A 140,301-nucleotide genomic window follows, 5' to 3' on the forward strand; every position below is an offset into this window, starting at 1 on the left:
GTTCAGTAAGACCTGTTATATCTCCCTCATCTTTCCCTATAGAAACCCAAACATTATTCAGTAAAAATATTAAAAAAGCTCAAAACAAACCTCAGTGGAATGATATTGTTTCCAAGTTTCCTTAATACAGTACTCATGAGCCATCACCACACAGCTTAGCAGGCCATTTCAAAGGAATCCTTCTCTTCTTAAATTTAATACGTGTATTTCTTAATACATGCAAATAAATCTCTATTTCCCTTTGTTTATTCTTAACAAAGAACTGCTCTAAACCGTCCCACCAGTCAGCCAAAGGCACCCATTCCCTGCTTACTGATGGGTGACCTGAGAGTGTACCCAGGAAAACCCTCCAATTGAACTGGGGATCACAGATTGGGGGGTTGGGACATACCTTTTAAAAATCAAAGTTAAAAAAAAAAAAAAAGACATAGGCAGGACTCGTAAAGACTGATTATTTTATTGCACCAAGGTCTTGGCAACAGTTGGGAGCACAGGGACTAGCAGACGGAGCGCCCCGGAGGAGCAGGTGAGTGACAGGGCACTGGACCATCGGGAGAAGTGGCCCACCCCATCACCCACTCTACACGCAAAGTTAAATTAAACCCATGTTCTAAGCCAACCAAGTGACCACCATTATAAAAGCTTTAGTTATTTATATATATTTATATATTTACATGTCACCTCGAATTTCCTAGGCCTATCACTTCCCTTCCCAGTTTGGTGACGATTTTTGCAGGAGGGAAGGACTCGCCTCTACCTAGCAGTGGTCAATGCTACGGAAAGTCAGGCCAGTGCTTGGCACCACCCCAGAGATAACGGATACGTTTTCCTCAGGAAATGATCTTTATAATTACATGGTGGAGAAAGGAGGAGACTGAACGGGGAAGAAGAAGAAAGAGAAAGGATGTAAGTTCTGTGCTAGAAGGCAACTGGGTTTTTCTTTTCCAACTGCAGAACGTACAGAAAAATATGCCTGGGGAAGTAGCTCAGACAGGAATGAAAGTCACACCCCAGGAGGGAGAGCCCCTGCCCACGAAGGCTCCTGCCTTCCTGTCAAGACGCCAAAGCCACCAGGCACTGGGCCAGGCTCCTCGTCTTCGAACGAGGTGTGGCTGACACGCAGACACCGTCGTCCTCCGGAGAGCGAGCGCAAGGCCCCCGGACCGGCGTGTGCGAAGCCCTGCTCGTGTTCTGCCTGAACCAGAAGCGGCCCCAGCTCGGCCCACTGCTCTCCTCCCCGCCTCTTGAAAAGAGAAATATAAGAACGGCAGAAAAATAGAAGAGAACTACCCTCATGCAGAAATGAGCACATCTCCCCATATGCGACCTTTTTTGATACCACCAGGATCATCACCCCAGGCCCCAAGCAAGGAGGAAGGTCCAGCAGCAAAGCCCAGTTGGGGGCGGCAGGGGGCGCCGCGCCACGCAGGCACCGGAAGGCCTCAGACGGGCGGGGTGCGAGCAGCAGAGCCACTGCAGACAGGCCATCTCCGCAGGGGACACTTCCGCGAGGAAAGGCAGTGGAGAGTCCAGGACACTGAGGAGCGATTCTCAGATATACTTCTGCACCTTCTACTACTGGGCACTTGTCTTTTTCTGGAAATTATCACCTTAACTGAGGGCTTCCATATTTATTAAAGTACATGATTGCAGACACAGCTTGAGCAAGATAAAGCCATCTCCTTGAGTTACACAATCATCTAGATTCAAAAGCACTCACAAAATTGAGCAAAGAAAACCAGTATTTGCATATCAGAGAAGGGAACGTATTGCTAATGGAAGCTACAGGCCTGGTTAAAAATAAATGTTTTATGTTAAGTAGTAAAATAAAAGGAGGGTTCGACCCCGAGACCACCACCCATAAGGGAAGGTATGAGCCACCTTGGAATAAATAGCAGCCTGCAAAGCAGATGTGTCTGCACATCATCTCAAACCCCCACAACCCCACCCCAAAATAGCCTTTTGCTCCCCACAGATCATCTAGAGTTTCTAGCAAGGGAGAGATAAGCTGGCAGGGCTGCTCCCCAGTTCCAGAAAAGGGAGAGGCAGCAGTGGGGGCCGGCCTTGGGCTCACTTTCTGGGGGTGGGTAGGTAAGGCATACAGACAGAGCCCCCGCCCCAGGAGGCAGGGAGGGCAGAGTGCCGGCGAGACAGCAGGGCCAGTGGCCAGGAGCAGCTGCTGGGCGGCTCGGCGATGAAAGCAGCCACCGCACACTGTCGCCTGCGGGCGTTTGAGGACACGAGGGGCGTGGCCACCGTCCTCCCCACGCTCTCCCGCAGCCCCCGGACCGGACTCCTCTGTGCAGGTTCTCAGCTGGTGTCCTGTCGCCCCTTCTGCAGGCCACTGTGTGGTCTGTCGTGGCACGCATCGTATCACCAGAGGTCCTGATCCACAGAAGCCCAGGGCCTCTGTGGGCTGTCCTCTCACGGGAGGCTCACAGTGCAGGGCCTGGAGCTGACAGGGCCAGGGAGTCCACGCAGGGCCACTCTTCCATCCAGATGGACAGGTCCCAGGAAGAGACACCTCATCCCACAAGCTGTGGGGCAAAGAACACTGTTCCTGCAAGGAGGAGAGACCCTAGCAGTCTCACCACCACCCGCGTGCACGCCCAACCCAAGGGCAACATGTGACACTGGACGGAGGTCCGAAGCACAGCACGGTCCTCCTCTGCAAGGGGCTGGTGTCCGGACACCCACACCGCACACGCCCCACGTGGCACACTCACGCACACACTCCTCAGCACACACACAGCTCCAGACTGACCTGTTGTGTCGGCAGCAAATTCAGCGGCGAGAGCTGAGGCTGGTAGCCTTAGCTGGGTGAGTCACAGACCAAAAGTTCCGTCTACTCTGAAGTTTCTGGAAGGCGTTGAAGTTTCTCCTCTTCTCTCTCTTGAGTTTTTTCGTTTTCTTTTCCTATGTTGAGAATCACAGGTATCAGTAATTCCCAGAAAGGGCTCTCCTCTGGCCCCGGGGGCTCCTAAGTGACTGCATGATTATGATGCTCCATTCGCTACATACACCAGATTTGCCCTCCACGTGGCCTGCGGGAGGTGTCCCCATCACCCCCCTCTTCACTGCTGAGGGAACAGAAGCAACTGGGGGGATGTCTCTCTCACGGCCATGCGACATTTACAGTGGCCAGGCTGGCACTGAACCTGGGCATCTGGCTGCAGTTTCGCCCTGGACCATTTCACAACACTGCCACCACTGCAGATTGCCCAGGAAGTTCAAGTTCTCCCTGCCTCGGCCCTCAGCTGAGCTACTCTGACATGGCCTGCCATGCCATTGGCACACACCGTACCTTCCCTCGATCGAACTCTTCATCCCAGTCATCAATCACCGTGGCAGTGCGAGCCAGTCTGCTGTCCTGAATGGCGTCCTGACTGACAGCCGACACGGCGCCATCCCACGTCAAGACTATAGAGCAGACACACAAGCGTTAAGACCTTGGAGGATCCCCAGCTACCCTGTGGCTTTACTTCAAGAACGGACTTTACAAATTAGACTGGCCTACTTCTAAACTACTCAGAATTCTGAGTGCCGACTTTTGGTGGAGGTGGACGTGCAGAGAAGGAAAAGGGAGCATGACGACGGGCGAGCTGTCACGGAGACCTGTGGGTCCCGACCCGCAAAGGGTGCTGTTTTCAAGCGCACGCCCTCATTTGAGCAATGACGGCCTCCCATTCCTCCTCCAAGGCTAGATGGTGACGGTAACGCCCACAGGCACCCACGGCAAAGGGCCGCACAGGGCCTCAGTCAGGCCCCTCCCAGACCCAGAGCTCCGCATACTCTGCCTGGCCCCGGGCTGCATGTTCCGCTTCCTCCCAGACCCCAGAGGCACGTCCCTCCAGATCCCTCCAGAGACAAAACCTACCACCGGCACTGGTTCTTGACCTTTGTGCAATGGCCGACAAACATTCACATTCCTTCCCCACCTTTGAAGCTGAGAGAGCCCTGTGCCCCAGGCTCTCAACACGCCAGGCTCCCCATCAGGCAAAAACAAGCCTATCGTGGGAAGACGGAGTCCAGTGTCAAAACCAGTACCTTTTCTCCCATAAGCCTTATCCGATGAATGTTTGAGCAATTCCTGGACCACATCGGAGTCTCTCTCTCTGTCCCAGGATACATGAGGAGCCTGCCCCAGCTCTGCAATCAGACACATTTATATACATTTAAAATAAACCACTGAGGAAACGTTCACACATCTTTTTTTTAAGGATAGAACTGCAGAACTTATTAACAATAAACACTTAAATCATGTGTAAAAGCAAGCTCCTCCTTCCTGCCCCTCATCAGGGAGCCGACAATCATTACCAACAGAGGCTATTGCTCAACTCAAAAAGGTGAAAAACCTAAACCCCCAAACCAAAAACCTACACAGCCGGCAGCATGAGCCCTTGGTCTGATGGAAGAAGGGACAGAAGGAGCTCCAGGTGGAACCCGCTGCACCTACAGGGACTGGCAGAACAAAGGACACAGCCATGGGTGGGCATGGCCAAGTGCGGCCTCCTGCCCTGGAGGGGCCTGGCCACACCCAGGACGCCCAGACCGCGCTGGCGCTGGCCACCCCTTGCCTGGGCTCTACAGCACTGTCTGGACTGGTCCTGCCTAGAGGTCCAGCTGGAATGGACCCACCTCCCTGAACAGAAGGCCGGCCTCACCTCTCCCAGCCTCCGAGCCACTGACCTCATGACCTTCAGGCTCAGTGCCCCAAGCAAGATGGTGTCCACAGCACCAGCTGCCTGCCCTCATGGGCTGTCCCGCTGCCCTCTTCTCCCAGGCTCCTCAGCACAGCCTGGGCCACCCCCAACACTCCTTCTGGTCTCATGGCTGTGAATGTCCTTCTCCAGTTAGCTGGCCCTTCAGGACTAAGTGCAGGCGAACGGGGACCCTCCCCTGTGCACCAGCTGTCCCCCACAGTCAGCGCTGACCGGGCAGCCCCTGCGGTCTGATGACTGCCGCCAAGCTGCTCTATCGCCACCTTTGTGCGGCCTTCCCTCCAACAATGTCCTGGCCACCTACTCCTCAATGCCAGGCAGTAGTGTTTTGCAATGTAACTAATAAAATTCCATGTGTATTTATAAATTTATTTCTTGGGAGTCTGATAAATACCATTCGATCCAAGGAAGAGCTTGCCCGACAGCCCTAGCACAGGGATCCCCAGGCCGCAAGGCAGCCCTGCCTCCCTGCCTCCCTGCCTCTGCGTCTGCCCTTACACTTCACCAGGCGTACTCCACCGGGAGAGCCTGGCTGTGCCCAGCCAGCCCTGGAGGAAAAAAACCAAGAAAAAGCCATCTGGTGGGTAATGCCTTAGCCAGAGGGACATAAGGCCTAGGGACAGCCATAGCACAAGTAGCCCCAACAGCAAGAGGCCACGCAGTTTTCAGAAAGGCCCAGCGACTGAACAGGCAGAGGAAGGAAGGGTTTGGAACCCAACCCTCCAAGTTCAAGTGTCCCAGAAAAATTCCAGGCTGGATGGCCCACAAGTCATTCCAGCAGGTTTAGGCCAAAGAAATGCTGCTTCAGGGAACATGGAGCCTGCGTGTCCCCCCTTCCTCCCTGCAGGGTAGTTTCAGCTGAAGGCTCTGCCAGGTGAGGAAGCTGTGACCCAGCTGTCGGATAAGAGGTCCTCCCAGGACCCCGTGTCCCCCTCTCCTTGTGGATGCACACCTGCAAGGTCCACAGGACGCCTGCCACTCCCAGCCCCTGCCACCCCATGCCTCCCTCCTCATGGGCACACACCTGCACGGTCCCCTGGAAGCCCGCCGTTCACAGATGGCCGGCGCCCTCTCGCAGGGACAGCAGAGGCCCTCTGCCCCTCACCCCTCCGGCCTTTAGGGTGCCCGTTCTCCTCCACTTCCTGCTGTGACTCCTGCTTGCTCGCCCGCTTTCTCTTTTTCCTTGGCGACGCTGCGGTGACCTCTGGCTTGGTGGGGTCCGAGGGAGGGCGGTCCCTGGGAAGTCCGAGTCAGCGGTCAGCTCCAAGCAAACTGGGGGGCAAGAGCAGGGTCTCTGGCCCAGACACCAGACCTCCAACCGGCACTGCCTCAACTCCGCCGAGGAGCCACCCAAGAAACACCCCGACACGAGCAGGACAAAGCACGCATGCTATCCATGGCCACAGTCAAGCGTGTGGGGCATCAGAGAAGAGGACACACAACATTTCCCATCCCAGCCGAGGCAAGTCCTACGAACGGAATGAGGCGGCCGCAGGGCCTGGCTTGGGGTCCCGTGACCTCATCTGTGCTGGCCGGGTCTGGACACGGAGTGCCGGCTACTCAGCGTCCCGCTGGGACGCACAGCACGTGGCATTCTAGAAGGCTGGTCAACGGTTTCTAGACGATGCCCCCCTGGGATGGCCTGTGTGTGTCTGCTGGTAGTAGCAGGGCTGCCTCACTCCTGGCTCTTACCTGTGCCAAGGTGGGTCCTGGTGGAGGCGGTTTCTGCCACCTGCGCCCTCCGTTCCCTTCCTCCTCCTCTTCCTCTTGTCTGTGTGGTGGCCGTCGGTCACAAATCCTACTTGCCAGCCATTCACCAGGTGCTGGCCGTTCACCTGCTGCCGTCCACCCTTGTCCTCCGGTCTGTCCACTGGCAGTTCCACCCGGCCCTCCTTCCTGTGCTTGGGGCCCCAGAGCTGCCTCTGCGCCAGCCCCTCCGACAGCGGGGAGGCCTCTGTGACCTCCGAGTGTCTCCTCTTGCGCCTTCTCCTCTTCCGGGGAGGGGCTGCCTGGCACGTCTCTGAGCCCAGCCCCTGGATCTCTCCCGAGCGGCTCTTTTTCCTCTTCTTAAAGGGGTTCTGGGGGGGCTCCTTGGCCCCTGGAAGCTGGTGTGGAGGGGCCCTGAGGCCCCCACTGGCCTGAGGCAGGGAAGCAGAGGCGCTGGAACAACTCTGTGGGTCTGACGTCCTGAGAGGCTGGGGGCTGCTGGACAGTGACGCGGAGCAGGGACCGAGGGGCGGCTTCAGGTGGCCGGGTGATCTGGGAGCAGGTGAAAGAGCGCTGTGAGCACAGGCAGTTCTGGGACGCGGCCAAGCTCCTTCCTGCCCCCTGCAGCCCCTTCCCCTTCCAGGTCAAGAGTTTAACCGGTTTCCCCCAGTGAATCTCAGACATGTACATAAATTACAGGCAAGTTAGAAAAGACAAGCTAATGGTTACATTCAAATCTACTTAGGATCACAGTAAGAATCATTACACAGCTCTTGGTTTCTTGTCACCAAGCATTTCAAACTATTTCCGCAAACTAACATTTTTAATTTTCTCCAGAAATGTGTGTAGAGAAGAAATCTTCACTAAGCAATGAGTTTCCAAACCCCCAATCTCAAGATGTTCAAACACCGGCCGTGAGCCTTACAAGAACAGCCGATAGAGGCCTATACAACTTCCACAATGATTTTCCACTGAAATATGGGGTTCAGGAAAACCAGAGAAGGGTTTTTTCAGCTGGATTACATAGCTAAGTGAGTAAGGAACAGGACCTCGAGCGTGACACGGTAGATTCCTGCTGGCTACGAGACCCCGGAAGGCTAGCTTTCTGCTCCGAGCCGCGCTATCACATTTCTGAGTGAGTGACAGTGACTGCCTCAAGAGGGCATTGAACTAAACACGCTATCGCCACCCAAACCAGGACCATGGTGCCCAGACTGTACTGCTACACTGTACTGCTCTGTGCTTTCTGGAATTAAAGAAAAAAAGGTTATATGTCAAAAAAACAACAAAATACCCAATAAATGCCTTAAATACTTAAGGACCTACCTAGCATGTGCAAAAATATTGTACTAGGTACATGTGAGTGTGGGAGGACAGGTCGGGTCAGAGAGCCCTCTCCTGGGGCACAGCCAGGTGGAGGTGAGGGTGGGAGGCGTGGCAGTGTCCACGCAAACGCCGAGTCCGTCCCCAGAGTGCCCCTGGCCTCACCTGTCTCCCTGCCTTCCTGCCCAGCTGCCAAAGGCCGTGGTCACCCGTCAACCATCGCACAGCCACTCATCAGCAGCTCTCAGCTTTCCGCCACCCACCACATCACAGGGCACAGGCACCCCATCCCAGTGGGCCTGAAAAGCTCTGCAGAGCTGTCACAGCCCCACAGCACGGTGCCTCCTGCTCTAGAAGCCAATGCAAAGCCGAAGGCCCAGGGAGGCCCTGCAGGGGTGAGGAGAGAGACCCCAGCCCCTCGGAGATCAGCCTGGGGGAGAGCTGCTGGGAGAGGCAGAATGACGTAAGAGCAGAAGGACACCCTCGGCGAGTGTGCAGGGCTCGGCTCGCACCAAGGGTCTCTGTACAGTGCACCGGTCACCGTGGACACGGCAGACAGACGGAAAATGAAGACAAAAGTAAGACTCAGGACCGCCTCTGACTGGCTGCGCTCCATCTCCAGATGAAACTGACAGGAAGGCCTGGGCGTGGGACAGCACCCCGGGCATGTCCAGCTGCACACCACTGTCCCTCCAGCGGGGTGGTGCCCGCCAGCAACTCTTCCCCGGCCAGGCGCACGCTGAGCACAGGGGAGGGCCACCTGGCCCTGGGGGCCTGAGCCCGTGGCTTACCTGGTGGTGCTGACAGGCCAGGTGGAGACGGCGCCGGGGTGAGTGGTTTTCCTGGGGTAGGTGAGGTTGGAGAGTGGCGAGAGGGGAAGTGGACGGAGGTCATTGCCGGCTGCCCTCCACGGGGTGCTGGCCTGCAGTTATTGACATAAATAAAAACTTGGTGGTCTAAAAAAGGTTGCCGTGAGTGAAGAGGGAAAATAAAAATAAAAATAATAAAATAATAAAAAGTAAATAAAAGAGCCCAGAAAGAATGAGAGGACAGAAGGAGAAAAAAAGGGGGAAGTGAGGGGTGGGGAAATGGCAGAAGAAGAATCAGAAGTGTTTTTGGTTAGAAACAAAAAGGAAAATAGGAAGGAAATTTAAACAAAAATCTCAGCATGACAACTCCACTGTTAAGCTCTGCGCTATACACGGTGCCCGCCACGCTCAGGCCCCCACCTGCCCAGTCCCTCCTCGGGAGCCTCCGTCTCCAGGCAGAAATGGAGAACTGCTCTCTCCCCCAAACCTCATCAGCACCCGGAGAATCAGACGGTCAGAGTCCCCGCACAGCCCCTGCCTGGCCCTTTTCTAATCTGCAGGTGCCTGGGAGCACCTGCTGGGAACTGCTCCTCTGGATCGAGGGGGCCACACGCCCCCGCACAGCTCCCCCACTGTCCCCATTCTAAAATCCAGCCTGCCCTCTGATCCCTGACATGCTTCTGGAGGTGAGACTCCCGCACACCCACCTTCTTGGCAGAAAGGGCCGGTTTCTTCGCTGGTGGGGGAGACATGACGCTTGCGGGCTCAGGGGCAGCGTTATTCAGGGCAGGGGACTGGGGCCTCCCCGCCTTAGGGTCTTCATCCAGCAGCGTTCTGGAGGGGCCAGCAGCGGAAGAGGGGGTTCCCTGAGAATCCCGGAAGGGGGCAGCTCCGCCCCTGGGGACCAGGGGGGCCTCGGCAGGGCCACTGCCGGCAGAGCGCTCCGGGCTGGCATCGCTGTAGCCCGGCCTCTCGAGGTGGGCGCGCTCGTCACCCGCCTGGGGCTGCGGCCTGGCGGCGGCCGCTGCAGCTCGGAGCTTGGGTGAGGCAGAGAGGACGGCACCCCCGCCATCCCAGGAGCCCGGCCTGCAGCTCTCACGCCGGCTGCCGCTCGAGTCCCGGGGGCCACGGGACTCCGGAGAAGTTCCAAGTGTCGGGGGGGAGTGCTGTAGGGGAGCCGGTTTCCGGACTTTCTTGCCAGGCTCATCCAGAACGGTCGGCCTGTGTGGAGGTGCTTTGGAGAGTCTGGGGGACGGGGACCCCAGGGACAGCTTCGGGGGAACATATCCATTCTGAGGTTTCAGGCCCGACACGGAGCTGTTCCTGGAAACAGGCACGCCGACCTCTTCAGGGGTCTGTGGCTTTCTCGTCATCACAGGGTCTGGTCTCTAGAGGGAGCAAAGCAGAGGATGCAGTCAGAGCCCGGAGGGGGCACAGGCCAGCGAATCTCCCACAGGCCGAAGCAGAGAGCAACCGCAGAGTCTCTGCTGAGCAACTCAACACCATTATTTATATGGACACACAGTAAAGACACTGTTACCTCTTAGAACAACTTTAGTATTTTGTGGGTTGTGTACATGACGGTGTGTAGCTTTACGATCCTTATCAGGAAAGCAGTTCATTTTCATGAAGATTTGAGAAATACAAAGGGAAAAGAAATTACCAAACTTCCATCACCAAAACCTAATGAATGATCGACATACTGGTGCCTTCCCCTTTGGGTCGTTTCTTCTGACTGGCTTTGGCCTGTGGAGGAACAGCCCCCTCTCACAGGACCCTGCCACAGAGGCCTTTAAGGTGCCCTCTCCGGGAGGCTCCTTAACGCTCAACTCCAGCCGCCTTAGTGTGTCAGGACTTTGTTTCACCTCGACTTGCCTCCAGTTGTCACTGGAATTCACTGTGTCCTGAGCACCTCATCCCCACTCCATGGGACTCACTGACAGCCGCCCTGGAGGCCTGCATCTGACCACCTACCGTCATAGCCCTCCCAGCTCGCTCAGGGGCCTGATGCTTAAAAACTATTTGTTGAAGGAACCATCAAAAGGCCAAATTTTGTTCCGTACTCAGTAGTCCGTGCTACTTTTTGGAGGCTGTGAATATTTTCATGAATTCTGATGCATAGTGCCTAACTGCATGTACTGTACTCCTACGAACAACAACCATTTCTTTTTAAAAATCTGCTAGTTGGACACTACTTCCGGCTCTTACCCAGTTGGCATCCACATCCTTTGCGCTTACAGAGGAGGAGCGACGTAAGTCACAGAAGACGAGTCCTTTCCCCGGCATATATTTACATGTTTCAAATGTTTACCTTGTGTTGCATTTGTTGCAAATATTTTTAGAAGCTTTGCTTTTTTATTTCTAATATTTCATGTACAAAAATTCAAATTTTAGGCTGGCCAATTTGTAATCTGCTTTTCTGTGTCTTCTCAATTTTAAGCTTATGAAGCCTTCCCTCTTCCAGAGAATTACTAAGAATTCCTTATTTTTTCCTGAGTTTTTCCCCCTCTGTTTTTAAATATCTTATTAACACTTTTTCTAAAGGGATACATCCTTCCACTGCACTACAAAACCCTTTCACCTGTTGAGCATTTAACTATATGGAACTTAGGCAATGTTATTTAAAGTAAAATGACTTTTGCGCAGTTCAGGTGGACTTGAAAAGTTCTTTCTGTGATGAAATGTGCAATGTAAGGCAAGCGGCCTTGCAGGAGGACTGACTCAGGGGCTCCTCTCTGCCCACGGTCACCCTCAGGCACCTGCGGCTTCCAACTTCCCCGGCCTAGGCAACCGTGACAACTGCCTTTGCAATCAGGCCGTGGCTCTTCACTGGTATGCTGATTCCAGGGGCTTTTATTTCTGCTCTACTTTCTCGAATGTCAGAGGGACGTACAGTTTGCGTGAGTGACTGAATCCCCTGCAGACTGTGAAAGACCCCAGCAGCCGGTGTTTGCATTTGCATTAGCTTTTCGGACCGCAGGAAAAGGTCGCAGAAGCGGCCAACAGAGGGGGCCAATCTATTTTTGAATTATGAGCTGGAAATCACTCTTTATTTTGTTCGTAAAACTGAGTTAATATTTTTGGTAGAAAATTTCAATTACACAGAAAAATAACTTCAAGGTAATTCCTAATTGTTAGTATCTTACCACATTAGCTTCCTTGCATCTCTCTCTCCATTTACACACATGTATGCATGTGTACGTGCGCACACATATTTCTTTTTAACCATTTCAGACATGATGTCCTTTTACTCCTAAACACATCCGTGTACCTTCCTAAGAACAAGGTCGTTCTCTTAATAGAACCACAGTACAACTACCCAAATCAGGAACCTAACAATGGAACAAACTACTCACATTTTCAGCATGGAAATGTGAGGATAAATAATATCTTGTCCCCCATGCTTCAGGTCAGGAGTTGCTTGGCAAGCCTGCCCTGCATTCCTGCGTGGCAGCTGCTAAGATGGTGAGACAGCCTGGATTTGCTGGGTCAGGTGTCTCATCACCGTCCCTCCCTCCTCCTCACCCAGTGTCAGCTGGTGACCAATTTAGGGAAGAACATGGAATAAAATAGGACCAAGTGTCTCTACTGCCCTCCATTGGGCCAAGGCCTAGCATGAAGAGATTTGGGGGGCCCCACAGCCCCCCAAGAGGCACATGCATGCAGGCTGGCTACTAAAACACTGGTCCTCTTGAACCAGTACCTTTGCAGTCAGCGGGGAGGACACAGTCCGGCTGCTGACATTCTTCTTGACGTGGTCTGGAAGCACACCGGGGCGGCCAGGAAGGGAGGACCCTGACCTGGACAGGGGGCCTCCAGGAGTCTTCTTAGAGCCTGGAATTCTGTCAAAGGAAAGCAAGTTGGGGGATTTTCTTACTGAAGCTACAAAGGCATCAGAGCCTGAGCGTGAGAAGGAATCTGAAATAAGTCAAGGTGTAACCCTGTTTTTTAAAAAAAGGCAAAACACAGGCAAAAAACAGCCAGAGAGAACCCTGCTTCTCTGAAACCTCTGCCCTTAAGCCGACGTGCTGCTGTCAGGCAGCCCCGGTATCCGTATGAGCAGAGAGCAAATTATACTCAGAGTTCTTCCAAGATCAGAGTCTCACTTTTTTAGAAAGCCAGAGAGCCCGCAAGCATTTCATCCAGATTCAGGAGCACATATACGAAGTAGCAAAAACACCTCCAGTCCCCACGTCCTCCAGCCTCCAGGTTGGTGGCAGCTTTCCCAAGTAAAGGGCCTCCAAAGACGGCCCACTGCAGCCTCCCCCCGCCAGACAGCCGACTCCGCTGCCCACTGCGGCCGCTCTCCCCACAGGGAAGGTGTGTCGGCCGGCCACCGTCTGGGCACAACACATCTAATGTGGGGCAGTAATGTAAAATAATAAGGAGCTCTCCCATTTACATTCAAAGTCACCTCGTGGGGCAGATGGCATCCTGCTCTGACCTTCCCTGAGGGCCTGGCTTCTACCTGACAGCCAGGCAGACGTGGTCTGACAGCGCTTCCCACTACATGGGGCCAGTACGATAAGCGCTGCCCAAATCAACACCCCCCTCCGGTGGAATTCCCAGTTACTTTCACACAGAAAAAGGTTAGGGGGACCCAAGAGTACCAGGAAGACAGAGGCAGCGAGCGCCCCGGGGCGGCAGTTAGTTACCGCAGATAGAAGAGCACGTAGGCCTGCTGGTCCAGAACCGCCTTGATATTGCTGGAGTGGACCAACGAGTCGTTCATCTGGTACCACTGTCCACTGCTGGCCTGAAGCACCGCGGGGTGGGCAGAACACAGACCAAAACTATCAACAAACATTCCATAATAGTAACTTTTTAAGGGGAATAAAATCTGTTGTGAACTGCCACCTATATCCAAGTGGTCATTAACTAGCAACAATTTCTTATTGAAATGGTTAGTGTTTTTCTCTAAATGTGAATCCATCCAAATACATGGAAGGAAGTTCAGGAATTCCGGACAGCCCACATTCGGACGGTGCTTCGAATCCCTGCTCCTTCCTGGTGCCCTGATGTGAGCTTCTCCTTCTGAAGGCTGTTTGGCAGGTCTGATCAGCCTAGCATCTCTGACCTATATTCAGCCTTCCTGAGACTCCTCCAGGGTTCTAAGGACACAGCCCTAGAAGCAGCCTCCAGGGTCTCCTGGCAACGTCTGAATACTACCTACTAGGGTGGGTTTCAAGGACACCTCTGCACTCCACGCACCGAAGCACGAGACCCGAACACAACAGAACACGCCATTCCCCACAGAGCAAGTGTTCTGCGGAGCCCACATGCGGACCTGTGCAAACAGGCACTGCAAACCTGCCCCCAGGAGGCAGGGCACCCACTGCCACCTAACCAACCAAACCCGAACCCAGACGCCACCGACCTTCACGTAGCAGTAATAGTGCCCGGCGTGGCAGCTATAGCCCGAGTGCACCAGGACAGCGTACAGCCCATACATGACAGGGTCGCCATTACTCTGGGACATATATGGACGGATGTTGAGGAATTCCGGATAGCCTACGTCCTGTTTGAAAAGCGAAGGAAGAGGCAATTAAAATTCATCATCGAGAGTGGATCAACTGGCCCTCTCCGCCCACAGCTATACAAAACTCCCACTTCAGCAGGCCTTTTAACAATTTGGGGCAACTAGGCATGTGGCAACTGTGCCAGGAGCCTCCCCTAGCCAATGATTAAAACAACACACAGAGAAGGGAGTCTCTCTGACCGGCCGATGCGCCCGTCTCACGTCCCACCAGGCGGCTCACAGTCTACTCGCCTGCCTTTGCCACGCATCCCAATCAGCTCTCTCATGGCCCAGGTCCCGAGTGTCAAGTGACAGTGACCACTCACGTGCTTCCCTGCCACTCCACGGAAACACTGGAGGGAGCGTGGCAGACAATGCTGAGTTTAGGGCTTCCAAAAAGAAGGTGCTGACTCCCTACAGCTGATTGCTACCTAAGTTAAAATTTTAACGGAGTGCCAAAATATATATCAAAAATTGACATTTTTCTTAGGAAATGTTTTCAAAACTTATCTTTGAATGAAAAGAGATATACCTGCATTTCTGCCTGTATACACACACACATTTTTTTTTTAAATGAAGTATAATTTACATACAGGGAAACACATATCCATTAGGTGTACAGTTCAATGAACTCTGACAAGTGTACACTGACTGTAACCCACACTCCTACAGAGCCAGAGACGCCGAGCCAGAGAACTCCCTTGTGTCCTGGCACGAGCCTCCAACTAGATGATTCCCATCACCACTGATTAGTTGTGACTGTTCTTGAGCTTCATGCAGTTATAATCATCCACTATGTACTTGTTAGTGTCTGGCTTCTTTAGATCAACATAATGTCTGTGGTATGTACCTACATGTCTTTTTCCTACTGACAAACTCAAAATCTCAAAAGCCAATCCACACAATAGCTCATGAACCCTAATTCAATCTTGCTAGATATGTGGCCCCCAAAATCAAACAGGCCAGTATTTCCCAAACTGTGTTCCAATGGAAAGCCAGTGCCAGGAGATATTAGGGTGATAACAAGAGCTCCCCAGGGCAAAATCACAATGATCTCCTTCCCCGCTATTTTTCACCGACTTCCCAAAGTCTTGTCTTGCATGGCATAATGCAATGTAAGCACGTGAGTATTAGCAAAATGAATGAACGAGTGACCCCAAACAAAGTTCTTCATAATGAAATCCCTCCTGGAGATTCAAAATGCAGCATAGTTTAACAAAGGCTCTGAGAAGGTCTGCAATTAGAAAGAAACATGTAACTCCAGCTCGACATTTCCCAAACTCAGCTGAGCAAAGAACATTTTCTTTCAAAGTACATTATTAACATTCTGCAGAACAAGTTTGGGAAATGCTGACCTAAGCAAGCCGCCCACCAATGCTAGTGAGGAAACTGAGGATCAGAGAAGGGCCTTGTCCCAAACCACATAACTAGGCTCTAATAACTGAAAATAGATCTCTAGACTTCTATGAAATAAGATTATCTTTTAAAATACCACTGTGCAAAAGAATAATTTTTATTCTCCATTCCACCATGGCATGTAATTGCACCTGTTTTACACAAAACAGGACATGACAGATCTGAGCTACATAGTTCACTGTTGAGCACAATGATTCTTACGGAGACCATGACCTTACATACCAGGAACAGCCCAAACAGGCAAAAGTTGTGGGAAAAAAAGAAAATCTAGTAAGACAGTGGTTCTTGAACTTGACTGTGTACAACAGTTATTTAGGGATTTTGTAAAAAGGCAGACTCCTGGACTCTGTCTTTCAAAGATTCTGAGTTCACTGGCTCCAGGGTAGAGGATGGAATCCATCTTTGTAAAAAGCGGCCAAACAGACGGGGACCTTCCATGAGCACTCACCTTGGTGATCTTCCCTCCACTGACATTGGCAAAGCGCTTAAGGGACAGAGTCAGGACATTGGACGTCCTGTGGATGGTGAAGCGCTTGCTGGCTGGGACCTTTCTCTCGCACCTGTGAGGAAGGGACGGACAAAGGTGTTGGCCCGTGTGCGGAGGATTGCTGTCCTCATGCTGGGTTAACAACTGCAATAACTGCTCCACGGTAACAGGGTTTTGCTAAAGGAGACCTGGGACTTCTACCTCCCTAAATATCAAATCAACACAACTTTAGAAAAGGAAAGCTACTATGGGGAAACAAGGATGAGAGAAAGTAGATATTTTAAAACTGAAAAATATGTTCTCAACTAGGAGATGAAATAAGATGCGTGGAAAAGTAACTCTGGGATAGCAGAGGAAAGAACAATTAGAGCAGATACGGCCATGTGATAAACGGGCAAGCAGGGAGTCACTGTAAGGGACGCCCAAGGACAAGGACAGGAAGGGGAAGAAGACAGGCAAAAGTGACAGCTTCTGGGCTCTGGGAGATGAATTAAGAGAGGGATAAATAGCAGTGTTTTGGCACAGAATGATAAACCTGAAAAGCTTAATTAGGAAAAATATCTTTTAGCAAGTACACCTTTTAAATGACCTAAATATAAAGTAACACAGACCTACAGTAAGCCTGCGCAACCCTGACAAGAACGAGGTCAAAGTTCCATCTGCTGAAATGGACAAATGCCAGAACAACTCAAGTGAAAAATGGAAGTTGCAGAACACGGCCTGTCTGAGGCAGGTTGGCAATGTCAGAGGAGGGCATCTGGGGCAGACAGCCACGCATGGCCACTTCACTGCTCTGTGCCTCGTTTCCCATCCTGCGAAACAGGGGGTAACCACAGCCCCCAAGTCACCAGTGAACACAAGGGAGGCCCTCAGAACAGTGACTGGCCTGTGGCAAGTGCTACAGACATGTCAGCCCTAAAAATCTCGGCTATGGCTTCACATGCATTGTGTAGGGGTTTTAGCTTTAAGACATCTATCCTCTGCTCGGTGAGCGCAGTGGTCACCTCTGAGGGAGGGCGGGAGGGCGGGGGCAGAGGCAGGCGAGGTGACTCGTGCCATATCCCTCTGGATGGCTTGGTCTTTCTGCCATGAGCGAGACGAGACTTACTTAGCACACATATAGGCGTTCTCTCCGCTCAGGACATCTGGTTTCACGAAAAGTTCCAGAGCACGCACAATATTTGCAGCTTGCTGAGAAGGACAAAATGGGGAGCAGAATAAACAGCAGAGGAAAAGGCTGATTCAAGAAATGCCAAATGTAAGGTCTTTTTCAGGCTGAGGCAGCAAACCACACAACTTTCTTGCATAAAAACTGGCCTGCTAGACTCAGAGTCTCCAAGAATGAACTAGTGGTTACCAAAGGGGAGGGGTGTGGGAGGGCGTGAGGGGACTGAGGGGTATTATGTTTAGTACACATGGTGTGGGGGATCACGGGGAGAACAGTGTACCACAGAGAAGGGACACAGTGGATCTCCGGCAGCGTGCTGCACTGATGGACAGGGACCGCACTGGGGATTGGGTGGGGACTTGATAATATGGGTGAATGCAGTAACTGAATTGTTTCTTCATGTGAAACCTTCATAAGAGTGTATATCAATCATACCTTAATAAAAAATTTAAAAAATAAAAAAATAAAAACTGGCCTGCTAGCTGTCACCTTCGGGGACTCGGAATGTGTCTCAAGGGAGCAGGGGGGAGCCAGGCTGCAACGCCAGTCCTGCCGATGAGGGTCACAGCCGTGGAGGCTGACCGAGTGCATCGGCCACGCTTACCAAGGCTGCAGCTGGGTCTGCGCTAAATCTCAGTCTAAGATGGCCTCACCCAGGCTGCAGCAACCAAGAGCTGTGACAAGATGAGGGCTGCTCTCCCACGGGCGCAAAGAGGCCACATTCCAGAATCCGTGTGCATTTGTCCCAGCTCCCTTCTCCAGCCCTGCATTTGTGATGTTATCATCATGACACAAAACCACATTGTACCTCCTTTCTTAAATGAAAGGAACACACACAGGAGAAAGGCTAGAAAGAAATGCAAAAATGACAGTCTTCACTTTAAGGCACTAGCATTTTAAGTATTTTTTTCTTTATCTATTTGGATAACATGCCTTTACTGGTTTTTATTGTCTAAGGTTTTCTGCCTTCTGGTCCCCTGTCCTACTGCAAACACAGAACAGAAGAACTGTGGTCTGTACCCGAATCTCCAGAGCGACGTCCAAGTAGGGGTCATAGGTGTCTGAGACGCTCTTGCACACAGAGCACTTCACTGCAACAGATCAAAGAGGGGTTGGGGTGGGTGCAGGGGCCCCCAGAGCAGCACCCCCTGGTTTCTAGGATTGAGGGTTGGAGGTACACTCTTAGCTACCCAGCCTCTTGAGGGCCCTGGTATTTGAAGAGAGAGCTCATTGACAACCAGGGCTCTTAAGATGTTTGTCAAACCTGACACTGCCCAGTGACAGGAGGCCTGCCCTCCCCAGCTGGCCTCGGCAGGTACCAGTGCCCCCGCTGCAGGGTGGCGGCCACAACAAGGACCTAAGGGGTGTACCTCCCTCACTTACATGAGCTTTTGCTCTAAACTCCCTCCCAGGAAGAGTGTGTCCATGAGGCAAAGCGCAGGCGAGGATGCCTTTAGGAGACCAGGCCAAGGCTGCTGCATTTGCCCAGGTCTGCCCACCAGGAAAGAGCCCCAGACTGGGTATGAATTCTTAGCATTTCCTGGTTACTATTCTAATCTGCGACAAGAGGGGTAGAAAAAATGTCTCCTCTTACCACGCGATCTGAGATAGCCTCCAAAAATCTGATGGACCAAAGTGGTAGCCTGCGTTTGACGATCCAGCCTGGAGAGAAGGCCACAGCCATGAGGAGAGGCCAGGAGGCAGGAGAGGAGGCCAGCGGCCCGGCCCCACTGCCCGTCTCTCACCTCCAGCTCGGCGCACAGCCACACATCCCAGGCCCCTGCATGGGGCAGGACCCCAGCATGGCCTGGTGGTCTCTCCACACGCTGTGACGGGCACGCCCGCTCCCCCAGCAGCCTCAGGACCCCTCCCATTCCACTCTGCAGGTGATCTCATCTCCCACTCCACAGAAAGGAAAAAGCCCAAGAAATGTACCTGTGTGCTCGCCTAGTCTCAATGACAGAGTGCCCCCATCCTCCCGGAGCCCACGCACCCCTTCCTGCCCAGGCCACTCCCCTCCCTGACTAGAAAGCCAAAAACTCTTGCAATAATGCCACATCTGTCTGTAAAAGAACCAGGAGTAAGCATGACATCATACACAGTGTGAGACGCCCTATTCCCAACAGGATTCGGGCTTGTTTCGCTGACAGCCTTACCCCCGCATCCATCTAGGACAGCAGGGTCCCAGCAACCTGCTCAGGGTTGCGGGACATCAGCGAGCACGCAGCTCCTGCGTCCCCCAGAGCCAGGACACATGCATTCACTGGGGACTTCAGTGTGGCCTCCGATCCCCATCTGGGCCCCCAAGGCAGGCGTCTCACCACCTACTATCGCATGCAGGAGCCTCTCCTCTGGTAGACGGAGGTGGGACCAAGCAGGGACGAAGACCCCGCCTCTGCATCCTTCTGACAGGACAGCAGCTGTGAGGCGTGTGGGCTTTACGGGCACGCGGGCCTTACTCCAACCTCCCAGCCCCTCACTAACAGGGATCTGAGGCCTCTGCTGCAGCTGCTACTCACCAGCCACCAAGCCCCAGATGGCCCCCGAGTCGCCCAGGAGCCCATGAGGCCGGAACAAACAGAGCCACAGCACCCGCTCTCCGCCCTGCCTCAAACTCTCCCCTAGGCAGAAAAATCAAGCCAGATCCCAGCAGGCCGTCTTCAACACTCCGCCCAGGAGAAACCGAGCCAGGGGATGCCAGGAAGCCCTGGCATGCGGCTCTGAAGCACCCTGGGCCCGGACAGGCCGCGGTCCCCAAAGGCAGGAAGGCAAGGAGGTGGGCTCCTCAGGAGGCAGGGTGTGGGGGGCAAGAGGCAGAAGGGAAGCTCAGGTCCCGAGAGCCCACAAAGGGCCAGAGGCTCCCCAGCCCTCGGCCACCACTAAGGCTCAGGGCGCTGACGGAGCGCCCCAGATGGGGCCCCATGGGTCTGCAGCTGGGCCCAAGGCAGGCAGCAGCAAACAAGGACCAGACCCCTCCCCGGAGGGGCGCAGTCTCCCGAGGGCTGGCACAGAGTGCAAAGAAGGGCAACACAAAGCTCTCAGCTGAATTTCAGAGCCTCAAATAGGTGTCGAGGCATGAAAACCATGTGAAAAACTTCAAAACTCAAAAATAACAGCAGTTAACTGAACTCAGGGAGGACACGGAAGAAAATGGCGAAACCACTTGAGAAATGAAGACTGAATTACATGGCGCCCCAGAGAGAAGAGATCCTGATAGAGGTGCAGCGAGGGCGCGCCAGGCCGGGAAGCCAGGACCGCGGAGAGAGGCGAAGGCAGGGGAGGAGGCTGAGAGGCCCGAGGGCACGGGCCGGGGAGGTGGGGACAGACGTGGGAGGGCAGCATCTGTCAAAAGCAGAAATGATGCAGCGAAGATGCAGGCGAGAGAGAGGACAGGGAGGAGGGAGGGGGCAAAGGACGCCACTAAGAACAGAGGGACCACAGCAGGGCTCAGAAGAGGGCCACAGGCGTGTGCAAGAGGCCCACGTACAAGGCAGTCCTGGCACAGAAACAAAGGTCCTCCTTCAATACCAATAGAAGCTTAAAAACAGAGAAAAATCAAAGAAACAAACACTCAACATGCTTTCTGTAGTAATTATGAAATATCACACAGCAGAGTCATGACCAATGTCCAGTCCCAACCACAAATGGGAAGGGGCTGCCGGGCCTACCAACGACACAGATTTTCAATGTTGCTCATGAAGCAAGACCAGGCCTTAGGTATGCCTAAAACAGACTGCTTCAGATGACAAAGGACAAAGGAGTAGGGGCGAGAGGGAACCTCATAAAGCAGGGGCTGCACTCCCGACAGAGGGCACAGAATTCAAGCCAAAAAGCATCAAACGTAACAATGACTATGCCACCCTACAAGCTGCAAATCTCGGTGAAGATGAGGCTAGGTGAAGGTTGGCTAACCACAAGCCCTTAACACAGCCACAGGAGACGCGAAGAGACAGACACTCACCTGTAACGGGACTTAACATGCCTGCTTGGCAGAGACACAGAAGGCAGGCCCCGGACCACTTCCGCGGATCCCAGGGACACAGGAGCAAGCACTACGCGGTAACACCAGGACGCACCACCTCCCACCTCAGGGAACATACACTAATCTGCCAGCAGGTCACAAAGAAAACACCAGCAAGTTCCATGACGAACTATTCCAAGTACTGTGCTCACATGCTGAAAGTTACTGACAAGCTCAGGGAACAAAAAACCTGCACCTAAATTAAGTGGAATAATTTAGCCTTATGGAGAGCTTGTCACCCACACCATTCCTCTTTCTTCTTGTCACCTCAGACCAGTGACCTTTCCCATGGACGGGTGTCCAGCAAGCTCCAACTCTCCCCCACACGGTGCCAGGCCACATCTGGCTCACCTGATGCCCGATGCCCTCATTTCTCCCAACACCTGGCCGCTTCTGTGCCCTGTACCATGAATGGCTCTACCACCTACCCTGCTGCCCAGACCACCCACCTGAGCACCTCCCACCCCCAGCCCCAAACCCAAAACTCATCCATTCTACCTCTTACCACAGCCCTCCCCAGTTCTCCACCTCACAGTCTGGCTAATCGGCCTGGCATCATGTCAGGGTCAGTTACTCCTAAGACCTCCCAGCTGACTCGGCTCTGTGGCCCGGCCCGGGACCCACTGCCGCGCGCAGGCTGCACGGCAGGAAAGCCACCCTCTCCCGGCCTGCCTCTGCGGGCTTTGCACAGGCCCAGCCGTGCTCCTGGCCTCACCTCCCCTGCCCTGAGCCTCAGGGTCACTCCCCCCAGGAGGCTCCTCCAGTGAACACCACACTGAATTCTCCTGGGAGCAGCTCCCTGGGTCCCACTACAACACTCCCTATGTGACATTGCCAGCTGGTCACATCTTCCTCGATGACACTCTGAGCTTCTCAAGGGCCACATCTGTAACCTGGAAGTGCCCAATGCTAACACAGTGCCCGGCATGCAGGACGCGGTTGGCACAGAGCTCGGATCAGTAGCTATCAGGCGACAGCGCGTGGGAGGGGCAGACCCAGGATCTGCCTGGCGGGGAGGCTTCCATCCCTTGAGGATGAGGAAGAACACGTGGCCAAGCCAGGGGCCTCGGCACAGCACCAGGGAAACTTCAGTTTAAGGAGTATCTCATCCACTGACGCGGAGGTTTGCCCGTTAACATGGCTGTGACTCAACTTGCCTCCCTGAAGCTCACTCCAGATCAAGGGAAGTGTGCCCAGAGTCGAGGACTCAGTCCTGCTCTAAGTCTGGGCCACAGCCATGAAATGGGGAGCATTTCAGCTTGTGCTTGTCTGAACCCACCAACCCAGGCAGAGTACAGAAACATTTCTGACAGCGACTGCTACAAAAGGGGCCACGTGGCGGATGGTCAGTTCTGTCACACGCATCTGCCTGTGCGTCTACAACTTGAAATAAAGAGTCACTGGACAGAGTGAAATACCAGCAATTATACATGCTCCTGCCTGCTTTCTTCAGGTTTTTCCGTAAAGACATTACAGTTGCTACTGCCCCCAACCTCCCTATCAGGTTAACGCGGTGACTTCAGAGACGGAAACGTCCGTGGCAATGGTGGACGGCCCTCAGAGGGATTCGCCATGGCACGCTCCCGCCCCCACACGCTGGGACAGAGCTCCATCACCACTGCCCGGTCCTGCCAGCCTGCCCTCATCTAGGAGCGTGCACCGGGAGAGGCCTTGTCCGGGAGCAGGTGCAGGCCCTTATTTGAGTTTCAGCAGGTTTGAGGACCTAGATGCGGGTATCTGCAGAGGAAAAGCCTGGGGAGATAGAGGGGCTGGCTGGCTGCCTCCGCACGGCACAGTGTCTGCCACCCCCAACGCAAAAGGGTGTCCCCGAAGCCCCGCAGGACAGGTGGGTGAAGCGAAGCCCATACTTGGCACAGCCGTTCAAGCAGGCCCTCTGCATGGCGTCGATGATGTACCGCAGGAACTCGTGCGCATCCTCCTGGTTCCCGAAGTGGAAATGCCGGGCGATCTCTACAGAGGGAAGCAGACGTCGTCACACTGGCAGCGAGGCGTTCACCCTTCTCTTCACACATCCCACCACTATTTGCCTGTGCCAATTCCTAGCTGCCCCAAGGGCCGATCATGGCAAGTGAAGAAAATAAGCGCTCTGCAGAACCTGCCCACAGCCCCACCGCCGGTCCTCAAGGCAGCTGCTTCCTCAGAAAGACCCGAGGCCTTAAACCCTGCACACTTAACAGAGTAGCATGGAGAACGTAAAATCCACCCATGAGTTGGTTTTCCAAGAGCCCGTACAGAACACAAATGGCTCACAACTGTCATAGTGCTCAGAACCAGGTCTCAGAAACCAACTGACCTATCTCCTCTACCAAGTGAAAGGGAGATGTGTGGTGCTGGTCCCCCCCCGACTGTCAGGGGGGGACCTTACCACCCTCTTCTCACCCGCTCTCCATCCCCCAGCTCGATCCCATGCTCACCTGCACAACCCCTGCCTCACCACCTAGCCAAAACCTGCCTGGTCATCACCGTGGAGGTCACCACCCCATAAACCTTCCCCACCAACCTGGCCTGCACAGCCTCCAAACCACTGTTCCTAGTCGGCTCCACCATATGCGCAAAGACTCAGGACCCCTGAGACCTCCCTCCTGACTCTTCCCCACCCCCTCCCAGCACCTCCACAGCCCGGGTGCCGAGCTAGCTGAGCAGGCCCCCCGGGAAGTGGTGGGCTCTTACTTTTCAGGTCCCGGATGAAGGAGACGGGCTTGATGGCATTGCCGCTGTTGCCGAAGGCCTGGACGATGTGATTCTGCATGACGCACAGCATGCAGAAGCTCCCCTGGTGACCTGCAAGTGGGGATGAGGCAGGAATTTTAAGGCAAGAGTTTCCCAGAGAATTTATGACACTTCCACTGCAACACGCATGGAGACCGGCTGAGCCCCAGCGATCCCAGAGCCCTGATGCCGGCTCCTGACCACTAGGGAGCTGCCTTCTCTGCTGGAGGATATGCAGGAACATGACCCCGACACAAAGCTGTGTTTCTTATTTCTAACATCCCATTATCCTGGGTTAATGCTGCTGACCCTGTGCAAGACCCTTTTCATACGTTTTAGTATTATTTACTTATTAAAAGAATAGGTCTGATTTTCAAAATCAAGTTTAGAAAAATGTTTTCTCTGTGCTGCATCACATGGCCAAAGCTAGACTATCTCGGGGCTTCCTGACATCCCCTTGATGAGGGCCTCCTTTTCAAAGGCGGGACTCCCCACTCTCTGCTTCTAGGAAAGACCTCATCTCTATACATCACGGCTCAGCAACTTTCTTCTGGGAAGACCCACGTGGCAAACGCCTCTGCTTCGTGGGCCCCCGTCTTCGCCTACAGCACTGCAGCTCGGGGGTGGGGGCGCATAGCTGGTGGTACAGCCAATCATAAATCAACAGGCAGGACGTGTGCTGGAGCACAACTTTATTTGCAGAACTGGCGGCGGGCCAGACCGAGCCAACCCCTGTGCACGAAACTATTTGTTCCTCCTTCAGCATCAGGCTAGACAGTGGTATGCTTTTACACTTAAAACCATGAGATACTTTAAGCACACAGAGAAGCCTAAGACACCAGCTGCACCCCATCGTGGGTGACTTTAAGGCAAACACTGGTGGGACAGGTGAGCCCCTGGCCACGCCCCTCTCAGCCCCATTCTCCAGTCCCGCAGAGCTAACCACCCTCCTGAATTACATCATCATGGTTCCCCGTATCTATCTGTGCCACTAACACACGTTGCCCACGACCAGCGGTGCTGCAGCGGCATTTTTAAGCTTACATCATATGAACTGGGACATGAGGCACCCGTCACCCAGCGGCCTGCTTTTTAAATCCACGCCGCCACACGCAGCTCTGGCTCCTCCCCTCTCGGTTAGAGCGCTTCACTGAACAGACCACAGTTCATGCTTACGTTCCCCGCTAACGCACACAAGCCCTTCCAGCTTTCTGTTACCACCACCGAGGCACCAATGAGCGACCCCGTCCCGGTCTCCTCGAGTGTACCTGAGCTTCTCTGCAAGATAAATTTCTGGGCTCATGGACAAGCACATCCTCAATTCTGCAGGATATTTACTGCTCTCGCCTTTCCAAGGAGAGCCAGCTCATTACATAAAATTCAGCACGAATCAGTTCCTGTTGCCTTCAGTACCTCCAACCACCCAATTACTTAGGCCCACCTCAAAGTCAGTAATGAAACAGCGTGCAGCCTGTAACCACATGTACATAAAAATGCCAATATTTACCAACAAAAAATAACACATGTTGGCAAAGAGGTGGAGCAATTGGAACCCCAGGGCACAGTTGGTGAGACTGCAAAGTGGTACAATAGCTGAGGGAAAGAGTATTGTAGTTCCTAAAAAAGTTAAATATAGATTTCTCATATGATCTAACAACTCCACTTCTGAGGACGTTCCCAAAAGGGTGAACGCAACATCTCAACAAGACGTGCACACTCATGCACACACCAGCGCTAGTCACAAGAGCTAAAACGCAGCAGCAGCCTAAGTGCCTGAAATGGGTGAAGAGAGACACAATCTGCTCTGTCCACACAGTGGGGTGCTAGGTGGTCTTAAAAAGAAAAGGAATTGACACAATCTACAATAAGGATGAACTTCCAGGGTGTTATGCCCAATGAAATAAGCCAGTCACAAAAATACATGGTGACTCTCCTCATATAAGGTAGCCAGGGGGTCAAATTCATAGACAAAGTAGGATCGAGGTACCAGGGGCCACGTGGGTGGGGGAGTCAGAGTGTAACGGGCACAGAGTTTCAGTTTGGGAAGGTGAGAAATTTTGGAGGATGGGGCTGACTGATGGTTGCACCAAAAAGGGAATATACTTGGTGCCATTGAAGGCTACCCTTAATATGGAAAATTTTATGCTACATGCATTTACCATAATACAAGAAAGTTTTATTTTTAAAAAATTATACTATTTATACAAAAAATTCTTGAAGGGCTATTCAAAACACCACGCATGTCATTCCTTTACCTGAAGGGGAGGCTTTTGTTTTTCATTTAAAAGTCTTCTTGACTTTTCTAACCATATCTATTACTTTTATTTTTGAAATGACAGTAATGGTGGAAGGGGCTGAAATTTAGGCAAAAAACTAAAAGATGATATGTAAGATAAACACAAGCCTTAATAAACGTTACACAAAGAACTTCCCATTTTCAAAATCTAACTCAGGTTAACATATTACTATAAAAATTGTGTGGAATTTAGCTCTAAACATTATGTAAAATTTTAGCCTGAAAAATCATCACTCTTAAATAGGGCAAGTAACAGTTTCAGCCAGGAATACTTAAAATAGGGTTTCCTAACTCCCTGGCAACATACAAGATTAATTTCAGTGGCACATGAACTAATACTTCTTTCAGGCAATTGAGAAAATGTAACACTGAAGCCAAATCTTATCCACTTTTGGGACACTGCTACTTAAATCTGGGGAAGAATATACTAGAGGATGGGATTTACTCCCCCTGCATATTTCACGTAAGGTTTCTTTCCTACAGGATTCCAGCCTGGCCATGGTTAAGCAGGGGGCCGGAGCTGGCGCTCTGTGCTGCACGCAGTGACCCTCACGGCCTTCCAGCCGTACCGGTCAGTATCCCTGAGAATCATCAGGCAGGGAGTGGTCAAGGAAGAGGAGAGGACAGCCCAGACTGCTTTGGGGGTCACTCAGAGACCCTGCGGGGCACAGGGAAAAATATTAAAACCTCTCTTGACATGTTTTAATGTAAAAAAGCTAAGAAATTTTAAAGTTTATTAACATTTCAGAGTGACTCAGAGGAACACAGGCACCCTCCCTAGGTAGGCTCATGGCGCTCACAGGAGGAGGAGGTGTCCCAAGGGCAGAGGGCATTCCTCCACGAAGAGGGGCCCCCGATCCCAGCTGCTCCCAACACACTGCAGTTTGTGTGTGCCAGGTTACAAGGACTTACAAATGTTACCTATTTTGAACTAAATTAACTCTAACAAAATTGACAGAGCTCAAAGATGCCCGCCCGCTGAGAAACAGCGCGAAGGAAAGGCCTCCACAGGGGAGCCCGACCTACTGGAAAAGGGCAGAGCAAACAACATGGACACCTGACATCGGGCTTAGGGGAGTAGGACCTTAGAGCCAGTGTGGCCAGATGAAAACAAAGACAGCCCGGCCAGATCTGGCGAGAGTCCACCCAAATCAGCCTCAACAGTAACCAAGGTAACTACAGGACACAGACATTTATGATCAACTTCATCTTGAAAGTGTGCACTGTGCCTGGATGTATTAACTTTTGCTAAGAGGCCATTACAATCAGACACTTGAAGACGCTCGCCTCCGCAGCACAGCCACCGCTCACTCACTCTTTAACGTAGCTAAGATCTGGGCGCCGTCCTGACCCCTACCTAGCGCTGCCCCTCCTGTTCGCCCATCTCCCTGCCTCTCGTTCCATCCCGATTTCCTGACTTAATTGTCTCCAATTTTAAAAAATCATGCTTTTCTTTTTTTCTTTTATCATGTATGTATAACTCAATAATAAATTATCTTGTTTTTCAGCTTCATGAACAAGCATTCGTGCTGTACGCAGTCTTCTGGAACTTTTTTCTACACTCCACATTATGTTACTCAGACGCACCACGGAGCTGGAATCCACTCTCCGGCACCACGGTGTGAGTCCACCACGTGCCTGCACCCCGATCACGTACCCCCTTCTCTCAAGGGCATTTGAGTGGCTTACACATTTTTGCTGCAGACATTTTTATATCAGAGCTTTTCTTTAGGAGAGGAACTGCTGGGCAACAGATTATTTGAAAGGTAATGCCAGATGTTCTCCAATTCAGGCCCAGAGTATACTGGTCCTCATCGTTTCTGACAGCAGTACTCTTAGACTTAGGAATGCTCACTGAGCACCAGGGGCAAGCTGTACCCCGTACACCAGTGTGGTTCTGAGGGCATTGCCCTGACTCCCAGGTCACTAGCAAGGCAAACATCTCTTCCTACACCTGCTGAGCATGCATTTCCTCTTCTGCAAAATTCCTGTTCTTAACTTTTATCTATTTTTAATAGGTCGCTGTCTTTTCCTTGCCGACTGGCAGGTGGTTCCTCACAGATCCGTGGCACTCGTCCTTCAGTGTTTGTGTCCCAGTTTGTAGCTCCCCGTTTTTTTCATTATAATGTTTTTTCACGAACAAAAGTTCTGAATTTTAATGAGGCTGGATTTATCAACTTTTTTCTTTTACGGTCAGCAATTTCTGAATCTCATTTAGGAAATCTCTCATCCCAAGGTGAAATGATCACTTTACTTGCCCACATTTGTCATAAAAGCATAATGTCTTACTTTTGATACTAAGTTTTCAATCCATTCTTTTTTTCCCGGTGTGTGTATGCTGTGAAATAGGGATCCTATTTCATTTTTTTCCCTTACGTAAACCTGAGGCTTCAAAGTTCCAGTTACTTAAAATGAGAGGCACATGTACATGTGAAAATCTGATACACAACACCACATTTCCAAATACATGTGGTGATAGTGGTCACCCATTTCATTCATTTTAAAGGGTGTGTGTCCAGTATTTTCTTATTTAGAATGCTTTTTTGTAATTTTTAGTAGATACCCTTTATCAGGATAAGGAAACTCCCTTCTTTTGCTACTTTACTAAGGGTTTCCCATCACTAATTTCTTTTGGGGGCACCTATTTTCAGGTGACCTTTCTCTTTTCATCTGTTAATATAGTAACAGTAATTAGATAACAAATCTAACAGTCACTTATATAGCACTTGCTGTATGCCAAGGACTATGCTAAGCACTTCATTCATTCATGCCTCCCAACAGCGCCCTAAGGGAGATGTTGTTTTACTCTGCAGAGGAAGGGAATTAAGGTGACATTCTCAAGGACTCAGTGGTTAGGTGGCAGAACCGAGATGAAGCAGGCCAGCTTCTAGAAGAGCCTTTTAACTACCGTGCTTTGCTCTTCCCACAATTACACTTGGAGATTTTCTGGTATGAGAACATCCTTGCATTACTAGGATGAACAAAACCTGCTTGCAGTGCTTAAAAAAACTACTGAATTTGCTAGTACTCTGTCTAGAATTTTTATCTATATTCATGAATATGATGGGATTGTAATGTTTCTTCCTCATATCACTGCTTGTTTAGTTTGTTACCCACGTTGTCAGGGCCTCATAGGATGAGCTGGGCAGTTTTCTCTTTTGCTGTTCTCTGGGAGAGTTTGTGGAGCACTGGAATGATCTGTTTTAAAAGTTTCAAAGGCATTATCCATAGTCAGCTCAGCCAGGTAGTTTTCTTCATGGGAAGATGTTTAGCCACTGACTTAATTTCTTTAATAGTTGAAAGGCTATTTAGACTTTTTATTTTGTTGTTTTCATAAGCTTTATTTCACCTTTATCTCACCCAATTTTAAATGTCTACTTTGAGGCATGTTTTAGTGTACATAAAACACTGGTAAAATAACTGAATTTACATACTTTGGAGATACCTTCTGAAAACCTTTTTCTGTTCAGGTAGTATGTTTTCAGAAAAGCGTGGAGCCCACCACCACCTAAGCAACCCGCTTTCATGTCCCACCCTGCAGTGGACGCCTGAATTCAAACTTAGGGCTGGTCAGCTGTCACGTGCCACACACGTCACTCTTCACCCCGGCCCGCTGAGCAGGCGGAGCCACGAGCGCGTGGACGCCGGTGGCTGCAGGCCATCCGGAGCGGTGGCCCCGCCCACCCCCACGGCAGCCCCCCACTCACAGTTCCGGGCGTGCTCCCTGGAGAGCAGGTGGTTGGCCAGAGGCGGCGTGTAGGTCAAGCACTGGACCGTCGAGTTTAGGAAGCAGGTGTTGCCGAGGTTGTGCAGCCCTGCCCCCACACGGTACACGCGCTCCCACCTCAGGGACAGCCGCTCCACGGGGAAGAGCACCCTCTGCGGGGCGGGGACCCCATCCCCGCGGCTCTCAAACGCGTGCTCGCTGCCTGGAGACAAAGGGGCCAGGCAGAAAGGATGAGGCATGTTTTAGTGTACATAAAACATGGGAGAGAGACAGCGGACACGCGCACTTAGCACACACCGCTCAGGACACAGCATCCGAAGGGTCACCGGGGTTCCCATTTCCGGGAAGTTCCTAGAAAGCCCAGAGCCTCCAGACTGCTTAGGTGCTTAGGTTTAGAATTCTGAGACCCCCCTCCACAGGTAAGAGGACAAGGCTCGGACAACCAGCAGCTGTCAGAACCAGGCCCTGGCGCTCTGAAGCCCACCGTTTCTCTTTCTTGCTTCAAAGCCCTGCTTTGATCCTATTAGCTGCACACGAGTAACCTACTAACCAGGCACTATCAAGGACACAGATCTCCTCCTGACCAGCCCTGTGTTATTACTTCTGTCACTAAAACCCCCCGATTTCATATGAAATTCATCACTCTCTGACTACTGTGTGTCTGTCCCTACTTATAAGTCAACGTTTCACCCATCCACTTGGTCAACACACAGTGAGGCTCTTTCTGCCAGCAACCTATGCGTCTGTACCCCGTCTCCTGGCCTGTGGTTCATCTCCACTCCTGTGGCGACTGGCTCCCTCTGTTTTTGGGTTCAGCAACACGTATTTGCTCTTTAATGACTCTAGCTGATAGGAGAAACTCTTGCTGGCTGGCTCGAACTCGATCTTCTGCAAAAGGACCTTCTTAGCAGAGGCGGCCAGAAGCTTCCCCAGCTCTCCATCATCAGCCAAGTCCTTGCGGCCAGGTTTCAGGGCTTCCTTCAGCTTATCGACTATCGGCATGGTGCATCACTGCGGGGACAAGAAGGAACGGAGCAGTGAGGGACAGGTCCCAGGAGCAAAGCATCGATTCCCTGAACATTCCCTCTTTGGTCATTATGGATGCTGGCCACCACAAAGCTTCTCTAGACTGGTTGCCAGTCCTACAAAGGAGGGTAAAACACGAAGACAGATTACTAATCACTTGGACATAGTAAAGCCCACACTTCTCTCAAAAAACAAGGCACCTTCACAAATAGCGCTAAACATGCTAAACAGACTACCGCTCAGCGTGTGTGTCTCCAACGACTAATTGTGGACATCCTGCTTGCAGCAACTTCCTTCAAAAGGTGACCATGTGATCCTAATGTCTGCTCCAAGACAGGGAAACACTAACTCTCGTAAGACACTCTGATGGCGCACACAAATCCACGTCACAAAGGAATGAGCACGCAGAGTTAGATCTGCCTGTCTGTTCAGACCTACACTCTACAAAGTGAAGGTCATGGGCCTCATGTAGCCACTGAACATATGAAATGAGGCTGGTCTAAACTGAGATGCGCTCCAAGTGTAAAATACACTCCAGATTTCAAAGGCTTAGTATAAGGTAAAATATCTCAATAATATTTAGATTGTTTATAAGCTGAAATATTTTACATGTATGGGGCTAAATAAAATACGATGTAAAAATTAATCCCACCTTTTTATTTTTTTAACATGGCTACTGTACAATTTCAAATCATCCTTGTGTCTTGTGTTATTGGATGGTGCTTGCACAGATCATCCTTTTATGAGGAAGGAGGTGGGAAGGAGGAGAGAAAGGACTAGAACAGTCCACACGAGACACCTGACCCTGAGCTGAGTGGGGAAGCGGCAGGCATGTGCTGTTCCGTCACTGTTAGCTGTAAACTCCAGGGACAATCGTTGGGACTTTTACGAAGGCTTCCATTCTTCGTAAAACAGAGACCAGAAAAACAGCGCCAAAAGTGGGTGTGGGGTCACCCAGGTCAATGCTGAGTGCTGGCTACCTAACAGTCCCTAACAGAGGACTGACAAGACATGGCAGTGGGGTGTGGAGAAACTGTGATGACAGGAAACCCCATAACCTCTGACTGCTGCAGCTGTAGCCACCTCGTTTCTTCCCTCCCACTACCTCTCAGCTCAACCATCCCAGCCAAAGCTCAAGGACTCGTTGAGTTACAATTAGAAAGACATGTTACTTAAACTGCTCACTCCCATCAGACAAATGGTGACCCCTTCAGGTACCTGGTCCCCAGCCTGCCATGGAGAACCAACCAGTTAGGGGTACCCCCAATACCCCCAAACTCCGCTCTAGTGGGAGGATCTCCACCAGCACCTCACACTAAACCAGTCATCATTATTGAGCATTTGATTCTGTACATGGGTCAAATTTCTTTTTCTATAAAAATGTCCATGAAGGACAAACATATAAGAAATTTAGTTTTAAAAAGCAACCATAAGCTCTTGGATTTGAGGAAATACAAAAACCTTTTCCAAGAGTTCTCACCAGCTAAGCAACCATTGCTGGGTCACATGTGGGTACCTCCAGGGCACGAAAAACCCTGTGCGGCTTACCTGGGATGTCTGAGCTGGGGTGTGCTACTGCAGCAGCATGGGGCCAGGTTTGCGGCCAGGCTAGGCAGGTGCACTGCTGGGCCCTCAAATTCCCATGCGCCTTTGCCCTGTTACGTCACCAAAGCAGCAAGCTTGGCGTCCAGAACAGGCATCAGAATCTGTGAGATGAACAGAGCATCACACGAGGCCAGCTCTTCCTGCGGTCCCATCAGCTCCACTCCCTGGATGTGGAGCAGGAAGGCCAACCACCTACTGGGAACAGCAGGCATTAAGGCTGAAGAAATAGTGCACGACTTAGGAACAGCCAGCAGGAGACCTGAGCTAACTAGCTACAAATTATTTACAATGTGTGTGATATGAAGACACTGTTCTCTATCTTGGTCTTCCTCAGTGACAAATCCAGTGAACAAAAATCTTCCCACACCCACCATTCAACTCTAGTTTAAATCGCATTTCTGAAGAATAAGAGGTAATGGATAATAATCTCCAAATTTCTGATTTCATGAACCAATAAAAAAAAAAAGGGCAGCAAACCGCCAAGTTTTCTCTTTGCTAAGTGTGGGGTTTTTATCTTTAATCCAGAATCACTGTGACTACATATAATTAAGGTTCTTAAAAACTTTTTCAATCAATCGTTCAAACATACACAATGTGGAGTGAGGTGAACAGCCATGTGCCCTTATTCAGCATCAACAATTACTATGTAGGACCAACCCTGATTCCTCTCCTGTCCCATGACTTAACAGCAGATTTCAGATATATCATGTCTGGTACCTGTAAATAAAAGCATATCAACAACAAAATAATAATAATGATGAACCTGATCTTAGAATAAAGGTCAATCTGTAAATGATGACATCCAATTTTAGGAAAAACTCCCTACAATGTTCCTCCTTCAGTCAAGACTTACAGCTCACCACGGGCAGGTGAGGGCTTTGTCATGGGCAGACACGAGTCCACGGGTGGATATTTGGGAACCAAGTAGCTAGAGGATAAACATAACTTGGGAGCTAAAACCCAATTTAATTCAAGGTAAATAATCAAAGGAACATTCGTCAAATAGCCCACTCCTTCATGGGAGTCACATTTTGAGCAAACCTGTTTCCAGTTCTGAAAGAAAGATCAACTTCTATGTTATCAATTTCACCAGAAAAGTTAAGCAATAACCTAAAAATGACTTCTGTCTGAGATGTAGGAACCCAGAGAAAAATGTCCTTGAAATCTTCAGCAAAGCCCCTGATGTACACACTTGGTAAAATAAACACTCTTCAGAACTCAAAGACGCTCTCTCCCTTCCACACTTCTCAGGGTTCAGGAAGGGCTCACGCTCATCCATGTGCGTTTCCACCTCCAGGAGTATTTATTTAAACACAGCTTCCTCCAGAGAAACACCACTCCAGCACAGTTTCTCTCTCTCCTCCCTTTAAATTCACTTTTCCAGGATAAATTGCTCTCAAGACTCACAGGGTCAACCACGTGCCGGCGGGGGAGGAGCCCAAACCGACAAGCCCAGGGCCTCCCAGGGGCGCTTTCGGGGGCGGAGGGGTGGGGGGTGCCTCCAGGCCGTCCTGCGGAGCGCGGAGCGCGGAGCCCCGGAGCCCGGCCCCCACCAGGGAGGGCAGACTGAACACCCTTCTCCTGCAGCCTGATTCTCCGCATCCCTTACCGAAAGCCGACTCTGAGAACCAAGATGTGCGCCCGTCGGTTCCAGGATGCGACTCTCGCTCCTAGAACCGCAGGGGAGACCCAACACTCCCCAACCAGAGCAACGGACATTTGCAAAGCCCACGTTGTGGACCCACTCACTCACACCCACTGTGCCCACGCCGTGCCTGAGGAAGGCTACCTTCTCCGGGACGAGGCTTTCCCACTTCTCTCTGAAGCTCAGCGCTGAGAGCTCAGCTCCGCTGCAAACGGAAGGCGCTCTCTCCGACTCTGACTTAAGCCCTTCCAGAGAAAGCCTGGACCCTGCGCAAGGGACGCCTCCGTGGGTAAACCACCGTGCCCAACCTCGACACAGGCCACTGCCTCCTCCCCGGCCTGGGCTCCGGGCTGCGCAGCTATCCCCTCCCCTCCCGGGAGCGCAGAGAGCGGACCCCGGGCAGTGCCGCGCGCACTCCTCCCGGGCTTCCCCGCGGACCGTAGGCCCGCTCCTGCGTGGCCCCAGGCCCTTCCCGTGCACACCCAGGCCCTCGCGGACCGCGCGGCACCGGGCCCTTCCCGTGGACCCGCGGGTCCCACCGTGCAGCCCCGGCCAGCTCCTGCGTAGACCCCCAGCTCTCCCGTGGACCTCCGGGCCCTCGCGGATCGCGCGCCCGTCTCCCAGAAGCGTCTTCGGGTGCGCCGCATCAGGCCGCACCTTCCCGCGGCCCCGGCGGTAGCCCTCCACCCGGCCGGACGCGCAGCTGCCCCGGTCCGCGCGACGCCCCGATCCGGCCCCAACCTACCCTGCTTCAGCCGCCCGGCTGCAGGCCCACGGCGCTAGCGTCTGCTCAGTCCGGGTCCCGCACACGCATCATCCGGGCCTCGGGTGCCTCACACACGTGTCACGGCGACGCTTAAAGGGGCCGCAGCCCGCGGTCCGCGCTGCCGGATGCCGGAAGGCTCCGGCAACTTTAAGGGGCGGGGCTAGCTCCGGCCACCTCCCTGAGCCAACCCACAGCCGCTTTATGCGCGCGAGACGTCATCTCCCATCTATCCAGCCTACGCGATGACGCTACGCGCAGAGCTCGAGACGCCCCGCCCCCTTGGCCGGCGCCCAGCGAGTTCCCGCAGAGCACGTGAGGCTCCCGCTTCCGGGTTCGGCGGACGTGCAGCCCCCGGGGTGCACCTGGGTGCAAGCTGGCCGTGCCTCCAGAGCCTCTGGATGCCAGGGTCTCCCCCGCTAGGGCCTTTAGAGACCAAGACACAGGCCGAGAGCGATGAGGGCAGCAAGCGCAGTGAAGCCGGGGAAGCCGAGCACAGCGCTCTTGGAATGATGGGTCCCGGAGTGATAGCATTTGATCTTGAGGTATCCGGGGGCCCTGCGCAATTCCCTGGTCCCCTTCCTCTCTCCGAAAGCGTCATCCCATGACGACTACGTTAAGGTTGTGGTCGGACGTTTGCAAATACGCACTGCTTTTGCAGGATTTTAAAAATTACCTTTCTCCTGAAACACTGGGCGCAGGTGAGAACCTCCACTGGTTCATCTCCCAGAAGCAAAGGGTGCGGATAAATGACTTTTCCCAAAAGGCAGAACTGCACACGACCGTAACTCCTGTGTCTTTCTTGGCAACGACGTGTGAAGGGCCAGCTGGACAAGTTCCTGGTGAACAACCTAGAGCTGGTCTTCGTGCCCACTCCCCAGCCCTCCAGCCCTGCAGGGGAGTGATGGGGTTAGGGAGAGAATGGGCGGGATTGGAACAAATTCACCGTGTAGTAATTATGTGAGTCCTGGTGTTTTGGAGAGAAATGAGGAAGCAGAAACAAAGCTTTAGGAGCCTGAGATTGGGGTCCATGTCCTGTGAGAGTCCTCAGCTAAACCTCAGATGGAGATTTGTCCCTAGTCATCTCTGTGCCCTAAAACAATGATTTAAAATGTGGGGGCAGGATGAGGAAGGGGGTGGCAATTGGCAGGGGAATTAAGAGACGAGGGTTTTATCCTAGTGCTGCCCTAATTAGCAGGTTGCTTTGGACATTTAACTAACCCAGGTCTCGAGTTCCTCATCTGTGAAATAAAGGTGGTAATCTCCCGCAAATCTTTAATTCTTCTAACAACCAAACTGAGGACATCTGCTTCCATTGCTGAGCTCATACTATGTGTCAGATACCAGGCTAGTCACTTTACCAACATTGTATGACTTCATCCGCATCAACCCTACAAAAAGATATTGTTCCCATTTTACAGTTGAAAAAACTGAATGCGCAGTGGTTCCGCCAGCAAGTGGTGATGCAAAAGTTTAAAGGTTAGGCTCCCAAGTTCATACCTTTGGCTCAGGCCCTCAGAGGTCACCCTGAAATTCTCATGAAATGACAGCAATTGCCTGAAAGGCCTCCATGCTGCTTCAGAGTATAATCTGAGACCTAGAGGTTGGGAAGTCTTTGGCCACCCACACTCCCAACCTTACTGCCTTTCAGATTCTCTCAGAGAAGCTTGCAGAGTGGAATCTCCTGGAGGTGTGCTCCCATGGACCTTACCTGAATGACTCAATCTCAAAGGTCACCAGAGACGTGTAAGTTAAAACCACAATGACATTTCACACCCACTAGCACAGCTAAAATTAAAAAGAAGCCATGTTGGAGAGAATGGAGCAATAGACTCTGTTGTGAGATTGTTGGGTGTGTTAAATGATGCAGCCATTTATTTTCAAAGATAGTTTAAATGTTCTTTAAGCAACATAAACACCTACTCTATGTGTACATGCATTGCTATTGCCACTGTACTGCATGTAGGCTTGTAAATAACAAGTGCAGACACCGCCCACGAACTCTCTCCCCCTCTCCCCTACCCTACCTGGGATCTTTGGCATCCTGAGTCCAGTAAGTGCCTGCTGGACATCTCCCCCTGAAGACCGCACCAGCACCCCAAACTCACCATCCCCCAAAACAGCACATCCCTCCCCTCCCCTAAGTTGCCCCTCCTTTTCTGCCCTGTTGCCCACTTGGGCCGGTGTGCTGGAGCTCAGACCAAATGCTGCCACGTCTCACGTCTTTCCAGGCTTCCTAGTGATCTGGCTTCCAGGAGGGCCTGGCCATGCGGAGGTCACTCCGCTAAGACTGGAGGGCAAAGGAAAAGTGAATGAGGGCCTTTCCCTCCCTCCATCTTGGCTTTGGATGGAGTTTCTGGTGTGTTTCCAGCTCCGCCCAGATGGGCCCCCTGTGGTTCCATCCTCCCATCTGACCCCTGCCTGAACTCCTAGAAGGCAGCCCCCTGCCTCTGTTCCTCCCCCCAGAGATGCTAACAGCGTCCTGCTATTCCCTAGTCAGCTTCTCAGGGAGTTCCTTCCATCAGGATATAACCAGTCCCTGCGCCAGTCCCTGTTTTAAGGCTGCAGGAGTGGTTTCAGTGTTCCTGGGTGGACCCCGGACGGACGCTGACAGTAACCCTGACATCCACCTGCCCAGCCACCATCTGGTCTCCTCTGCCAGCCTCACCTCGTGTAAGGCTTTAATCATCAAATTCTGCCAAGTTTACCTCTCACATATTCATCCAGCTGTTCCTTCTCCTCCATGCCACTGCCCAGGTAACGCCCCTCTGCATCATCACCTGAGTGACCGCAGTAGCCAAAGCCATTGCTCACTCCCGTAGCCCCTATGCTGATGGGAAAGCCAAGCCCCTTAGTATGGTCGCGAATGGCCCCTGGGGCTGGTTCCTGGCCTGCCTTTCCCCTCATCCCCACCCAGGCCCTGCCCTGGATCCTTCGGCAAGCTAAAGCCAAGTGCCCCCGACCCCAGTCGGGCTGCCTCTGGTTCAGGATCACACTGGTCTTTGGCCTAAGGTTCCCTTTCCCATTTGCCCTTTAACAACTTCCTTGGGCACCACCTCCTCCAATAAGTCTTCCTGGATTCCCCCTATCCCTGCCTTAGGTTGGTGCTGCTTCGACTGGCTTGCACATTCCACTTATACATTCAACTGGAATGCTCTCTGGACTTCTCCATCCCCTGCTATGACTCATAAGAGCCAGCACTACGTGTCCTTCAACCGTGTGTCCTGGTGCACGGTGGATAAATGTTTGTGAAACCCAACCAAATGGAAAATGAAATGCTTGAGATGAGAAAATTGAGTGATCTCTAATAAATCCTGTAAGAGAAAACTAGAGAAATACTAAAGAAGGAATAAAATATTCTCAATTCGAAAAAAGCTGTAACCAAAATAAATCAAAGTAGGACTTACCTTAAGAAAATATGCGTCAACAGATGAACAGTACTGTTCCTGGCCCGCAGGTCCAGGGAAAGTGGACTTGGCCCCTCCTCCAGTTTCACAGCCCATGGGTGGCCAAAGATGGGCGCTAATTTCTAGAGAGATCTAAGGCCAAAACATTGCAGGCTTTGCTTCCTATGCGCTACCTCTGCTGAGCCTACACAACCCTAACAACTTCCAATTTCTAGAAACTGCCAAATTGAGATATAAAGCCTGGTCTGGTTGGACTCAGCAAGGAAAAAAGCCACAAGATGGGCCCCCCAAAGCTATGATTGAGCCACCTCTCGGCATACAGACAGCCTGAAGGATCTTACCTTTTCATGGATGTGTTTGGTGATTTGGCCAAAAAGTAGCCAGCAGGCCTTGAATCCCTGTGCTGGCCATGGCCGCTTGCCGGCCTCCTCCCCCATCTCCTAGGTGGAGTTAGAGAAACTAACCCAACGTAAACGGTGTGTGCTTGCCCCGCACACATAGGAATAGCTGCCCCTGACTGCTGACACTGAAATCCTGCCACTCCGGCGCCCAAGGTCCTCTAACGCCTCCCCACCCACCCATGTCCTCTCCTCAACCCACCTCCCTCCCCACAAACTCAGGAGGCTGCCCCTCCCCTTTTGGACACCATGCACACTGTCTGCCCTGCCTGCGGTCTGGCTCTGGGTCAGCTTTGTGCTCCTCCCCTGGTGCCCCTGGGGTCATGTGACTGGTCACTGTTTTCCAAGCATGGCTCAGGACAACCATGTGTAAACTTTTCAAGAGTTTCCAAGACCCTGTCTTTGCAGTCCCAGCGCCACCTTGCTTCTGGGCCCTCCGCCCTCCACCACTGCCCAGGGGGCACACAGTAGTCCCAACTAGACTTCTGTCCCTTGCCATGTCTAAGCCCACCTGGGAATGAGGTGGGTGGAGGCAGGTGCGGCCAAGGCCGCAGTTGCCCATCGGGTTTGAACTGTAACGGATTCCTCCCAGTGCCTGGGAGAGGAGGTGATGGGCCAAGAGGCTGAGAACCTGCCTTACCTCTGTCCCTCTCTTTCTGGCTGAAAACAGAGGCCTCAGAGGCGCCAGAGCGGGTGGGGACAGGGAGAGGAAGAGCCCGGGTCCCTGAATCACCACTGGAGGCGCCCACCAAATGTCCCATTGATCGTGACAGGAAATGAACTCCATTTGTATTAGCCTCTGAGACGTCGGGTTTATGCATCATAGCATCCAGCCCCCATTCCCAACTTCGCCTGAGGGGGAAGCAAAAATATCAGGTGGCCTAAAATTAAACATGAAACTCAGCTTTATTTCAAGGTAATGGGGACAGCATTGCGTCTGCCCCACGTATTGAACTCCATCCTCAAATCTTTCCTGACAATCACCCTGTCTCTGTATCGACCCCCACGTGACACCCCACCATACTGTAGACTCTGAGCCATGGTTTTGTTTCTTTAATTGGAAGTATCCCTCCCCATTGTTACAGAATGAAAATGTACAGAATTATCTTGTTTCTGAATGTCTTTTTCTTCCCCCACAATTTGTTCCTTGCAGGAGAAAATCTATTAGAGCTAAATGAATCCCCTACACCAAGCACTTTCACTGCAGGACAATGGAAGGCAACTGCATGCAACGAGGTGAGCTGTGTGCCAGCTCAGAGCTTGAACCCGAGGCTAAAGATAGACCTGTTCATGCATGAACTTGAAGGTATTAATGTAAAAATCTATGCAAACAGCAGACCATCCATAATAAAATTGACCCTAGTAAAATATCTGTAGCTCTGCTGTTTTGATTTTACTTTGTTAGCTCAGGTAAACATAAACATACCCATTAATAGGTGGTAAAAGGAAGTGCTACTCAAACTTCTGAAGTACTCTGGCCAGTCCTGGCAGCTGTCCCACCCTCCTTCCTACTCCAGCCCTGAGCGGTCTCTGCGGATTGGACCCTGAGGTGTGTTTCAGCATTTCCATTTTGAACCCAAGTATGCTGGGTGGCCTGGCCTGCCCAGGGAGCCAGGCTGTCCTCATTTGTGCCCAATCACTTTCTTTTCACAGAATGAGCAAGACTGGGGGGAAATAATGGTGTCTGGTAGAATCCCTCACAATCTGGTTACCCCCCTATGTGGATCTTCAAACTGATTTAAAACCATTTGCAAAGATCAAGAAAACTTGGGTAATGGTTGAAACCGTATCGTGGCAGGGCCGTGGCCGGGAGCTGCCCATGGTGGCTTGGACAGTGACTGATCCCCTCCAGTGCCTTGGAGAAGAGGTGACAGGTGTCCCTCCCAAGCCAGAGAATCACAGTGCATGGAGTTTGTTACACCCTCCTCTGCATTTTTGTGTTTGAAAATATCCGTAATGAGAAATGTTTCTCAAAGGTCACATTTGACCTTAACACTTAAGTGAAATGGGTAGCAATTGTCTGATGTGTTGTTTGCTAAGACCCCACCTATATCTGGCCTGCAGGTGGCAGGGGCACAAATGCCAAGCAAGGTTATTTGCATGACGTGGAAAGTGTTATTGGTCTAACAAGCTGCTGAACCATGTCCCATATATTTCACCCTGTAAAAAAAAAAATTTCTGCAGTAGGTGATACTAAGTGGATGGCACTGAATGCTTTGTGACACAGACCTCAGTGGCAGCTTTGTCCCACTACCCCTTTACTGCTTCAGGACAGCATCCATAAGTTCATTCTTGCTGATGAGGCGGCAGCTGCACCACTGGGAGCCACATTGCTTGGCCCTGGAAGAACACATGGGCCAGAGTGGGCGAATGTTTGAATGTACCATTAAAAACTCTTCTCTGGCGACTTGAAGTAACATGGGACTTGGTAAAAGTTTAAATTATGATGGAAACATCTTTCCCAGAATAAAAAAAAAAGATGGAGAAGGGAGGGCAAGGTGAAACTCGTAGAACACGAGAAACTTGGCAGAGTGACTGCAGTGTATGGACCCAATGTGGGTCCTGATCCAAACCAATAAACCACGAGAAAGCATTTATGAGACCACCAGCGATGTCTGAACAGTGAGTAGATATTTGAGGACATCCATGGATTCTAATTAAGTTTTAAGGTGCGATGAGTGCATTCCAGAAACAGTGTTTATTAGTTATTTTTTAGAGCAACAAACTGAAACATTTGCACATCAGACTGATGTCTTAAGTTTACCTTTCCCAGTAACCTTGGGCAGGGCACTTGGGGCTGTAGGTGCAGGACTGAGAAGGAAGATGGGCCATGAATTGCTTGCTGTCCAGATGCAAGAGGGGTGCTGGGCTCTGCTTTTCTGTGTGTGTGTGTGTGTGTCGCAAATGCTTCCTAACTGAAGTGAGATGCATGTCCTGAGTGAATGAAGGGGCCCCCGGCGCACGCTCCTGCCTCCTCACCTATTTAGGAAAACCATGTTCCCTGTTGTGTGCCCCACTCCCTGCTGCACCCCATGTCCTCCTGAAAGCACCATCACTCGGGATAAAGTAGCCCCTGCCCCCACCCATGGGACAGGCTCCTTTGGAGGTGTTCGCCCCTGTTCTGAGGCTAGGGAGCAGCAGCCAGGAAGGCTGCATACAGCCACACCGGAGAGCCAACATTCTGATAATATTGTTTATTGTCCATTGACTGAGCGATCACTCGAGAATGATACAAAGCATCGGAGACATGCGCAGTCTGCTTGTCCACTTTCAATGACTCTCATGTGTTCCCAGCACAGGAAGATCTCAGACTTTATACTCCAGCAAAAACACATTGCCCAAAACTTAAGGAAACAAAAATATCCAAACAAAATCAACAAAGCTTTAAATTATGGCAGCAAGTCTGATATTTCTTAATACTTATCAAGCAAAGATTCGAAAAAAAATACTACACTGTAAACTTCATTTTAAATATTCTGAGTTGCTTGCATGAAAACAAGAATAGAGGAAGGAAAAAGCACAGTGCTTAGAATATAACATAAATTAAACAATGCCAAATGGAGAGCTTTCTTAAACTACATATATATTGCAATTATTTACTGTGAAGGTATTTGAGTGGCTCTGTCTTTGGCCTGCCACCGGGCACGTCTTGAGTTTTGTTTTGTTTTTTTCTGCTCATCATGGGTAGAAGACCAACGTGCATGGATCGACTATAAAGGCCGTCTTTTAGAACCAACCTACTCAAAGATCCTTTACTTCGTAATAATTCGAACCAGAGAACAAAAGATGGAAAACAGAAAAGCAACAATATTCAAGGAACTAAAGAGAAGGTCTGAAGGAATCCACCATCACAGGCCAGCTACCGTGCCATGCTTCCCACACTGGGTCAAACGCTTCCACGAATGCAGAAACCTTTAAGGAAAAAGTGCAGGTCTAACACCTACCAAGGGTAATACAAAGACAGCACAGGAATGATTACAACTGATGTCAGAAACAAACCAAACCATTTAAAAACTCAGCAGAAACAGCAGTAAATGTTACAGAACACCATAAGGGAAGCCAACAAGGGTGGGATGTTATACTGATTGGAGGGGTCTGCTGTACTTGTATACACTGAAATCACACGGACTGGTCCATTACGACATCTTACAAACTTTCTATCACTGTACAGCATGAAAGTGCCCTTGGATAGGGGGCTGATTCCTGGATAGTCTCCTGATCTGCCCTAGAAAGGGAAGTCATCGAAATCTATGCTGACCAGGTCCCAGGCAGGCATAGGGGTTGCATGCCACCTGGGGGTCAGGAGTCTTACAGGTGCTTTAGGGTCACTGCAGAATAGAGCAGGTTTAGAAGGTGATTTGGAAGCATTTTGCAGAAGGACCACTCACAGGCCGACAGACTTCAGTTTCACGGTGGGTGTGTGGGCACGTGCATGCACAGTGCACGTTCCCATAATGTGCACGATAAACTCAGAACAGTTTATCTTTACAACACAAGCAGGAAGAAAAAGGAGATTGTCTATTGTTACTGAGAAATTTCTGCCTATGTTAACCCCCATTTTACTGGCACCAGAAAACCATTTTTAGGGAATAGGTTCCCTTGCTTCCTGTGAAGTTCCTTAACTGAGAGAGCTTTGTGATATAAGTGGAGGTTGGTACACCTGCAACTTCGGTTCACATACTATCGAGAATTCACCTTTAGAAAAATGAGATGTCTCTTAAAGCTGGCCAGTGTCCTACAGGCCTGGAAAGAAATGAATTTTACTGAAGACACCTAACCTCCAAAATTCGTCCCTTCCTAGGTAGGACTTCATACTGCTGAGCTAACCTCACTCACAGAAATCCATGCATTGCACAGGACTGTCAGTCTTTGAGGGAGGTCATAATAAAGCTGTGGCTCTGGGCTATGTTGGGGGACACAGCAGGACCTAGCTTCTGATATCCTCAGGATGTGCAAATAGAACACAGCCAGCTCACGTCACTGGCCACACTCAACTCTTGCAAAGCCGGTTCCGTGCAACTCCATCTGGACGCCCAATGCTGGGACGAGGAGGATGCCAGAGAATCTTTAGAAGCTCAGGAATAAACTACAGGGGGAGTCACGTGTCACTGCAAACATCTGCCCCCAGGGCAGAATGCTGTGGAATCCCCTAGGTTGGAGGGGGTGGGGAGGGGGCAGGGGAACTGAAATGACTTGGCTGAAGCTGAAGCTTGTCGCTCCGTTTCTACAAGGCCCCATGCGGAGGCTCCCGCCAGGATTCTGTGTATCTAATAGGATTACTGGGGGTTCCTTCCAGAATGAGCCACTGGGCCAGGCTGCTCGTAGACTTAACGGGAGTCACAGGTAATGGGTGTCACAGTGGGCACAGGGGAGACGGGCACTTGCAGGGGGCAGGGACTACCACCCTAAGGCCAGAGGTGTGGACACTGCAGGAAACAAGGGACAAGCCAGGGATCTGGTAGGCCTGCTACACAGTCTTGCAATGACCCTCAAAAGTTTCTGCAAAATGCACATTTCTAGGCTATGTCCTGACCAGGCCAGAGGGACCCTAAAAGTGCTTCCCGCTCCGCACTTGTAGCGGTGCCAGGGCTGGGCCTAGGAGGGAAGCCCATGTGTCCTACCCCTGCCTGCACTCAAGATTGAAGACCGAGATGCACAGTGCCCAGGAGGGCAGATGGAGTGTGGGACCCACCTCTCCCTTCAGACCCACAACGATGTTTAAAAGGAGAATGGGGGTGGGGAGGAGAATCACGCTAATTTAGACCCACTTAGATGACCGTTTTATTCATGCTGTTTCTGGGGAGGGATGTCAGAGCTGGACCAGTCTAAACTCTCGGAGGCTTTGCAGTCGGCCACAGCGGTAATGTTGGCCTCTTTACGGGTCCTCAATGTCGAGAAACTCCTGCTTGGGGGGTGCCGCTCCACGGTACCACGCACAGGAGCCATCACTTCTCTTGATGCAGGCGAAGGACTTGGCCTGGTGCCCATTGATGTTCTTCTCTGTGACCCAGTCCATCCAGAGGCACTCGTCCGGAGAGGAGATGTAGCACGGGATCATGGGGCAGCGTGTGATCTAGGGCGAGGGGCACGGAGCTGGGTTCAGTCAGGGACTCAGGCCACTCAAGGGCGCATCTCTAGAACCTAGCCATGTGCCTGGCAAAGGCGTCTGAGGACAGTTTCTAGAACGAACGACCAAATGACACAGCAGGGAGGGAGGGGGCTGGGACCAGAGCGGAACCTGCCCCATCAGCACCCTTTCTTGAGGCCTGTACTCGCCAAGCAGCAGCAGGTGGCCTGCCCAGGATGCACAGGGCCTGGGGGAGCTTGCGGGACATGGGTTCAAGTCAAATAAAAAGGATGGTATCTTGCTGTCAAGCACGCATGGGCTTTGAGGGGACCAGCAGGTAGCATTTTGGTGAAGGACCCTGAGTCTGCAGAAGGGTGACAACTTTTGTGGCCACGTAAAGGAAAAGGAAGTCCTTGGTTTTGATTTCATGTGGAGCACAGGGTCTGCATGACATACATGGGGCTGCAGATTCAATTTGCATTTTACATGAGCTAAGGGTGGCCTACTGGCAATCTGAATGGGCAGAAGGGTCACATAAGCAGTGCCAACCGGTGCTGGCGAAGCCCTGCAGCCTCACCACAGGCAGCACTTGGCCCAGTACCTTCTGGCCCCAGGCTAAGCTCTGCAGACACCAAGGGGCGCCTGGCACCCAGCAGTGCCTCCTGTGTTGGGGCTGCAGGCAGGGGCGGGGAGGACAGAGTGCCCAGAGAGAGGATCCACACCTCGGCCACAGTTCACCAGCACTGCTGGCACTGTGCACCGCCTCTGGGCTGCTTTTAAGGAGGGGCCTGGGGCATTCTCGACACACAGACCCCACGGTGACCCAGACCCGTGGTGTCAGAAGTGCAACCCCTGGGACACTCTCTTCCAACAAGGGCCTTGACTTTGCACTTGTGCACTTGTAGAAAAATACTCATAGGATCATGTTCTCCCCACAAAATTCCCCCTCCCTAGAAGCTACAGGCCACATGGGAAGATTCCCCTTACCTCCCAAATATCCCTTGACAGAGGTGAGTCTCAGGGCTCTGCAAAGACCCGGGCCCAAAGGCTCTGTCCCCAGACAGCCTCGCTAGGGTCCCTTCTGGGACGCCGCGGGCTGGGAGGCCCTGGAGAGCCAGGGAGCAGACCCCAGCAGCCCGCCAGAGGCAGCAGTGACGGGGCGGCGCCCGGGAGCTGTGCAGGCTTACCTTGCACTCACAGCCCATCTGGTACCTGTGGTTCAGGCTCTTCTTCTGAGTGGGGCTCAGGGTGTCCCAGGGCACAATGAAGTCACAGAGGGTGATGTGCATTTTGCCGTTCCCCTCGGATTTCCCTGGGAAAGACAGGATCACCTGCTTCAGGGTAAGTTAAGAGCTCTCTTTCCACCCACCTCCCGAATCTGGACGCTGCTCAGGCACGTGGAGATTTAGTTCCAACACCATGTCTTGCGGGCTGAGTTGTGACCCTCTCCAAAAATTCCTAGATTGAAGCCCCAACCCCCACATCTCAGGGTGTGACTAGTTGGACAGAGGGTCTTTAAAGAGGTGACTCAGTTAAAGTGAAGTCGCTAGCCAGGGTGGGCTCTAATCCAAGAGGAGTGATGTCCTAATAAGAGATCAGGACACAGACACACACAGAGATGACCACGTGTGCACACAGGGAGAAGACGGCCATCCACACGCCAAGGAGAGAGGCCTCAGGAGGAACTGGCCCTGCGACACCTTTACCTTGGACTTCCAGCCTCTGGAACTGTGAGAAAGTACATTTCTGCCGCCTGAGCCCCCAGTCTGTGGTATTTAGTTATAGCAGTTCGAGCTGACACCACGGACTGTTTATCCTGAGTATTAAAAAGATGAATGCATGCTCTCTGAGGAAAACTTGGAAGACACAGGAAAGAATAAAGAAAAATATCTCCCATTTTCATTATCTACAGCCAACATCTTGATGCATTTCCTTCTAATGTTCTCTTATGTGCACATCTTCATACCCAACAGATCCATGTTGTAGGTAGACTGTGTTGTTTCCTGTTTTACTTTTCACTAAATATTTATCACAAGCATTTTTTCCTCTTGACAAAAAACTTGTAATTCTGGGTTTCTCCATGAAGAACAGCAAAAACATGGAATGTCATCAAGTTGGGTCTGCACTGGATTCCCTTCTTTGGCACCGATGAGGCGCTATTCACCTCTCGGACCTTAGGCTCCTGATGCAGCACCTCCCTTCCTGCTTCCGGCGCTGAAGAGTTCACCCTGGCGTGTGGATGGCCGTCTTCTCCCTGTGTCCACACGTGGTCGTCCCTGTGTGTGTCTGTGTCCTGATCTCTTATCTTTAGCCTTAGCATTAGCCCAGCAGGAGAAAAAGGCAATCCAGTATATTCCAGAGACTGAAGGACCTACCAGAGCTGGGAGGTCACTTAAAACCTCATCCCTCCTGCTACACAGTTCCTTGTCTGGACACAGATGCCCAGTGACACGCCCCGGGGCCGGCAGAGTGGAGGGCAGACAGGAGCCTCGGACTGCCCCTCGAGCACCTCCGAGTGGCAAAGCTTGGGCACATCCAACCCAATGGTCTCAGGCACGGTGCTGGCTGAGGAGACCCCACTAACAGGACCACAGATCAGTGCCTTAGCTTGCCCACGGGACACCATGAATTAATGAAGCCACACGCTGTCACCGTCACCCGGGAAACAACGATGGGCTTGCCTGAGGCTGTGGGCAGCACTAGTGTTGTCCTTTGTGCTGGGCAGGTTCACTCCCCGGATGTGGACTCCCAGGCTCCTACCTCTCTTTTGGCCGCCCCTCTCCCCAGGGGCGCTCTTTCCCTTGTGCCTGTCTGGACTTGTCTGACATTCAGGGTGAAGAAAAGGGTCAAGGAGCAGGATGACCACTAGAGCATTTATTCTGAATCCTAATAACTAAAACAAGGTATGTGTGTTTGGTGGCTTTAAACACTGCAAAAACAGATATTTGACATCTTTTTCCAGACCTTCAGCCATTTTCTATGAGTCCAGAGTAGCTAAGGAAGGAGCAAAATGGACAGATGGCAAGTAATTCATTCCTGTTCCCTGGTTTCTTCTAACATTTACTACCTACACAGGTGCACTGCAGCCCCTCCCCTGCCCAGCTCGTCATCATTACGGACAGGCTGAGTCCCCTTTGGGTCTGCCCTCTGAACAGGGATGTCTGCTGTCATCGTTTGACCGGCATCAGTGTCTCACCTTGTATCACTCCTTGCCTTCCTAACGTGCCTTGCTCCTTAACCACAGCGGTGCATGAAGGGTAAAGGCTTAATCCTTTCCTGTTTATCCACAGTTCCTCGCACATAGTAATTGTTCAATAAAAGCTTACTGACTCCAGCATGGGTATTTGTTCTAACAATTTGCTTCGTTATCTTTTTCTGCTGTCTTCCATGTTGACCTTTTCACCATCAATTCAAGCTCCCGCTGAGAGTACACAAAGGCAGAACGTGGAGATGAAATGCAAATTGTGTATTTTCAATGTCCCTAGTTACTGGGCGAGCATGGACCTAGGATGTCACGCATAACAGGCGTGGCGTCTCAGAAGGTTACGAGGAGACCCTGTTCAGTATAGATAATTAAGACTCAGTTGGGCATGTCTGACATGAGCATCTGTTCCAACGTCCCACTTACATCTGCCTTGGAAAAAAGCAAAGGTTTTCTTGGATACAGAAACACAGGAATTAATTAAAATGTGTAACTGAGGGTTGTATGTTTCTTCTTCCTTTTGGAAGAGAGGACTGTAGACGAAAACGGCAGCAGGGCCAATTCTATAGCAGTTCCTGAACATCGGTGCCTCGTGGTGCCCAGCTCCGCACGTGAAGCTGAGTCACCAGCCCAGGAGGAGGTGGGCTGCCTCGGGCCATGCAGCCACTACAGGGCTACAGCCAGCGCTGGCGGAGTGGTCTGCTGGGCCCCGTGATTTCCGGTTAGCCCGTCCTGACTGCAGGAGAAGATGTAGAGCCTGTGCCTTGGAAAGTAAACACCAGACTCGATCCAAAGCTCTCTCAGAGCCGGAGTAAGAAGTTGGATGAGAAGGGCCCTCTGTAACGGGGTGAGTCAGCCACTGCTGCAAGTGCCTTTTATTGATCTGATGCCCCATGGCCAGTTAGGAAACTAAGATGTGCCCCATGTCCCTTGCTTGCTTCTGCTATGCAATGCAAAATGGTCTAAAGGTGACTGTCACATTACCAACTGCATGTATCTTCACCCGTTTCTGATGTTTACTACACGTGGAGCTGTAATTTGGATGGTTCAAGCCGTAGCAAGCCTACAGATTGCACACTGTAGTTGGCTCGGTAATTGTCTCCTCATTCAGATTGGGAACAATTTAATGGACCTGTGTGTGGGCACACCAGGGGACACACACACAGTACAGGTTAAACAACCTTTGATGGCACAAATGAACGACTGAGCCTCTGCATAAAAGAAAATATCAATGTTAACAGAGAATAAGTGAAATTATTAGGCTCTCTGTGTTTGATTCACACTTCATTTGGACACAGACGCCTCTCCCTTTCAGAAAAGCAGAGGAGCAAAACGGATTCCCCTACCATGTCCCCCAAAACAAATAAAACAAAGTAGCCACCAGCAAAATAATCCCCACAAAGCCATCATGTACAATCTCTGCCCTTGACTCTTGTCCTGGACCCACACTTTCTAAGCAGGCCTGCGGTTTCCTCACACTCACCAGGGTAAGTGGGACAGAGAAAGGACGTGAACCCCATACTCAGCACAGACACTGGATTCCAGGGCTCCTGACTGCTGGACAGAATCTGTCTCCCCGACCATCCTGCCCCAGGACCTAGCCAAAGGGCCCTGGGGTCTCAACCACCCATCTCCTGGAATAAAGGGCACTGCCACGGTCCTCAGGACCTCCCGGCAAGAGGCAGGTCTGACTGACTGCAAAGGGCCCCGGGAGATGAAAATAATGTCCAGAGAGTTCCTTGGCAAAGGAGGTGTGGGCCGCTGGGGCTCAGCCCTCCTGAACGTGTGCTGACTGGCTGTTCGGCACCTACGGAACAAAAGGTCGGCCTCTGACGCAGAGCGGGGACGGTTCTGGTTAGATGCTGTGGCTCGGTCCTGGCTGTACACTGGACTCCCCTAGGGAGCTTACAGAATGCCGACACCTGGGCCCCACCCCAGAGGTTCTGCATGAATTGGTCTGGGGTGCGGCCTGAGCACTGGGATTTTCCACAGGGACTGCTGGGTTAGATGTCGAGCAGTTAGACATCTAAGAGCCGGCCCAAGGGAATGCAGAAGCAGAGAGTGACGGACCCGGGGGTCAGGACGACCCGGCAGAGGTGTGCTGAGGCATGTCTAACCACGGGCTCCATGGGAGGAGTAGCTCCAGTGTGTGGCATGTGCTGAATTCTGGGTACAAATACACCCACTTCGGCCAATTTCAAGGTACCGAAATGACATCAAGCACAGTTGAACAATCAGCTTATAAAAAGGAGTTCAGGCACACACCGCGGGGCCAGGGCACACGGCTCCATCTGCCCTCCCCGCATTTCCCACATCTGTAAAACGGGGATCACAACAGTGCCTTCCTCATAGCGGGTTGTGAGGATTAAATGGAATCCGAATGAAAAGCATCTGCAGAACGTTAGTGCCAGGGCAAGGGCACTCCTATTTCTACTATCTGGGAGACGAGAAGCCTGCTGTAGAACCCAGACCAAGGTCACTGCCCCTCAGGCAGGGCTTCCGCAGCTCTGCAGTTTTCCCAGACGCCCCTAGAGGGCGCCGCGAGGAGGCCGAGCCCCAGTAAAGGACCCGCACAAAATAAGGATGCAGAAAACTAGATGCTGCTGGTCTGCTGGGGCAGTAATTCCCTGCTCCACGGGAGGTTTTGCCTCCTTTCTCTCTCCTCCAGATCTCATTTTTCTGATCATAAAAGTAACAGATGTCATAACTTGTAAAATGTAGCAAATACAGGGAAGTACAAGCAAGGAGACCTAACAGGTGCTTCCCTCCTTGCTGTCCTGCCCGCTCATGCCATGCCGCGTGCCACGCAGCCCCTCTGCCCTTGCCATCTCCTGCGTGACTGCGGTGGGGTAGTCAGGCTGCAAGACCTCTGCACCATCATTTGGTCTCTACCCCCACTCTCCTGTGGATTTCAGTTTTTTCTTAATGTAAAAATAGTAGATATTGCAAATGTAAAATGATGCAGCTTGCTTTGTCAAACAGTGCAGCAGGTCCTCAACTGATTAAACAGAGGAACCATATGTCTGGAAATTCTACTCCTAGGCATCTACCCAAGAGAAACGAAAACACACGTCTACGCAGAAACTTGCACATGTCCACAGGAGCACAATTCTTAATAGGCAACAGGTAGAAACCACCCCAATGTCCACAAAAGGATGAATGGGTACACAAAATGCAGTCTGTCCACTCAGTGGAATACTTGGCCGTAGAAAAGAGGGACGTTCTGACACACACTACAATGTGGATGGACTTTAAAAACATTATGCTGAGTGAAGAAGCCAGACACAAAGGACCACATATTCTATAATTCCATTAATATAATCTGGAATAGGGGAGTCTAGAGTCAGAAAGTAGATGAGTGGCTGTTGGCTGGGGCTGGGAGAGGGGGTCAGGAAGGTAAAAGCTACAGGGTACGGGGACGTCTTCCTGATCGTGGTGATGGCTGCCGCCCTCTAAGAATACACCCAAACCATCGAATGACAGACTTTAAAAGGGTAAATTGTATAGCGTGTGTATGTTTAATAAAATTGTTAACACATAATAGATGCTCTTAATACAAAATTTAGGAAATTGAGAAGTGCCTGTAAGGGACAAAAAAGATCTCCCAGCATCCCTGAGAGGAACAAAATTCTGGTAGTGACAAAGAAACCAGGGAGACAGATGCTGGGCATCAGCATTTTGGTGGGGGAGGAGGTCAGAACCTCTCTGTGTCCGGCTCACTCCCACTGCCCCTCCCCCGCCCGGCCATCTCCTGCTGCACAGCCATGCTCAGCACCTTCTCCCCACGCGGAATCTGGATCCCAGCCCCCACGAGGGTCTCGTCCCACCCCCCCCACACAAAGCCTGCCTCATTTTCTAATTGCCCTCCTGCTGCCCTCCCAGGGGAAGGCGAGCACCCCCTGCTGGCAGGGGCCCAGGGCTTCCCTCTTGAACTTCCCATTCCACTAGGCACAGGGCTGGGCACCCACTAAATATGCGTCGATTTTTGAATACTCTCAGTGGAAGGGAAAAATGGTACAAGTAGCCTCAACAGAAGAAAATCATGGAGATTTGGACTCAGAAGTATTTCTATGATTTGATTTGGACTGTGGACCAAAATACAATGTCAGGCTAGGGGAGCTGTCCCTCCTGTCTCTTCCTTTCTCTTACGTTTGTGATCCGACTCCTACTTTGCCCAGGAAGAGGGCAGTAACGTCCCTTAACTGACCATGACAGCAGTGGCCAGTCCAGGGCCCCCAGCCACACGTGGCTGTTTACATTTACATTTAAATCAACTGAAATGAAGTTATATCACGGCTCCAGCTTCTCAGCTGACCAGCCACGCCTTGAGTGCTCAGTGGCCACGTGGGGCCAACGGCTGCCAGGGACGCAGAGCAGCAGGGCACAGAGAGCATTCCCCCCATCACTGCAAGTCCTGCTGGACCAGCAGGTCTCAGCTCAGGGCAATCCTGCCCACCAGGGGACACCTGGTGAGGTCTGAGGACCCCACGACTGGGAGGGAGAATGTTCTGGAAAATTTTATGTAAGAATAAAGTATGGAAAAAAACAAAAAAGAGATGCAATAGTAAAAATGTGCTCTAGCCATACAATGGAATATGAGTCAGCCTTGGAAAGGAAGGGAGTTCTGGCACCTGCTCCAACGTGGATGAGCCTTAGGACATGATGCTCAGGGAGACCGGCCAGTCACGGAGGGACAAACGTGACCCGAGTCCACTTACAGGGGGCCCCGGGGGAGTCAGCTTCATAGAGACAGACAGTAGGACGGTGGGCACCAGGGCTGGCGGGGGAGGGAGCGGGTGTTCAATGGGGACAGAGCTTCACTCTGGAGATGCAGGGGCGGCTGCGCAACAGTGTGACGTGCTTAATGCCTCCCAACTGCACACTTAGAGTGGTTAGAATGGTGACTTTTATGTTACGTATACTTTACCACAATAAAAAGGAAAAAAAGAGACACAGTGACCGGGAGCCAGGTACAGACCTTTACCTGCTCTGCCTTGAGGCTCCCAGCCTCTTGCACGCACCTCCCTTTCAGGCACAAAAGTTAAAAAAGTCTCGCCTCTTTGTGTCCACCTGATCTCAAATTTCCCATGAATACAGTTTACGTCATTTCTTCCCATCAGGTTCCAGTTCTAACAAGTAGAAAAGCCACTGAGGCAGAGAGCTCAGAGACTTCGAACAGCCCCTGTGGCATCGGCCCCTCTGCCTCGCGGGCCGTTTCCTGAGCTGCCCTGGCCGCCGCCCCGGAGCCAGGAGGCACAGGCCGGGCCACCTCCAGGAACATTCCACGATCGTTTCCACATACACACCTGCAATGAGATACTCCTTCTTCCCTCCAATGTCCAGCGAGACCCCGCACACGGCAGAGGAGGGCGCCGTGTAGATGAACTCTATGTCCTTGTCAGGTCCTTTGAACATCTGGAAAGACGAGGATGAGGAAATGTAAACAGAGATCGGCTGCAGAGCCCACAAAGCCCCTCCCCACCCACAACATCTGGGGTGGCCCGAACTGCACCCACAATACTGCCAGCACACCAAGGGGGACAGAAAGGTACCAGTGAGATAGGTCAGCAGAGGGCCACTCCAACTGCCAAGTGATTCTCTGGCGAGGTTCAGCCCTTAGTATGGCAGCTGTCGGCGGGCAGGCGTACATTGCGCCTAGAGGGAATGGTCTGACCCTCGCTCTGCTCCCTGCCACCAATAAGGTCGTCTCACAGTCTCTGGGGAGGGACTTGTATACCTCCAGGTAACTCTGTCCTAGCACGGAAGACCACCACCTTTGTGTGTTACCAGGAACTCGGGTCAAGCAGAGCGGCACCCCTGCAGTTAGCATGGACTCCATGGGCAGGCGGCTTGACTTCTCGACTTCGGATTTACCTAGGGCCTTCTGGGAACACACCTGCGGCCCAGGTGCAGGGGCGCTTTGTTCCAGCGCCCTGGCAGGAAGTGAGAGAAGCCACAGCCAAGATGTTCCTGCTGCTCCACCAGGGTCAGTGACAGGTGGGGACACGGGCATGGACCGAGAACGGCCCTCCACCCCCGTGTTGGGAGTGGGAGATAGTGAAAAGGGGAAAGCACCCACATATTCCAGGACTGTACACAGGAGACTAACTAAATGGAGGTTCAAATGTACACCCCGTGAGCCAGCTTTGCAACAGCTGCGCTCTACCCCATGCCGAGGAAGATGACGCTAATGGCGGCGACAGCACACCGTCTTGGCCGACGTCTTTTATCAAAGGGCTGAGACGCTTGTTTGGGGCTGACACCCCTTTTCACAATGCCTTAAAGAGGCCTGAGAGCAGAGATGTTTTTCTCCCCAGCTTCATAAATAGAGCCCTTGGCACTGAGAGACCGGGCCACCCATTAAATGACATGATGTAAGGATTAAGCACTTCACTGACCTCCTCGCCACATTTCCTCTAGTCCACTTTAGTTTTGTCACAGAATTAGATACCAATGGCTACAACTACCACCGCCTTATAAAGCAGTCTCTCCAGCTGGAGCCTGGAATTTTCTTCCCTTATAGACCAAGTTAGTTCCTGACAACAATAATTTTCCCCCAAAGATGGGCCTTCCAACCTCTCACCATGTTCTTTCACCCTCCCTCCATCTCCCTTGAAAAACATGGGTTTCTTGCCATATGCCCTCGGCCACAGTGTCCTGAAAAAGCTAACACCCTGAACCACCTCCCCGAAGGTCTACAGCGCCTGACACCTGCCCCAGCCCTTTCCCGCCTGGGAAGTCATCCTGACTGCCGCTGGCTGGGCCACAGTATCCATTTCTTCCTTTGCTACCTCTTTCGGGACAGCGTCCCGGCTACACCTGTCCAGGGGAATCCTCCCTCGTCCAAATCCTCCTCCTCTTAGCACTGAAAGCTAACCAGGTAAGACTAGACTGCACACCACCGTTTGGGGGAATCAGGGCTCCCAGAGGCAAGAGTCAAGTCCTCACTGCCTCCAAACCCCACAACGGCCCAGCCACGGGCAGGCACTCATGGAACGTTCCACAGAAGCTATGGTGAACCTGCTGACTGAATGCCGAGGCCATACTGCTGATGTATTACCTCTCAAGATGAAGCTAACCCTTTTCTGAAATAACCTAGTTGATGGGAATATAGCACATCCACACAAGTTTTCAGGCATTTACAGACTAAGGAAAACGGTTTGACTTTGGCCTGACGCCCCACTGTCTGCCTCTCAGAGGGCGGGCCTGTGCTCGGGGGAGCCAGCACCTCGAGACAGTAGGAGGCTTCTGCACGGCTCCTGCCCCAGGGCCCCACCTCCTCCCGACCCTCCGCCGCTCTGCCAGATGGAGCGGCCAGGCAGTGGCCACCATTACCTTTATCTGCTTGATCTCATACTGAATCCGCTTGATGGGGTTACCATAGATGTCATTCCCGGAGTCCACCTCCTTCTCACTGACCGCTTTGGCCCTAATCACTGCAAAACAAAGACACAGAGGTAAGCAGAGGGCCTGCAAGACCGTTCTGGCTCTGAGGAGGGCACAGACGGCCAGGTGATCCCAGCCCCCAGCTCGGACGGCACTGGCTCCGCACCAGCCGAGGGGGCGGCCCTGGAGGGGAAGCTCTGACGCCTTCTAGGTCCAGGATTCTTCAACAGGAATCCTCTGTCAACAGGGGCCCAAAGCAGAAGCTCCCACCCCTCGTGCCCGTGGGGCTTTCTGAGGCAGTCACTGATTTGAACAGAGCGGAGGTCCTTTGTCCTTCTCTGCAGCGTGTACTGGGGACTGGGGAAGCAGATGCACAAAGGACCTGGCCTGCGATCCTGAGCACGCAGTCAGGACACCGAGAGCCCTCCACCCATCCTCCATCCACAGCCTGTTGGCCAACTGGCTGTTACAGGATGAAGGCAGAGGGGTGGCCACCTACCTTAAGGAGGCCTCATCATATTTAGGTTTGGGGGCCTTACATCTAAAAGGTCTTTCCTGTTAGCCCCCTAATCTGACCAAAAAGAGTCCTTGGAAAATGTCTCAAGGAGGATTTTTTTGTAATGATGACACATTTCTATCAGGGCCATGGCAGAGGAGGGGCAGCGCATTTTACCCCAACGGACATGGAACTGGGGGAGGAAACATTCACAGGCATTGGGCAGAGGTATGGGGCAGGAGCGGAGGAAGAGGCCAAATGGAAGCTGATCCCAGACGGTGATGCAAGATGAAGGAGGCGGGTAGAGGTCAGGCTGGGAAGGTTCTGGAATGTTCACGGGGGCCTGATGCTGCTGGCAGGCCATGCACCGCAGGGCTTCCTGTTAGCAGTTAAGCCAGGACTCTGCTCCACCCCACAACCTGACAGGGGCCATCAGCCTTTGCTTGGACAGGGCCCCGCCTTTTTTCATTTCAAGGCTTATCAGTTGGTGGCATGGCCTGTTTTAATGGCTTTAAAAGCTTTGCCCTTCAACAGTTTAACCACACAGGGCCACTCTGCTGAGCGCTTAGTGTGGACGTGAGCAGAATAGAGAAATAAGGAGCAGACAGTGGCAGGCTCAAAGGAGCCCCCACCTCCAAGCAGGCAGTGTGAACCTTAGAAAGCCCTGGCCCTGCTGTCTTGTCCCATAGGCCCAGGCACACGGATCCCGCCATCTGTGTCGCTGCATCCCAGCCTGGCACCAGAGCCCCACACCACAGCCCCACCACCTGCCCAGGCCCAAACCCCATTCTTGTTTCTTCTCTGCTGGCGCTGAGTCATGATAGGCCAAGGCCGCAGGTTCCTGTTTCCCAGGCTAAGCCAGGCCCAGTCTGCAAAGCCACATCTGGGCAGTGCCACCTGGGGGCCACCCCAGAACAGAGGGCCCTGCCCTTGGAAACAGGGCCTCCCGCCACCCCTGCACAGCTGTCTTTTATAGTGACAGACGCCCCTTCCAGCGCAGCATCTTCCTTGGCCACCCCTGCCCTCATCTACAGTAGGAGACACTTCGCAGCCTGGTGCCTGCCAGTGACTACTTCAGTGCCCTCAGCAGCCACCCCTGCTCTTGCAGTTCTACCACCCACAAGACACCTCAAACCTGAACCTGCCCAGAGTGTCCCCACCTCTGGACAGGCAAGTATCTTCTGCCCTGAATGCCATTTCCCCCTCCCTGCCTAGAGAACTTCTATTCACCCTTCAAGATCCAGCTAAAATAGCCCTTTCCCATCTTGCTTTGGGAAATCCTGTTCTGCTGTAGCACTTGATACATTCCACACCTCTCATCCACTCTGCTATGAATACTGGAACACCTGTCTGCTCAGGGTCCTGGGAGCTGCTAACAGGCAGAGGCTACGTTCCAACCACAGAATAGTCGGTGCTCACTACCACTAGCTGCAGGTAGTGACTGAGCTGCACCTGAGAAACCTGGGTGAGGTTTGCCCTTGGCCCCTCGCACTATCTATCTATGCCTCACAGCGATGCTGCACAAAAAGGGTGAATGCAAACCTGCAAACAGGCCAGATTAACCCTATCTTAAGCATGATCTTGTACAGCATCGTCATCAGCTCATGGCATGTAACGAATCAGGGACATCCAAGAAACAATGATTCCGGAAGGAGCAGGGGTGCCAGATCTTACTTCAGGACACCAATTCTACAGGCCATCGGGAACTTCTTGGAACTGCTTTTGAGAGGCCCACTTACCCTGCACAATGCTTAACGCACAGCAGGTGTTCAATAAACACACCCCTGACGATCAGAAAACAAGCAAAAACTACCCCGAACAGCCAAAAGGTTCCATTCCATTCTATGCATTAAGGTCTATGCATTTTTCTCTTACAAAAGCCTCCCGGGCTCCCAGGCAGCCTGAGCCCCTTTTTGACAGGGGCAGCACTGGGGCTAAGCACCACATCAGTCCTCCCCTCCCCACTCCGCAGTCTTGGGGAAGTTCTCTGGCCTCGCCCACACACAGCCACGCCCGTCTGAAACAGAGATAACCAGTACCTGCGCCCCGCTAGGTCGCGGGAGACCTGGGAGGCAGGTGTGTGTGACATGCAGGGCCTGGCACACAACACGTGTCCAGTTCAGACACAGAACAAAAGCTGCCTTGGAGGAGAGCGGCGCGGAGTGTCCCACTCCTGCAAGACGGAGGTGTGGGGAGCTGCTCGGGTCCACGGAGCGCATCCTGGTCAGCACAAACCCCAGGGGCCGGGTGGATGCAGCTTCCAGACGCATTTGCTTTGCTTTGGGGCTGCAGGTTACACACTCTCCTTTTTCAAACTGTCACAAAGAAGAGGCTGTTGGCGTCCAGGGTTCAGTGTAGACTCATGGGATTAAGACTAGAACATTAACTGGCTGCTCAGCGGCCAGCTGCTTGCAGGGCAGGGGGCGGGGGACCAGGAGGAGCTCCAGCTGGGCTTGTCCACGCAGAACAAGAGTGCAGAAGCTTTGGGGTCTTTGAATTCTGGGTGGGAACTTTCTCCTCAGTTTGAAAAATGAGAGAGAACATGAAGGAGAGAATAAAGAGAGGCAAAGGACTTCTGGGAACCTGTCCCAAATCACCGAAACATGCCAGACATGAGGGAGCAATGCTAGGGACACACCTGTTTGCGTAGACAGGCGGGCAGCCACCCTGACGCGCTCAGGCGGCGGGGACGGCCTGGGGTCAGCACTCCGGGGTGGGAGGGCACGGGCCAAGCTCCAGCGAAGGGTCGTGCTGTGGCCCAGAGATCCCACAGGCCAGCTGAAGGAAACAGGATGCACGGGCCCCCTCGCCACAAAGGGAGGGACGGGGAGAGGGAAGGAGGGCTGGGGTGGGCGGTGTCACTGTGGACCCCAGCCAGCTCTGGCTGGCGGTGTCCTGACCCTCAGCCTTCTGCCCCCTGCACAAGGCCAAGGCAGGGACGGTCTTACATGCCAAACTTGGAGCTCAGGGTTGGCTGCCTTTCCAGTGCAAACCTTAAAAACACAGGCCAACTCCTGTTGGCCAAAGGGAGAAAGGGCAAGGTGAGGGAGGGCCTTCAACCATAGACCTTGCCTCCAGGGAGCACCCGGCCTGGGCAGGAAGACAGAGAAGCTCACTGCCCCCGGCTGCCAGGGACAGGGGTGGGGGAGGCAGGAAGAGCCCTCCAGAAACACCGCTCTGGCCTCCAAGGTGATGGGCACCTCTGAGCCCCAGGATGCAGGCCACTTAGACTCCCAGGCCACTGAAACAACAGGGCTGAAAAAAGCAGAGAGACCCAGAGAATATGGGAAGAAATTAAAACCCAGGCATGGACACATGTTCCCCAAACACCCAATATGCACTGGGCCTTGGTGTCTGGCCTCGGGGGGTGGAGCTCAAAGGACAGGGGTCCTGGTTCTAACCACTTTGCTCTCAAAAAATGATGGCCTTTCTCTGAGCAGCTCAGATTTTGTTTTTTCTTCCTTCTCTTCTGCTAGTAACACAACATCTGGGTTTGAGATCAAGGGTGAGACACTGGCTGATGAATTCACTGCCAGATGTTGGCTACTGGAATGCACAGCCATTGACTTAATTCAAAGCACATGCAACCACAGAGCCCCGGCCCCCACCCGGCTGAGGACACCACGTGATGTCACTTCCCCCTGCTAGAAGCCTGCACAAACAACCCCTAGTGCACTCGGCCAGATCTGGGATGGAAAAGAACTGGGTGGGTGGAAAGTCAAGGTCAGGGACAATGAGGCTACATTCAGACCTGGCAGGGAGAAGGGGCTGCCCAGGGAAAACCAGCAGAGGCCAGACTGTCCTGCTGCTGTCCTGGGGGAAAGGGGACAGAGAAGGGATTTGGGGAAACCTTGGGTGTCCCCAGCACACTCAACCAGCCCAGGTAGAGATTCAAGTCACCCTCCACCCTATCCCCACCTTTTAAAAGTCCTATTGCGTCCATGGACATTCCCGGGGAGCAACCCAGAATAAGAGCAAGCCGTGGCCACAGTCTATGGGGAGCCAGACCCCAGAACAGAGCTGCCTCTAAGAAATTTATTTCACCCTCGTTGAATCGCCTCTATGATCTCACCAGGGCCCCAAACGCTCTGTGGAGGGACCGCACAGGGTACGTACATGAATACACCCTGACAGGACATTCGCGACGGGGCCAATCTGCCCGGGCACAGGCTCCCAGCCCCAAAGCACGGGTAAAGCTGTGGACAGCAAGCGTGACTTCTAGACACTCATGGTTTGGTTCCGATGCGCTCAGTACAGGCTAAATCTCCAGCCCCCAATGCTTACTGAGGCCGAGCTTCTGGCTTAGATAAAAATCATGCATCTGTCCAGAAGAGATGCAGAAGTCTCCAGGTTTGGGAGATCAACTAAATACAAGGTGAAAGTCATCTGGGCCCTATGTGTGCACTGAGGCTGCCGTCCTCTCCAGCCCAGCCTGCCTACTGCAGCATCCTGCCTAGCGCCAGGAGGGGCGCGCAGGGAGACCGCCATCGGCAGGCACAGTGCCCCTCCACTTTGGTCAGGCTCACCGCCCTGCAGAAAATGGCCCCTCCAGTGAGGAACATGTTCCTAATGCCGCACATTCAGGGGAGGGGAGATGGGGACCTTCGACTTGCCAGCACATTTGCCAAAGACCCTCCTGGCCCCAGTCTAGAGTGGGTGGGGGCCGTCCACTGCTGTGGCCACAACGGGAGGTGACCTGAGAGCCCCACACCATGAGCAGCAGGGTTCGGAGGCGGCAGCAGCTGCGTGTAGTTTTGGGGACAAGCCACTCTAAGGAACATGTCTTAGTTGCAAACAGGGTCACTGTAGCCAGACCTGCAAACATCTTCCTTGAGTCACTTGGCCCATGCCCTTGTCGCAGGTAGCATGACATGCCAGCCACTTCAGAGCAAGCCCAGCCCTGACTTACTCCAGCCAGGCTGAGGGTGGACAGGCCCTGCAGGCGTGCTCTGCCCTGCCGGGGTACCTGGGGAGGGCTGTGGGGTCCACACGTCTGTGCTCTCCGGAGAAGGGGCTGCCGTGAGTTTACACATGTACACCCTCCAATCACAGGGCCACCGGAGTCCTTGCCAATGCTGCAGCGACCTCTCACAGCTGCTGCTTGGGACGAACTTCTTGTCCCTTCTGGGAGGACAGAGGACATTATGTGCCTGACGTTTGAATTTTGATGAGCTTGTCCGAAGCTCCAGCTGAGGATGGCCCCAGTACCCATCCCAGCCATGCGCTAATCCTCAAGGTCAGAGTCAGAAGAGGGTGGTCCTACTTCCCACATCTACACCCCAGACATGTGCCCGGGAACAACACCGCCGCAGCAGCTTTGCCCTGTGAAAGCTGTGATGAAATGACTGGATTTCACAGGGCCCTGTCCCCAACTACTGTCGGATCCCAAATTCTTGCACATAAACTGAACCATCTCAGTGGGCTCTGGGGGCCACAGAGAAAACAGCCTGGAACCCCGCCAATGGAACCGCATATGCCTCTTCAGCAGGGGGCTGACCTCACAGCCAGAGGGGCCGACCATCTGGAAGGGGAACTGGGCTCGCGTGGGCTGCAGCCTGCTGACTCCCCAGGTCAAGGCCACGCCACTCCCCACAGGCCTGCATGGGGACACAGCTGTGGGAGAGCAGCCTGGGAGATGTCACAAAGGGCGTGTGGCATGGCGTCAGCACTGGCTCGGCACTCGGAGGTTGCGAGGGTCAAGCCCCAACTGCCCCTCCCTCTGCCTCACTGCCCCACAGCCCCCACCTTCCCAGGTACCCCAGGGAGGACACAGTGGGGGCCTTTCCCCAAACACTGAGCTCTGCCTTATTGGGCTCCGGCGCTCAGACCTCTGGGTCAGTAGTGGAACAGACCTCCTTCAAGGCTGCCCCTTTTAAGGAAGAAAGAAAAGAAAAGGGGGCTATCCCTGTGGCACTGGGACGGAACCAAGGGCTTCTGTCCCTGCAGCAGCCGTGAGGCCAGGCGCACCCTCCAGTCCCGCCAAACATTCCCATCCCAGGAGCCAGCAGGCGTCCCCAGCTCTGGCCAGGGCTGTGACCGTCCAGACGGAGGGCAAGATGTGGCCAGCATGCCTCAGGCCAGGGCTAGAAATGCTCAAAGCAGATGTGCTTTCCGGGAGGTTGAGGGGGGGGCAGGGAGGGTGATGGGGTACACGACAGAAAATGGTAAAGAGTATAGCCCCAGTCCTGGGCCACACCGTCCATCAGCTTGGTACCTGAGGACTTGCCAGGCCTGCCCAGCGCTGCTCAGGATTCTAGCACATACGCGTGAGCTGCTGTCCGCTGGACGCCTCGTCTCCATGGAGACCAGCTCTCCATCTCCATTTCCTGTCCATTGGCTTGGCTCCTCCTGGAGCACTCAGGGGACATCTCTGCGCGTGCTCCGGCCGTGCAGGCAGAGGCTGCAGCACGAGCTGCCCAGCTTCCAGCTGCCCTCCCTGGACCCCCAGGACCTGGTCAGACCCCTGACACAACCCCCGGCCCCCTCCCTCCCTCCTCCGAGCAGGCCCAGCGGGATTTCATGCCAGAGGCCTTGGTCACAGTTCCCCATGCCTTGGGCTCAGGCCCTTCCCATTCACGTGCTGCTGAATCATTTGAAAAAAATGCATCCCCATCCTGGGAGGATTTGCTGAGAACAGTGCGGCTTTGTGGGGGAACGGCTGCTCTGTGCTTTCTCGCCAGGACCCTGAGGGGCAGCCAAGCTCAGCACGACAAAGCCCAGGCCTGGAGCCCGGAGCAGGGGCAGGGCAGGTGGGAGGGGTGCCGAGGGATCCCCCAGCTGCCCTCCACAGTACTGCCCGCAGGCCAAAGAAGGGCCGTGAGGAGCCACGCACATCTCAGAACAGAGGGCAGCCGCCAGGGGCCTGTCACCGCTGCCGCTGGTGGGCTATGGCCTCGGGTAGGCCCCCGTCCCTGTCCAGGCTGCCTCACTTTCAGGAGTGAGCCCCCGAGGGCTGGGTCCCGGCTCGGGCCTCTCAGCACGGACAGTGCAGCTGCGATGGCTCTTACGTGGGACTCCGAGGCATGCGGTGCGTGGGCAGACCCCTACCCGCTGCGTTTCTCAGGCAGGAGACAAACACAGGGAAGTAAAGGCTGGAGCCCCAGGGCGCGCGGGCCCAGCTTCCAACACGGAGAGAACCCAGGAGGCACACACGCTGCTCTCCTGCCTTCCGCTGGCGGGCTGAGTCTCGCAGTCCAGGGCCCGAGTCGCAGCCCCCTGCCCCCACCACAGCCGGCGGTGTGAGGCAGCGCAGTCAGCCCAGCCCCATCTCCAGCCTGGGACGTGGCCTGGCTGTTGCAGGAACTGGCAGGGCCGCTGCGCCTCTGTGTCACGCCCCATCACGGCACAGGGGAGGAGGGTGGGGGCAAAGGTAGGGGGGCTGCTACAGGTCAGAGAGGGTCTCCCCCTACTTTAAAAATCTTATTTTACCCATTATTTTACATTTCTGAGGTTCTGGACATTATCATACATGCTATGGCCACCTTCCCGGCTGGGCAGGGGAGGGGACAGGTATGAGGACCCTCAGAGTAGCACCTATGGAACACGGGGTCACATCCAAAACCAACAATGCCTGCCGGCTCAGCAGGCGCAGGGGCAGGGGGCGTGGGCTGCAGTCTCTGCCCCTCCTGTCCTGGCATTTGTCTGGCCGCTGGCCTGCACACACCCTATGCAGAGTGCACCCTGGCAGCAATGCTGCTGTCCCCCTGCAAGCGCCCTGCACCAACAGGGGAACATGCCCACCACCAGGTCGGCCATGAAGGCCTTCCTGAGGTCTGGGGAGGACTCATGTGCAGGGCTGCGGGTAACAGCGGATGACGAAGGTTCTAGTAAACAGTAAGATGAGAACAGGGAAGCCGCTCCCGAAGGTGGGGGCATAAGCACAGGTGGAAAGCTCTAGAAGACCCAGTGTTGAGGGAGGGAGGGCCCACAGGGGAAGGGCCGAGGAGGACAGAGGTGCACACGGCCGTCGCCTCGGGGTTCCTCTCTGCCACCCACAGCGCTTTACAGAAACTTCCCAGGAATGCTGGGCCTTTCCAGAGGGCACTGTCTCCGGGCACCCCAGCCCAACAGCGTCAGGGAGACCAACGGGCAGGACAGGGTGTGCCGGCAGATGGCAGTCGCCCACGCCATCTCCATAGGACTCATGGGACAGGGGCCCAGACTGGTTGTTTCAGGTCCCATGCCTCCGGCCCAGGCAGCGAAATACCCCGGCCCCTGTGACCCTCTGCAGCCCGAGGGGAAGGGCAGAGTGCCTCGTCCTGCTGCCAGGGGACAGTGTGGGTGTGACCGCTGGGCAGATGAGTCACTCTCTGCCGGGTCTTGCTGCCTGTCCCCTACACCTACTTTTAGCTCCAGTGTGGCCAAGACGGGAGATTCCTCACCTAGAGCACATGGGCCACAAATACCACCTTTGGAAGTAGAAACAAAAATAAACCCTCAAAGGCAGGCCTGTCTACTTGTTAGGCTGAGGCTTCCAGGCTGAGTCAGGAAGACCTCGTTCTCCATGTTAAGGTCCCCTCACGGCCACGGCTTTAAACCTGGTGACCCCACCGCACCACCTTCCCTCTCAGACCGAGGGATCCTTCAGTGACACACAGGAGCTCTGGGTGATCCTGTGACTGGACACCAGCCACCTGCCCCCGGGAAGTGCTCATCCGGTTTGGGAGTAACCAGTCTCCTGGGCCCTGGACTCTTTCATAGCCACGCTGGGGTTAGATCAGATTGCTGAGCAGCTATGCAGGCCTGACCCATGACATTCGGGAAGAGGTGACCGAATGAAACCAGGACCACACATTTTCCCCCCTTAGGTGGAAAATCCACAGACAACAGAGGCCACCCGAAGAAGACATGGGAGGGCAGAAGCTCCTGACCCACACTCGTGCGGGTATAGAAACAAAACAGGCATCCTCGTGGGTCGCTGTTACTGTCCGACACAAATGCGCCTGTCTGGGGACGGTGAATGGATGCTCTCCAGGGAAGTCCAGCTGGCACCCCGCATCTCCCGGTGCCCCAGAGCAATCCATCATCACATTTACTCATTCCCTGTGTCCCCACTAGCACTCAAGTCCTGTGAGTCCCACGTGTGTGGCTCGCGGCTCACTGCCAGCAACTGGGGTGGTGTTCCTCACTCAGGGTTTGTAAAGGAAACATTGTGTAAGATCAGAAACATGTTCCAGGGCAAATACAAGGGAGAAAATGGGAAGAAAAGGAGTAATGACCTTCCCCACACCCACATCCCAGCTGTGGCCTTTAAGCCTTCCAAAAGCACTTTGGATACTTTGATCCAAGGGCCTTAGGGATGCAGTTCTCTTGGGGAACAGTCGCGAAACAGAAGTAGCTACAGAAAGAAGGCTCAGAGTCACATGATATCATGACACTGCAGTGAGAATGAATAAATGGCACCTATGTATGACATGGACGAATTAACCTTGCTGAATCCAAAAAACGCTTCCACAACACCACGTTACAATATCCTATTTATAAACTTCAAACATAAAACTAAACAGTACAGTGTGCACGTGCTTGTGCATATGTGTGTGTGTGTGTGTGTGTGTGTGTGTGTGTGTGTGTGTGTGTGTAATGAAATGGAGAGTAGCACACAGGTAGATGTCGGCTTTCAGCAAATATTCCAGATCTTGGGCTTTGGTGATGGGCTCACAAACTGTGAGCCCATTATACTGTCTACAAAATATACCTAAGACAAAAAACAGGCCATTCATGAACCAATGATGTAATGTGTTAGGACCCAAGATGGTTGATCCAACTCAATGCATGTGAGTCCTGGGAAGGGAGGAGGAGGCCGGCTCCGGAGCCACGAACCACTTACATCATATCCTTGATATGCTGGTCCAGGAGTCGGCTGACTATGGCCCGCGGGCCAAATCCAGCCAACCACCTTCTTTGGTAAACAAAGTCTTATTGGAACTCAGCCACAACCGTTCATTTATGTATCGTCTATGGCTGCTTTCAAACTGCACAGGCTGGGGTGGGTAGAAGCCAGACTGTAGGGCCCACAAAGCCTAAAGTGATGCCATCTGGCTCTTTGCAGGAAAAGTTTGCCCACCCCTGGTCCAGTCCCTAAGTATCCGCAATATACTCCGGCAGGTAAAGTCTTACCCGGTGCACTGTCTCCATGTTTGCTGAGGGTAGGAAACTGGCCAGCCCCAGAGGGAGTGACCCAGCAGGGCCGGGCTGCCGAGAACCATTTCCCCTTTATTCTCTGAAGCTCTTTCTCTTCTCTTTCTCTCTCCCTGCCTCCTTCCCACTTTGTGATAGCAAAGTTACATGAATGTACTAGAGTGATTTCTTACTAACAGAGGTGTTGGCGCTGCTGGTTTTAAAGACTGAGAGTTCGATCTGTTCATGTCTCAGCCAGTGGCTAAGCAGCCGGTGATGTGTCTTTTGGAACCGTGTCTGCCTGACCTTGCGTGTCTCTGTAAGTCCAGCGTTTATTCTGCAGAAACATCTGGAGCGCTTAATCCACCTGCAGCCTCCACCTGTGCCGCTGGCCCAAGGAACAGCCTCAGCCCCTTACCTGTGCGGTCCTCAGGCTAGCCCCACCCGGCTCCTGTCTTTGTGCAAAGGACTCCATTTCAAAGGCAAGCTTAGGGGACGGGGCAGTTGCCGCGGAGGAAGGGAACGATAAAGGACACATTTTAAAGGGGTCGTCCTGGAGGTGACACGGACAGCGCACAGGCTCAGCCACCAGCTCCAGCCTGACGCCCGGTTACCAGCCGTGTATTTACCATGGGTGGGACACTCGCGTTGAACACATCCCCTGAACCTCTTGCAAGCATTTCCAGGCTTCTTTGAGAAACTGCAACTTGTTTTGCTCTAAATTTTGCTGTTGAAGCTCACGGCTCATCTGGTCACGCCTGGTGTCCTCGAGGAGGCTGGTGACTGAGGGAGAAGCCGGGCTGTGCTCACCTGCCCCCTCCTGGGCCTTCCGACAAGGCCGCCACTGCCCTCCCCTCCCACCTCCCAGCTTGGTCAGGCCCTAGGCTTCCAAGCTCATCTTTGGTGCTCGGATTTTTGAAGCGATGCCAGCTGCTTCCGTCTTCTCTGCTCCATCTCCATTTCTGCCTTTGCTTCCCGGCCATCCAGCCAACTCCGTCCGCCAGTCCCCACAGGAGAGCAGAAGGGGGCCCTGCACCCATGTGTCGGGGCTGGGTGGTTCTTGGCCAGGTTCTGGGTGTGCGGGAGCAGGTCCTCTTCGCTGATAAACATCCCTGATAAACGTCCCTGGAGAGACAGTTCATTCTCCCTGTTAAACATGGGTGTGGCCAACCTCCGATATTTTTGGTTCTCGATTTTGCTTAGGACCCTTTTCAGATTGTTTCAGATGCTGTCAGGTGGGCGTCCACCCCCGCTGGACTGGGGGGCCCTCCGCGCAGGCCCCAGTGCCGCCGAGTATGTTGTTTTCTTTTCTCTCTGCGTCTCACCTCGGCATTCTTGGGTCTCTGGGAATCCCTGTCCCTCCCTGCGGTTCTGGCCCCTCCCCAGCCTGGGTTCAAGGTGCAAGCTCAGGTGTTCCTTCAGTTTCCTGTTTGTCTTAAGCAACTCTTGAAGACAAACACGAGCTCTGTCTGCCACTTGCCCTTGTAAGGGTGCTGCACGGCGTCGCCTGGGGTGCGGCTCCCTTCCCGCGCCTCCAGCCCACTGGCCACGTGCTGCTGGCCGCTCGCTCACCTTGGCCTTGGGGCTCTGATGCATGCAGGTGCCTTCCAGGCCTGGAGCAGGGGAGTGGCCCCGTTGCCCAGCTGCCTCAGCCCCGCAGGCTGTCTTCTCCTCCCTTCCCTCCGGGCGCCTGACCTCCCCAGCAGCAGCCAGGAGCTCCTTCCCAGACACCCCTCTGCCCAGGTGAGGGGGGTCAGGACAGCGGCCACCACTGCTCTCCACTGAAGGCACTCGTTTTCCTTGATTCCTCTCCAAGGGGCTCCAGCGCGGGTGGGCCCGGCCCGCACCCCTGGTGGCACCCTGCCTCTCCAGGCCCACTGCCTTCCTCCGGGGCCGGGGCAACCAGGCCTGCTGTTCCAGCAGCGCTTGTCTCTTCTCCCTGACGGCTGCTCCGTGCCCCTCCCTCGCTCTCAGTGGCCCGGCTGCGCCCCCCCTGGGTCGGCCACTGTGAGTCAGGGGCCTGCTCCTTGGCCCGGCTTCCTCCCTCACCTAACAGAGGCACTAAACCCAGCCTTTCTGGGCCTCGGATGTGCTGGTTGGGGGCCACCTGCCACTCTGCCCTCGACACGGCGGCCAGGCCCTGGGGCTGCTGGAGGTCCCGTCTGCTCCGCAGCTCAAGGCCTCCTTTCGCTCCCACTTGTGGGGATTTGTGCCTCTGCCTCAAAAGCAAGGCCCTGCCGTCAGGGCCGGGACTCGGCTGAGAGGCTTTCTCCACTTATCGTTTCACGTCAGAGACCTCTGCAGACATGACTTCTGCAGGAAGGTGGTCTGAGCGGAGGGTGGAGGGCCAAGGGCCCCGGGGGCTGGGCAGCCACAGATGCCACGGCCGTGCCTTGTCAGGCCCACAAGAGCAGGACCACGCCGCTGCCTGGAGTGTCCTGGAAGAGCAAGCGAGCCCCTGAACTCAAGGCACGTGGGGATCTGAACGCAGGGACAAGCTCAAAACCCGTCCCTCCAGACCTCTTCCCACATCCGCCCACAAGGCCTATTCTCTGTCTCCTGATGTATCTTACATACTGTGACCAAGAGCCCGTAGGGCAGCTGTTTTCTACAGGGTGTGGTCTTGCCTCCCAGGGAACCTGTGGAAATGCCTGAAGACACTTCTCATTGTCATAACTGGAGGGAGGAGGTGCTACTGGCATCTAGTAGGAGGAGGCCAGGGCCCTGCTCAGCACCCCCCACAGGGTACTGGACAGCCCCGCGGCAAACAGCGATCTGGCCCCGAAAGTCCACAGTGCAGAGGCTGAGAGCCCTGCCCTAGGAGGTGTGTCAGGTCCCAGACCGGGTGCAAGGAGGCAGGCGGCAGGCCCTCCGGATGGGGAGCTACCTATAAATGAACAGAGGAAAGGTCAGGAGGGGAAGAGGGAGGAGCCTGCTAGGTATAGGTAGGCGTGGGGGCGCACACGCACACACTTGGTACCAGAACCCAGTGCACACCAATCAGAGAGGCGGTTAAGCTGGTGGTATTTCCTTTTCATGATTCCCAGCTGTTTCCTTGTGTAACTACCAGAGGAGGACTTCCTGGCCTCAGGAAAGGGCATTTGCTCTGCCAGGCCTTCCCAGAGACGGAGGTGCATTTATACCAAAAGAGGATGGAGTTACATCTGTGGGCACTTGTAGCAGCTGATGTCAAAAACAGCCACATCTGTAGGTTAGAGGAGCCGCTTCTTCCTGGGCAGCTGGCCACTGCGCGGAGTGCCCTGCACCTGCCTGCCCTTCTTTCACTCAGTCTGTGTGGAGGTTGAGCAATTTTAGCCCAGAGCAAGGGCAGTGGTTAGAAAACACGTCTGCGTAGCAGTGAGCATTAACTGGGCAGCACCCCACCCCTCTGGAGTATTTTACATGTATTCAGCTCATCTTTTTTTACAGAAGTGCTTTGTGGTTAAGCAACTACTAGCACACAAGTGGGGAAACTGAGGCAGGGAGCAATTAAGAAATTTAAGCCAGATCACACAGCTGGCAAGTGGTGGGAACAGGCCCCTGCCACTCACGTAGGCCACACCGCAGTGCCTCTGACCCATGGAGGCTGGCCCCACTGCTGCTGCTTTTGGCAAATTTGGTCATGCCTAATATTACGATGATCACTTAGAATGGTGCCTAATATTACAGTCTACCAGTGTGCCAACTGCCCATCACGAGTGCAGAGAGGGACAGGGAGAACGCTGGGGCATCAAACACAATGATTCAGACTTCCCACAAAGGTGTCACAGCAACTCAATGGGGGAAACAAGTGGTGCTGGGACAGTTGGAGTTCCACGTGCCAAAAAAAGTTGAATTCAGGCCCTTCTCTCACCATATACAAAATTATACACCATATACAGAAATGAACTCAAAATGGATCACAGACCTTCACGTAGGGTCTAAAACTAGTAGATGCTGAACAAAGAGACTTAAGTGTATCTTCCTGACCTCAAGTGAGGCACAGATTTCTTAGCTACAACACCGAAAAGTACAAGTCATAACAGAAATTGATAAAATGGCATAATCAATATTTTAAAACCTTTGCACTCCAGAAGACATCATTAGTGAGTGACAGCCCAGGGCACAGACGACAGCCCAGGGCACAGACTAGAAGGAAATACCGGAAAATCATGCATCCACCAAAAAACCTGAACCCAGAGTGCAGGACTGACTCCTACAAATCAATCCTAAGAAGACAAATAAGCCAGTTGAAAAATGGGCAAAGATGAAAACAGATCCTTCACCAAGGAAGGATGTGTGTGGCTAACAGGGCACACGGAAAGAGGCCATTAGGGAAATGCCAGTCGAAGCCACCAGGGGTTCGTTACCCCCTCACACCTGCTAGAGTGGCTTTAATTAGAGAGACCAACAATACCAAGTGTTGGTGGGATGTGGAGAAATCGGACCCCTTAGTCCTACTGGTGGGAATGCAAAACAGTGCAGTCATTTTGGAAAAGAGACTGGCAGTTTCTAAAAAAGGTGCACAGAGATTTACCATACGAACCAGCAACTGCACTCCTAAAGTTCATGCCCAAGACACAAGCTGATGTCCACACAAAGAAATGGACGCACAGAGGGACTAAGTAACTTTCCCAGCTCACGGGGAGGAGCCGAGGTTGAATTTGAGTCTCCACTGCCAAAGCCTGAGCTTTCCCCACGCCTGCGAATGGCCCCCGGGGCGCCCAAGGAGGTGGGGAGCGGCACGGGACGCTGTGAACGCCTTTGCCTGCCTCGGGAGGCGCGTGGAGGGCTTGAGGGGCAGCACACCCTGAGACGCAAACTCTACTTCCGCATCTGGAGCCACCGGCTCGTACCTTTTGTTAACTAGCGACAATCAGTAACACGCAGATGAGCCTTCCCGGCTCTGCAGTGCCAGCCCAGTTGTACACCGGCACGGCCTCAGCTGGGCCTGCTGGGGCGCGCTCCCCAGTGCTGCCGAGTGGCTTTCCTGCAGGCAAGCAAACGGATGACAACGTAAGGCCATTTGGACAGAGATCTTGGGAATAAAGTCCAGAAATTACAGTCACTAAAAACCCCGTAACAGCCAGCAGGTACATCTTTGCCCTCCACCCACATCCCCAGATCCTCCACCTCTAAGCCCTTTGCCATTTGCAAGGTTGAGACCAGAGTTTCCCAGTTCCCTGGGGTTCCCTCTCTGGTCACCCCATCCTGCTCCCCAGAGCTGAACAGGCCACCTTATGCCAGCTGCCTTCAACCACTCAGGGCCACCACAGCCCCTGCCCTACAGAAGCCCCACTCAGAATAGCAGGTGGGAAAGCGAGGTGGACGCCCCCTGGCCTTCTGTGGCACCGAGGGGACACTGGGCCCGTTCTCTCCTGTCCACAGCCCACAGCCACGCCCAGGAAGTCACTCAGAAGCTCTTCGGCAGAGGCAGACCCCTCCCAGGCCAGAAGAGACCCTCTCTGCAGGCAGCAGAGAAGTACAGGGCAGCAACAGGCCTCATGCCTCTGACCCCTAAAGCAGACCCCAGGGCACCCTGTGCCCTGTGAGGGGGAGTGGCGATGGGCACTGTGTTGGAGCCTGTGAGGTGCCCAAACCAGGGCTCTGACATCAGACCCAGCTACAGGCAGAGGGTACCAGGTGCTGTGTGACCTCCAGCTCCCTCACAGGTGCCAGAGGCATCGGCTGCCCACTCAGGGCCATGACACAGTGGGCACAGGAGGAGCCAGGCAGGTGCCACTGGGGACACACCACGGCCAGTCCTCCTGTGTCCAGAGCCTGTGGCGGCCCACCATGCTCAGCAGACAGCCACACAGCTCACTGGTGGTGGTCACGACAAAGACCAGGCCTTCCAGTTCCTGGGGTTGGTCTCACAGTGTCACAGACCCCCCAGAAGCCAGATGCCCACTGCAGCGGGGTCAGGGAGCCGTGTGGATGCAATGCCCAGCAACCAATGCAGGCGCCACCCCACAAAGAGCACAGGCCTCCGACCACCCCACATACCGTGTTCTTGGCTGGAAGCCCCCATACTATGATCTGTGAGTCAGCTGAGTCCTGGGACTGCGAGTGACTTAACCCAGTGAGGTGACAGAGGTGAAGAAAACAGGGTTAAGTGGGGCTTGCTGTGCGGACCGGACACTGATCACATGTAGACCTGACAGCAGACCCCTGTGACTCAGGCTGTGCCGCCATGGGAGGGGAGCTCTCTTACTGTTCCTACACTCTGATGGGGAACCTCAGAGTCACAGGGTGAAGTGACTTGCCTCGGCCACCAGCCCATCAGCAGCGCAGCAGGGATTCAAATCTGAGCCCGCCGACCTCCCATCAGAGCCTCCCACCCTGCGGCTCGGGACGTCAGAGCTGGAAGCCAGGACTCTGCCCCGGAGTGCACTTGTCCTTGGGTGCTGGAGCAGCCGTGACGCTCTCTGGGTGCCTGCACCTGAGCTCATCGAGCGCACCGGCCTCCCCTTCTGGGATTCTTAACCTGACTGTCTACAGACAAGGCCCGGCACATTGTTTCTTGGATCTTGTGAGGCGGGCTCTGATTCAGCAGGGCAGGGGTGAGGCCCAGATTCTAAGGACCCCAGGGGATGCGATGCTGCGGGCGCGAGGGCCACACCTTCAGTGTGGAAGCCCCGGCACGTGCCCTACCCGGGATCCATGCCTTGATTGCCCCTCCTCCCTGGCAGCAGCTGAGCCTGAACGTCTCTCGCCTGAGCCCCTCTAAGCCCTCCGATGAGGCTCCTGTCTCCCACTCCACCTGTGCGGGCCCCTCGTCCCGGCACTGCAGGAGCACCTCACCACCCACCACCCACCACCCCCCTTAGGATTCAGTCAGCTGTGTGGCTTTCCAGCACCTCCAATGGGTCCTTTTTGTCCACCCAGCAAGTCTCCAAACGTGGTCCAAAGACCACCTGCATCACCGTCACCTGAGCTGCATGTTAAAATGCAGATTCCCAGGCTGATCTCATCCCTGCCTCTGCAGGGAGGGGCCTGAATATGTGCTCAGCTCACCAGCTGCTCCCTGGCATGCCTCACCAAAGCTGCCCATCTCTGGCCTGTAGGCTTGAAAATACTCTGGCCGCTCATGACCTGGACCCCCAGGCTCCTACCTGCTCCCAAATGCCCCAAACCCAGGTCCAGTGCTCAACTGGTCTTAGTCCTCAAATGGCCACCCCATCAGGCCTCGCCCACCTCCCAGCCCAGGCCAGGTGCCCCCGCCACACAGCGCCCCGCCTCCGCAGCACCCCTGCCTCTCTCCAAGGGCCCACTAGGCACCTGGGTGACGTGGTTTGGCACTTTTCTTTGAGACATAAAAATAGACATAGAAGGGCTCACAGGAGCCGGCATGGCCAGAGAGAGAGCGTTTCCATATAATTAAAGCTTATTCTTTCATATATAAAATTAATCATTTCTCTGTCTTCTGAAAGTACATACATATAATTTGACCTGTTTTTGAAAACGCAGGTTCTCTTTAGGACTATAATATGAAGAATCCCTCAAAGGCATTTAAGATGTATAGGACCAGAAAGTAAATATAGACATGTATCTGTGTATAGGACAGACATCCTCAACACCAAATGACCCCAGAATATAGTGCAGGTTTTTTAAGTCGACCATTTACGGCTCCCTGTGTCCTCCCACCGGCTGCAATTTGTGTGTGTCTGACAGCACCCTACCCTCCTTTTCCTTTATGTAAACTGCCGTGGACTGCAGTACCCACAGAAAGCAACTTGTCAAAATTGTATCTAAAGTTAGGGTAAAAGGTCTGGGGCCCTGATGGGCTCTTCCATGAACCAAACACATAAATGCTTGAATCCAAGAATAACATCCTAGATTCAGGCATCCACTACCTGCCCTGGGATGCAACACCAGCTGCTGTGCGGGAATGCGAACCTCCAGCTCAGAAGGCTGTTCACTGAATGCCTGGCCAGGTCTAATAGGATAAAACATATTGGCAACACCACGCAAGGCGGGGAAGGAAGCTCCGAAGAAGCAATGCAGAGACGACAGGCTAGAGCTGGCTGTGGGCTAAGAGGCAGCAGAGACATGGGGCCACCCAGACAGCCAATGTCACCTTCACCTGCCTGGACAGGAATGCCCAGGACCGGCGGGGTGACGGCCCAGCCCTGCACAAGTCAGACCTCACCTAGGCATTCCCGTCAGGGGTGGCAGATGCCCGCAGATCGACCGGAGGGCAGGCAGGAGGGGTGTACCGGCATCTGAGCAGTGCCCCCGACCCCTTTCCCACCCAGCAGGGTGCCCACTGTAAAGGACCCCAGGACATGAAGCGCTCAGGACAATGCCCGGCACCCCAGGAGGCTCGGTGAATGTCAGCCCCACAGAGATGTAGAGACAAAGGACGGATCCCTCACACCCGGAGCCGGCAGACAGGCGTCTGAGAAACTTTATATGGTAACTGGTGTCTAGACAGAGCAATGTCCAATTAGTGGGAAAAAGTTTCAAAATCAAAATATAACTATTGAAATGCTTAGGAATTCACCTAATAAGAAATACACAATAAATGCGAGCCATAGCTTCTCTTCAGAAGGGGAAAGTCTGAGCGATGGAGACGTGTCCTTCCCAGATCGGATTCAGGAAAGGTACAGTGCGGTAAGGATGGGGAGACGGGGCTAGAGCCTCTGAGTTCAGGAGGGGAGTGAAAGGCCCCTTGTAGGGAGAGAAGTCCCGAGGCGCCCTGTGTGCAGAGGGGGCTTGCAGGTGACAGAGGCCTCGAACAGCAGTGTGGGGGTGGGATGTTAACCGTGTGACCTGGCACGAGCTCCTTCCCTCCGGTGCCTGTTTGCCCTTCCGTAAAATGGGGATGGCCATAGCGGCACCATTTGCACAGATGCTAGTGTTCGTCACCACCAGAAACACCCAAATACTTGGTGAGCTGTCTGGGGAAGAGGGTGGTACTTACCACGTGTCTCCGGACGACTGATTAGACCACTGAGAACGCATTACAGGGAGGTGGAGACTAGCTGGGTGGAAGGGAGCACTTTCTTCAGGGGTGTCTTGAAATCACCGGGCTGACTCGTCAGGTAGTGAGACACCCATCCCTGGAGGCATCCACACCAAGCCCAGCGAAAACGAACAACAGAAGCCCTTTAAAGGCCGTTCTCTGAGTTGTAAACTCTAAACACACACTCTGGCACCCAGCGAGCACGCTGCCCAGGGCCTTGCTCTTTGCCCACTTCCCTGACTCCCAGCTAAACCCCAGAGTGGCAGTTTCTACTGGCGAGGTTTCGGACCAGCTGCGTCGGAATCACGGGGTGGGGGTGCCCAACCGTCATGGTGGCTATGAGTCCTGGCCAGGCCCCACAGTTTTTTTACCCCAAATCCCACGGCAGGGATTGTGAATCTGTGTTTCCCCATCTCCTGAAGAGCAGCCAGGACTGGGACAGGCAGCCAGCCTTTGGGGAACAGGCTCAGGCTCACCGTGTCCCCACTATCTGCTTGACCATCGTCATTACAACAGACACGGGGCACAGACTCTTCCAAATGCACAGGGGACACCGGCCAGCAGAGCAGCCGCCGCCGCGGGTTGCCTTGCACAGGTTACTGAATGTCTGCCGGGCTTCCCTGAAGCACCCAGCCTAGGCCATGAGTCCCCACTACCAACAGCCGGTCTTGTGGTACAACAACCTCCCTACTCCCAGAACAACCCCACTGTCCCCCAACCTCAGCCCACCTGCCCCCATCCGCAATCTTCCACAGCAAACTGCCTGCAGAGACCCTAGGGCGCAGGCGCTTGGAAACTAGCCTCCAGACGTGTGGCCTGGAGACGCTGACTGGCGCACGTCCCAAGGCCCTCTGAGGAGCCTCCCCAACAGCTGGGCACAGACAGAACCCCACCCACAACAGAGAAGGAGGCAGACGCAAGGATCTCGGCCTAGGGGGCCCGCTGGGGTCTCTGGGGCCCACTGACCACAGCCGGCTGGAATCACAGCTCCCCTGCTCCCACCAGCGTGTGCCCCAGCCAGTGAACTATGGCAGGCCACTGCCCTGGTAACAGAGCACTGTCCTATGACATCAGAGCAGGGGTGAGGTCAGGGACAGCGACGAGCCAGGCCAGGGGAGCGCCTGCCAGGGCTTTACGGATGACGAGGATTCGGCTCTGCAGCTGGAGGGATGAGCAGAGGGCCCGCCGGCACGGGGCGCCTGTTCCAAGCAGGGAGGAAGCCCTTCCTTTGCCAGCCTGGCAGCACTTAGGGCTCCCCAGTGACCCTTGCCACCCCTCGTCCAGCAGGGAGAGCATCTGTCCCCGCTCATGTTGGGGACACATGCTCCCCGGGGAGCCACCGCTGAGCTGAGCCATCTGGGGGCAGGGGAGACAGAATCTGCTGCCACCACCCACCACAGTGAGAAATCCGCACACCTGACGCCTGGTTTCCAGGGCTGGGACACCTTCCACAAATTTGACAATTAAGAAATTTAGTTTGGGGAGCATGGTTTTGGCCCCAAGAAGTCAAGGCAATCAATTTCAGGGTCTCGTTTCTTGAGAGGAGAAAGCTAACAGCAGGAGGTTAGCCAGAGTACAAGGCTTCAGGAAGGCACATCGGCCCTGGACACCAGCCTTGTCTAGCGGCGGAAGGACCCCGGGAAGGTGGGTGGGAAGGCGGGGAATTCTCACCAGTCCACCGTCTGCCCACTTCTTTGGGTCCCTCTTCTTGGCCCTAGAGACCCAAAGTCTTGCTTCTACTTCTCCCCCTGCAGAGGGCACTCCCAGTCCCTTAGCCTCTCAGCACGGCCTTGTGTACCCACCCCTCAGCAAAGGACAAGTTCTAGGGGGATAACATGGCAGCCAAAAATTGCCTCTGACAGACTTCTAGAATGTCCTGGCAAGGCCACACTGCTGTCCTCTCCAGGCCGCTTCTGAATCGGTGGCATCTCCAAGCCCGGTCCTGCCACTACTTCACCGAGTCCTAGAATGCGGCTCCCACCGACTGCATTTACCTGCCGCCGCCTCCTTCCATCCGGGCTTCTGAGACCCATGCTTCGGGGAATTCACCTTATAAAGTGCACATACCATTCAAATTCATGTAAAATTAGAAAACATACCCTTGCAAAGTCTAACTTCCCCTCATTTACCTGAACAGTTTACATTTCCATTAAAAAAGAAAATTACACCGATCTTGGGGCATCCAGGCTGTTGAGTCATTCAACCCCTCCCCTGCTGCCATGCGCATGGGGGTTTCTAACATCTCCCCAAGATAAACAGGGCAGAGATGAATACCCTTGTGACAAACTGTCAGCTTCCGTCCTTGATGGCTTTCCTCGGAAAAATTCTCAGCTAGGGAGCTGCCTGAGCAAAGGGGGACTTACTTTTAAAGGCCTTGATTGGCACAGCCAAAACGCCCTTCCAAGCCTCGGAACCACTCAGGCTAAGGCAGGATATGCCTCCAGTCAGGCCCTTCCAAGGACCACAGGCCTCTTGGCTGGAACAGCAACAGCAAGTCCACGGCTGTGACATCCAATCCTATTCCCAGAGACTTGTGCCAGGATCAGGCTCCTTGGCCTCCTGGTGCCAGCCCTCCCCTGCACAACCTCGGGCAAGTCATCAACAGCTCCCATCCAGACAGGAGGGGACACCTGCCTCACCTACCTCACAGAGTGCTTCTGCCCTGAAAAGCCCTAGGAGATTGGTATTTTTATCTCAGAGACATACAGTCGGTGACAACTGGCCTGGTGGCTTTGTCCCTGCTTTCCAGAACTGGTGCACAAAAAGCAAAGACCACCACAGATCTGTCCCTTCGCTCCCTGTTCGGGAGCCAGCTGGGCCAAGGGGGCCAGATGCCACGACAGAGTTGGAGACTGGTGATGCCCATCACAGCTCTGCTCTGGCACGGTGCCCCTTCACATACTTGGTTTCTGCCTGTGCATAGTCAGTGGGTCCTGTTCTCCCAGGGTCATTGGAAGGTTGGAGGCTAAATGCTAGGAGGCCCCTAGAGAAACACCCCCAGGAGAGCGCTGTGCACGCGCCTTTACCCAGAAAAGAGCCCATGTGCCCCCGAGCCGCCCTGCCATGGAGCCGACATCCCCTCAGAGCACAGCCCACCGCAGACCTGACACCCACAGACGCCCTCCCTGTCCTCTGTCCCAGGCACAACTAGAGTGCTGCCTCCTGGAAGCGCCCTGGGCTCCAGTGAGGGGCCGTGGTTGCAATGGGACCCCAGCAGCTGCAGGAGCAGGGGCGGGAGTTTTTCACCATCTTCCTGTCGAGCCCCAGGGTGGCCGCCCGCCACACCTGCGGGCAAGCTCGCGGCCGGTGTGAGCATCAACAGTGCCAGTACTCCAGCCCCCATCTGACGCATTAGCTCTCTTACCACTCTGCTCCTTGCCTTCCACTCCCACGGGCCACGGGACCCACGGGAGTAGTGGTGGCCTGGGGAGGGTCAACCGACTCAGCGCAGCGGCTCCCACGCCTGGAGTGTAGGACACAGGGGCCCGGGAGATGCAGGGCGGCAGACCAAGGCCACGGTTCCCAGTTAGCGCCAGCGATCGGCTGTGGCCACCAAGAGGGGACTTGGGCTCCTCAGTCATGTGGCCGCGCTCACCATCCACCCAGGTTTCCAGACTCCTGGTCAAGATGGAAGGACAGGGTGGGTGGGACTGACATCCACCAAGGCCTCCCATGCTTTTCATACTCTGCTCAGTCTGCAGAAGCTCCTTGGCATTACAGATGGCACAGCTCTGGGGGGTTCAATCCTGCTTTTACAGAGGGGGAGACTGAGGCTCAGAGAGTCAGGATTCAGAACCCCGTCTAGCTGGCTCCCAAGCCCGGGGCTTTTCTCCCAGTAACTCCCACCTGGCTTTCCTTCCTCTGGGCTGGTGGTCAGTTCCTCCTTCTGTGCTGGTTACCAGCTGCCACACTGCTTCCCCGCCAGGGCCTTCAGTTACAGCCAGAGGGGCCTCCCCAAGGCCCGCAGCAGCACCACAGGCTGAGCCCCGTCTGCGAAAGTGCCACCACCAGGATCTCCGGGCCGCACACCAGAAGGGGCCAATAACGTCGCCCAAGTGAGGTCCTTGCGGCCTCTCCACCCGCGGAACACGCCACAACAGAAAGCCGGCTTTGGCCTTGAAGCCCGTCCTTCCCTCCTCGAGGCCACTTTGCTCACAGGCCCCCCGAGCCCAGAAAAGGCAGGTGGATTTGCCAAATTTTCGGGGTCAGTTCAGAGAATGATACCTCACAGACACCACTGCTCCTCAAGTCACCCTGCTTCTAGAAAGCAGGGGGCTGGACAGCCGACGGGAAGAGCCACCCCAGGAAGCCCACACCCAGTGGGGAGTCGGCCCCGGAGCCATAGCAGGGGGTGAGGGAAGCTCTCCTAAAGGGCCAGAGAGTAACTAGTTCAGGCTCTGCCGGCCACACAGCCTGAGTTATGGCCACTCAGCCACGGCTGTAGCTCAAGAACAGCTGCAGCGTGTGGTACTGATGCGATGGCTGCGTCCAGGAAAGCTGTACTCACAGTGGCCATCAGAGGAGGCGATCGGAGGCGGTGTGGTAGTCTGCCAAGCTCTGAAAGGCCAGCAGTTTGAGGAGGGGCCTGCCCTCACGTGCCTCCCTCGTGAGGCGGGAAGAACACAGCCTCAAAGGACCAAGCAAATGCACCGTGTGAACCCAGCTCGGGGTCCTCTGGGTGCTGGAACATCAGATGGTGGCACGCCTCTAAAGGCGCTCAAAGCCACTGAATTGTACACTTCAAATGGGTGAACAACAGCATGTGAATCACACCTGAAAGCTGATAAAAAGCCAGCCTTAAATCTGACGCAGAGGAACTGCAGTGAAATCTGCTTCTGGGAGACCCAGGCTAGACAGCCCTGGGGGCTCAGGGCTCCCTGCCTCTTCCTTCCTGCAGAAGCCATCCACCTCTCTGTCCATTTCAATCCCAATGCCTTTTAACTTTGACATAATCACACAACTAATACATGTGCATCACAGAAAATTCAGGGAATGCAGGTAAGCAAAACAGAAATAAACAGCCCTTGCTCATACCCACTGCCTAGGATTTTGAAGGACATCCCCCCATACTTTTCTCTATATATGCATTTAAACGTAAGCATACTTTTGGGGTTTTTTAATGGGATAAAGATATGTACAGAAGCAGTCAACTGCATAAAGAAAAGCCAAGGAATTGTCACCATACAAACCAGGACAGTGGTCACCTCTAAGGAAAAGAGAGGGCTGGGACCAGGAGGGATAAACAGGTTTTGGGGTGGCAGCAGCGTTCTGTTTCTCTACCTGGGTGTTCGCATGATAACTCTTTGTTAAAACGTACATCTAAGCATTGTGCATTTTAAAAAATGTATGACGTCCCTACCACACAGCCCAGGAGAGAGACAATGTTCAAACGCTTAAAAGCATACAGATTGCAACTGGGCTTTAAAAATTAATACACTCTGAACATTTTTCTAGGCCATAAACACAGATCTCTCATACTGTTTAAAGTGACTGCTTAATGTTTTGCTGTCAGGATAGGGCTTAATTCACTTAACTCATCTCCGACTGATGGGCCGACCTCACCGAACAAGGAGAGCCCTCAGCAGTTTCCCTCCCTCCTCCGTCCTGCATACATCAGCCATCCCAGGGGCCAACCACTGCTCCCCAGAGACCACCCACCCCGAGCCCACACGACCAGAATCACCGCATTCAGCTTCCTCTATCTGTCACACCCACCGGCTCTTCCACTATCTGCTAGCCACGTGACCCTGAGCAAATCGCTGCATTGGCCCGTGCCTCGGTTTGACCATCTGTAAACTGGGATGACAGAACAAAGCACGTTAACCCTGGGAACACGCAGAACCCAGTACCAACCATCACTTAATAGCGACAGCTGCAGCCATTGCTGCTATTGTCGTTGTCACCATTTTACCTTCACAGAATTATCACCATTTCCTTCCTACCTCCCTGGCCATTCCTGGGCTTCCCTCTCAGAGGCCCCAGAACCAGCTCCCCGACGTGGGTAACCACAGCCAGCTCGAGGTCCAGCACCGAAAGGGCTATCGCCCCTCCAGTCTCAAAAGCCTCCGGTGCGTACCCGTCCTGGGCATTTACCTCTGCCCTTCCCTGTGGGCTTCACCCACAACCCCAGGGGGTAGATTATCCTCTCCTCTTTGGAAATGGAGAAACTGAGGCACTCGCCCATGATCTCTTCCCTGGGCTGAGTCTCAGGGCTGCAGACAGCCACCCCAAGCCCGCCCGCTGCAGATCCAAGTCCCCCTGCTTCCTGCTAAAGCCTCCTCCCCCACCCAGCACACTTCCTCTTGTCTCAGGGGGCCCCTCACACGTTTTCTACCACTGCTGTAGCTACAGCCGGAGGCTTTCTCATTCAGACCCCGAGGACACCAAATCCCAACAGAACTCAACAGGGAACACAAACCCACTTGACCACATTAGGGGATACCTGGGCCCCTGGACACTGAGGTGAGCCCCCCAACTCCAGCTGCAAGACCTGCCCTCCGTCTCTGGAAACCCCTCCCCAGTTCGGGCACCAGCTCTGCTCCCCGGTGACCACGCCCCCTTAAAGGCATTCTCCTGCCTGCAGCTTCGTCCGCACCCCCACATCTTAGAGCCTAGCAGCTCTCAGGAGGCCACAAAACCTCCTGTGGGTCCCATGCTGGGGCTCAAGGCTGCCACTCTGGTTCCAGGGACCCTGTGCCTTCCATTCTCCCCTACAGGCCATAAAAAGACTTCTTAAATAGCAAGTGAATAGCCTTGTAGGGGCCACACACCCTTTGAGAATGTGGTGGCAGCCACGGCCCTTGTCCACAGAAGGCCATGGCATGAACACACACACAGCTTTGCTTTACACTTTCAGGGCTCAAGGCACCCCCCGCCCCAGGCCTGTGCCTAGACAGATGCCCATAAGCCCCAGTTCAGGCCCTTCATCATGATGACTACGGCTCTATTTGATTTTTAAAGCAAATGCTTACCCAGTCTGCCTTGCCGGGGTCTCTAGGTTAACCAAGGATGCTATTTAGACAGCTGACCAGGGAGCTGCTCCCAAACGGGGGTCCCCAGGGTCCCTGCATTTCTGCACTGCAACTGCTCACCCATGCAACGATGGAGGCACCCTGGATCCCAGCCAGCTCAGGCCTCAGGCGTCCAGGCTGGTGGGCCCTACGAGGCCCAGAGTCTAGGCTGGGGGAGCCGGCTTCACCTGCCTGCCTCCTGAGGCCCTGGCACTCCAGGCCAGCCCCGGTCTGATGTGTTCCTCACCCCCTTTCCCTCGGCGGCCTCTCCTCCTATGCACTGGGGCATCTCATCCCCCTTCCCCCACTTCTCACAGTCTCCCCCTCACACTTGTTCAGACCCTCTGGCACAAACACAAGCCTGGCCCAGTGCTCTCCACATCTACATGTTCACTTAAAATTACGTTCAAGTGCAGCTGTCCATCCGCATACTATGTATCTGTGACATTCTCCTCTCCAACCAAAAGCGTCTGGGTACCCAGCTTTGGAGATAACTGCTCTGTGCAAACTTTGGCAGGCACCAGAAGAGCCTGGGCAGTCTTGGAAATACCACTGCCCACCCCAGGCCCGAGGCTCCATTTGGGACACTAGTTCAGGTAGCTGCCCTTCAGCAAACTCCCCGGGCCGTTCCTGCTGTCATCACAGGTGCACATCTCGACAGCTCACCTCGGGTCCTTGGCACACAACAGACTCCGTGTGATGAATCCAAGCAGCAATATCTGGTCCCAACCTCTTGTCAGGTCCCCTAGCCTCGGCGCCCTCCACTCCGCCTGCTCTGCCCCCAGAACTCTCTCCCCTTTGCCAGGGCAGCCAGTGCCTTGCTCAGCTGGTCTGCACAGGCCCCCACCCTGCCACCACTACTGACCCACTGACAATGCCTGGGTGTGTGTCCCCAGATTGAGGGTTCTTCACGCTTCACAACCTTGACTTCCCAACTCTGCTTTTCTCTTCCCAGAAGGACTGCCCTGGCCCCGTGTTTGCGTATGTGCCGCAGGGTGGGGGAGTGTCCAGGGCGGGCGCCTGCGTCAAGCCCGTGGGCAGGGGAGAAGAGCTGGTGGTCCTTAAGCCTGCCCGTCACTCCCAGTCCCCTGTCTCTCTCCCTTGTTTCTCTCCCCCAATGCCTCTTCTCTCGCCAGCTGCTTCCTCATCTGCCAGGTTGGCTGAGGTCCTCCAATCCCATCTCTTAGCCATTTTGAAACCCAGGAGCTTCAGCCACACCTGCAACGCCTCGGACATCAGTGGAGTGGCTCTGCATCAGGACTAGGGTGGCCGAGGGCCTCCCCGCCCCGGGAGCTCACTACACCTCTGAGCTCCATGAGCACAAATGTTGCCACAGTGTTTGGAGTGTGCCAGTGGCATCTGCTTGGTAACCTAGCCGAGATGGCAGAGGAGAGGCAGGCATCCAGGCCCACCTGCAGCTCACAGACCCCCTGGCCAGGACTGCAAATCCCAGAGGACCCAGCAGGTCCCCGGATGCAGGCTGGCACCAGGTCCTCGGATCACAGACAGGAAGGAACACATGGTACCTGGAGAGCTCCCTTCCAGACACCTGTCACACCCCCGGGGCCTCCACACCTGCACACACCTCTTCCCTCACCCTGTTTTCCCAACCCTGAGAGCTGCCAGCAGCTCAGGCTCTGGCCACTCCCCTGGGAGAATGTGTCCTTCAAGGGACACTGTCCAAAACCAAGCCTACGAGCTCTAATCCCACCGTGGCCCCCTCCCCAGCCTGCCATCGGAACCCTCCATCTCCAGGTCCCGAACCTGCACGTCCCCTTGTCAGACAGCTCCTGCATTAACTATCTGCCTGAAAGCACGCCGAGCCTGCCTGCCCCTCCACCATGCCCTGGCAGGCAGGTTCGGCCTGCCTTGCCCACCCCAGCCCTCCCAGGCCCACACCGCCTGGCACTGCGGCCTTGCCTCTTCTTTGCATTCCTCGGGGCAAAGCCCACCGCCCCATACTTGCTCGGTGGAACACAGCCTGACACAAACACCAGGATGTACAAACACGGATCAATCATTCACTTTGCAAGAGTTGCCAAGTTTCTTTAATGAGCGCTACTGCCACCCGGGCCCCCACACACTTAAGGTCTGATTCAGCCCACAGGAATCTCATCTGCCTTGCTTTTCCTGAGCACACACGTGTCTGGTGAAGACACGGCCATTTCTGAACGCTTGCTGTGGGTTTCGGGGATGACCATGGTCTGGGCCCCATCAGCACATGCTCAAGGTCTACCCATTTGCCCTGGCAACCAGCACGTGGACTTGGCCGTGGGATCCTCTCCACCTGCTGCTAGAGGCCATCAGGTTTCCAGGAAGCAGTGTCTGAAGGTGGGAGCAACCTGAGAAAGACGGCACCATGGCACCCTTCTGGAGTAATACGATGTCAGGCATCGTCACCAGGGCTGGAGAGGAGGTGTTGTCCTCTGGGTCCAGAGAGCTCCTGGATTTACCCTGCGCAGCCTGGGTCTGCCAAGCTGCTCAGCTGGCTAAGTGACTCCAGGCTCCCCACACCGTGGTACTGCCTGAAGAGCAAGCCCAAAGCTGGTTTCCAGCCAGGCTACTGGAGCTATGCGGGCTTGCAGTAGATGGTGAAGGACTCCATTAGCCAACAGAGAAGCAGTTCAGCAGCATATCCGAGCAGCCGAGACACACGTTTCCTGCATGTGCTCACTTCCTGGAAGGGAGCAGGGCCTTCCAGGAAGAACGCAGATTGCCTCTCACCTACCGCCCCGCCCCTTTCATCCTAAATGTGATAACCTCATAAAGATCCCTTTTTGCCAACAGTTCCAACCCTCCGGGCTCACAGACATCTTTACACAGGCAGACAGAAATTTCACTGCTTAAGCCAACTGCCTCTTGCAGACACCAAACCACTTAACAAGCCCACATCCAGCCAACGATTAAAGGGGCCAGCACGCCGCATTCAAGGTGACGTTTAGTAACCCCCCCAATGTGCACCAGATCATCACCCTTCCCGGGGCCCGGGGCCACAGCCCTGGTGGCACCGAACCACCTGTGGTTTTAAAACTATAAAAGCTGAGATCTGAGCAGACTTTCTATATCTGCAAAGGACCCACATCTTGGCCCTTTAAAAGACCCTTAAGCAGCTCTGCTCTCAGCTGGAGTGCAGAGTCAGCAAGGCTGTGCTCCCACGGAGGCGGGCCTGAAAGGCTGCTGCTGTCTCGGTGGTGGCCAGGACCACCCAGGGCCGACCCTGGGATGTCTACGCTGTGTCCTGAGTTGACCAAGCAGGGCTGATGGTGGGGTGAGATCGGGCCTAGCTTGAAAAGCATCCCCCTAAAATTCATGTCTACCCAGAACCTGTGACCTTATTGGGAAATAGGGTCCTTGCAGATGTGATCAAGTTCAAATGAGGTCATACTGGATTAGGGTCGAATAGCTGGGGTCCCTATAAGGTGGGGATTTGGACCCAGACACACAGAGAAGGCAGAGCAGAGCTGGGGTGGTGCAGCTACAAGCCAAGGGATGCCAAGCACCACATGGATGGAGCCCCCAGAAGCTGGAGAGGCGCCCACGACAGATTCTTCCTTACAGCTTCCAGAAGCAGCCGACTCCACTGACACCTTGTCTTTGAACTATAGGCCTCCTAGACTGAGAACCAATTCCTGTTTTAACCATTCAGTCTGTGGCACTTCATTACAGCAGCCAAGGAATCTGGCGCTCTGGGCTTGCAGGGTAAGTCTGGCATTGGGCAGCCTGAGTGGGCCTCCAAACTGGGAGGCAGTTAAAAGTTTTAGCCCTACAATGGCTCTGACGCACTGACTGGACCCAGATGCCAGGAGATCCAGGTGGAAGACAGCATGACACAAAGCTCCCCACCCACCCTGGCCCTCTGCTGCCTGTGATTGGAGCCCAGAGCAGAAACTGCTCCAGCTTCTGCAGACCCTGGGCATGGAATGGCTGGCTGGCTGGAAGTCCTCCCCACGCAGCTAAGGAGTGGGAGGTGGTCCCAAGGCCCAGCCTCTGCCTGCTTGGCTCCTGCAAGCCTGGCCCAGGAGTCTTGTAAGCCATGGATTCCTTTGGGTCCTTGGCCTGGTTTTGCCCCCAACTCGCTCTTCAGAAGCAGGGCATGTTTCTTAGCAAAGGGGTTGCTACAGGCCTGGGCTCCCTGGGGACACCCCACTGCAAGGCCAACCCTGGCTCTCCACAGGGAGGAGCCTCTCTTTCCCCTCAAATCTTGCTGAGCACCAAAGCCAAATTGGGGAACAGACCTTACTTCCCCAACTCAGATTTTGTGGAACTCCTTTGCAAGCATGTGCCATGCTCCAAGGCCAGGTGGCCTGAGCAATGTGCTGCCCACAGGCAGGAGGCTTCCTGGGCTAGGCAGCAGCAGCTCAAAGGGCCAAGTGGGGTGTGGCCAGGAGCTGTGGTGGGTGTGGGAAGATCCAAGGGCACAGCTGACAACAGGAGACACCCAGGGATCCTGGCTTTGAGTCTGCACAGGCGACAGGGCACCTATCCTGACAACAGGATGTTCGGCTGGCTAAGACTTAGGAGCAGAGAATAAACCTGTTGAGAAGTCAGAGTGGCCTGCAGAGGCCCACCTGTTGTCCATCCATCCTTTTGGTTCCCCTGAACTTGCCCCAGGAAAACGGAGCTGACCATCACCGGGGCAGTGGAGGTCTGCAGTGTCAGGCCTGGATGGAAGCCTCCTGGGCCTGGCTGTTCCTATTTCTGCTGCATTCTCCCCACTTCTGTTCCTGCCCCTCTGAAGATTAGAACAAATGACCGGCTTCTCCTTCCTCCTGTCAGCTCCCACCTCTGCGGGCAGGGAATCCTGAGGCTAACAGACATTCTCTGGGGATTTCAGGAAGTCACACACCCATTTGTTCGCCCCAAAGTCTCCGTCTTTGTGGGTGTCCTAAAAAAGCATTCACCCGGAGAAAAACACTCAAGACCCTCCTCCCTTATCCAACCCCTGTGTGCGGAGCCTCCTGGGCAGTAAGCAGAGCAAAACGCTGGTCCTGGGGCTCTACCTGCCTTTCTTGGGAACCTGCCCAGGCTGAACCGGTGAGCCCCCCAAATGATGCTGGTGGGAGAGGCCCAGGCAAAGAAGCTCTTCCCCACCCAGCCACCCGCACCCGGAAGAGTCCAACTCCCATCTCATCTGTGAAAGTTTCTTCCTGGGGTCCCCAATTCTTCAGCCCACCGAAGCAGAAACCGCCCCCACCGCACGCCGGGTCCCCCACTCTCCCCGCCCCCCGCGTTGGCATCCTAAGGCCCTCTGCCTGCCAAAACCCAATCCGTTCCCTGGCTCCCTTTTCTCGGGTTGGAGCTGCGGCGGAATTTCGGTGGAATTTTGAGGTTGAGAAGCATCTCTGCAGAGAGAGAGAGAGAGAGAGAAAGGAAGAGAAGCAACGGGGAAAAGAAAGTGCGCCTTGGGCGTCCACTTGCGGGATTCTAGAAGGCGCCGAGGGCCGGAGGCGGGCGTGGGTCCCTCTGCGGACGAGGGCTGGAGGGAGGGGCGCCCAAGCCTCAGGGGTCGCGCCCCGAGGGAGCCGGGCGGGGTCGCGTCCTTACCTACATCTGCATTGCAAAACGCCTGTTGCGGATGCACCGGGGAGCAGCTGCAGGCGTCGGCCGGCGGGAGCAGCGTCGCCAGCAGCAGGAGGCCGAGCGAAAGCCGCAGGCTGCGGGCCGCGGCGCCCATGGCGGGTGGGGCGCGGGCGGGCGCGGGGCTCGGCGCCGCCGCCGGCTCTGCGGGCGCTCCTCTCGGCGGGGGGACCGCCGGTCCCGGCTGCGCTCCCGGCCCGCGCTCGGCCGCACAAACTTTCTCCGGCGTTGTCGCGGGGGCGACGCGGGGGCCGAGCGGAGGAGGAAAGGGCGGAGGGCGACAAGCGAGCGCGCCGCGGCCACACTCCCTCCTGCTGCCTTCTAGGGATGTGTGCGCGGCGGGCGCGGGCAGAGCCGGCCTTTTATTCCTCTCCGAGGCTTGGCGCCCCGCCTCCCGGTGGCGGGCAGCCAATGCGGACGCCGGGAGCTCCCAGCGCCCCCTCCCCGCGCCGCCGCGCCTCCCCGCCCCCCCAGCCGGGCTTTGTTGTGCCCAGCAGGGCACGTCGCGGCGCACCTGGCTCCCCACCGCCCGCGGTCGCGCCCTGCAGCCCCCCGGGGCGCCTGAGATTGGGGTGGCCGCTGCGGGGCAGACAGCGCCCCTTGGGCCCTAGTTTAGCACTTGGGGCTCGCGGCCCACCCTTCAAGGGCACTAGGCGGCCCACCGACCACCCTGTGCCCTCCTGCTCAGCCTGGGAGCCATGCATTGCCTGATTCCCTTCCACCTCTGGGGTCCCTTAGATTGCTGCCAGGGACTGAGCAAAGGGGATGTGCGCTTCAGAGTGGGGTCACTCCCTGCCGCCCCCTCCCCATGCCCACTGCGGGTGGGGCCTCTCCAAGCTTACTGAGGATGCACTTTTCAAATGGAGGTCGCAGAATTTTAAGCGCGCTTGGCCGGTTTAGTGGGAGGGGGAGGGGGCTTTTATGAACAAAACAGGATATTATACAAACTGGCAATATTTTTGACCAGCCAGCAAGAGCCACGGGGTGGGTCCTGGACTCCAGAAGGCAGCAGGATTGGACGAAGGCGTTTGCTGGCCTGTGTCCGTAGTTCCCTCCCTTAGCCCACAAATGTGGGAGCGCAAGGACATTTCCCCAAACAGTTCTGTGTTCCAGGAAAGGCTGGGGATCCGAGGATCTCAGAGACGCCCCGGGCACGTGAAGTGTGTCCCCGCGTCCATCCATCTACCCATCGTGGAGCCTGCGCCGGGTCCCGCTGTTGAAGCTGTTGCACCCAGGACCTTACTTTAGCTGGAAGGCTATTTGTAATCTGGCTGAAGAGATGCAAACCGAGGAAAATGACACAGTTAAAGAATATTTGCCTGCTAAACTGTATGGTGCTGACCTGAGATAGGAAACTGGAAAATACTGAAAGGATGGAAAAACAGTTTCTCTCTGTTTACATGTGTTTTGCAACAGGCAACTTGGAGAAAAGTTAAATAGTCAGGGCAGTTATTTTTAGCACCCTGACACATCCATAGTCACTTTTTCAGCTTTTGTTCCTATAAAATACAATTATGTCATTTGTGAAATTATGTTTGATGGTAACTTTTTAAGTACAATCAATTCAGAAAATGATCACAGGCCGGCTTCCCGTAGCCTTCCCCTCCCTCTCTACCTCCTTTTCTGCCCCTGTCTTTTTTCCTTCTTTCCTATTACAAGTGGAACACCACGCCTTTCAACTTTACATCATCTAAAAATCAATTTAGCAGCTTATGAGAGAAACAAATAACTTGGGGACTCTCAGTCTTTCAGGCAACATACATACATTAAGCAATCAAGTGTATGTGATACGGTTTTTTTCACATTAGGCTTGAGCTGGGTTTGATGGTGGCTTCAAAGGGGAGCAGGGTCACCACCAGCGGCCCCCGGGGGGGAGTAAGAGACCTGGGCTTCCTCCACCTCCCATCCGCGGTGCCTGCCGGCACAGCCACCATGTATCCTGGCCACAGGGCAAGGCATTCAGAAGTCCACAGAACAAAGCCCCAGGGACTGCAGGTAGGAAGGCCCCTGAACCGTGAAGAAGGACAGTGGAGGGCAAGGACCAGGTGGGAGACCGCTGGGAGGGGGTGGGAGGACCTGGCTTTTGGAGGGTCTTGAGCAGCAGGCCCCCCTGAAAGGATGTAGCTCTGTGGCAGGATGAGCACGATCAGGGCAGAAGGCCCCAGTGTGACTCAAACTCGGTGGCCCAGCCGCCTCGCTGATGCCTCTGACCCGCCATCCACAGACTGGCGATGAAACACCGTCCCCAGGGGATTGCTGTGAGCGGCGGACCTGATGCTCTAAAACCCGGGGTGTATGGTGGCTGATGTCACAAGGCATCAAATGTTAATCACAAGGGCATAGCAGGTTCAGGGACAGAACCGTCCCTGACACCCAGGCCACCCCTGCCACTTTACTGTCACCTGGAACCGGTGGTGGCCTTGGCTGCCAGGAACGCAGCCTCCTGTCACCGAGCTCTCTGTCCCCCTCAGCCTGCTCTTCCAGTGAGAATCTTCCCGACTCAAAAGCAAGGAAACTGAAGCCTCAGGTGAGGGGAGGGATCTCCTAAAGACAGGGTAGGTCAGAATCTGGCTGCTGGTATCAACAAGACGCTTCCCACAAGCTCTGCCCCACGACCAAAGGGCTCAGCCACACAGGATGGATGTGGGAAAGGCCTGCAGCTCTGCCCCCCACCCTGTGGAGGGAGGATGGGGCCCAGACGCCCCACACCCAGGCAGGAGAGGGATGGAGGAGGAGGATGGGGCTGACCTCTCCCTCCATCCTTCTCTCCGTAGCTGCCTTCTCTGCCCTGATGCTGGGGAGTGGGCTAAGGGGGGGGCCACACAGGACACCCCAGCCCACCCCCATGCGTTCTGACCATAGCCCACTGGCCCTTCTCTTCTATCTGCCCCAGGGCAGTGACTCCTGGCAAAACTCAGGGTGGACAGGAGCAGGCGGTGCCTGTCAGGCCAGCCGGGGACGGGGGCCTTCCTGGACCCTCAGACAACACTCTTGGGGCCACCACTTCCACCAGGACCCCTCAGCTTGCCGTTGCCTGCCCTGCACACAGCTTTTCCCTGCGCAGAGCCTAGCGGAGCTGTCAGCCCGTCCTGCCCCTGGCACACAGAGCCCGAGCTCGTCTTGGCAGAGTAAATACGGCCCAGGCCAGGAGGAAGTGCCCCCTCCCTCCCGCTCCTCTCTGGTAAACAGAGTCAGAGTGACCTCACAGGCCTTGGGCAGGAGGCCCGGCGAGCCACGCTCTGTTGCCCATGGAAGCACGTATTGCTGGTAGACTCACTCTCCCAGTGCGGAGCAGATCTATTTCCTCCTGAGCCTGAGTGCCCTTTCTCAGAGGGCCGGCTGCAGCAGAGCCAAAGCCCCACGCTCCTTCCAGCAGGTTCTGGAAAGCCAGCCTCTCCGCAGGGTATGGGCATTAAAACTCCCACCTGCTCAGGAAGCTGGACCTTAGAGAGTGGGGAACCTAAGACAGGTCTGAGGGCTGCAGGGAGCAGGTGGCTGAAAGCCGAGGCCAGGGGTGTGTCCGTGTGCCTGGCTTTCTGGGCAGTTTCTATGGTCACGTGATACGTGGCCCTCAGAGAGGACTCAGGGTCATGATGAGCACCCCTCGCCCCACCGCCCAGGCCCCTCCAGGCGCCAGCTCGCTGCACAGTAGGCAGGTGGTTCCGCCCAGCCCAGATATCTGTCCCCAGTGTTCCCTGGTGGGGCTGTTTACCGCAGCACAGCCTAAAGATGACAAGAAGGTGAGTCAAGGATGACAGAGCCGACTGTGCCGTGGAGACGGGCTGTGGCTTACTGCTCAGTCAACACATGCATTTTCACACTGAAGGATGTTCCCATATTTCACTATTAATCCTCTTCAGCCAGGGCCGACTTCTCAGCCTCAGCACTACTGACCTTTGGGCCAGTAGATCATTCTCTGGTGGGAGCCTGCATGCCTGCGGGGTGTGGAGCCGCATTCCTGGACTCCACCCACCACATGCCAGTGCCCCCCCACTCCCCGCCCCAAGATGTGACAGCCACATATGTTCTTCAGACATTGCTTAACGTCCCCTGAGGGGCAAAACCACCCTGGCTGAGAACTACTAACTCAGGAAAACTGATAAAATCTTTGGTTTCCAGAAAGCAAGATGCAGAGACAGATAAACAACAGGTTCCACTTTTGTAGAGCAACAGTGATGTGTACGGGAGGGCAAATATTTCCGGGTGTGACCTGGACAGCAGATGACACACCAGTCCGTCCGTCCACACTGCTCCTCAAGGGAGGGACGGACGGCAAGGAATACTAAAAAGATTGTTTTTAAAAAGTATCCATGACCCTTGTACTGTTCACCATGTAAGAATTTATTTACTATGTAAGAATTCGTTCACCATGTAAGAACTTGTTCATTATGCTTCAGAAGATTGGAGACTGACGAGAATTAGGCTTGGGGTGGATTAATGATTGTACATTGAGCGTTGACCCCCCTATACTGAATTTTATTGTTGTTAACAACCATTTGATCAATAAATATGAGAGATGCCCTCTCAAAAAAAAAAAAAAAAAGAGATGGGGAGATAGATTCTGAGAATCAATGACAGGTTCTTATCTTGAAAACAGCATTTTCTATGAATATTAGCAGACAGAAGGGAGGAAATACAGTATTATTAACATTTATTGAGCACATACTATCCCCAGATAGTTTCAAGTAATTTTTTTACATGTGCTAACTTGGCTCACTATTCCAACAACCCTGTGAGGCAATACTATTATTATCCCCATCTTACTATGAGATTAAAATGGAAGAAAGTCAGATTAAATTATTTAAAGTCATGTAATTTATAAAAGGAAATAAACTGGATTTGAATGAAAAAAAAAAGTATCCATGAGAAAACAGCATGCCTAATATTTCATTTATGTGAAATTGAATTAACATGTGGAGAGAGACAAGAGTATGGAAAGGTGTTCACCAAAAGGTAGGTGGAGGGGCAGGAACTCGGATGACCCAGGACAGATGTCATATCCTGCCCCTTGAGCAGGGAAAACACATTTCAGATGAAGCTACACACTCCTTTGGACAGACCTGGGGCAGAAATCGGGACACTTCTCTGTACTTTCACACAGCACGGTCAGGGCCAGCCTGGCTCTCAAATGATCCTTCCCTGTGCCCGGCTGCCCCTGGCTCCTACCTCCCCTTGGGGTTTCTTTTGTTGCATCCATGCTGTGTTTTATGCCATCCCACAGGGCATGTCTGAGAAGGTAGGGCTTGGCCTCTCTCCTCCCCTCTCTGCCCACCCTCCTGTCACCCCTTCCTTACCCCATGGGGCAGAGGGGGCCGTGAGCCTGAGCATTCACTCCATAGACCTGCCTGATCTCAGCACCCCCTGCTCACCTGCTCTACAGAACGCGGCCTTCACAGGCCTGCAGCTGTCCTAACCCCTCCCATGTGTTCCTGTCTGGTGTAAAGTGACTCCAAATAAAAGGAGGGAGAGAGGAAGGGAGGGCGGCGGTGGACAGGAAGCTCATGAAGTCACTGGCTTGAAGAGACGGACAGCTATGTCTCAAATATCTGGGAGCAGACAGCCCAGACCGAGAGCACATAAACACTTCACCCAGGGAGGCGGCTCTGGCACACGCCTGAGCTGGAAAGCCTCTGACAACCTTGTTCCACAGGACCCTGAAATGGAACTGCCCCTCCTTCCCTTGGCCACAGTCTACCTCCCTTTGACGCAAAAGGGTCTCCCGTCCTGCGAGGGGCACTCACACAGGCCCCGTGCCTTTCCTTCCAAGAGTGAGGTGTGTTCTGGGAGCAGCTCCTGCAGAAGCCTGTGTCCCAGGACCCTCAAGTCCCCTTCCACTGCCCACTCCCCACCTGTCTGCCTCCGGCAGCCCCTGCACCTGCTCCCCTCTGCGCTTCCTGCAGACGGTGTTGCTGCGAACACCAGGGGACTAAGAGGGCTCTCCAGACCTGCTGCCATGGACAGGCATTTCCTTTGGGCCCCGGGCATGTGCCCATGTGCTTCCTTTTGGGGGTGGGCTAGGGAGCAGGGCCAGCCAGTGGAGATGGGAACCCAGACCCCTGGCTTTCTCCAGGAAGCAGCGTCAGCCGGCGTTCTGGGGACCAGGGGCTGCCTGGAGTAGGGGGTGGGACACCAGACTAGCTGCCCAGCTCAGCAGGGGTTTGTTGAGGCTGAGTTTTCCTGGTTTCAGATTCCCTTCCCTGGAAGTGGGGAGGCCGGAGGCTCAGGTTTCCCGCCCGCCCTCCTCGCCTTCCTCTGGTGCTGGCAGTGACGGGGCCCATGGCAGTGATGTCATCCCTAATCCAAACAGAAGGGGCTGGCTGGGCGGGGCTGGCTGGCGTCCCATGCTGAGGGCAGCAGTAAATTTCATTTCAAGGCTATGATTAGGACTGTGCCCAAGAATTCCCCCTTGCTGTACCCCTCCCCCTCAATCCTGTTTTTCTTTCTGTGTTCATGCCTCACCTCCTTCCCCCCTCTGCTTCCCCATTCTCTCTTCTCTGGGATGCTTCCAGTCCTCAGGGAGGCCAGCCCGCGGCCAGCAGCTCCCAGGTCCTTCGCTGTCCAGTCCAGGCTCTGCCACCTTCAGATTTCAATCCCTCCGTGACCAGCTTTGGGGTACATGGTGCAAGTCCCAGCCCCTGGACGCCCTCCAAGGAGTACAGGGTACAGGTGAGGGGACAAAGTTCCCCGCCCTCATCGGCCACTGCACCCTCTCCTCAGCCAGTGGGGAGCTGCCCTGGGCCACTGGGACCTGTGTCTCCGGGCCTGTCTAGCCCTGGGCAGAACTGGGAGCACCATCCTGCATGACCCGGGAGCAGGGCGGCCTGCCCACCACCGGTCATCGTCCCCTGCACTCTACAGGGCCCACGTGCCTGCCCACCAGTCATGTCACCTGGATGCCCACAGGGGGACACTGGGTCTGGGTGGGCTTCCCACAGCTGTGGAGGGTGCTGTGGGTCCCCCACATTGCTCCCCATCACATCAGACTGTGGGCAAGTAGGGTGCTGCCCCCGATGTGGCCTGGTGGCTGGTGAGTGGACTACGGGCATTCCCTGCCCGCAACTCCACCCCGGCCAGAGACGCACGGCTCCCCAGTGCCCCCAGCCCATTGAGCCCAGACTGGCCCCAGCTCCCTCCCCTCCCTCCTCACCTTGCCCCAGACAGCCAGCCAGACATGGCACGTGGCTTATCCTGGTCCTGGCATGTGGCTTATCCTGGTCCTAGGGAGGTACCCACTGGGGTCGTATGGAGAGCAGATGCCCTAGGCTGGGGTGGAGATAGAAGCTGCATTTCTGGACTCCTTGCGTTTTCTCTGACACCTCACTCGCCTTCATGTCTGCCTTCCCCATGCGTGACTCCCTACTTCTGCGGTAATAGGCCACAGGTTTGCTCATTCGTTCACTCAGCCTGCATGCGTTGGGCATCAGCCATGTGCCACATGTGCACAGGTGCCCGGGATCTGAATGGAACAGTAGCAGCCCCTTTCCTCCTACCACATGAACCACCTTGTAGTAGAAACATGGACAGACCATTGCAGAGGGCCAGGTGCTCGATGGCGGAGCAAGGCACCAGTGAGGTTGGGCGGGTCCGGGGGGCTGCCTGGGACAAAGGAGACTTGGAGGTCGGTAAGAGTTACCTCTGTTCCAGATGGAAGCTCTGGCCTGCATGAAGGCCTGGAGGGCGGAGGTCACAGGAGCTCCGAGGGGTCAGGCTGGTGAGCACCAAGTCCAGGTGGCTGCAGGGCCCGGGCCGTCAGCACAGTGGACCTGAGAGTAAGTGGTGGAGATGAAGCAGCAGCAGCTGCCCCTGGGGACTCACTGCTGCGCAGGGTGATGGGAAGCACGTGTTCCGCTGAGAGGCGCATTTATTACTCAGAGCCAAGGGTTCTGGGAGACATGGGGGTCCACAGGCAGAGAGGGGTGGGAGGCAGTGTGGTTGGCGGGGCCACGGGGAGGGATATCTGGGCTCCCTTGTCCGTGGCTCAGGGTCTCCACCCTGACATCCTCTGAGGGGTGGCTCCTCAACTCTGCCCATGCTGCAACTGCTACTTTTTAAAAATCTTTTTATTAGGAAAACTTCCAAACATATTCACAAGGAGAGGGAAGAACATAGTGCTCACCCAATCATAATGCTCAGCTCCAGAACTGATCAACTCTTCCAACTTTGTGTCATCAACACCCACTCCACCAGATTATCTTGGAACAAATCTCTTATGTCATAGCTCCTATGTAAATGTGGGAAGAATATTTAGTTTTAAGGTTTACCTTCTCTTCTTCTGGGTAGAGAGGCATATACCTTTATTTTACAAGGGTTTATTTAAGCCCAAGACTCTTTCTTCTCTTAGGGCAAAGCCGTCTCCCAGAATCAGATAAACCAGGGTTTAGCTCCTATCACTAGCTGTGTGACTTGTGGGTGATTGCTTAACCTCTCCCATCTCTGCTTCCTCATTTGGGAAAATGGGACCCGACTAGTAGTCCCGCCCAGAGGGGCATACAGGAAGGCGTCCAGCATGGCTGGGTGCTATTGACTGTGAACGACCAAGAAACAAGAGCAGTTCACACAGCCAGGGAGCTGCCAGGGCCAGGGTTCAAACCTGAAGCCACCAGACTTCAAAACCTGTTAGCTTTGTTCACCAGCAGCTACAGCCAATCAGCACTTTTTTTAGGGTCCTCTGAGCTACGGCTGCCCAGTAACTTTTGGTCCCAAATCTGGAAGGTCCCTCTGTCTTGAACCTGCCCCTTGGACACCAGGGTTGCGAGAGATATCCAGTCTCAGGGGAGCACTTCCTTCAAGAACTCAAGGCCCTTGGGAATGAGCCGCAAAGGGGGCCTCCTGGCTGACAGGAGGCGAGAGGGATGAGAAAGGGGCCCTCTCCACCTGGAGCAGGTGAGAACAGAGCTTCCCACCTGGGACAGGTGCCCGTCATGAAGCCAGTCTAGATCTCTGGGTTGTGTAAACACCCAGCTGGGACAGTTTAACTAAGTGAGCTCCATTCAAAGGCTGCAGATAATCTGTGACCTGTGGGCAGCAGCATGGCACCCATCACAGGTCTGGAGAGCCTCGGGCCACTCTGGTCCCTCTGCAGCTGCTTGTCAGCTTTCTCCCCCACCGGCTTTCCCTGTGTGTCCACAAACCAGCACAGCTGTTCCACCTCAACCCTGCTGGCCCTTCGAGTTCAAAGACTCTCCTGGGTCATGCTCTTGCGAGCAGTGATCTGACAGACCAGCCAGGGCCAGGTGACTGCTCGCACCTGGCTCAGGGCTGTGGCCACTGGCACCAACTGGCAGGCAGCGTCTGGGACACGCCTGCTCAGAAGGGGCATGGGAATGGACACCGCTCTGGACAGAGGGCAGTGCCCCAAGGAGACACATGGGACGGGGGGAATTGGGCCCTTGCCTGCCTGCCTATGAGACCCTCACACCCTTGACCCCTTCAGCAATGGGAGAAGGCAGTGAGGGTCTGAGTCTCTAGAAGGCCTGACACTCCTCCTGGCATCATGGCCATGTGCCACTGACTTGGGAGAGACTTGGTCCACCAGAAGGGCCCTGTGGTGCCCCATCTCCAAGGCCTTGTGATGTCTCAAACCTTGACGGGGAAAGAAGCCTATTCAAGATGGCTGAAGTCTGAACCCTGGCCTCGTCCATGATCCTGGCAGCCGTGGGAGCACCAGCTGCTCCAGGCTCCGACGCTGCCGGGGAGGCACATCTGGGGCTGCTACTCCCTAATCGGCTGCCAAAGAAAATATTTTTTGCAGGTTCCTTGTGAGCTGAGAATGAAAAAGCAAAACCCAGCAGGATAAGTGGGGGTGGGAGCCTGGTGTTTTCCAAGGGTCCAGAAGACCCCGAGGGATGGCATCGCTCAGGTATAGCAGGGGCTACAGGTCCTGGTGGCCAAGAGGGGCCCAGGGCAGCAGAGTGACCAAGGGTGGGAAAGGCCTAGGACCAGGCAGAAAACGGGGTTTTTGGAAAAGTGTGTGCGACAAAAAGTCGGAACCTAAATACTCCCGGGAAGACTGTGCTAGAAATGACCTGCCATCCTGGAGAAGCACTAAGTATAAAAATAAACAGAATAAAGACGTCTAAAAAGTACATAATGCAAGCTGAGTTTTGAAAGTTCAGATAAGCAAAAAGAAAATATAACTAGTCAGAACCACTGTTAATATGTTGGCATCTCTCATCCATTTTTTATTTGCATGTGCATATATATATATAACATATATATTTCATATATATATATGAACACATACATGGCAAGTAATACTGTATGTTCCATTTTGCAGCTTGCCTATTTTAAACCCAACAAGGTATTATGAACAGCTTTCCCTGACATTAAATGTTTTCCTGCAACAGTTTTTAATATTCGCATGGCATTCCGATGGAGGCAGAGGCAGGATGAAGTTGCCAGCGGCAGCTCCAGGCTTGATGGTCCTTACAGCTCCCAGTCTCAGAAAGGACGCAAGCGTCCTCAGCTGTTGCTATGGCAATATACCCAGGGATGGCTCTGATTGGCCAGGCTTGGATCATGTGTCCATCCTTGGAGCTAATCACTGAAGCCAATGGGATTGAGGGCTTTGATTGGCCTGAGCCACATGTCATCCTTTAGCCAGAGGTGGGTGAGGAAAGAAAGGGGTGCTGAGCATAGAGCACCTCCAGACGGCAACCCAACAGGATCCCAGTGAGTACAGGTGGAAGGGATGCCCAACACGGTCGTGGGTCTACGACTCAAGGCCTGTGAGACACAGTCCTTATGCCGAAAAAGCTCACAATTCTGGAAAGATGCATAAATATGCAAAACCCAATTAATGAAGGGTTAAATGCCAAAAGTGAGCCAAGCACCCCAAGAGGCTTTGTTGCAGGACAGACCTGGATTTGAGTCCCATTTCCACCACGACGTTGGCCAATCCTTTTACTTCTCTGGACTTGAGTTTCCTCATTCATAACATAGAAATAACAATATCCGCCCCCCGCCCTACTCACTGGGGTAGGGCAAGAATTCAGGTTGTAAGCAAGAGCACAGTTTGGAGCCTGGCACAAAGCAGGTGCTTGGTAGACGGTAGGTAGCTGTGTTGGCAAGGGAGAGAGGGTAGGACGAGCAGGGGGCACAGGGGATCCTCAGGCAGTACAACCATTCTGCACAGTGCTGTGGTCATGGTCATGGCCACAGGTCCTTATGCATTTGACCAAACCCATAGGATGTACAACAAAAAGAGGGAACCCTGATGCAAATTATGGGCTCTAGTTAATAAAAATATACCAATATTGGTTCGATTGTGCAATGGATGAAATGTTTGCATTCCCCCAAGATTCATATGTTGACTCCTAACTCCCAAGGTGGTGTGGTATGAGGAGATGAGGCCTTTGAGGGGAGCGGGTCGTGAGGGTGGAGCCCTCGTGATGGGGTCGGTGCCCCTATGAAAGCCCCCTTCCTCCCCCAAGGATGTAGCCAGGAGACGGCTGTCTATTGTGCCAGGAAGAGAGCTGTCTGTCACCAGCCTCCACCTGGGCCTTCTCAGCCTCCAGAGCTGCGAGAAACAAATGTCTGTGGTCTGTTGTTTGAGGCCCTGTCAGGCATTCTTGTTACAGCAGCCGGAGCAGACGGAGGCCAGCGGGGCAGATGTGTCACGGGGCTGCCAGACGCTAACTACCCAGCAGTGGTGGGCGTCAGGCAGCTCCACACCGTCTGCTCAGCTCTCTGTAAGCCTGAAACTACTGTAAAAATTGATGTCTATTCAGTAAAATCAATGAATAATAATTTAAAAAGTGACCTAAATATGTGCTGAAGCCCTGTAACGAAGGGATCCCACTCAAACTCTCAGCAGGACCCCCCAATCCTTCCTGCCCCAGCTCACCTTGCAGTGCACCCTGGGCAGCTGCTCCACAGCCCCTCCTCCTCCCAGGGCCCCCTAAATCGCCACTCCATCCCAGCCGACGGGTTTGACTCCCATCCCTTCCTCCCACCCTGTCTTCCCAATGGCTTTATTTAATTTTATTTGCTCTTTTGCCAGCAGAATTCTGCCTTTTCCAGCCCAAGAATGGGGAGCCATGCTCACCTCCTGTCCTCTCCCTCGGCCACAACTCCCAGCGGGTCCCAAGGCTGGGAGCCAAGCAGGCTGACCCCATGGTTCTGGGGGCCAGGGTGAGTGCCAGCAGTCAGGGAACACTGATGTGTTGGGGCCTGTTCTGCCCAAAAGACAACAGTGGCAACAGAGAGGCTGGCGGTGACCCTGTGGGAGCCACTTTATTCTGCCTGGCACCTTAGTGGGTAGATCACTGGATGATCCCGGCACCGTGGGGCCTGGCGGAGAGCAGAAGCCCGGCCCCACCTGTCAGGGAGGGGGCTCCTTCCCGGCTTTCCCGCCATCTGCCCCTGCCTCACCCACCCTGCCAGCTTGTCTGCAGAAGCTCTCGCCCCCATCCTCCAGGCCTGGCCAGGTTCGGGCCCACCTCCATCAGGCTAGGCTGGCTCCCCCCTGCCTCGGGCAAGCCCTCGGCTTCACCTGCAACACTTTCCAGACTTCTAAATCCTGGACTTTCTAATCCAACCCAACCGTAAGGCTCCAATTCCACTATTCACATGCCTTTATTTCAACAGTTATGTTGAGATATAATTCACATATCATACAGTTCACTCATTTAAAGTGTACAGTTCTATAGTTTTTGGCATAGGCACAGTTATGCAACCATCTTTAACTTAATTTTAAAGCATTTTCATCACTTTAAATGAAGCCCCATACCCTTTAGTATCAACCCCAAACCCCCTTCCCCCCGCCCCCTAACCCCATGCAGCCATGAATCTACTTCCCGTCTCCGTGGATTCACCTATCACGGACGTTCCAGGTGAGAGGAATCGTACACTCCGTGGCCACCTGTGGCGGGCTTCCCTCAGCTTGTTGCTGAGGCTCATTCATATTGTAACATGTCAGCACTTCATTCTTTGTTATGGCCGACTACTGCTCCACTGCGTGCACACACCACATTAATTCATCCAGTCATCATTTGATGGGCATTTCTGTTGTTTCCCCCTTTTGTTATAATGAACCCACTGTTCACATTTAAGCCTTTCCGAGCAACATATGAATCTTGGGGGAATGCAAACATTTCATCCATTGCACAATCGAACCAATATTGGTATATTTTTATTAACTAGAGCCCATAATTTGCATCAGGGTTCCCTCTTTTTGTTGTACATCCTATGGGTTTGGTCAAATGCATAAGGACCTGTGGCCATGACCATGACCACAGCACTGTGCAGAATGGTTGTACTGCCCGAGGATCCTCTGTGCCCCCTGCTCGTCCCGCCCTCAGGTATTTGGTGTTTCGCTGGAAGTGAGTCCTGAAGACCTGCTGATAAAGGACCACGACTAGCCCGGCTTGAACATCACCCACAAGATGTCATCTTGTCCGGGGTCTTCACATGGCCGGGGTGCCCCCCTGCATGACAGCACCACGTCTCCATCCCTGTCATCTGGGGTGTGGACGGGCTAGCCATTCTGCCCACATGGAGGGCAACAGAGCAACTTTGTTCTAGGGTCACAAGGGAAATGGGCAGCCTGTCCGGACGAGGCTGGCCCAGGCCATCCAAGGCTGCTGGACTCCCCCTTCCACTCAGCCCTCAGCCCAGCAGCTGTGCGGAGAACGCCAGGCCAGAAACTTCCAAGGGCCACCCGCCTGAGGAGCCCTGGGGCCACGTGGCCTGGAAGGTGTCCTTCAGCGTCGTGATCTGCACCTACACTGTGAAATCACATGGTTGCTTCACTCTCTCTGACCGCGCAGGGCGTGCTGGGAGGCTTGGGCCCTGGGTAGGGGCCTTACAGCACCGACGGAAGGTTGTGCGATGGTGGCAAGTCCCCAGCAGGGTGTGGCTATCTGAGAGGCAGAGTCCCAGGCCAGCCTGAGTGCCAGCAGAGGGCATGCAGCGCAGCCATCTCAGGCCTCTGCCCATGCAGTGGCCTCCCACGCCCACACTCCTCGCCCTGGCGCACCACTGTCACTTGGCACTCCGATCAAAACCCTCTGCTGACTTCCTGTTCCTGGGCAGCTTGATGGGTGGATCTTCTGGTCCTCCTCTGACGGGCGGCCATCCACCCCACAGGCCCCAGCTGCATGGGGGGTGAGTACCTACCCCTGACCCACCCCTCAAAGTGAAGATCGGGCCCCCTGGCTGGAGAGATACCGGAAGCCGCTTCCCCCCAAGTGCAACGTACATGCAGAGAAATGCACAGATCTTAAGGGTCCAGCTGGATATATCCCTGCAAAGTGGACACACTCCCTCATGACTTCTGTCCGAAACAGGACGTGGAAGGTCGCCGGCATCCAGAACACCACCTTCTACTCTGCCCCTCCCAGTCACTCCCCCTGCTTAGACATCAGTCCTGACTGCTAGCACTGGGGACACACTTTGCCAGGCTCCTGTCTGAGGTCAGACCATCCCAAACGTGCATCCTGGTTTGGCAAGAACCCATCCAGTCATTTTTGCAAAAACAAGTTTATTTGTATAGAGAATGTAGTCACTGCTTAGTTTGGTTAAACTTTCAGTTTTCTGCCAAGAGTTCTCCGTGTCTGTATCTGGTGACCGTGACCATCTTAGAAGAAAACTTACCAGGTGACAGGAATGGTGTCTGCCTAAACCACTCAACATCTCAAGGCAGGTCTAGAAATGGGTCCAACCATCCCCTTCCCTTCCTGGAGAAGCATCTCACAGGTGCGGCTGGGACAGTGAGAAAGTGTCACACAACCTGGGTGTTTTGCCAATGGGTTTCAGCTCCCGACAAGTTCACTATGGATTCAGTGTGACCAAAGAAATGACAGTAGGATGTTCTTGGGGTGAAAGGGTTATACCCAACCTTATTTCCACGATAGCAGGTCAATCACTAAAATCCCATTCACTCAGAAAAATTCTGCATGCAGCAAGCCGGTCTTTACCTCTGGTCCCCTCTGTCCACACAGCCGTCCTCTGGGCCTCTCTGCCGACACAGTCGTCCTGCACAGCCATCCTCTGGGCCTCTGTCCTCGGCGCTGCCACCACTCCAGCCTCTGCTTTACTCTCCTGCAGCCGTGCAGCCCTGCCACGGTGTCGCCCAGAGCACTGGGTGGAGCTCTTTATGTAGAGTCAATAGCAGCATATTGCCCACACCTGTGCACGGAGCCAGCCACCCAGGGTCAGCTGAGAATCCTGGCCACAGGCACTTTCATTTTATCCACACTGGGCATCAGGGCCTGGATGAAAACCACAACGCCTGGACAACCGCTGTGTGAACGCACCCTGGGACGCTGGTTCTGGGCAACCTGTTCAGTGAGATCTTAAACCATCCTTCTTGCCCACCCCTGTTGAGCTGGAGTTTTCTTAAAAGGCTGCTTCCGCAGGAAGTGCTGTGGGCCTGGGGACAGACCCCCGGTGCCTGCGCGCCGAGCAGGGAAGCTGCAGAGGGAGCTGGCTGGGCACACTTTTCCCAGAAACACTCAGGACACACATCTATTATCTTTTTGGGGCTTTACAATGCTCAGCAAAGCTGCATGTGCCAAAGCGCCTTGATAGGGCTGTGTGAGCGGAAAGAGAGCTGACCTGTGAAAAGTTAGACTTGGACATAGAAAACAAGAAAGACTGTGTGTGTCCGGCAGAAGGCTTTTACAGTAACGAGGCTGAGTTTATTGCCATGAAAGGTAATGATAATAAACAAGCACCAACGCTGGTCTCCTTTCTGCCACATCCCTGTGGTTCTATACAGTCTTTTTGTTGTCATTTTTGCCCAAGCCCTCTCCAGGACCACCTCCAGGCACCCTCTCCTGGGGACCCCCAGGGCCTGGCTGCTTCAGCAAAGAGCTGTTACTTGCTCACCTCTTTTCTGTCCTTTCACCAAAGTCACATCATTGGGGGACTCAGTTGCAATGTGATTTTGTGTTTGGGCTTTGAAAGCAAGAGGCAGTGAATGAATGTCACCAGGTATGAAGGTAGAGAAGAGGGGGCGGTAATGATACAAGCACCTAAAAATTCTAGAAGTTTAGCTACACCTGTTCTCATGTATTTTCTCTCCAAATGTGGTTCAAAGAATGGAGTGTCACTTGCTATGCTAGGCACTGCGGATGGAGAAATGCTTCAGGCCTATCCCTTCTCCTGAGCCACTTGTTGTCTAATCTTATAGACACACATGCAGACAATCTCTATGATGAAATTGTAAAAATATTACAGTAACTTTCAGTCTCGGTAAAGATTGCCTCAATTATAATAACTATGCACCAAACTCATACAGTCTCAAGCAGTAAAGTAGATTTAGTGGCTCTTGTGACTCAAGAGTCCCCAGAGAGGGGGACATTGCCATGTTTGATCAAGGTTCTCCCCTCCCCTATGCATCTGCTGCTTTCTCAGATTGGATTGCCTCATGGTCACAAAATGGTTGCCAATGCAACCAGACTCTATGCTTGCAGGTTGCTTTCTTCAGCCACAGAACAGAAGTCTTGAATTTTGCTATGGAGTGGTTAGTAGACTCAGAGCCATATGGTCTTGACCTTTTACTCTGTCTCTGCCATCTTCTGGCCTTGTGACCTTGGGAAAGTTACAAACATTAGTTTCTGTAAAGTACACAGAACCACAGTACCAGTCTCACTGGGTCGCAGTGACAAGCAAGCGCGTGAATGTGTATCAAGCACTTAGCATAGCCTCTCTGTTGTGTAGTAGGTGTTCAAGGACCATGGCTGTAGGAGACACTGTGACTGCAACCTGACATTCCCTTCCCCCCTCTGGTGGGAGGGGGAGGGCGCTGCTGGTTCTGTCTGGAATCCACATCTCCTTCACATAGCCCAGACACCAGGGAGGGCTGAGTCTTCCCTGGCTCCACAGCCCATCCCACGCTCAGTTACCAGTTTAGTGCTGGGCATGTGCCCCCAAAAGGCTCAGTGAGAGAGGAGCAGGCAGGCAGGGCATTGTGGGAGGTCACATACCCCAAAATGGGCACAACAGTAGTTCCCATCCCACGTGCTCCTCGTCAGTGCAGCTTTGACACCCCTTGTGGGAGTGGCAGTATCCGTGGCCCCTCCCCTTGAGGCAGGCAGGCCTTTGTGACCACCTTCATCAATGGAGTTCACTGAGGCTGAGGGCTTCTAAAGCCGGGTCTTGAATTGCCACACACTTGTGTCTCGTCTCCTTGGAGCTCAGCCACCATGCTGCTAGGAAGCCCCACAGCATTCCATGAGAAGGAACTGAGACCCGCGGTCCGTAGCCCACGCTGAGTTCCCAGCAGCAGCAGCACCCATCTGTCCACCGCATGAGTGAGCCAAGGCACAATGGACCCTCCAGATGGTAGCTGAGCTGCCCCAGCTGATGCCACGTAGGACAAGGATGAACCATTCTTGCTGAGCCCTGCCCAAATGGCAGGTGTATGAGCAAAATAAAACATATAGTCACTAAATTTGGGGGTGATTTGTTATACAGAAATAGATAATCAGAACAGGAGTTCTGAAAAAGAGGTTTGCTCTGCCTTTTAAATGTTGCAATACAGAGCTGGGGCAGCTGCGGCCATTCGCGCCCTTTGAGGGAAGCCAGTGTTAGGATAACGTTGCTGTTAAGGAAGGTAGAAGGGAGAGGTGGCCTTGAACCTGGTCCTCTGTGCGTGGCTGCCCTGCTGGCTTAACCACCCACGTTTCTGTACTTCCCAGTTAATACAAACAAAAATATCCTCTCCAAAGTTTGAACGTTTCCAGACTGGACTTGTTACTCATAACCAAAGGCACCCCAACTAATATATCCACTATCGCTACCAGGGAATCTTCATCTGGGCTTAAGCAGACGGAAATGTCTCCATCAGGTACTTTAGAACAACAACTGTGGTGGCTCTACGGGGCTGGGCTGCAGAGAGCTGGGAGGCAGGGAGGCCACTCAGGAGGCTGCTGCCAGACTTCCAGGCGAGAGAAGGTGAAGGTCAAGGCGGTGCGTCTGGAGAAGGGCACTGCTTGCCACAGGTCACAGGTGCCTGGCAGAGACACTAACTGCCACGCTGTCAGATGAAGCTGAACCGTTGAGAGTGGCTTGGATAAAGCTGCACCGACCGTTCCTTCCCTCCCTGGCCTCTGCTCCACCGCCAAGTCATCCTCTCCCACTGTCCTCCCCATCTGGCTGTGGGGAAGGGCCAGAGATGTTCCGGAAGATTCTGGAGGAGCCCCACCGGAAGTGGACGCGTCCAGGCCCAAGGTGCTTTGCCGCCTCTCGGCTCGCCACTGTCCACGGCCCTCCAGCAGACAGTGTCCCCACTGCAGCCTGATGTCCTCCCTCCGTTTGTTCCCGGTTGGTCCCCACCCAGGCTGACCTCAGCGCATCCCATCCTCCCGGCCCCGCCCCCTCGCACAGCTGGTAGTTGTTACTGGAGCCTCCCTCGGGTGTTTACCAAAGGGCTCGCTCTGCATTTTCTCTCCTCTGGCAACACAGATTCTTAAAGGGGCCTGGATAGTTTACCTCCTCCTGGGCCTCGGGGACCCGAATCTGGATTCTTCCTAGGGGTGCCCTCTTGACTGTGTATGGGGAGCAGGTGCCAGGGCTGGGCCAGCTGGGGCCAGCAGGCCAGATGTCTCCCTTGGTGGCCAGTCCCTAGGGCTGTCCGTGGTGGGAGGCCACCCTCGCTGTCCAGGGCCGCCCAGTGGCCTCCTTTTCCTCCCTGGCTGGAGGGCATTCACTCCTACCCCGAGGAAACTCAAGCAAGTCCCCGAGACCCACTTCCCAGGGGTGCCGTGCCAAGGCCCTCCCTCTTCCCTGGCTGGGTGAATACACACAGGAGCCCCAGGGTTTGGGCAGCCCAGAGCTCAAGATGTGCCCCCCACCCCACTGTGCCAAGATGAAGAAAACCCTTCCTGAAAGAGCTGAAGCTTCAAGTGTTTTCAGGAATCCTCTGATCGTGCAAGAGACCAGGCCGTTTTGTCAGTGCACATGTCCCGCAGACCCTGCCAAGGTCAAAGGGAACTGCCCAGTCCATGCGGGGGAAGCTGGCCTGCGGAGGGCAGACCCGCCCCCCCCGGGCCCCCCGGGGCCTGCCCGGCTGCAGCATGGGCTCAGAGCCAGCTGGGCCAGCGCTCCCTCCTCCGCCCCAAAGCGAAGCCTTTGAATTACCTCAAGGCCTAAACCCCAAATGTGCAACACTGCCTGGACTCTGAAGGGGGTGGGAAGCTTATGGCTGGGCCTGGGGTCTCCAAACGGAGCTGGACCCCTACAACCATCTGCTAATGATGATGGAAGATGCATAAACACCCTGCCATCGACTACCTGTCCCCCCCACCTAAACCCACATATGAACACTAAGCCCCTATGTGATGTATTTGGCGGCGTCACATCTGGGAGGTGACAGGTCATGAGGTATGTGCCCTTATAAAAGGGACAACTTCCTTCCCTCTTCTGCCCTGTGAGGACCCAGGAAAAAAGACATCTGTCTACGAACCAAGACTCCCGCCAGACACCAAATCTGCTGGCGCCCCGAGCTCGGACCCCCAGTCTCAGAACCGCAAGGAGCAGCTCCTCCTGTTTAGGAGCACCTGTCTGTGCTTCTGTCACAGCATCCCGAGCAGGTGAGGTGATCACAGGAAGAGGGGCCTCAGCCATGGAAGCCTTCAGATCCCTTTTCATGCAGCACTGGTGACAGCCCCTGAAGAGGCCATGTATCTGCATCCAGAGACCAAGCTAAGGCTCAGACAGGGCAAGCTTTTGGCCTGAGGTCACACAGCTAAGGGACAGGAGGCAAGCCTAGAGACGTGACCCTAAGGCTGCATCTCACTGCCCTTTGCACTGGATCCTGCAGGGACTCAGAGTCACGTACTTGTCTGGCTATAGCTGTGAGCAAGCAGTGAGCGTGGCCCCGGGGCTACAGCGTAAGCCTGGGCAAGGGGGCCTCAGCTTTGCTTTCCGCATGTTCTGCAGGCACAGGATTCCTCTGCGCCTCCTGGTGAGATTTATAGACGATATGACAGGCAGCAGCCCTCTAAGTGAAGAGGGTGGTGGGGAGGGGTTGCCACAGGCCTTCCTTGAGATTACATCTCCTCAGTGGCTTGGGACTGGCCCCAGTGGCTGAGCAGGGAGGTGAGAAAGCCACCAGCCCAAGGAGACGGCGAAGGTCAAAAACAGCGCTGGTTACCATCGCCTCCCTCGTCTTTGTGTTGTCAAGGCAACGGTCCTCCGTGCTACTATCCCTGTACAGGGTCTGCTGCAACTGGAGCAAAAGCCTCTTGCACACGGCTCCTTAGAAAGGGCTGGAGGCTGGTCTGATGGGGAGCAGCTGCTTAGCACATGACACTCGGCACCACCCCAAGCTGTCCAGGGCCGCCCCTCCTGCCTCCATGGCTGCGGGCACCGTCCTGGGGAGAGGCCAGTCCACCCTCCTCTCCTGTCCTGTGACAGTCCCCAGCCCCCAGTGCAGCAAACAGGAACCAGAGCCGCAGAGCCACAACAGGGCCGCCCCACAGAAAGGGGTGGGGGGGCTGCGATATGCTAGGTCTTTGTCTTGGTCTTGTCAGCTGCCAAACCCTTTGGATTTCCTGAATGAGGTGATGACAGAGCACCTTTTGGTACTCAGGAGCCATGCCTGAGTCTATGCTAAATAGGTGGCTATTGGACACGGGGCTCGGATCTCACAGTCCCACACTACGACCTCGGGCAGGAGAGAGGGCTGGAGCCGCGTTACTCCTCAGTGGCCAGTGGTCTGAGAGATCATGCCAATGAAATCCTAAACACGGGGCTCCAGAGCGCCTGGCCCACGAACAGGCAGAGGTGCTGGGCAGGCGGCACACCCAGAGAGCATTGGAGGCCCACACCCCTTCCCCATACCTGCCCTGGGCATCTCTCCAACTGGCTGTTCCTGCGTTGCATCCTTTTAAAATAAACTGGTAATAATAAGTGTTTCCCTGAGTTCCGGGGGCTGTGCTAGCAAATCGTCAAACATCAGGGGGAGAATGCGGGGACCCTCTTGGGACCTGGGATGAGTGTCTGAAGTTATGGGACTGAGCACCCTGCTTCAGGGTCTGTGCTGACTCCGGGTGGTTAGTGTTAGAGAGCCGGAGAAGGGGCGCTGGAAATGACACCACACGGGAGGTGTCGGGAGGAAAGGCCTCTTGTTTGGGGTCAGAGCATTTAACCACGGTGCAGACTGGCAGTGCAGGAGCTTTCAAAGTCCCCGGTGATCCCAGGACACCGCAGCCATTGTAGCTGTGCCTGGTCTGGCCCAGGCTTTGCGCTGCAGTGTTCCGGAATGTCTGCAGGGCTCTGCAAACACAGGCGCACCCCTTCCCCAGGTTTTCTGACAAATTCTTGGGACCTGGTAGCCCAAGAATTTGCACTGCTAATGAGCTTCCCAGGTCATCTGACTCTGCCCCACTTTGAAAACTAATGTTTAGGTGACCTGAGCTGAAGCCGACCTGAACTGGGCCCGCATCCCAGTGCTCCTTCACCTCCTTTACTTCTGACCCTAAACAAGACTCATGTCAAAAGGGCTTGGGTTTGGTCCTGAGGGTGTAGGCGCAGTGGGGAAGGCTGGCACAGGTCTGTAGGGACCATTTACTTGGTGCTGGTGCCTGAGCGGATTCATTCATTCAACCACGACTCACAGCCTCACTATGATGCCCCCTCTGTGCTGGGCACTCCTGGGGTATGACCTGGAAAAGATGAACTCAGTCTCGTTGTGGCAGAGACAACAGCAGGGATTGGTCCTGCCCTGAGGAAGGGTCATTGCAGGGGGACGCAGAGTGTCGTGGCATCAGGCAGGGCAGCTGAGCTGGCCCTGAAGACGGAGGTCATGCGTCTGAGCCACTGGTTCCCAAAGTGAGGTCTGCAGCCAGCAGCACCGGCATTACCAGGAGCTAGTTAGAAGTGCAGAAGCTCAGGCCCCTTTTAGCCAGAGCCTGAGATCTGGGGCTCCTCTGAGGTTGAGAAGCCCTGAGACCTGAAGGATGCACAGGGATTAACCTGGGGAAGAGGAGCCAGAATGTTCCAGAAAAATAAATCAGCTGTGTACATTCTAAAGAGGAAAGAAGTTCGCTGACCAGAGAAGGATTCGGGCGGGTGGTGGCTGGTGACACTCCTTTCCCTGTGAGGGGACCACTGTCAGGGATACTCCTGGCTGCTCTTCACCACGTAACTGGGGGGCCAGCCATCCAGTTCGCCAGGCTGGGGACCTTTCAGCGGGTCACCCCACCCTTCACTGCCCCAGTAGGTGGGGTACTCCTTTTAATGGTAAAACTAAGGCATCATTTTGCTAAAATTCCGAGAGCAGTTTCCTGCTTTGGGCAGTCAGCTCCAGCGTCCCCGTGCAGCCTCGGGGTGACAGTGCCCAAGTGGCTCTTTAGACAGGCGATGGCCAAGCAGTGTCGCCCAGATGCTCTAGAAAGGGGAGGCAGGAGGAGCACCGGTTGTCTCCAGGCCTCCTTGGAGAGGCTGGTCCCTCTGGGTTCAGGCAGGGACTTGGGAGATGGGAGGGGGTGGGAGAGCTGAATCCACTGGCTGGTGTCCTCATAAGAGAAGGACAGGGAAACCGAGACACAGAGACACAGATGGAAGGCCATGTGCTGACGGGGACAGAGACCAGAGCATTGCAGCTGCAAGCCTTGCAGCACCAAGGACGGCAGGTGGCCCCCAGGAGCTGGCAGAGAAGCCTGGACAGACGCCCCCCCAGGGCCTCCGGAAGGAAGCAGCCCTGCCGACCCCTCGCTCTTGGACCTCTGGCCTCCAGACTGTGCGAGAATCAGTCCGTGTTGCTCCGAGCTTCCAGGTCATGGCGATCGGACCTGAGACTGGATTCCTGCCCTCCCCGGAAGTCGGGCCTGTGTGTCCACCAGGCCCCGGATCTCAGGTGGGCCGGACAGGCTGGAGACAGGCCCCCCATGGCACTGGGCTTAAGGTTGTCGCTAGTGGCTTGGGGGCCAGAGGTGCTGGCCCCCTCGGGCTTGCTCCTGGCTGCACCTGTTCGAGCAAGTTCTGAGGAGGAGCCAGGAGGCAGCAGCGCTTCGGGACCCTGCTCCCAATCCGCAGTGCGCCCCAAGCCCCTGTGGACAGGGACCCCCCAGATGCGCTCCTCAGCGTGTCTATTTCCTTTGCCCAAACCGTCCCGCCCCGCCCCCATCCCGGCAGTCCCCCTGCTCAGCACCAGGCCACAGCCCTCCGCACCTGCCAGCCCCTCCCGGGCGCGGTTGCTGGGGAGCATCTGTTCCCCAGGCTGAGGCTGGCCCTTGCCCCCCACCAGCTCAGCCCTGCCAGGCATGGCAGTGAGGACCAGGGAGTGACAGTGAGGACCAGGGGCCCACGGGGCCAGCTCCACATTCTTTCCCAGCTGTTTGCAGCTACCACATGCTTGGCTCTGAGCTCCTGGCATTTCCCCCCCAGCGACATTCTTTCAAAGATCAGCTGCTGCCACATCAAACCTTTTCTGTCCAGCTCTCGGAGGCCCAGAGCCTGCCACCTTTGCCTGGGGCCCTGCGGGTGGGGCACTGCAAATTCCAGGCCTTTCGGGCAGTGAGGAGCATGTCTGTGTGAGGCTGTGGCCAGTACCTGGGGCTTGAGGGCCAGTGCGGCAAAGAGGCGGCTTTTAAAAACCCTTCCTTGGGTCACATAGACTCCGTGAAAAAATAAAGAAGGGAACAACGAAAGCCCTTCCTTCACGAGGGGTATACCAGAGTTTTCAAGGTGAAGGGGTTGCCCATGCGTCCACCCCCAAAAGAGGCACTAACACGGTCACATGTCCCTCCCCCCAGCCAAGCGCATCCCAAACTTGTAACCGGGGCAGAGAGGATGGGGGTTCCCCCAGGCTGCTGCCCAGCGCTAGGGAGGTGGGGGGTGGGGGTTTTGCTGGAAGGAACATCAGGTCATTTTGGGAAGGGGAAAGCTGGGAGACTCAGCAGACAATCAGGGGGCGACCCCTGCGAGAATGCTCGGTGGGCCACAGGCTTGCTTGCTTGTCTCATTTGAAGTTGTCTCTTGAAGATCTTTGATGTCAGTACACACAGGTCTGCAAAGTCCTTTCGATGCTCCACTCCGTGGAGGGCCTGTAATGTGTTCAACCATTCCTCAGGGCATCTGAATCTCTGTCCTGCATTTAGGAGATTGCCACCGTGCCCGCTGAAAGGACCAGGCTGTTGCTCCCAGGTGGCCTCACAGAGCCTTGCGTCTGCCATGTGTGTGGCTCAACGTGGCAGGAATGGCTCAGAATGCTTGCTGGGGGTGGCCAAATAGCAGTAGCAGGGAATCCACGGTCCACGAGCCAGTAGGCATGTCCATAGAAAGGGCAGTGGTAGTTTCCACCCCTACCCGACTATCTGAGTCCTGATATCCCAGCTTCTGTCCATGGCTGATTTCAAATGGCAGCTCCTCTATCGGGAGGTAGAATCTATTTCCCCAACCCTTGGGTCTGTGCCGGCCTCGTGACCTTGTGGGTGAGTTCCAAGCCCGAGCCTCAGGAGGCCTTGCACCTCGCACCATGGAACACTGCCACCACGTGACCGAGCCCAGGCTAGTGCCCACCAGGATGAGAGACTAAATAGAGGGGGGGCCCTGCCCTCCCAGATGAGGCCCCTGACGTGTATGAGCCCAGCCAGCACCGTGCAGAGCAAAGATGAGCCGTCCCAGCTGAGCCCAGTGCAAATTATAATCCACAGGGTCATGTGCAAATGAACGGTGGTGCTAGTAAGCTGCTAAGTGTTGGAGTGGTTTCTTAGTCGGTGAAATGTAAGTGGAACACTAGCTTCCTTAATTCCTGCTCAGTTCCTAAGCCTGGATCTATAGCCTTCCCATCCATTCTGCAAGCACTCAGCCTCAGGGAATAGCCCTTTGCTCTTTTCTCCTACATTCTTCCTGCTTCCTGAAAGGCAGACATGATGGCCAGGATTCCAGTAGCATTAAGAACAATGAAGGAACCTTGAGCATGGTAGTCACATGCTAGGATAGTGGTGAAAAAGGAGAAGAAACCTACCTCCGAAAAGACTTCTCTCTTCCACATGAGAGAAAAATAAAGTATATCATATAAGCCACTGCTATTTACTGTGTTCATTATATGAAGCTGAAGCTAAAAATGTCTAGTACAGGTGCACTCATCAGAGATGTGGCTTCTTTGCTGCCTTGAGCAGCTGAGAGTGATGCGAACAATCTCCTCAGCTGATTGGCTGGAAACTGGACTCCCCAGTGGCCCATGAATTCCTCAGGATGATGCAGAGAAAGGAAGCCAGGAGCCAGGACCCACGAAGTGTGTGCCTTGTGCAGTCACTCCCTAGCAGACGCTGACAGAGCCACTACCTGAAGGCCCCTGGGACATGCACTGGGGAAGTAGGCACCAGACCCTAGAAAGGGCCCTGTGGCTTGTCTCTGTAAGCAGAGAGGCCCCCGCAAGAGCCCACAGCTGGAAAAGCCTCCCCGACTGCAGTGGGGTGGATGTGCCCAGTTGCTCATGAGGTGCTCAGAACCAAAATGGATGGGCAGCTGCAAAGTTCTTATTTGATGTGCATTATTGAAACAACTCAAGAACTGGTGAGCAGAGGCGACTGAGCCGTGATGGCGAAGAGCTGCAACCCTTCTCCCAATCCCTGGGTCACTGGAGTCTCTTTGCAAACAAGTGGACAAACGCCTCAGGGCCAGGGCCCGTAGTAACCTGCCTAGTCTGTGCAGCACAGAGAACCTTCCCCCAGGCCATTTACCAGGTGACCGGGGACTCCAGAGAGAGGCTTCGCAGGCTGTGAAAAGTACTTAGTTCCTAGAGTACCCAGAACTACACCAGGCAGACATTCCACCCTGCGTCCGCCACTGTCCCGGATGCGGCCTGACCCGAGCAGACGAACACAGCCTGGCCCTGGGGACGGCCGCTGCTGTGGAGGACTCCCCACCTGCCCATCTCAGGTCCGCGCCATCTCTCTGACTCTGTGTCCGCCTCCTGCCATCTCACCGTGCCATAGTCACTCCCCTGAACTGAAGTGAAGACAGGTGGCCCCTGGCCACTTAGCAAAGGGGTCCTCCACAACCTCCTGTAGGTCTCTGTGGACTTTTGAGGTGACGCACACCACACTTGGGGAGCTGCTCCAGCCCTTGACTCATGGCAAAGGCTGGAACCACAGCGCGAGGCAGCTCGGCGGCGGGCACAGGCCACTGTGTGCATGGTTGTCACAAGCCGCTAACTCAGGGGTGCTCAAGATGCACAAAGGTGCACTGGGCACCCAAGGCTGATGGGAAAGCCACTCAGGAGGTGCCCAGGGGTTTGGAGTGGAGTCACGCCTGCCCTCTTCCGCAGGCAGCCTCTCTCCTCCTAAGCCACAGTTTTTGGTCCCAATACCTGAACGAGGGTCCAGAGCTGCCCTCCACCCGCCTCCACTTGGGCACCTGCAAGCTGCTGCCGTCCCACATCACAGCTCCATCCCCCTCAGCTCCGCAGCCTTGTGGGGAATGCAGGCTGCAACAGGGTGTGCCCCAGGCGACCACCCGGTGGGAGAAAATTCTGTGGCACTGTTGCCCCGGCAGGAAGGGGACCTCCCTTCGAAGGGGTTTCGTTCTCACCTTGGATGGAGGGAAGATGGTGTGAGGTGGCCAGGGGTTCGGGCAGACGGTCTGGGGTAGAAGGGGAGATGGAGGATGGGCTCCGGGAAGAGGACGAGGACAGAGGGCTTGGGGTCACAGAGGACGTTTGTGTCCCTGACTTCACCAGAAGGTGCCCCTGCAGCACAGACTCCCACCCTGGGGGCGAGGCAGGCTGCTCTGGGGGTGTCACTGCTCCCTCCCCAGCCACAAGGGCCTGCTCTTCCGGCTCTCCAGAGGGCCGGCAGGGAGGGAGGCTTTGCGTGGGCTCGCCTTGGTCTCGGTGTGACCTGGCGTTTGCCCCCAAGCCCTGAGCTGGCAGCTCATGGTGCCCAGATGGAGCAGCCCGCTCCGATAGCCGCAGCTTATGGGGGCTGCCTTCTACCCGGGGTACAGACATGCATTCTACATTCGGAATGCCCCCCCGTCCCCGCCCTCTGGCCCCAGTGCCACTATCCCTGCACTAACGGAACCGGTGGCACGCTGGACCCCAGATCGAGCAGGTATGAGGGGCCATGTCGGACGAGGGCCTGTGACACAGAAGGGGCTTGTGGCCAAAGCGGGAAGAATCTGGGTCTGATGATATGCCAACAGCGTATTAGGCAATCCTAGAGCTGCCCTACTCCCAGATTCCTTAGCAAACCCTTTTATCACTTACCACCGAAACACCAAAAGCAAACCAAAGCCCACATGCCCTGCCTCTGTCTGTGGCACACACTGGGGGCTTCTCTCACAGCCTGCCTGGCACAGGGGGAGCTCGTGGCGCCCATGCCGCACGCTGCCCACCCAGGGGCAAGCACTTTGCTTCCTGACCCCGAAGCTCTGGGCTCTGGTGGCTTAGGGGCTTTCTACCCACGGGAGACAGGCATCCACACGAGACACGTCCACTGACCTGGAAGCTAGGACTGGCACCCAGCCTGTGGACTCCCTGAGCCCTTGGTCCGACCAAATGGGTGAGGAAGGCAGGCCCGAGGGCCGCATGGGGTGGCTCTCCTGACCGTCAGGGGCCGGGGCCGTGGCTCCAAGGCTGACGGAGAGAAGAGCGGGGACAGGAGTGGTTCCTTGGGTCTCCCCAGACTGCCGACCCTACGGCTCAATGCAGAGCTGCAGGCTCCCTCGCAGGCGGTTCCTCTCTGGAGGTTCTGGTTATCTGACCAGTACCCTTCCAGCACGTCCTCCTGCCCGCCCCGCCCCATGTGGGTGTCTTTGTGTCACCCCATTGGTGGGTATTTGGGTTGTCTTTCCCAAGTTTTCGTTCTTACAAACAATGCTGAGATGAGAATCTCCGCCCCTCATCCCTGGGCACCTGTGCGAGGACACGTGGAGGGAAGGGCCTGGGCCCCCACTGCTCCGTTTACCCAGACTCCCCGTTTCCCACACACCTCTGCTCCTCACTTCCCCCTTCCCCATGGAGATAAGGCCTAATGTGAGTCCACCTGCACCTCCCCAGCCCCTGCTCTGGCTTCCGTCACCCGTTATTCTGATCTGTAATCACCCGTGGGGGTGAGGGTGTTCACTTGCAGTCACCCTTTTGGCCCCTTCATGAGGACAGGGACAGTGTCTGCTCATTGCCTTCACTCCAGGCCCTGCCGTCTAAGTGCAGAATGGACGCAGTCATGCTTTCTGCATGAACCAGAGAACCCGGGAAACATGGTGCAAGTTTAATGATCACAGACTAGGGATGACGGAGGACTGGGGAAGGGAAAGGTGGCATGGAAATGCCACAGCCACCGCGCTTAGGTCTCGTTGCTTCCCACCTGGACACCAGCCAGCTGGCCTGGGAGAGCTGGGACTTCTTGGCACCTGTGGTGAGCACTATTGGAAACCTTCTAGTAATTTCTTTAAGCTCAGAAAGCTCCGCTGAAGCAGGGGGGACACCTGGTGGCTGTCGTGGGACGTGGTTGCAGAGAGGAAGTGGGTAAAGAATGGGAAAAGCTCTGGGGCTCAGGCATCTTGGGAAGCCCCGGCTTCTCCGCCCCACTGCCCCTGTGCCCCCCAGCCTCCTGCCTAGTCCACGCCCGAGGAGTTGGTCAGGTAGAACGGGCGGATGACTGCGCGGAAGCTGCTGAAGGACCCCGCGGGGCAGGGGAAGAGGGAGGCACTCCTGGAACTGTTGGTGCCCAGGGCGCTGGGGATCGTGGCCTTTGGGCCCTCGAAGCTGGTGAGGCCTGCCACGAAGCGCCCCCTGCAGAGCATCAGCGCTTTGTTGTCGTAGCCGATGGTGGGGTCCGAGTAGCCGGACTTGGTGAGGCCCAGGACGGGGACCTCGTCAGAGGAGCATGAGAACCCGTAGTTCCAGCAGCTCTGGACTGTGGGGAGGTAGACGAGAGTCCAGGAGACCTGCTTGGCCTGGAAGAGAAAGCTGGGGTGTGGCGGGGTCTGGAAGGACCGGTAGGGGCCGTACTGATAGCGGGAGGAGGCCCGGGAGCTGCCCGTCACGGAGGCGCTCCAGGTGGGCGAGGTGTAGAGCCGGGGCTTGAAGGTGTCCTGGGTGAGGTTGAGGCCTCTGTGCTGGGCCAGCAGCCAGAAGGGCACCGTGTGGAACTCCAGCGCCTGCAGAATCTTCCTCTGGAAGAGCCCCTCGTGGCTCCAGTACAGGGACAGGTTGAACTGCAGCTTGAAGAGGTCCTCGGGCGGCATCATGGGGAAGCGGACCTTCCCCAGCAGGCCTGCCATCTCCTGGCGGGAGGCACCCTTCTCCTGGCTCCAGGCGTCCAGGGCCGTCAGCAGGGCCAGCTCGCTGGGCACGGCCAGCTCGCTCCTGGCGAGCAGGACCTGGAGCAGGGCTGTGGGGACGCCAGGCCAGGCCTCAGCCTGCATCAGCGCCTCGAAGTTCCAGGCCAGGAACTGCACGCACAGCTCCTCCAGCATGGGGTCCTGGGTGGCCAGGGCATAGGCATAGAGGTCCAGGGGCGTCTGGAAAGAGGGGTCCTGGGGAAGGAGGAAGGCAAAGAGGTGCCCGCAGTAGCTCTGGAGCTGCTTGGCCCCGAAGGCAGAGGCGAGCTTGTGGAAGCACTTCACCGATGACAGGGAGACGTCTATTCTTCGGGAGTAGAAGTACCTGGGTGGGGGGGCGGGAGTGGGAACTGGCCACCTGGTCACCTCTGCAGGACAATAGGTGCCCCTGGGTGGCCTGCGTCTGTGCCTCTGACCGACCGTCTATTACTCTTGTCTCTGACCCACGGACACACTCAGGGGTGCCAGCTGTTTCAAAAGGCATTCCGTGCCCTGATCTCTCTCTTGGGTCAACCCACACTGCAATCTCATGTTCACTTAGAGCCGTGTGCACCGACAGCTGGCGGATCCCAGGGTCGTTTAGGGGCGCTTTGTCCCCCATCTGTGAGACAGGCGGCCCCACCAGCTCCTGCTCCCCCTGCTCCGTCAACGCCACCATCCTCATTGGCGGGGCTGAGCCTGGCCTCTGAGGGCCCTGGTGCCCGGACCTGCCAGGCCGGTGGCAGGGCTGCAGTGCCCCTCCCTTCCGCCTGCCGTGTGCCCCCATCCCGTGTCCCCATGACACCGCACCACCTGGTTGCCTCCATCTGCCACGTAAGGCAGCACACCACCGACACCCACTCTGCTGCCTGACGGCACGTTTGGACGAAGCTGAGAGGAAACGCCAGGCCAGGCCCCCCACCAGCCCCAGGGACATGGTGAGTGGGTATGGCCATCAGGAAGAACCAAATTCTCCCCATGGCTACAGGGCACCCAGAGCCAGGCAGCCTCTCCTGAATGCCAAGCCTTCCAGGGAGCCCTGGACCTGGCACCACGGCACCCACCTGAAGACCGGGCACAGCAGCACCCGCAGGGCCCCTCCCTCCCGCACCCACTAGAGTCTGTGCTGTGGGCCCCCTGCTGTGCCACCACAGCGCATGAGGCAGGAGAGGCCATATCTGCCCACTGCTTGGGATGTGCCAGCCACGACAGGTCCCCAGGACGGCAGCAGGCCGTGCACAGGGTCCAGTCCCCCTGGGCCCTGCCTGTCATTGGCAGTAATGCTAGCAAGGGCCCTGTTAATGGTGCTGCCATGGGGGAGGCCCTGCAGAAAGTTCCATCCCGGCCTCTTAATTCTCCTATCAGTTCAGAGGGGCGGCTCCCAGGCCGCCGGCAACCTCGCAGCCCAGATGCGGAGTGAAGGCCCCGCCGGAGCCGACTCTGCCGTCTCCTGCAGGCCGCCCACCCCCAAGCCTCAGGCAGGCCACAGACAGGGAGCAGGGGGCGCAGCAGGTCCCTCGGTCCTGCTCCACCGTCAGGGAAGAAACACAGTGAAAGGCAGGAAGAGAGACCACGGGCTGGGGGTGTCAGCGGCCCCTGGGATGCAGAAACTGGCAGGGAGCTGGTGACTGGGAGGAGGCCGGACACCGGCGCTTCACGGCGGCCACGGGGCAGGGGGAGGGGAGTCTGCGGGCTGGCCCCTCCCCCGAGGCCTCCTGGGGCCACGGCCAGGGGCACCCAGCTCACAGCAGCCTCTCTTGGGCGGGGGAGAGACACGGAGAGGGACAGGGGGACACAGGGAGGGACAGAGGGACAGACAGAGGGAGACAGAGGGATGGGGAGACAGAGAGAGACAGACAGACAGAGGGACAGGGAGACAGAGACAGACAGACAGAGGGACAGGGAGACAGAGAGACAGACAGAGGGACAGGGAGACAGAGACAGACAGACAGAGGGACGGGGAGACGGAGACAGACAGACAGAGGGACAGGGAGATGCGGGGAGACGCAGAGGGAGCAGAGCGCACGGCCGGAGGCTCCAGGGAATCCCTGAGCACCAACCCAGGGCAGGGATGCCACCTGGGGCCTGGCAGGCAGGAATGGCCCCCGCCCTCATTCCCAAACATTTGATGAAAGTCGGTCCCACCAGGAGGGACACAGGACAGCTGCCAAGTTCTCATACTTGGCTAGAGAGAAACCCTCCTCCTCTGTTCTGATGGCCACTTGTGTTCCCATGTCCCTCTGAGCTCTCTAGAGCTTTGGGTCATCAGGATGGGAGTGTGCGGCTTTAATAAACGCAGCTCTTTCTAGAATGGCTGCTTTCACACACAAGCCCCCCAGGAGGCCACTGAGTGGTGACAGAGAGGACACCCCCCAGCAGGGCCCTGGCGGGAAGGGCCACCGCCCCTGTCACTGAGTCCAGGTCTTTTCAGAGAGAATTGGTAATTCACAGAGCATTTTGAAACTTCTGTCACAGTGAGGGGTGACCTAGGGAGGGATTTACACAGCATTTCCTGAAAGCAGATGTATTTGTGTGTGCATGAGAATGTGCACTGGCACGTGTTGAGGGTGCGGGTGTGATCATGTGTGTGCACACACGAGTGTGGGAATGTGTGCATAGAAGTGTGAGAATGAGTGTGCCATATGTGACTGTGAGCACGTGCATGAATGTACACCGAGGGTATGCGCGTGTGTGTGTGTGAGCGTGGGTATGTGTGTCTGCGTGCTGTATGCGTGTGAGCGCGTGAAAGCACTGCTGCGGTAGGCGTTGTATCCCTTACCCTGGTGTTTACTTCTGGAGGGGAGGGTGGCCCTGGGGACGCTGCCCGGCACCCTGCTGCTGGCCCCAGGGCACTCACCTGACAAAGTCTCTGACGACAGGCGCGCACTCAGCGTCCACTCTCATAGTGATGTTGTGGCCTGGCTCCCTGCACAGTGCCCGGGCCTCGGGGTTGGCAGACAGGATCAGCCTGTGGGCGCAGAAGCCCAGGTCCTCCTCCTCTTCCCCCTTCACCCTGATGGACAGGTCACAGCCCATCTGGTTGTCAAAGATCTGCCCAAGGGCCTCAGGGAGCTCACTGGACAGGTCAAGAGTGTAGACGCCTCTGGTTTCTGAGAAGGGCAGAGGGGAGTGTGTCCCATTAGGAGGCCAGGAACTCTCCCTCCCCGTGCCCGGAAAGCCCTTCCGCTCCCTGGACTGTTTTCCCCCTGCTTTGTGAACTCAGGAAGGCTCCTGGGAGGGCTGGGACTGATGAAGGCAGGATGACAGGAAGCTGGAACCTGCCAAGGCCAGGGCCCCCCCACTGACACCCTGCTTAGCCCATCTGCTTCCCTAAGGCCAGGCCACCCCTCTGGGTGGTGGATTTGGAGGCACCAACTCCTAGAAGTTGACATCATTCCCCCCAATGTGACCTTCTACACTCAAACCTTCTCCCTGGTTTGATGGTCTTAAGAGTGAGGGTCTTACGGCAACTCAGGTTACAGCTTTGGGGGCCCTTCCAGCCTCCTTCAGGGACTGGGGCTCAGAGGATCTCAAGGCTCCAGGGTGGTTCAGGGGGTGAGGAGCCCCCTCCCTCAGCCCCTCCCAAAGCCAAGCAGGAACTAAATCCCATCTGTTCTTTCTTTGCCAAATAGGTTTGAGTCTGTTCCAACAATTAAACCAGGTAGGTTCAGCTCCCCCTCCCTCCCTGTACCTCAGACTCTGGGCCCCCCTCTGGCCACCACTGTTGCCACGGGGCCCCCGTCAGGGCTGCTTCCTGCCCTGCAGTGTGAGCCCTCCACGGGATGCTGTGTCCTGTGTGAATACCCTGCTTTCTACGGTGGGCGCCAAGCCTTAGAGGCCACACGTGCCCCAGGCCTGGCGTGCAAGCCCAGAAACGGCAAGTGGCTGTGGGAGGGCAACGAACAACGATCAAACTGGGACCCAAGGACTCAAAGTGCAGCAGCCAGGCCACTCAGAACGCAGCCGGAGCAAGGGGCAGGGGAGGGCTTGGCGGCGGGCCCAGGCCCATCCGCCATTAGCAATTGGCTAAAGCACACTCAGCACGCTGGCTAAGCACCCGGGGCGCTGTGTGCAGTGTTTCAGAAATGAGAACAAAAAGAAAAGGTCGGCGTTTAAAGAGACAAGCCTGGAACATGTGGGCATCGCATGGGTTTGGAATGTGGCGCGTTGCCTGATAAACCTCTGAGCAGGTCCTCTACAGGGCAGCGAGGGGTCTGAGATGGGTTGCTGGGAAGGGGTGGGATCCCTGGGCTTTTGGCCCCCTCCTGGGGAGCGGCCTCAGCTGTGAGCCTTTGCACAGGTGTGCGAGCAGTGTGGAGGGCAGCGTGTGCGGGGAGGGGCAGGCAGAGCCTCAGGCCGGGTGCGGGCGCCCTGCTCACCGTTGGTGCAGATTACACCAGCATCTTGCCTGTGTCTGCAGTTGCTCTTCAGCCAGCCCAGGGAGCTGCAGTTGGCCAGCGAGGGCTCTGTCCCCGTGCACTCCACCTCGTCCAACATGATAGGGCCCGATCCTGGTGGCACAGCAAGGACACAGCAAGGACACTCGGCCTCGGGAGGAAGGGCCCCGGAACAGGGCTGCCCCCCGGGGCCCCACACAGTGCTGAGCGGCAGCCCTCCCAGCAGCACAGTGCCCCAGTGTGCACCTTCCCCCCACGGTCTGTCGGCTAGTAAGGTCGGGTGGCTGTTCCCGTGTGGGTGTGGGCTTATTATTGCGACATCGGACCATAAACTAGCCTTCGCTCTCATAATGCTGGTCAGCTTCATCCCACCGAATTTATACCATAATTTATGCACCTGACCTTTGCTAATATTTGGATTATTTCTTTTTTCAGAATCACAGCCACTGAAGCAGTGGAAACCTTCCTGTACACACACGTTTCTTTTGGGGGAAAATTGTTTCCAGAAGGTAAATTCCCAGGAGTGGAGCTTCTGAGCGAGAGGAAATGGCGCCGGCAGTGTGAGTGAGCAGGCCGGCGAGGGCTCTGTGTTATTTGATGCCAAGGCTAAGTCAGTAGGAATACCATCTTAGGTGATGGGCCATCCTGGGATGGCTGCTTGGCAGTGTGTCCCAGCTGTGGAGCACCTGGGGCCCAGCAGGCCTACCTGGCCCAAAAGCGGCTTGGCCCAGAGCATCAGTGGCGTTCTCAAACCCCAGGGCCCGGCAGACGACGCTGGCATCTGTCAGGTCCCACAGATTGTCACACACCGTCCCCCACTGGCCTCTGTAGAAGATCTCCACGCGGCCCTCGTTGGCACTGTCCCCATTGGCCAGGCGCATGTCACCATCTTTCACGCCTGCAGGGCTCCAGAGGGAACATGAAGGTCGGAGGGCAGCCCAGGGCGGATGCGCCACCTTGCCCCACCCTGCTCCCAACTGGGAGGGCCAGCATTAAAGCCCCCCCCCGGAGGTGACCACTGGACTGGACAATTAGCTTTAAAGACCCCACCAAGCTCAAGGGGCAGGTGGAGGAAGATGCGCATAGACCCCATCCCCACCTGCACAGAGGCTGAGCCCCCTGCCTTGTCTGTGAGGAGCCTGGGACCTGACAGTGGGGGTGGCAGGGCCCCAGGGAAGAGTGGGAAGGAGGCCCTGCCGTCCCCACCTGAGGGTTTCTGGGCTTGGGGGTGGGGCCTGGGTGCCACGCAAGGACTGTTGGGGGGCGGGTGAGGAAAGCCTGGGGCAACCGGCAGAAACCTGCCCGGATCTGCCAGGAGGGGCTGCCACACAGGACGGGGGTGCTGCTTCTCAGACTGCGCCTTCAGCCGCCCAGGGGCTCAGCTCACCGTGAATCCTTGTGACCAGCAGCCACATCCCGAGGAGCAGTGGGAGGGCCATGGCCTTGCCCGCGAGCCTCTTGCCCTGCAGCGGGAGCAGGCAGCAGAGTGAGACGAGCTGGGCAGCTCTGGGGACCAGGACCAGGTGCCCACCCATCCTCACACCTCCTTGTGGAGCGTGGCAGGCGGGTATGCGTCGTGCCCTGCAGAGCGGAAGGGGCATGCCTGGCCCAGATGAGGAAGATGAAGGGTGTGGCCTGAGGGTTCTCTGGGCAGTGAGGACGGTGGGAACAGGAGCCCAACTCAGAATACCAGGCTCAGGGTGTGGCTGCCGGACGGTGGGGCGCAGCGCCCGGATGGGAGAGGCCTGCTGAGCCTTGCTAAGGACTGGGCTTTATCTTCAGGCCACTGACCTCAGTGGGTGGTCCTGGAGGTCAGCAACGAACAGAACATTCTGTGTGGGTGGTGTGAGCCCTGGAAGGGAGGGGGGCGAGCAGGGCACAGAGCTGCCCCGGGAGGAGGCCAGGGGCAACAGGTGAGAAATGTCGGGCAGGGGGCGGGGTCAGGGCTCGTGGCATCCTCACCACCACTCCTGACAAATGCCTTGTTGACCTCCCATCTCATAAGCGAAGCAGCTGAGGCCCAGAGAGGCTCCGCGTCCTGGGGCTGGTCAGCAGCAGGTTGGGGTCCGCCCAGCAGCCACCCTCTCTTCAATACATCCACATCTTAGTGGATGGCTGAGGGGCCAGGCTGACCAACTGTCCAGCCTGCCGAGGCCTAGCCCGGTTTTAGTGCTTGATGTCCTGCATCCTGGGACACACCCTTAGTCCCAAGCAAACCTGGATAGCCACCCTCTGTGCTCCCTGGAGAGCCACCACCACCAGGTTTGTTCACCTGGGACAGGAGCTTGGGGCCCTAGAAAACAGCCGGCCAAGCACCTGGTGCAGGGCAGGCAAATGTCGCTGCCCTTGGAATGGCCCCGGCCACCTGTTTGTGCCTGACTCTCTCGTATGGGAAGCTGGCACAAGGCTGCCTGCCCCGGCCCATGGTGCCTTTGTGCAAATTAGAAAAAGCTCTTCTTTTGGGCAGGGGCAGGCCCGGGCAGGAAGGCGCGGACCAGTTGAGAGGGCGGTGGGTGCAATCCCAAGCCTGCCCACCCCTCTGGCTGGTGTCCTTGTGTAGTAAACAAACTGCCCAATAGGACGCAGAGGCCCTACAGATCTGTGAGCAGCAGTGACGGTCCCTGGGCTCCGGAAGAGCATCAGGTCCCCAGCTGGTGTAAACAGGAGACTTGGCCCCCACTAGATCATGCTGTGCAGAGAGAGGGGCCAGTTGAGAGCAAGAGGCATGAGCTTACCTGCTGGGGGCCTCCTGACAGCTGTGCTGGAGCCTCCCAGGCCCCACTGCAGGACCCTCTGCAGGCCACTTCACCCCAGAAACCCAGTAACAGAGCAGCGTGGCCAGGCTGCTCCCAGCAAATGCTTCAAACATTGAATCTAGTTTCGATTTCCAGAAACCACCTGACTGAGGTTTCCTCTGGGGTTGGCTACTGGCAAGGCTTCTTGGGCCCCCTCCCTCCTCTGGGTCTGACTGTGGGTATCCTGCCTGGCAGCAGCCCAAGGCTGCACTTGGCTGGCTTGATAACTGGAGCAAGAAGGCTGATGGCTGCACTTGAATTTAAATACTCTTTTGATCGGGACCAGCCCCAGGGGCTGGCATTGGGTAAGCTGGGGTCAGGGGGATGAGCAGAAGTTGGGCATGGACAGGCTGGGTCTGCATTGTCTGTGGGACCCTCATAGGCAGCACGTGGCCTGAAGCTGCTGGTACCCCAGCTTGTGGCTTGAGGAAGCCCCGATGAGGGTGGAGCTGAGAGTTGGGGGAAACGAGGCCCCAGTGCTATGGTTTTTGGCTCCTGGGTCCAGCTGGCCTGAAGGTCAACCCTGGTGTCATGGTTAAATGAGGCCATCAACACCCTTTTTTGTTTCTGCCACTTGCATCCCCAGGTTGTTAGCCAGGGTTGTCCTGTCTTTCTAGATCTTTCTAGCTGTAGACCTGGTCTGCACGTTAGGCTCAGCCTCACCTGGGATCATGAACCCCCAGTGCCCAGGCCCATTAAGTCACAATCTCTGGGGAGGGGACAGACACTGGCATTTAAAAGCCTTTCAAGTGGTTCCAAAGTACACCCAGGGTTGAGGACCACTGTTCCCTGGCAACCCACGAGAGGGAGCCCCCACGCCAGCATGCTGTGGCTGCCCACTGTGTGAGGTTTTAGGGGGCTCTGCGGTTCTTTTATCCCTGCCAAGACCCTGGGGGAGGAGCAGCTGGAAACAGGACTGGAAAAAGAGGCTGTGTTGGGTTTAAAACCCTCCCCAGGAGAAGGGCCTCGGTGCCACTGACACAAAAACACCAGCACTGTCACTTCAGTCTCGGCGGATTGTGGCCAAAGACTGGACTGCAGAGAAATTGTTTGGGAGGTGTTAACTCAAGTTGCTGAATCCTTAGCCCCAGGGTTCTGGAAAGTCCTTTGCATCCAGGCAGGTAAAATATAAGCTTGAGGCCTCACTGGGGAGCTGAAGCCTGGGTGTCTGCTCCAGGGGGCTCTCCAGGCCTTTCTGGCCTTAATCTCCTATAATGGGACACAGAACAGGAGCTCGAGATGATCTGCTGCAGGGTGGGGCGGCTCCACAAGGAGACTGAGGCCGGTCGGCACCAACAACCGGCCGGGAGAGACGGTGCGGACCCGCCGCTGTGGCACAGGACGCCAGGGCTGAGAGCCGGCACGGGGAGGCTGGGGTTTCAGAGGGAGAGGCCCAAGCTGGCTGAGGTGTTCTGTGCCCCCACCAAGTCCCCTCTCGGATGTGCAGACACTCCCTGTAATGCCAACATCGATGCCACCGGGTGCTACATGAAACTGGTGGTGTGATAGGTCCATTTAACACTCCCACCCTGTGGGAGATGGCTGTTCGATTAACCCATTTCACAGGTAAGACAACAGGCACGGAGAAGGAAAATCACCCCAGTTATGCAGCTGGAAGGGGGAGAGATGGGATTCAAACCCACATTTTCTTTTTAAGTTGAGTTGAGATATAATTTACATCCAATAAAATGCATCAATTTAATGAGTTTTTTGATGAATGTTACAGATGATAACCACGACGGCAATCCTAACATACAGAACATCTTCATCATCTCCATTCTCTTCTGCTCCTTAGCAGTCAGTCCCCTCCACCAGCCCCCTTCCCTGGCAACGGGAATCTGTTTACTGCCACTGCAGCTTTGCGTGTTCTGGAGTTGCGCATGAACGGAAACAAAATGTAACCTTTCGTGTCTGGCTGCTTTTACTTAGCATAATGCTTCTGAGACTTCTTCATGTCTTTGCAAATATCAGTGATTGGTTCACTTTTTGCTGAGTAGTGGTCCACTGTATATGGAGGCTACAACTCGTTCACGCATTTACACGTTGAGGGACATTTGGGCCAGTCTGATTTTTATTATTCTGAATAAAGCTGTTAGGAACATTTGTAGACAAGCCTTTGTAAGAACATGTTTTTATTTCTCTTGTGTACATAACAAGGGTTAGGATTACTGGGTCATATGGGAGATGTATGTTTAACTTTTTAAGGAACTGTTAAACTGTTTTCCATAATTTCTACTTGCAATTTTACAACCGTTTCAGTGGTTCTAAATCCTCACCAATACTGGAATTGCCAGTTTTTAATTTTATCCATTCTGGCAGGGCCGTAGTAGAATCTCCCTGTGGTTTTAATGGCTAATGGTGTTGGCATGTTTTCACATGCTTATTTGTCATCCATACGTCCTCTTGGGGGAAGTGTCTATTTAAATCTTATGCACATTTTTTATTGGGTTGTTTTTCTTGTTTCTGAGTTAAGTCCTTTATATATTCTGGATACAAGTCCATAGTGAATACACGATTTTGCAAATTTTGTTTTAAATGAACAGCTTACCTTTTTATTAACAGTGTCTTCTAAGAGAAAAAGGTTTGAATGTGGTTGAAGTTCAAATTCTCATTCTTTTGATTTCACATCTAAGAAATCTTTGCCCTAATCCAAGGTCATAAAGATTTTCTCCTCTATCTTCTTCTAGAAGTTTGTAGTTTTAGCTCTAACATTTAGGTCTATAATATATTTTCAATTAATTTCTTGTACGGTGGGAGATAAGGATTTCAAAAAATCTTTCTACATATAGATTACAGTAGTCCCAACACCACAGATGGAAAGACAATCTTTTTTTTGCACTTAATTACCCTGGTACCTTTGTCCAAAATCAACTGACCACAGACATATGGGTCTATTTCTGGGGACTTTTCTGTTCTATTGATTTATATGTCTATTCTTCTCATGCCAGTACTAAAGTTTTGATTACTTACCGCCTTACATTAAGTCTAAGAGTTAAACAGTGTTAAGTGCTTCTATTTTGTTTGTTTGTTTTTTCTCAAAATTGAGTCTCCCATCTGTGAAGACAGTCTATCGTTCCATTTATTTGGGTCTTGATTTCCTGCCTTGTGCTTTGTGGTTTCGTCCGACATCTTGTATATAGTTTGCTAGATTAATTTCTAACTACTTCATGTTTTTTGTTCTATTATAAATGGCACTCTTTTAAAAAATTTCCAGTTGTTCACTGCAGCTATAAACAAAATTAATTTCTGTATGTAGACCACGTGTCTTTCAGCTTTGCTAAACTCAACCGTAGTTATTTTCTAGTTCTAGTAGTTATTTTTTGAAGACTTCTCAGATTTTTCTACCTGGTTTATCTTGTCATTGGCAAATAAGGAGAGTTTTGCTCTTTCTGTCCCAATCTGAATGACTTTTCTTGCCTACTTGCACCATCTGGGACCCCCCATGCGATGCTAGTGAGCAAAAGTGATGACATCAATGTCAGTTTCCTGGTTTGATCGTTGTGTTTACAACTGCGTGGGTAAAATTGTAATATTTCCAGAATATCTTGCCTGGCTTTAGTACATCTGCTTATCAATCACTAAGCTTTCAGAGGTGGAGAGAAGTATGGCTTTAATGCATTTGCATCATTCCTCAGGGGTGGAGAGAAGTTCATCTCCATATCAGTGGGTAATTACCTGGGCAATGGAGGGCTTATCTGTACCTGAGAGGGAAGGCGGGGGCCGGTTTTTGCTTCTGCTGGAGCAGGAGAGAGAGCCGGTCCGGGACCGCAGTTTGTGAGCAATAAACGGATTTTAAACTTTATTTTCTCCCTTTGACTGATTTTGGTTTTTAGAGGTATTTTGCCCCAGAATTTCCTTTCTCCAGACTTAAACCATGATAACTGTATGACTTTACCGCTGGTGAGAGCTGTGTGAAGGGAACACAGCAACATTATACCAGTTCTGTGACTTGTATGCGGCTTAAAATAATTTTAAAATAAAAAGATATGTGGAGGGAAAAAAAAGGGTGAAAGCATTGTTACTGGTTCCTAGCCTTAGGTTGGAAATAGTCTTCCATGATGAAGTATAATACCATGGTAGATTTTCTGCAGACACCCCTTATGACACTATTCTTAGTCAGTGAAGAATTTCTTTTTTTTTTTAAGCTTGTTTTAAATCATGAATGGGTGTTGAACTTGTCAAAAGCTTTTCCTGTATCTTTTGAGATCATCATATATTTTTTCCTTTCAGTCTATGAATATGGTGAATTATATTGATGTTAGAATATTAAACTAACCTTGCATTCCTGGAATAAAGCATACTTCACCACGAAGTATTTTCCTTTTTATATAGTGCTGGATTCAACTGGCTAAATTTTTGCCAAGGATTTTTGCATCTATGTTAATGAGGGATGGTGGTGTTTTTCTTTTCTTATATTTGTTTGTTTTTAGAATCAGGGTAGTGGTGTCCTCAAAAAGTGAGTTCAGAAGTGTTCCCAATTCCCCCGCTCATGGAAGCTTTTGTGTTGGCATGGGATTATTTCTTCCTTAAGTGTTTGGTACAATTCACCAATAAAGCCTTTAGGGCTTAGAATTTTCCTTGTTTGAAGGTATTTTACTTTTGCTTTGTTTCAGTCTTATAACAATTTTATTAAGGTATAATCACCTTGAAACTTGCCACTTTAAAGTGCTCAAGAAGACAGAGTTCACATTTGGGAATAAATTACTGTCATTTTTCTCACTCAGTTCTAAGATGACTTTGGAGAGTTTTCTTTCGGATTAACTGCACACTGGATATGGGAGGGCCAAGCGGGCGTACGTCCATACGTGTGAGTCCAGCGTGTCAAGGCTTCCTGAAGAGACCGTCAAGAGCTGCTTTTCAGCCCCTTGCTCCTCCATTGCAATCCCTCATCTGGTTCCTGCTTCAGCCTGACGCTCCCCTGGAACTGCTCTTGCAGGGACCCCCAAGAACACCAAGTCCTCCTTGCTGCTCAGCCCACGGACACTCTCCAGACCTTCTTGCTTGACTCCCTGTGGTATGTGATGGTTGCCTCTCTTCCCAGGCTGTACCGGTCAGGTTCCCAGCAGGAAACACATGGCTCCAAATTAGAATCTGAGGAGGCTTTAAGAAAGGCGCTAACTGCAAGGTGAGAGTGAGTAGTTTTACCACAGGGTAACTGGCATCTGGAGCTATGACCACTCCCAGGCCCAAGGGACAAGGGCAGGGAGCAGGTACTGGAACACAGGCCAAGAGTGTGGAGGGAGCTGCCTTGAGAAACAGTGCGCAGGCAACCCTGCCGCCAGGGGTCAATCCCAGGAGCACTGTAGGTCAGCCTCTCAGGACACAGAGCAGGACAGGAAGGAAACAGAGGGTCTGAAGGGACAAGAGGAAGATGCGGGCACACTGGCTTTCTGGCAGCATGCTCTCCAGGTGCCCCTTCCGCCTCCGAAGGCCGCTCCTCTAGTGCAGGCCTCTTCTTTACCAGCCTCCCTTTTCACTGTTCCCCAGGCTTCTTTGCAACAGTTTCCTCTATTCCTGAAGATTCATCAGGTATGCTAAAGGCACCTGACCGGCCTACACGCCTGGTGTAGCTCCTTCTCATTACCAGCCTTGCAGCTGTCATCACTGGGTCACCAAGAAAGTGGGCTAGGGGGTGCTAGTGTCAGATACTAGTCATCACAGCTCTACAGAGTTATCTGCTGTTACCTTCCTTTTACAGCTGAGGAAACTTGAGGCACAGGAAAGAGGCAATCTGCCTGAGGTTGTGCAGCTAGAAAGTGTCAGAGCCAGGAATGGAACCTGGGAGTGACTTTGGAACCTACATTCCTAACCACTATGGCCAAATGGGCATCTTCTGACTTCAGAAATTGGACTGGATAATCGGGTTTTGAGAAAGGCTTCCCTGGTCTGCAAAGGTGCCTGTCCCAGGAACTCGATGGCATATCAGGTCCCCTCCCCCGAGAAAAGGATGGAGGGCGCCCCTCTGGAGCTGGGTGTGTGACCCACCATCTCTCCTGTGTTCCCCAGCACACCCCTGGTGGAAAGCCAACACAGACCAGGAAACACAGAGGACTCACAGCCCCCTCTGGAACTTTATTATTTACAAAACAATGGCTCCAGTTGGAAGGAACAAAATCATGACGCTTACAGCAGGGAATACAGAGGGGAGGCAAGGCTAGCTTTAAAATATTTGAAAATCACAGACTGAAAATGCTGCTCTGGGCAGAGGCCACTGCTGGGGCACCTTCAGAGGGTCTCAACTTAGTGACTGTCCCAGGCTCCCAGCTGTCCTAATTTGGTGTCTGTAGTCTTGAAATCACACAGCGACATCACTGGTGGTTATCAAAGTGGTGGGTCAGGGAGCCGAGCCAGGAAAAGTCAGAAAAGACTTGGTACTTCCAAGCTGTGTCCAGCAGGAGCCAAGTTGTAGAGAAATGTGTCACATTCAGCAAGTTTTCCTTCTTTCCCTCTGTTTTGCAATGGAAGAAACAGAAAACCAGTGCAAGAAAGATGGATCCTCACTGGGTTCCCTTCGAGCAGCGGTATGAGTTTCCACATGGGAAAATATGTAAGACTGGGACCAGCACAGGAACAGGGCCTAAAAGTCAGGCCTCCCAGGGCCTCTACAATCTCTTGGGGGGTGAGGTATCTTCTGGGGTCGGGGGTCGGTGCTCTCAGCCCTTCTCCGCTTCGGTCCTGGCCAACCTGTCCGGAGCATGGAGAAGGGACCACAGGGAGGAAGACAAGCTGGGGCTTGTGGGAGGAGTTTCCACAGAGAAGAGGAGAAATAAAAGGCCAGGGACAGAAGCCACCATCCTCTTGACTAAAGAAGCCCAGACTGGGGCCAAGTGCAGGCATGTTAAAATCTAGGGTCCCACTAGAGTCAGGAAATAAAAATTCAAGTCACTCATGGAAGTCTTTAAAGGCATGACGATTTCCGATAGTCACTAGAAAAACGCAAGGCTTTCTTCATCTTTGCAGCCTTTGGCCAAGGACTTAGGAAAAAGCTTAAAAACTTGCCTTATCAACTGTAACTTCATTACAATGTCCTTCACTGCCTGGAATGGATTTGTTAACTGAGACTTTGCCCTGTATGATAAGATTCAGTGATTCCATCTTATAAGAAAGGTAATTGCTTTAATTGAAATAAGTTAATGATTAAGAACACTTCAAAGTGCTACATAGCCACAGAATTTTCCTGAAGGAAGAAAATGGAGTGAGTCACATGAAACACAGATTATCTGATTTAGGCTGGGGGGCAAGCCCGTGAGCTGGTGCCCTTCCCTGCAGCATTTGGGCAGCTGCCCCACAACATCTTGCAGTGTAAATAGCTTCTCTTCCAAGGACCTGCAGAGAAGGATTTAATGCCAGAGGTTCATGAGGAATGAAGAGAAGGGGGTGGCCTGGAAGTTCCGATGGACAGGCCCACTTCAGACTCGCTGCTGTGTTCCCAGAGGGGGCATAGTGCTTGACACATAGTAGGAGCTCAAAAAATATTTATTGAACAAAAGACCAAATGGAAAGAAAAGGGAGGGAGGTCTGATGGAAGGACATGGTAGAATCAGGGGTATGGCCCCAAATCAAGATACCTGCAACGATCAGCTTCTACCACCAGATGGCAGCGGAGGGACGCGGCCACCCCCGGCCCCGCGGCCCCGCCCAGCGCGGAGAAAGCCCACGTGGGGCTCCGTGCACGTGGGCCTGCCTGGCTAGGCTGGAATACACCTCAGGGCTCCAGAAAAGGGAAAAAATGGCAAAACAGAACACCACACAAAAGGGTAGTCCTCTGATTTTTGTAAAATGAGTCCTGACGTAGCTTAAGACCATCCAACCCCTGGCCTTGACCAACGTCTCAATTTTCAGAACTTAGATAAATTCTATGCCTTCATACTTGACACTTCCGATCTTCGTCTCTGGCAGCAGGAAGCGCCCGTCGAGCGTGAAGGCCATGATGTAGGTGGCAATCCTGCCGCCGTCCTCCTCGGACTTGAGCGCCACGATGACCTGGTCGTCGGTGTCGGGGACGAACTTGAAGGAGGAGAAGCCGTGCGTGGGGACCACGTCCCCCACGTGGCTGACGGACACGTGGCTGAAGTCCTGGGCGGCGCTCAGCAGCAGGTTGGTGCCCCGGCGCTCATCGTCGCGCTCGCTGTACCGCTCGCGGCTGGCCCGGCGCGGCAGGAACAGCCACCGCTGCAGCGTGTCGCTCCAGCAGGCGGATTCGTGAATGAGGTAGCCTGGGGCGCACGCAGGGCCCGGTTACCGGACGCCCCCGGCCAGCCCTCGGGGCCCCGCCCGCCCGCCTCGTGGGCCGCCCGACTGGCAGCGTCCCCAATCCTCCGGCCTCCGCGCGGCCCGGTGCGCCCCACCTCCCCTGGCAGGGAGCTGTCTTGATTTCTGCCCCCTTGGTGCTACGCAAGGGGCACAGGGCAAGGGGGCCGGGCATGAGCAGAAGCATGGGGAGAGCCTTTCAGCTCCGAGGTTGAAGGGAAGCACCCATTTCACATCTAAGTTCGCAAAACGAGCCCGGTCTGGGGCACAGCATCGTGCTCAGGGTCAGGCCACTCTGAGAACAGCGGCTTCCCCCCACAAACCATGAGGCTCTGGGATGACGAGGGGAAAAAAAACAGAGCTCTGTCTGCCTTGCTTCTCCCGTGTCTGGGGGCCCCTCACCCTCAAGGGAACAGCCAGAAAGGGCAGCAGGTGGCCCTCTGTCGGGTGAGGGACGGGAAAGAGGAAACAGACCACTGGCCCCCTGGGAGCGGCCCTCAGAGACAGCCGAAATCACCAAAACCGAGCAAGGAACGAACCCACTGTGCTTCAGAAGCAGACCCACAGAGGACACACACGCCGTGTGCGGACACCTGTCACTGTCACACCCACTGGATGGGGCCCGGGGCTCTCACCTGGTGGCTGGATCCCAGCAGCGGCCCGCAGCGCATTGTAGTTGGACACCCAGCTCTCGTGGTCCACACCGCCTTTGCGGCCCACCACCTTCACCCACTCGGGGTTCTCATTCACCACTTCCCCCGTGCTGGTGGTCCACTCCTTGCCCAGGCCACCCACATACAGATGCTCGTCCTTCACAGCCAGCCACTCGGCTTTGAAGCCTAGGGACAAGGAGACGAGGGCACGCTGAGACACTGGCCAGCCCTCTGCTTGGCAGCTCCCATGGGTCCAGACAGGCAACAACAGACAGCCTCTTGGCCAGCAGCCTTGGGGTCACAGGTCATCCATGTTGGTGCGGCAATGACCAGACAGCAGGGCACGGGGCAGCATGGCTCCATCTCCATACCCAGAGGGGGCGCAGTTGGGTGCCCATCCTCCGGCCTCCCCCCTGCTCCAGGCAGCAGCTCTCTGGCCTTTGCAGCTGGCTCCCAGCACTCTGCTGGGGCATCTTCTCTGAGGCCAATTTAACCAGCTTCTGCCCCCAGGGCTCCCCTCCCAGCCAACCACTTGGAAATCTCTGGTCCCCAAACGCCATTTCTCAAGCTCAAGATTATCCCCAAATCCAAGGAAAGCAGTAGCCCTTGAAGTACTCACCACAGCAGAACTCATCTGCCGTCCTTGTGGCCGGCCATACTGGCTTATCCCTGAAAATAAAGTGCCAGTAGCCAGAGCTGGCTCAGTGGGGTCTGGCGGGGGTTCAGTGCTGTCCTGGCCAGAGGGCTTATGTCCTGAGGTGCTCATTTCACATGAGGCTGATCTGAAGGCTGCAGCGCAGGCCACGTGGGAGCCTGATGCCAGCCGCATCTCGCCTGCTCCTGCCTGGTGTTCTCAGCTATGCCCTCTTCCCCAGGTATTTTGCAAGCTTCTTGCCAGCCCTGAGGAGCTGGAGCTGCAACTCCCCCACCTGGAGATGCCAGTGGCCTCTGTAATGTTCTCTGCAGGTGGCTCTGGAGGGACCCCTAACTCCCGCAGTCCCAGGACCTCATTGCTCCCCAGGCTGCTTCTGAGGTGAGACACGGTCCAGTTACCAGGTCTTCTGTCCCTTCTCACACCCTGAACACAAGGGCAACCCCGAGGCCACCTTTGTTCAGCTTTCCCCAAGCCAGGAGGCAAACAGAACTACATCATAGATGCCTATAAATCTGCAACCCAGCTGAGACACCTCCCCGCCAAGTGGCGCAGCCCAAGCAAACATGGAGATGTTATCACTGGGGAAGGCATGGCAGGCAGTGCCCAGGGGCCCGGGTTTATGCAACTCCTCCTGTGACCCCAGAAAGGCTGCAGTGTTCAGCTCTCTAGGAGGGGCAGACCCGCCTTGGAGACAGTGAGACAAACACAGGGATGATTCACGGCCTTCCCTGCTCCCCTGGCTGAAGGCCCTGAGCTACTCTGCTCCCCGGAGTAGCTCGGTTCCCTGCCCGCTGAGAGCAGAAGCTCCTTGCTGGCAAACAAGAGAGCAGTGGGTCACAGCTGACTTCAGAGGTCAGATCCCACACAAGTGGGGTCACTGCTAGTCACACACAGACCCTCCTTCTGCTGGGTTTTCAGCAAGGAGAGCTGGGCAGCAGCAGTCTACCTTTTTAATAAAGTCTCAGTTCAAAATAAGAACCATCTGACACCATGGCTTTACAGGGAAGGCATGTGGAGGGTGTAACCCCCAGTGCCCTCTTAAGATTCCTCTTAGGACACAAAGGGAACGTGCCTGGAGGCGCTGGGGATGCCCTCAACCTCGTCTTGCACAGAATCCCCACTCCTCTGGCCCACTCCTGGAAGCAGCTTTGGTCTGGGGTCCCCACAAGGCTTTGCTCCTGGCTCTGGTGGGACCACGGGTCAGAGCAGGAGGGAGATGAGCTCTTCCTGGAGGGTCCCTCCTTCCGGACTGGCGAATGCTTTACAGAGTGTGTGCAAACCCAGCTAGTGGATAGTCAGCCTGGAACCTCAACCAAGCTCGCGAGACGGAGAGATGGCCCAACCTACCTTTCCCCACACTTCCGTCACCGTCAGAGAGGATGACCCAGGGCACGGCCTTGGTACCTTCGATCTGGTAGATGACCCCCGTTCGGTCATCCACGGTGTAGAGCTTCCCATTGAAGACAATGAGGTCAGACAGCTCCATGCCCCGCCCCTTTTCTGCCAGGTGGGACTCCAGGACCCCATGGCCTTTGTCCCATTCCACAGCCACCTTGTCCCCGCTATCTGACAGGGTCAGATAGCCCTTCTTCAGGTAACTGAACCAGGTGTTTTCCTCTCGGGCCCTTGACTCTGTGTCCAGGTCAGCAATAACAGCGATCCGGTACCGAGTCCCACCTGGTGTCCTCTGGGGGGCAGACAGGGGGTAGGTGTCATTGTAGTGGTCGGCAGGCACCCGGCCAAGCCTCCAGTTGTGGGCGTTGGGCCCCGGGGGCCTGCCCGGGGCTGGGCGATGGGAGTAGAGCAGCCAGAGGAGGGCTGCGCCCACAAAGGATGGCAAGATGACCTTCCAGCGGGGGCGGAAACGTGGGTCTGTAGCCTTGGTCATGGATGCTAGTACAGGAAGGCCCCCCACGCTTATCCGGAGGGCATGCATAGACTCATTCCATTCCAGGTGGCTGGGAGGCTGGACGGGCATCAGACTGAAGTACCGGAGGGACCTGCCAATCCAGGGAGAGAGGACAGAGGTCAGCGACCTGCAAAGCATGGTGGCTTCCCAATTACTTGAAGGTGTGTAGTCAGAAGGCTGCCATACCCAGAATGAAAAGCAGTGCTGCTACTCTGTGGCCATTATTACATCCTTAGCTTAATTAAACCCTGACTCTAGCAATATCTTTATTTGCCCCTATTCAGCAAGATGAGAAGTCTTTACAAAGCAAAATTATTCGAGTCCTCTGTCCCAGCTAGCAGGACAGAAAACTCAGTGAGGAAAGAGGTTCTCTGTGGGCTGGTGCCGGCGATCTCCACAGGGGACCGGGGACGGGGGCTGGGGCGGGGGAAGGTGGGCCAGATGGCAGAGAGGGCACAGGTGGCTTCTGTAATCAAGCGTCACCTCATCCAACAAGCCCTCCCCGACGGCACCTGCCATCCCCCTCCCTGGCATCTGTCACCATCTGCCATCATGTTATGCAATCATCAGTTTGTCCATCTGTGCCCCCAGCTCCTAGAACAGTGCACAGAGTAGACGTACGCTCATTGAGTGAGTCTTCACTTCCTCCTGGGTTACATCTCTGTAACATTCCAGTAAGTATAAAACAGATTCAGACCAAAGAGAAATACTTCTGTTTTTGGTACTATCTGCTCCCTGGTGCCTTTCTATTATGCAAATAACCGAGGGACCAGAGTCTGGACGGTGCTTGCCACCTGGAGCCTGCCTTGACCTCAGGCCCCCTGCCCATTCCCTGGGCACAGCCTCACTGACTGGTGGCAGTGGCCAGAACTGCAGCTCCACCACCTGCCCCTGCTCTTGTCGCAGGCACAGACCACAGCAGCTCAGCATGGCCACTGCGGCGCCAGGCCAGCGTCTGTCTCTGGGGCAGCCGCCAAGCTGGGGAAACATAATCACAGAACTCAGCCCTGGGCTGCAGCTCTGTCTGTCCTTCGGCTGCAACTCAGTAATTCCAGCCTGAGAAACTCCCCCCGCAGGGCCACAGGGGCCCTCCGGCCTCTTCCCCCAACCAACCAGCGGTGTGACTGTAGGGTCAGATACTCCTCTCACTGCCTGGGAGGGTGCAGGGGCTCAGTCGCTCCGTGCCACCCCGAGCCCCCCACAAGCAGACCACGAGGGCCAGCGTCTGGGCGCCACAGAGAAGCTCCTCCTTCACACCACAGGCCACTGGCTCGAAAGATGGAAAAATACAGCAATGGTTCCACATAGAAGCCTGCCCTTCCCTCTGTTTGCTTTTGGATAGGTTCTCAGGTCTTGGCCAGAGGGTCCGGTGCAGAAAAGCGACCTAGATGGCACAACGAGGGACCTGCCTCCCAGAGCGCGCCTGGGGGAGTGGGCCCGGGGCTGTCCTCCTGCCCGTACCTCAGGACGTGTCCATGGAGCCAGCTGCTGAGGCCTCCGCGGCCGGCAAGCAGGCCAGCCGGCTGCCCCTCCTCTGGCTGCCCGACTCCAAGGCTCCAAACCCACGGCTCGACGTATCTCTCAACTCTTTCCTCACCTATTCCAAATCCTGCCTGGTTTCTAAGTGTAACACACCTTATGCATAGTACGTACCTGTCTCACTTGCCTGTGTTCACCTTCTGCTCGTACACCTTCCCCTGGGAGCAGGGCTGGTGATGGAGGACCACCCAGGCCAGCCCGCCATCGAATCCCTGCAAGATGCACTGTTCTACATGGAAATATTTCAACTAACAGCTGCGAACCTCACCAGTGTGACAAACCAGGGCATGGCCGCGACCCCTGCATCCGCATCATCTACCCCACTGCTGGCCCTGTCAGCTCACTCCCGTCTGCTTCCACGCCCCCTCACGGGCGCCCAGGAATCCTGTGTCCAACTGCCGCCACTACCCTCTGACGCCTGCCCACTATGCCCCAGTGACACCTGCTTTTCCAGGCACTCATCAAAGGTGTCATCCCTGCTTTGGTGGCCCACACTCCGGGAATGAACCCTTGCCCCGCACAGCACAGCCCGTGCCAGACCTCCCCCGGCCCCAGCAGCCACCCTCCTCCACTGGGCAGAACGTCGGCTCCTCAGAAGGACTTGGCTGCCCACGGAGTCTGCCCCACGTGCTTGCCCCCCACCCCGGCGCCCTGCTCCTCCCTGCCGCAGCTCTGCAGGACAGGGACACGCCCACTGCTCGCCTGTGCTCCTAGCTGATAGCTGGACGACTGGTGGAAACTCAGGGTTCATTTCTTCAACAGCCCCTCCGCTCCATCTCCACACCCCACCTTAGACTGCAAACCCACAGCCCTGGGCCCAGCCCCCGAAGGCCGAGGGGCCGTCACAGAGCTGAAAGTGTGGCGGGCACAAGGCCTGCCAGTGTAGACTGCTGTCCCCATTGCAGCGTATCACCCTTACTGCTCTTGGCCGGCTCCTTCTCCATCCCTGAGCCGCCATCCTCACTGGCACTGGAGGTCCTACCCCATCTCCTGCCCGCAAGCTCCCAGCAGACGACGTGGAGGCCCAGGAGAAAGGGGGCCCTTCTGCTGCTTAGGGTCAGTTCAGCCACACCTGCTCTTCTGGTTATTCTTCCCCGTCTACACACGTGCCCAGTCTTCCACCTCTGTCACCATGGGATGCAGAATACGCTCATGTTCTCAGATGTGCTAAAAGTACTCAGTACATGTTGTGGGTGTGTGGTTAATCTGTGAACAAATGGAGGACCCCCACCCCATGCCACCCCCAAAAGCACATGCAGGGGGTCTCTCGCTGCATGTCCTGCCAGCAGGGACAGCAGACATACATGGTGACACTCTCCCCGGGTCCCCTCACTGTCTGGCTCTCCTCAGCCTGAGGCTGCCTCCCCACTGCTGCCCACCTCTTCTGAATCTACCTCAGTCTCTAGGGGCGTGACCCCTACATGGGGGGCCCTGCACACCTTCCTAGCCTCAACTTTCCCTTCAATTCCAGGCCCGCGGCCAGCTGCTGAGCCTCTTCTTCGAGTGCCGCTGCACCTGAACAGGTTCCCCTCAGGAATCTGCTGGCCTGGCGGAGGGCACTCCTAGCCCTGAGGGGCTATCCTGGGCGGCAGCCTGGCCGCTCTCTCACCTCCTCACACCCCAGCAGGAGCCACATCCCCTCACAGTCCACACCCCAGCTCTGGATTGGTCCCCTCTGTCCCTGGCCTCCTGATGACCCAGACCATCTGGATCCAACCTGCGCTCTACTGTTTACCAGCTGTAGGACCTCACCCGGGGGGCTTCACCTGACACCTGATTTCCTCACGTGTAAGCCAGGTGGAACAGTGCCACCTTCTCAGAGCCCTGCTGCCGCCAGCTATGTCCGATGCCACCAGAATTGGGCTGACAGCTGCTCCTGCCTGCCTGTGCCCTCCTGACTGTCCAGCACCAAGGCAAACACTACACAGCCTGCCAGGCTGGGGTATCTACTCCCCATCCCTCCAGAGGACAGCGTGCAGCTCCCCAGTCCAGGTTCCTCAAGTCCACCTCCACACTACTGATAGAATGCTTTTCTAAAAGTGAATTTGCTTAAAATTCTCTACTGGAATCCAATGCCTTCCTGCTAAAGGATACAGGCCTCAGCCTAGAGAGTGCCTCTCCACCCATATTTGCTGGGTTATTTACAATTCCACATCCTGTGTGCCAAACCCCTGCACACGATGCTCCTCCAGCTGGGATGCTTCTCCCCGCCACGGAGGCCCTGGCTGTACAATGGTCATGCTTCCGCTGCCCGTCATGGTGGAGCATGCCCTCCCAGACTATGTGGGCATCCCTCAGGTGGGTGCCTGAGGGTCTCCAGGCCCAAGCCCTGCACCCGTAAGTGCCCTTTATGTGTCAGCAGAGATTGCTGAGTGACTTAAGGGTCCTGAGTTGGGCGATCAGGCAGATGGGCCCTAAGAGCAATCACGAGTGCCCATATAAAAGGAGGGCACAGGAGAACTTATGAGATAGAAAAGGAGGCCACGTGACCTCAGAGGCCGAGACTGGAGTGATGTGGTGGCAGCCAAGGAATGCCTGGGGCCCCCAGGAGCTGGAGACGGCAAGGCTGGCGGAGGGCTTGACCGTGCTGACACCTTGACTCCAGCCCAGGGAAACTGACTGCATTTATCACGTCCAGAACAATGAGCGAAGAGGTATGTGTTGTTTTGAGCCACCGAATCTGTGGGCGTTGTTACGGGGGGCCTCCTGACAGTCCTTTGCGCCGCCTCTGTCTGGGCTTGGCTCCACAGCAGCCATGCCTACTCGCAGCACACGCCTGTTCACAGCAGTCCCCGTGGCCTCTGAGCTCCTGGAGAGAAGGGTATCTGCACAGTCGGGTGGCTCCCAACACCTCCACTGCCTCTTGTTAAGGAAAAAGACTGCTGTCTGCCTTCCAGAAAATCCTGTTAGCTTCAACACCGAGATAATTTCCTTCTGGGCCAAAACCCTGGTCCCCATCTCGCCTTTTGTGTCCCAAAGAATTACTTCTATTTTGTAGAAAGTTTCCAGCCTTTCATTTGTTCCCCACAATTCCATGCTGTCTCACCACCTGGAACTGATGGCAAGCTGCCTGCAGCGTCTTGTTGCTGGTGACCTGGTGCACAGCGAGCCTGCATTTTTATTAAAGAAAATAACTGTAACTGAAGTAAAAACTGCCCCATTACAGGGACCAACAGAAATGAGCCAGTGATGGTGACAGGCGAAGTGACCAAGCTGTTTCCAGAAGGGCCCGTCGGAGGCTTCTCTCCTTGCCCACTCCTCAAAGCTGCAGGCAGTCTGAATGTTTGCTTCATTGTCTCAAGAAGTTTGCCAGCC

General features: G+C 54.7%; 3 protein-coding genes and 1 long non-coding RNA gene across 10 annotated transcripts in view; 1 reads left to right on the forward strand and 3 right to left on the reverse strand.

Moving 5' to 3' along the window:
• Positions 1-434: 434 nt before the first annotated feature.
• USP36 (ubiquitin specific peptidase 36) lies at positions 435-35,120 on the reverse strand. 4 transcript variants are annotated; one of them, XM_036996870.2, is made up of 21 exons: positions 34,945-35,107; positions 32,498-32,655; positions 30,673-30,934; positions 29,904-30,125; positions 23,862-23,972; positions 23,039-23,141; positions 18,744-18,811; positions 18,170-18,240; positions 17,090-17,172; positions 15,943-16,054; positions 13,938-14,078; positions 13,216-13,316; positions 12,264-12,402; positions 9,268-9,948; positions 8,543-8,673; positions 6,414-6,980; positions 5,746-5,957; positions 4,048-4,149; positions 3,305-3,420; positions 2,765-2,916; positions 435-2,537 (listed from the first exon to the last, which is right to left on the reverse strand). In XM_036996870.2, the coding sequence occupies exons 3-20, from the start codon at positions 30,923-30,925 to the stop codon at positions 2,785-2,787; spliced, it is 3,345 nt and encodes a 1,114-aa protein (XP_036852765.2). In that variant the 5' UTR covers positions 30,926-30,934; positions 32,498-32,655; positions 34,945-35,107; the 3' UTR covers positions 435-2,537; positions 2,765-2,784. The 4 variants fall into 4 exon arrangements, with proteins under 4 accessions (XP_036852765.2, XP_036852762.2, XP_073092124.1 ...); XM_036996867.2 differs by having other exon boundaries at positions 435-2,560; positions 34,945-35,106; XM_073236023.1 differs by lacking the exon at positions 32,498-32,655 and having other exon boundaries at positions 435-2,560; positions 34,945-35,110.
• A 163-nt stretch (positions 35,121-35,283) lies between these two features.
• Positions 35,284-40,135, forward strand: LOC140849209 (uncharacterized). The gene is made up of 3 exons (XR_012130929.1): positions 35,284-35,507; positions 36,614-36,708; positions 39,921-40,135. It is a non-coding gene; the product is annotated as an uncharacterized lncRNA (long non-coding RNA).
• Positions 40,136-41,946: 1,811 nt separating this feature from the next.
• Positions 41,947-87,911, reverse strand: TIMP2 (TIMP metallopeptidase inhibitor 2). The gene is made up of 5 exons (XM_036997110.2): positions 87,536-87,911; positions 55,372-55,472; positions 53,343-53,451; positions 46,022-46,146; positions 41,947-44,840 (listed from the first exon to the last, which is right to left on the reverse strand). Exons 1-5 carry the CDS (start codon positions 87,663-87,665, stop codon positions 44,643-44,645), a joined length of 663 nt encoding a protein of 220 aa, XP_036853005.1. The 5' UTR covers positions 87,666-87,911; the 3' UTR covers positions 41,947-44,642.
• A 27,809-nt stretch (positions 87,912-115,720) lies between these two features.
• CANT1 (calcium activated nucleotidase 1) overlaps positions 115,721-140,301 on the reverse strand; it is a 27,981-nt gene continuing 3,400 nt past the window's right edge. The window contains exons 2-8 of one of the 4 annotated variants that reach the window (XM_036996864.2): positions 134,886-135,538; positions 132,866-133,069; positions 122,573-122,648; positions 121,892-122,091; positions 121,168-121,299; positions 119,646-119,898; positions 115,721-117,134 (exon numbers count right to left, since the gene is read on the reverse strand). In XM_036996864.2, the coding sequence (XP_036852759.2) occupies positions 116,081-117,134; positions 119,646-119,898; positions 121,168-121,299; positions 121,892-122,091; positions 122,573-122,648; positions 132,866-133,069; positions 134,886-135,516 (2,550 nt within the window). In that variant the 5' untranslated portion in view covers positions 135,517-135,538 and the 3' untranslated portion in view covers positions 115,721-116,080. Of the gene's footprint in view, positions 117,135-119,645; positions 119,899-121,167; positions 121,300-121,891; positions 122,092-122,572; positions 122,649-123,920; positions 124,068-130,032; positions 132,197-132,865; positions 133,070-134,885; positions 135,539-140,301 lie in introns of those variants that run through there. The other 3 variants (XM_017643310.3, XM_017643311.3, XM_036996865.2) reach the window with 3 other exon arrangements.

Source organism: Manis javanica, chromosome 4 (assembly GCF_040802235.1).
Source record: "Manis javanica isolate MJ-LG chromosome 4, MJ_LKY, whole genome shotgun sequence".
In the NCBI taxonomy this organism is placed as follows: domain Eukaryota; kingdom Metazoa; phylum Chordata; class Mammalia; order Pholidota; family Manidae; genus Manis; species Manis javanica.

Excerpts from the sequence above, each read along its gene's own strand:
- USP36 (XM_073236023.1), bottom strand. The coding sequence starts at position 30,925 with ATGCCGATAGTCGATAAGCTGAAGGAAGCCCTGAAACCTGGCCGCAAG. Across the intron at positions 14,079-15,942 it reads GTGGAGGGAAGATCACCAAG|GACGTAGGCTATCCGGAATT; the intron begins GTGAGTGCTCAT and ends CTTTTCAAACAG. Across the intron at positions 12,403-13,215 it reads TACGTGCTCTTCTATCTGCG|AATTCCAGGCTCTAAGAAGA; the intron begins GTAACTAACTGC and ends TTCCTTTGACAG.
- TIMP2 (XM_036997110.2), bottom strand. The coding sequence starts at position 87,665 with ATGGGCGCCGCGGCCCGCAGCCTGCGGCTTTCGCTCGGCCTCCTGCTG. Across the intron at positions 55,473-87,535 it reads GTTTTGCAATGCAGATGTAG|TGATTAGGGCCAAAGCGGTC; the intron begins GTAAGGACGCGA and ends TTTGTTTTGCAG. Across the intron at positions 53,452-55,371 it reads ATGAGATCAAGCAGATAAAG|ATGTTCAAAGGACCTGACAA; the intron begins GTAATGGTGGCC and ends TCGTCTTTCCAG.